The following is a 143,677-nucleotide window of genomic DNA, read 5'->3' as shown; positions in this document are numbered from 1 at the left end:
TTTCTTTGTATGCAGATGGTTTAAACATTTGAGAAAAGGCCTCAGGAAGTTGAGTAAGTTTGATTTTTCCACTTAATACCCAGAGAATTTCCTTATTTCAAAATACTCTGTTTTCAATTGGTAGTCAAGATAGATACATTTTATTTTTATGTATTTCTAAATTTGAAAATAACTTGAAATTTTTTGAAAAGAAGTTTTATCATGGAAAAATTAGAAAATACATTAGTATCCATTGGTATTTCTCAAGGGCCTACTATGTCAGGTACTCTTGTAGGCACTAGAAATACCTCAGTGAACAAAACAGACCAAGATCTCTGTCTTCCTGGAGTGTCCATTCTAATGGGTATAGCAACAATCTTCTACATATGTTTTTCAGAGCATTCTTCTGTGTACACATGCCCATGCATATATAGCTATATATTTAAAAACCCAATGGAACTACAATGAGATACTATTTCACATCCACTGGAGTAGTTAAAATAAGTAACAAGTGTTAAGGATGTGGAGAAATGAGAACTTTCATACATTACTATTGGGAATGTAAAATGGTGCAGCCACTTTTGAAAACAGTCTGGCAGTTCCTCAAAATGTTAAACAGTTCTTATATGACCTAGCAAGCCCACTTCTAGATACATACTCAAGAGACGTGAAAACAGATGTCTACACAAAAACTTGTATGCAAATGTTCATAGCAGGCCAGGTGCAGTGGCTCACACCTGTAATCCCAGCACTTTGGGAGGCCAAGACAGGTGGATCAGTTGAGGTCAGGAGTTTGAGACCAGCCTGATCAACCTGATGAAACCCCGTCTCTACCAGAAATACAAAATTAGCCAGGTGTGGTGGTGCATGCCTGTAATCCCAGCTACTTGGGAGGCTGAGGCAGGAGAATCGCTTGAACCCGGCAGGTGGAGGTTGCAGTGAGCCAAGATTGCACCGTTGCACTCCAGCCTAGGCAACAAGAGGGAAACTCCATCTCAAAAAAAAAAAAAAAAAAAGTTCATAGTAGCATTAGTCATAATAGTGTCATCATATGAGGCTATTATTACCCAAATGTTTATCAGCTGATAAGTGGGTGACCTAAATTTGGTGTATCCATACATTGGAAATATTATTGAGCAATAAAGGGAATAAAGTACCTACATATGGTACAACATGGATGAACTCTGAAAACATACCAAGTGAAAGAAGCCAGACACAAAAGGCCACAGATTGTATGATCTCATTTATACAAAATGTCTAAAATAGGCAAATCCACAGACAGAAAGTAGATTAAGGGTTGCCAGAGGCTAGAGAAAGGGAGCAATGGGAAGTGACTACTAATGCATATGGAGTGTCTTTTGGGGGTGATGAAAATGTTCTAGAATTAGATAGTGGTGATGGTTGCACAACTCTATATTAAAAATCAGATTTTTTTCAGAAAATTGCATACTTTAAATGTGTGAATTTTATGGTAATATGAATTATATCTCAATGGTTTTTTTAAAAATCCAAATAAGTTAATACTGTACGTAATGTTTTGCAACTTGCTTTGTTTTTATCTCATATCTTTTCTGTGTCCTTAACTAATTTTTAGATGATAGTATAGTAAGTGTTTAAGAGCTTGACTGTAAAGCAGACAGATCTGGGTTTGAAGTATGATTTTCACGTAATAACTTTATGAAACTGAGCAAGTTATCTAGCTTCTCTAAGCCTGTTTCCTTGTATGTATGATGGAATTTTATTTTATTTTATATTTAATTTAGTTTAGTTTTTGAGACAGAGTCTTGCTTTGTTGCCCAGGCTGGAGTGCACTAGCATGAACACTGCTCACTGCAGCGTTGACCTCCTGGGCTCAACTGATCCTCCCACCTCAGCTTGGAGACTGAGACAGGCATGTGGCAACATGCCCAGCTAATTTTTTTTTTTTTTTTTTTTTTTTTGTGGAGATGAGGTCTCCCTAAGTTGTCCCAACTGGTCTCGAACTCCTGGGCTCAAGTGATCCTTCTGCCTCAGCTCCCCAAACTGCCAGGATCACAGGCATAAGCCACTGTGCCCTGCCTGATGGAATTTTAAAAGTACCTACCTCCATTGGGTCCTTGTGTGGATTCGATAATTAATGTAAAGCACTAAGCTCAGAGCCTGGTTTCTGGTTCTCTAAATGTTTGTGGTTATTGTAAAACCTCAGTTTTAATGACTACATCTATTGTATAGATGTGCCATACTTTAATCAATCTCTTATTATTAGTCATTTAGGTTAATTCTGATTTTTCAGTGTTGTAAACAACACTGCATTTATAGAGTTTTTTAAATGTTAAAAATTGTGTATTGCATCCCTAAAATTTTGAGACTGTGGTTAGTAGCAACACTATGAACTGTGAGTCAGAAGGACTTCGGGTTTGAATCCTGGCTCCACTGGATGACTTTAAATAAGCAACTTGCACTTTCTGAAATCCAAATCCATGAAAGATAGATAGTTAATAACCTGTCTTTCAGAATATTAATTGTTCTACCATAAAGACATATGCACATGTATGTTCATTGCAGCACTATTCACAATAGCAAAGTTATGGTCAACCTAAATGGCCATCAACGGTAGACCAGATAAAGAAAAGGTGATACATACACACCATGCAACACTACACAGTCATAAAAAAGAACTAGATCATGGCTTTTGCAGCAACATGGATGTAGCTGGAGACCATAGTCTAAAGTGAACTCATATAGGAACAGGAAACTAAATACTGCTTGTTCTCACTTATAAGTGGGAGCTAAACATTGAGTACACATGGACACAAAGAAGGGAACAACAGGCACCAAGGCCTACTTGACGGTGGAGAGTGGGAGGAGGGAGAGGATTGAAAAACTACCTGTGGGGTACGAGGCTTATTACATGAATAATGAAGTAATCTGTACACCAGACCCCTGTGATATGCAGTTTACCTGTATAACAAACTTGCATGTGTGCCCCGAACCTAAAATAAAAGTTAAAAGAATTAAATAAATACCTTTCAGCTGTGATAATTAGAGGCAATGAAAGGAAATACCTGGCGTGTGATGAGTATGCAAAATATGACAGCTATTATTATGCTGGGTTCTGTATGAAGGCTTTACTTCTTTCTTTTTCTCTGTAACAAGTGAGTAGAATATATATAATCCTTTTATCATTTTCCATAACATTTAGCAAGTCTGGCACTATAATTGAGCTCTTTTAGCTTTGAGGTAAAACATATATGCCGATAACTTTTAAATATTTACTGCAAAAATTTCTAGGGAGTTAGTGAAGCTTCTTCCTGCATTCTGAAAAATAGTACTGTATCATTATATGTTCTAAGTCTGTGTTCTAGGCTTTGCAGCAGTATTCTGCAGTAATTCTCACTGTAGGAGGAATTTATTATTCTGCAGGAATTCTCACAGTAAGAAGTCCTTCCTTCCTTCCTCTACCCCCCTCCCTTCCTCCCTCCCTCTGTCCCCACCCTTCCTTCCTCTGCCTCCCTCCCTCCATCCCCTCCCTCCCTCCCTCCCTCCCTTCCTTCCTTCCCCTCCCCTCCCCTCCCCTCCCCTCCCCTCCCCTCTTTCCTTCACTCTGTCACGCAGGCTGAGTGCAGTGGTATGATCTCAGCTCACTGCAACCTCCGCATCCTGAGTTCAAGTGATTCTCCCACCTCAGCCTGCCAAGTAGCTGGGAGTACAACTGTGCACCACAATGCCTGGCTAATTTTTGTATCCTTTTTTTGTTTTAGAGACGGAGTCTTGCTCTGTTGCCCAGGCTGGAGTGCAGTGGCGTGATCTTGGCTCACTGCAACCTCCACTTCCCTGGTTCAAGCAGTTCCCCTGCCTCAGCCTCACGAGTAGCTGGGATTATAGGCTCAGGCCACCACGTCCGGCTAATTTTTTTGTATTTTTAGTAGAGATGAGGTTTCACCATGTTGACCACACTGGAATTTCTTTTAGAGTTCATTTGCTCCCCCTCTTATTTTGGAGAGATGAGAAACCAGTGCAAAATAATGGGGGCTTTTTAGTTGAAGTTCCATTTTATTCTGAGTCCTGGCTTTTGGAGCTCTGGAAGTGAAGCAGTGACAATGTCACCAGAGGAGAGTGAAGATCTGTTCTTGCCGGCATGGCATGTATGCCCTTAGGGATACATGTTCAGCTGGAGATTGACCCTGATGATCTATATTGGGTTCCTAACACCATGTTCTCCCTAGGCCTTGGTTTTGCTGGTTTCTTTATCCTGCTAAGACATTCTTCACTTATCTTCCAATCCAGCAGTCACACCCTCATTACCTGCTGTCCTTTATCATACACCCAGATTGTGACTAAATTTGCTCTCAGAGGGTGATTTTATTATGCCGCTGTGGGGGCACCTTCCTGAGCAACCACCCATTATTATCTGCTTAGAAAGTAGAGAGAACCCAAACAGCATTTTTGCTGCTGGCCTCTTAAATTTTGTTACTAGCCTTGACTGCTTGGATGCAAGGCTGCCTGCAGCAAGTCTTCATAAGAACCTCTGTTATCCTCACCACTCTCTTTGGCTTTCAGTGACATCTTCCAAGGAGATGGACTTCCACCTATAGTTTGTTTTTCTATCAGAGAGAGGTTTGGTTTTTCATACTCGTTTTGTCACTGCTGCCATTTGGGGTTGACACATGAAAAGGAGTTGTTACTTATCTTTCTTGCTTATGACATTCTTGTAGAATCTGATGCAGTTTATTGTGTGTCCATGTCCGTAAATGGATAGTCAGGCTGTATTGAACCTTGCAGTCCCAATCAGGCCCTTTGCAAAAGAGGGAAAAGAGTAGGCCATGTCTTGTGAACTAGAAAAACCAAAGTGCAGCAGCCCAGTTGCTGCTCTTCCACTCTTGCCCTTGCTCTTTCTCCTCACCTCTGTAATCACTGTGGGCCAGGGGCTTCCTTCTGGTATAGTGGCCTGATTTTGCCCTTGTCCTTGGTTCTTTGGTGTTATTGCATGTCAGGCTCTCTGGTCACCAGCTGTACTTAATGTGTGCCACATTCAGACAGTTCTATTAATTTTTCTTACGCTGCTTTCCTAGTCTACCTAGATGCTGAGAAACCTACTTGCTAATGGTTGTGGTAGATGGAAGGATGAATGGATTTCTAGAAGTTGAATTACTAAGTCAAAGACCATAATTATTTTAAACTCTTGTATTATCTGTTAGATACATTAATAGACCTGTTTTATTTTTTGAAATGGAGTCTCACCCTGTTGCCCAAGCTGGAGTGAAGTAGTGCCATCTTGACTCACTGCAATATTCACCTCCTGGGTTCAAGCAATTCTCCTGCCTCAGCCTCCTGAGTAGCTGGGATTACAGGCACCTGTCACCATGCACGCCTAATTTTTGTATTTTAGTAGAGATGGGGGTTCCCCATGTTGGCCAGGCTGGTCTTGAACTCCTGACTTCAGTTGATGCGCCTACCTCGGCCTCCCACAGTGCTGGGGTTACAGGTGTGAGCCACCGCGCCCAGCCAACCTTCTTTTTTTTTTTTTTTAAAGTTTTTTAATTAAAATTTTTTTTTTCTTTTTGGCTCCCAACAGGAAACAATAGACCTTCTTAGAAGCAGTGTATAGGATTTGTAAGTCTCATTAATGTTGTTAGACTTTTTTTTATTCAAATATTTGGTATTTGGATGAATAAAACCTGGTATTTTCTAATTTTAGTTTTTAGTTTTTATATATTTTAAAAATTGTCTTTGAAGTTGTAGGGTTTTAAGTTGATGAATTTTTGTAGGAAACACAAACATGCAGCAAGCTTATTTTGACAACTTGCTGATCTATAGCGAGGGTTTCCTACCATTCAGATGTTTGATTTTTTTTCCCCAGAATAGGTCAAGTTTGTGAATAGAAACAAAATAGACCCTCAATATTCTCATGGGGTAAATCTTAAGACCTTAAATCTTCACATTCATTCCATAGCACAAAATTTTCTTCATAAAGTATAACTTAAAAAATTAAGTGATCTTTTCAGAAACATCTCGTGTAGCATAGTTATTAAGTGCAATGGTTTTGACATTAGATAGACTTAAGCTTGGATCCCAACACTCTGCTCACTAATGGTGTGACCTCTTACAAGTTACTTAACCTTTCCGATCCTCAATTTTTTCTTCTCTACAGAAAATAGGGATAGAGATCTCTACGTTGTTAGACTGTTGGGAGCATTAATTACAATATTGTATTTTGAATATCTGACATAGTGCTTAGTTCATAGTAAGCCTTAAGACCTGGTAGCTTCTATCATTATTATAGAACCAAAGTCATTTATAAAACTATTATAATCTTACTAAAACAAACATACCACCTTTATATTATTTTATTATCTACATGGGAACATTTACCATGAATCTGAAATAAAGTTGTTATCATTTAACAAGGGTTATGATGTACTGAACGATGATTAGAAAGAGACAAAGCAGTTGCTGGGTGACCAGCTGGGCTCACTCATTACCCAGGTGAATTGCTGCCTCACATCAGGCTTGCAAATACTATTCAGATTTGTGCCTTGGCAAAATGACAAATTACTACATGTCTCAAATAGTGTAAATTGCAGTTCTTACCTTTCCAAACACCAAGGTTCTATTATATTGACTGTAGTTTATTTCAGCCATACAGTTAAGTACCAGCCTACCTTTCTTCACATTTCTTCAACTATACCTTCAATAGTAAATCCTCGTTATAGTGATGACTTACTCTCCCTAACCTGTGCTAACAACTTGTAAGGTAACCAAAGATACCACAGTTTCCCCCACTTAACAGAGAAGAAAACTGACATTCAGAGAGGTTCACCAAACTGCTTTGCCTAGTTCGCCAAGTAGCAAAATCAGGACTAGAACAATATTTAAAGGAATAACTTTAAATATTTTAGGAAATTCAGGGGCTAAGATGGAAACTTATAGGCTGCATATCCACTCCTCTGTGCAAAAGCCATCAAGCTGACATAAAACCAACAGACCATTTAGAGGATGATAGGGTTGATGGAGCTGCAGCCTCACCTGCCACCCAGGCTGTGCCAAGGCATGATCACAGCCCCCGCAACCCCGCCTCCCACGCCTGGGCGCCTCCACCTCCCAGTTCAAGTGATCCTCTTGCCTCAGCCTCCCCAGCAGCCGGGGACGATGGATGGATGACGAGGAGTGCGTTATTGATCATGGTGAGACTGTACCTGGTCTGTTTTCTTTTCCTTCCTTCCTTCCTTCCTTCCTTCCTTCCCGCCGCCGCCGCCGCCGCCGCCGCCGCCGCCGCGCGCGCCATGCCGGGTGCGGCAGTGGCGGCGCGGCAGCAGCGTAAGCGGGCGGCGGCGGGTACAATTCCCGCCGCCGCCGCCGCGCCGCCCGCCCGCCTGAAGAAGAGGAAGGAGAAAGGAGTGAAAGGAAGGAAGGAAAGGAAAGGAAGGAAAGGAAAGGAAAGGAAAGGAAAGGAAAGGAAGGGGAAAGGAAAGGGGAAGGAAAAGGAAAGAAAGAAAGGAAAGGAGGAAAAGAAAGAAAGAAAGAAAAAGCCCCAGACGTCCGCAAATGGCTGCTGGAGTGATCTCGCTCACTGCAATCCTCCGGGCCTCCTGTCTGCTGGCTCCTCCTGCCTCCTGAGAAGCTGGGATTACAACCACACGCAACCACATCCTGCTAATTTTTGTATTTTTAGTAGAGACGATGGGGTTTCACCATGTTGGCCAGGCTGGAATCGAATTCCTGGCCTCAAGTGATCTGCCCGCCTTGGCCTCCCAAAGTGTTGGGATTACAGGTGTGAGCCACCGTGCCCAGCTGCTTGTTTCTTTCTTATCCACCAGTCCCTTCCCAGGCTCTCTTTCCCATCTCCTTTCTATTCCCAGTGGGAGACCATTTCCTTTTTCTGTTACCTTCCATTGTTTATATTTCTTCTGGATTTTAGTAAATTGATATATTTGCATACGCTGTGTCCTGGATGTACATTGAAACAAGAAACAGTACATATTTTTTTTTTAAGCAAAAGCTTCTATCTGTATGTTGAAAGCCTTGACCCCCGAAATCTAAACTGATAGGTGTTTCTCCCTTGCATTGGTTCCAGGGGAAATCAGCCTTATGGTCCCACCTGTTACATTATCAGGACAACCGGCAGAGAAAACTCACATCAGGAAGCCTCAGTATGTCAGGTAAGATAGTCTCTGCATTGGAGAGTCTGCCCTTTCTCCACTTTTCCATCACCCACTGGAGTGATCATTTTGAAGCAAACTATTCCAGGTCAAAGAAGCCTTTGCTCTGGAGTGTTTTCTCTTTTAAATATGGAGCCACCAGACTCTCTGAACCACAGAGCATACCAAAACCATGGCATTTGCTTTCATTATGTATTTCTGTGTGCTTTTTATTGGCAAGATAGAAAATTATATGGGCAAGAGGCCAGTCTCAAAATGAATATGGGTTTTACTATGGTACCGGGTTTGGAGCAGGCTGTTTTCAGAGTCTTTTGTTTTATTTCTCTGACATGCGCATTATGATTATCTATCCTATTAGTCAAGAGAGCTGTTGGTCAGTGTCCTTCCTTGGACTTCCTCAAAGTCAAGTCCTGGTGTGAATGATCCCTTATACTTACTTTCTGTTTCTAACCTAATAAAAATGTCAGAGTTTGTGGCAACTCCAGAGGTCATCTAGTCCAGGCCCTTTATTTTACAAAAGGAGGAAACAAGTCCGGAGAGGAATTGAATTTACTTAAGATCACAAAGTGAGCTCATGGAAGAGGCCAGACAAGAGCCAGTCATCTTGTCTCCTGCTCTGATGTTTAGACCATCCTACAGTGTCCTTTCCAGGGTAGTCTCCCTTCTTCTTTTACTTCTTGGTGCATCTCCCCTTCACATCATCCTTTGTTCTCCACTCTCTGCCAAAATATTTGTTTACCTTTCTTGGATGTTTTTATCTTAATGGTAAAGGCAAGTTAAATGGGGTAAAAAGATGGGTATGAACTCTTTGCCCTTGAACTAGTTGACCTTAACTAGCACTGAACCTGGGGAGATAATTGGCTGAAAACTAACTAGGGACAAGAGTTCTCCAGGTAGGCTTATGAGGAATTTTTTGGCCCGCTTTCTGGATGTGTAAAAGCAGGTTCTTATTAAGAATGCTATAGAAGTCATTGCCGAGAAATAAACTGTAGCCAAAAATTCTCAATAGCTTGATGAGGAAAATACTAAGTTTTAAACATTAGGCCAGACATGAGGATATAAAGGTATTATATCTTCTCTTCTCCTAGAGGTCCTATCATTCTGGAACAGAACCAGAACATTCTTGTTCTTTATACATTCTCTTGGGCTTTTGTAGGCTGCTGTGAAGCCAGAACAGGATGTGAGTAGTGGCTCCAAGTGGAAGCACTGCTTCTGTGGATCATGATGGGAGCATGATAGACTAGGAGCCAAGAGATCTGTATTCCATTACTGACTTTGCTAGTTGGTGATGTAGGCAAAGCAGCTAACCTCTCTGAATGTCATTTTCCTTCTCTGTTAAGTAGGGGAAATTGTGGTATCTTTTTTATCTACCTTATAAATTGTTAGAGAATTAAATGAGATAATATCCATAAAAATACAAAATTTTGATCTCTAGTAGGAATTTAATAAATATTTATGAAACAATCAATTAAAGTGTTACCAGTGTAACCAACTGTTTCCCATAGTAATTTGTGATTTAAGATAAGGGAAGGGTAGTCAGCTATTTGGATATTCAGATCTCTTTGGACATGACCAACTTGTTTATTCTAGGAATACTTCTTGATTCAGAACGTAGGAAGTCTGATGCCAGCTCACTCATGCCTCCCCTGAGGATCTCCCTGATTCAGGATATGAGGTCAGTATGGGCTCACATGTAATAAGCCACTAAAATCCTGTTTTCAGTTGCTGCTTAGGTGTCCACTTTAAGTAAGAAGGTCTCAGTGGCTGCTACAGCATCTCAGCTAACATGGAAGCCCTTCTAATCACAAAGTCTTGTGTTTCATAATACATTTGTAAAGCTTTACAAACAGTTGGGTTTCCTGGCATTTTTGGAGGTAAGGGAGCATAGGAGAGTATCTCAGGCCCTAAGAGCTCAGAGTTAGCCTGGCTTTTTAAGGTCTGTGCTGTCTTTTTTCCTCCCAAAATATGGTGAGCCTATCTGGTAAAGCTACATGGAAGCCCAGTATTTGGAGAATATAGAGATAGGTTCTCCTAGGTTGGGATAGGGCCGTCTCAGCAGGTCTCCTTTGGCTTTGCAGGTAAGTTTTTGGCAGTGAGTTCATCTCCCATCCCGCCCTCCACTTTCCTTTTGCATTCTTCCTCCAGGCACATCCAGAACATCGGGGAAATCAAGACTGATGTGGGAAAGGCTAGAGCATGGGTGCGACTGTCCATGGAAAAAAAGTTGCTTTCCAGACACCTGAAGCAGCTCCTCTCAGACCATGAGCTCACCAAGTAAGGCTGCTCCGCCAGGAGTAGAAGCAGGCTCCCAGGAATGGAGGGAAGAGATTGGAAACTTGTGTGGGAAGGGGGAGTATTCATTGCTGCTGCATTCAGCTAACCTCTTTGCTTATGAAGGTTTTGCAGTATTTCCTCTTCTCCCTTTTTATCAGTAGAATACTTCTGCTATATCGGTTCTCCTTGCCTTCTCAACCTGCATGCCCAAAACTAGCTTTCTTAGAGAGGTGGTGAGAAGGATGAGGTCCTCCTCTCCTTCCTGTATTCAGGTGACATGTATATCTCTTGGACATAAGGCATTTCCTTTGTCTCTTTCGTGTTCTGGGGAGCAAAGGATTGGAGAATTAAAAGGAAACTTCTGAGATGTCCTCTTCTCTCTCTTGTTCAACACATCATACCCCTCACTCCTCTCAGGATGTCTGTAGCCTTTTCTTGTCTGTACTTCTGCATGACCCTAGTCCCTGTCTGCACTCTACCTGGTAAACTTCTTCAGGGCCCAGTTTTCTTTCCCAGAGTTTTCCTGGACTCCCCAGAAATGTGGTTCATCCCTCCTCCAGGCATGTATAACATATGTTAGAATATTTGTTCATCCCCTTTTTACCACGATGTGTTGTATTTTCATTATCTATTTGCTTGCTACTTACTGACGTTTGCTTTCATTGAAGGCATAAACCTGTCCCTTTCCCAAGGCTGAGCATGTTGCTTAGCATCCACTAGGGATTCAGCCAGTGCACGTAAAAGGTGTGCATAGCTGCAGAGACAGGAGGTGGACAGCCTGTGAAGAGTATATCTTGATAGAATGTCCCTCAATCTCTGCGATTTCCAGCTAGCCCCCAGGACTGTTTGTAGCTTGGAGATGCGGTAAGGTGGAGGCAGGGTTGTATATTCATGGGGGCTGTATATTCACGGTACCCACTGAATTCTAAATTCCAAAGGAAGAAATGAGTTAGCTCCTATATAGGGAGCCTAAACTCTTTCTCCTTAACTTGTCTGCGGTGAGTAATACCATGTAGTGCCCCCCTTACCTTGAAACTCACTTTGTGTGGCTGCCATGACCTTATACCATCTTGTTCTCTTTCTCCCCTTACTCTTTGCACAGTGTTGGCTTTCACTGTCTTCAATTCTTTGCATGCACACACTCTTTGTTGCTTTCTCGCTTGCTCTCTTACTTGGTGATCTCACCCATTCTCATGACTTCTCTCACCTCTAAGCAGGAAATGCCCACATCTGAAGTTCTAGCCCTGACATGTCTTTTGAACTCCACTCCTGCATTTATTTCCATTCTGATATTTTACCTTTAGCTCAGAGAGAACAAAAGCAAGCTTCACAGAGTCTTCACCATAACTACTTTACTCTCAGATTTTTTGTTAATGTCGCCGCTGTGCTCTCTGAAAAGCTTACCCCCACTTCTTCTCCGTACCTACATTCAAAATTTGGAGTCAGTTTTGACTCCTTGCTTTGCTTTATCTCCCACAGATTTCAGGTCTTTCACCTCTGTCCCACCTGTCTCCTTACCATTTTTACTGCACAGACTTAGTTTAATCCTCATTTCCCTTTCACTTCTCACCTGCACTAAATTTAAATTTCCTGAATTTGGTCATGGCTGTCCCTTTTTCTAGGGCAAATTGCAGAAACCCCTTACTTACTGGGCAGATTGCAAAGTCCTTAGTTTAAAATTTTAGGACCTTCCTTCATTTGAATAGCCTTTTTGTTTGTTGGTTTCATTTGACACCCTTGGTATAATAGCCTAACTTCTTAGTCTCATTGCTAACTGATCACTTCACTGAACTCTCAACTCCAGCCAAACTGGTTTCCAAACCTATCTGTACAACACTTGTCTAAATTTCTGCTGCCCTTCAGGTCCCTCTTGTTCTAGAAGGCCTTCCAGGACCACTGAAGCATATGACTCTTTAAATTCCAAGAAACAGCCTTTTGTTTGATTATTCATTGTGAGCAGTCCTATACCATGGCCTTTACCTGATTTATTCACTTAGACTGCATTTGAGGATAGGCACTTTCCAGCACCTGGACATAACAGGCCTGGGTTGATAAATTATCTGTTGAAAGTGCCTTATAAACCTGGCTAGGTAGAACCTCACAGATCTGAATTCTGTACCTCTCTGGCCATGGTGATTGCAGCTTGGGCAACCAGGACAGTTGTCTTCTTTTGTTCTTTGTGTTGAAGGCCTGCACATTTGGCTCTGGGTGTCTCCTCTATTTGGGGGAAGATATCATTGCTTTGAAGCTGCAGAGGGCCTGGAATGTCAGGCAAAGGAGTTGACCTCTGATGAATAGGCAGTGGAAATGAAGGGAGAAAGTTTGAAAAAAGCGGAAGGATATGATCTGCATGGCTCTTCCTTGCCTGTGACCTGGATCAGAGGCGGGAGCAGAAGCCTGCCCTTTATCGCTTCTGAAGCTGTCCTGGGCTTACACCCCCATTCAGAGCAGTGTTCTGACTCGTGGCTCTCAGATCTACTCAGGGTTTGAAACTAGGCCTGGTGATGAATGGTGACCACAGACCTTCATCCTCTGCCACTCACACACCGTACACTAGCTGACAGCCTAACTAGAAGCCTGAGAGGACCTGTGTCATCCTTGATGGAATTTCATTACAGCCCTCAGTTTAGAAAAGGAGATTTCATGACTTTTGATACTTGACATTTTAGTAACGTCATATACCTTGGACACAGGCAGTTTTTGATTCTTGTTGTTCCTGTCATAGCTTAAACCATTGTCCCTCTGTCCATTAGTTACAGAGTAGATAGCTTTGTTCCTTTATAGGGTGAACCTAAGGAACTTGAGGCTTGACATCTTATGCTTCCCTTAGCTGTCTCCTTCCAGAACTGAAAATTCTAGTTTCTTTCCCTTCCTTTTGGTCGGAGACTGATGTGTTGCCTCCTCTCCAACAGAAAGTTATATAAGCGCTATGCCTTCCTGCGCTGTGATGACGAGAAGGAGCAGTTCCTCTATCACCTCCTGTCTTTTAATGCCGTCGATTACTTTTGCTTCACCAATGTCTTCACAACTATCCGTGAGTAGCCCTGTGCTCCCAGCTGGCCTTCTCAAGGCAGTCTTTATGAACCTGCCTGAGACTCACTCATTGTCCCCTTTTTAAAGAAAGAAGATTAATCCCTTGTACTTTCTATTTGTCTTTTGCTTCTGTGGGGAGAGAGGTGCACTTGCCCTCCTTGGAGGTTGTGTTTTCTCCGAAGTTTCTCATTCTTGTTCTGAACTGGAGAGCTCAGTCTTTTTTGCCATTGTGTTGTCGATGTTGTTCTAGGCACTGCTCTGGGAGCCTAAGGTGATGAAGGTAGAGTGGAGTCAGTTGAGCTGATGCAGTTTACCTCCCTCCCTGCATACCCACAAAGAATCTCCCTTTTGTTTTCACCTAAGAGTGTCACTTGGCATCACAGAATATTTCAGACCAGGCTGAAGGGAAAAAGAGCTCTTGCCTGAGGTAGCAGAAAGAACTCCAGATGCCAGTGGGAGATTTAAGTCTGGGCCCAGCTTTGGCTAACTTATTATGTGTCTGTGAGCAGAGTCTATCCTGCTGTGAGTCCCAGTCTCTCTATTTACAGAATAGGGAAGAGGGTTCAATATGGTCTAATTCCCTTTGAGCCTCTTCTTTCCCTGATGCCAGGATTCTCTGCTGGGTGGAGTTTAATCTCTGAGTTTGCCACTTGGCTAGTTCTTTGGCCAATTACTCAGCAGCATGGACTCTTGTTTCTATCTGATGCTGCATCTTCCCTTTTAGAGACTAGGGCTATGGGCTTAATAGAAGTAGCACTGGACTGGAATTTAAAAGATCTGAGGCAAACCGTGTCTCTCTCTGTGCCTTGGAAAAAGGATTGCAATACTTCCTCTCCAAAGATTGTTATGATTGTTATTAGGGTTCATGAGATGATAGATTGAAGAGTGCTCTAAAAAGCAGTTCAGTACGTTAGGAGTTGGGGATATTGTTTAACCAACAGGTTCAGTTAGCTCTGAGCCTACAGATAGGCTTGGATCTTTGATGTTTGGGTGGTAAGCCTGAGAGGAGTGAAATTGAGGAGGGGCTGTGGAATAGTTGGCTAATATTCTACATCAGCCAGGGACTAGGTCCTGGGGCCCTGTTGTTCCAGGGCTTTGCTTGGGTTAGGATAGCAGGGGCCACAGTTGTGCCAGCTTGCCTGGAGCAGGTCAGAGTCCCATCTGGTTTGGGAAGGATTCCTGATTCTCCTCAATACTTTTGTGGCTTCCCCTAAACAGTGATCCCGTACCACATTCTGATCGTACCAAGCAAGAAGCTGGGGGGCTCCATGTTCACTGCCAACCCATGGATCTGTATATCAGGAGAATTGGGTGAGACACAGATTCTGCAGATTCCCAGGAATGTGCTAGAGATGACCTTCGAGGTATGTGTTATTTGGGGCCATAGCTCTGTGGGGATCTGAGTTTGCAACAGCTGCTTTGGGGAGTTTTCTGCAGGATTTTTCAGAGGCCTTGCTATGTACAGTGTAATGTGTCAGCATAGCTGACCTTCCTGAGATGATCTGAGGCTGGAGCCAAGAACTGACCCTGAGGAGGGGGACCCCACCCTGTCTAAACAGTGTCTGTTTGGAAGGCACTTTCTTGTCTGGACTTGCACATCTCTCCATGCATAGTATGTTGAGAAGTCCCTAAGAGTTCTTTCAGCTACTCAGCCCACCTGTTCCCAGAGACCTCAGAACCCACTTCCAGAACCTCTTGCTCCCAGGCCCTATTCTTCTTCTAGGTAGAGTGTTTTCTTTCTCAGCCTTGGGCGCCCCCATGAGATAGTGCTGTACCGCAGTTTTGGCAGTATATAGAGCCATGACCTCTACCCCTGCAGATGCTGAGGGGTCATGTTGCAGGTAGCCAGTCAGATCTGTGCCTCTGAGGACTACTGTTCTTTCCTCTGATTTTCCTGACCTACCTCATCTTCTCTATTCTCTAACAGTGCCAGAACTTGGGGAAGCTTACTACTGTCCAGATTGGCCATGATAACTCTGGGCTATATGCCAAATGGCTGGTGGAGTATGTGATGGTCAGGAATGAGATCACAGGACATACCTACAAGTAAGTGTTCCCTCAGGCTGTAAGGTAGAGGGGCAAGGTGTGTCTACAGGAGCTCTTTGATGCTTGGGTATGTGGAGTTCCCAAGGAGACCCTTTAGGTTGCGATAACCTGAGGTAACTTCCTGTTTGGCTCTGCCTCATACACTTGAAAGTAAGTAGAAGGAGGGTTTCCTCTTTTTTTTTTTTTTGAGATGGAGTCTTGCTCTGTCACCTAGGCTGGAGTACAGTGGCATGATCTTGGTTCACTGCAGCCTCTGCCTCCTGGGCTGAGGTGATTCTTTTCAGCTCCCTGAGTAGCTGGGATTACAGGCATGCACCACCACGCCCAGCTAATTTTGTATTTTTAGTACAGACCGGTTTCGCCATGTTGACCAGGCTGGTCTTGAACTCCTGACCTCAGGTGATCCAGCTGCCTTGGCCTCTGAAAGTGCTGGGATTACAGGCATGAGCCATCAGGCCTGGCCAGAAGGAGGGTTTCCAGGTGAAGATGTGTGGAATTGCTGTGCCCAGATCCCAGGCCACCCATGCCACTCAGGTCACTTCTCTGATGATACATGGTGGAACCAGCAGAGCCTTGAAGGAGTCTCTATCCTGGTTTCAGAGCCTATCTCCAGGGATTGGCTTTGTTATGGCTCTTGCTGAGCAGCAAGGAGGAGCTGGATGCTCTGACAGTCCATTGTCTGACCTTCAGGTTCCCTTGTGGCCGGTGGTTAGGGAAGGGCATGGATGATGGAAGCCTGGAGCGGATCCTAGTTGGGGAGCTGCTCACATCCCAGCCTGAGGTGGATGAGAGGCCGTGCCGGACCCCGCCGCTGCAGCAGTCCCCCAGTGTCATCCGGAGGCTTGTTACCATCTCACCCAACAACAAGCCCAGTAAGTGGGAGGAGAGGTTGGGCCCTCATGCCACACAGTCTAGGGAATGGGTGGAGCTCTGTGAGCCCTGATATGGGGAACCCAGATCCCAGCCTGTGCAGCTGCCTTAGGAAACACTTCTGCTGACAAAGCCACCTCAGGCATATGGCACCCTCCTCTTATGAATCACTGAGAGCATTTGGCAGTCTCCTTAGAGGGCTGGCAGGAGAGGAGAGAACTCATGCTGCCAAGCCTGGGTGCTGTCTGTATTCATGCATGATCCATTAAAGGAGAAGGGTCTACTTTCTGGCCTTCTCCTTCCTGATTCCTGGGCTTCACAGCCAAGGCATGACTCTCTTTTGGTTGCCCACAATTCCAAGTAAAATGGAAAATAAACTTTACCAGCATTTCTTAGAGATAGAACTCTAAGGTGTTAGCTTTTGTGTTTTTCCCCCAAGATTTGTGGAAGAGCTAAATCAGCAAAGCTGGGTGGGCAAGAGCCTCTGCTTCCTAGGGTCCAGCTGCCCTGCCTCTCCTATGGGCCCTCCCCATGTCCTCAGTCTCCTGCTCAGGCAGCTAAGCACTGTTAGCCTCTGAGATTGGTTAGGGATGTCTGCTTGATTTTTATTAGAGCTGAACACTGGGCAGATCCAGGAGTCCATCGGGGAGGCAGTCAATGGCATTGTGAAGCACTTCCATAAGCCTGAGAAAGAGGTGAGCCTTCCTGCCCTCCAATCCAGGGCCTTACATTGAGTAAGAGAGAATAATTTTGTTTTTCCAATTATCCTGTTATGCTCTTCCAGGCCCATGTGCTGTGGACACCTTAGAGTCTTGTAGAGTGTGTGCCTCAGCTAGTTGGAGATGGAGCAGACTCCTTCCTCTGGGGGCCTTTGCCTCAGATTACCCTATTTTCCCTCCATACTGATGACCCAGTAGAGTCCCTGGGCCCCTAGTGAACAGTACCCATTCCTGTCCTCTTCTAGATTTGCCTGGGTCTCCTTGAATAGTGGCCACACTGGCTTTGTCCTCCAGTGGAGAATCTCCTTGTATGTGACCCAGATCCCTCATCTCTTCTTTCATCCATTTATTCAACAACTCTTCACTGGGAGCTGCTCTGAGCCAGGCACTGTGCCAGGTGTTAGGAGAACAGATAGAGTCCTAGCCTGTCTTTTGCAGCCCTCCCAACTCTGGGCTGTGGGTTTAGGGATGCAGTGGTGGGAGGGCAGCTCGGCTGAGACAAGCCTGGCATCCTCCCCTGTTTCCTTACTTAGCGAGGCAGTCTGACGCTGTTGCTCTGTGGAGAGTGTGGCCTTGTCTCGGCCCTGGAACAGGCTTTCCAGCATGGATTTAAATCACCCCGGCTCTTCAAAAATGTCTTCATTTGGGATTTCCTGGGTGAGTTGAGCTGGAGTATGAGGGTGGGAAAAGCATGTAGAGATATAGGGGGACTCACCAACATAGCATGGGTGCTGACCACTCTGAGAGGCAGAACCCAAATTAGGTGACTCTAAGATCTCATTTGTTTGCTCTGGTTTTTCTTAAAGGGAATGACAAGAGCTCTCCTCCCCCCCCTTGGTAAATGCTTACCTCTTGAGAATTGGACAGAAAAGATTCTTCTAGACATCTGTTATTTAGTATGGACTTAGTTCTGAGTCCTCACACTTTCTTCTTATAGATCCCAAAGTCCAGCTGAGTGTATTGGAGCCCCAAGCCCTATGTTGCACCAATATGGAGAATTTTCATGCAAGAAACCATCCTCAGAATTTTTTGTGTCTTCAGAGTAGGGAAAAGAACATCTTTAGATCAAGGGCCACATAACTAAATTTAAAAATAAGGATAGGGAAGCTAAGGATCATTTTGAAACATGACCGGTGACATCAGAACACTTGTACTATTCTCATTAAGTTACCTGCGTGGACTTGGAGAGGCCCATGGCAAGTGGCCTGCAGGACCATCAGGTTGGTGTTGAGAGCCTTTCACTGGCAAGCTTTTCTACTCTTCACAGAAAAAGCACAAACCTATTATGAGACATTAGAGCAGAATGAAGTAGTCTCTGAGGAAAACTGGCATACAAGAGCCCGGAACTTCTGCCGATTTGTCACTGCAATCAACAATACTCCCCGGAACATCGGCAAGGATGGCAAGTTTCAGATGCTGGTGTGCTTGGGAGCCAGGTACTGCAGACCCGGGGCCCAGAGTGCGCAGCGGTTAGCCTTGGTGGTGGTGTTGGAGGCCTGGTGTGGTGCAGGGGTGAGGAATGGCTCACCAGGTGCCCTTAGGGAGATGTGGCCTTAGAAGGCTTCCTAGAAGCTTGAATTTCCTTTGCGTATCATGTATGGTCACACACTACATAAAATGTGCTGCATAACAACATTTGTCAGTGATGGACTGTTTATGGGATGATGGTCCTATAAGATTATAATACTCGGCCGGGCGCGGTGGCTCAAGCCTGTAATCCCAGCACTTTGGGAGGCCGAGACGGGCAGATCACGAGGTCAGGAGATCAAGACCATCCTGGCTAACATGGTGAAACCCCGTTTCTACTGAAAAATACAAAAAACTAGCCGGGCGAGGTGGCGGGCGCCTGTAGTCCCAGCTACTCAGGAGGCTGAGGCAGGAGAATGGTGTAAACCCGGAGGTGGAGCTTACAGTGGGCTGAGATCCGGCCACTGCACTCCAGCCTGGGCGAAAGAGCAGGACTCTGTCTCAAAAAAAAAAAAAAAAAAAAAAAAAAGATTATAAGACTCTGTTTTTACTGTACCTTTTATATGTTGAGATATGTTTAGATACTCAAATACTTACTATTGTGTTTTAGTTGCCTACAGTATTCAGCACAGTATTCCTTCATTTTTATTCTTCAGGCTGCTTTGGCAGGAAGCTCCAGAAGAAGTGTAGAAGAGCAGGCCTGGGGGCTAGTGACAGGGCTGTACCGATTTGTAGCTTAGGAGCAACAGACTAGACATATAGTAGGCTCTACCATCTAGGTTTGTATGAGAACCCTATAAAGTTTGCACAGTGACGAAACTGCCTAATGACACATTTCTCAGACTGTATCCCTGTCATTAAGCAACACATGACTTATGTGTGTGGTGATCTGTTGGGGTAGGGATGAGAGCGTGTATGTAACTAGGGGCAGAGGGGCCCCATTTTGAAAGGAAAGATCAAAATTACACCACTGGGGAAGTTTGAAGCAGAGTATATCTAGTTATTCCTTCATTAAACATTTAAATGGCCTTATGGAAGTTGGTAGGAAGAGAGCTGAATAAAACATGGCCCCTTGCCAATAAATTAATTAATTAATTAATTAATTTATTTATTTTGAGATGGACTTTCGCTCTGTTGCCCAGGCTGGAGTGTAATGGTGCAATCTCGGCTCACCGCAACCTCCACCTCCCAGGTTCAAGCGAGTCTCCTGCCTTAGCCTCCCGAGTAGCTGGGATTACAGGCATGTGCCATCATGCCTGGCTAATTTTGTATTTTTAGTGGAGACAGGGTTTCTCCATGTTGGTCAGGCTGGTCTTGAACTCCCGACCTCAGGTGATCTGCCTGTCTTGGCCTCCCAAAGTGCTGAAATTATAGGCGTAAGCCACCACACCCAGCCACCATTTAGAAGCTTACTTGTCCTAATTAAATACAGAACATGGAAGAAGGTTTTGAGGGTCCAAAAATGAAGTATACATTCATACAATATGCTGAAAAGATAGAGGAGAAAGATCAGAGAAGACTTCAGGGAGGAGTTGGTATTTAAGTGAGCCTTTAATGGAAGGAAATAACAGAATGTGGCAAGGGCAGTAATAGGAAACAGGATAGGGCCCCTGAGCTGGGACAGAGAAAGATTCTTTTCATATTAGTACAAAATTGTTTCATCAGGAGACTGAAGTAATATTAATCTGATATTATGGGTGGTATGCATTAGAGTGGACGAGATTGTTAGGGGTTATTCCTATAGGTCAGGTGAAAGAGCATGAAGCTCAAATAAACTTAAGGCAGTAGTTTATTCAGGCTGCATAAAGGGAGAGAATTGGCATAGTGGTTAAATACAGACTCCAGAACTGCATTCACTATGTTCAGATCTCAAGTTATCCATTTACTAGCCATGTGGTCTTGGACAAGCTACTTAACTTCCATCTACCCCACTTTCTTCATCTGTAAAGTGGGGATAATAATAGTACCTACCTCATATCATAGGGTTATCATGAAGATTACTCTTACGTTAGTACCAGCACATGCTGAGTGCTGTGTGAGGTTAGTGCTTCTTATTATTCCTGGTGGTGGTAGCTGTGGGAGGAGAGAAGCTCTGGGAGACACTGGTGGTGGGGCTGTCTAGGCAGGGCGAGGGAGGCAGGGGAGGAGGAGGCCTGGGGGCTCATGACAGGGCTGATTTGGGTCAGGTTTGTTTGGTGTCCTGGAGCTGAAAGACCTCTTTGCCAGTCCCTGTTTGGGAAAGGGGGCTGTGGGGGAGCTGTCAGCTTCTCCAGCTTCAGACTTAGTTCATGGTTTCCCCCTTGGCCTTGCACTAACTGTCTGTCTTCCTTTTCCCTTCCCCTTTGACCCACCTGGACTGCTCCTGCTCTGCCAGAGATCACCTCCTGCACCACTGGATTGCCCTGCTGGCTGACTGCCCCATCACTGCACACATGTATGAGGATGTGGCACTGATCAAAGACCATACACTTGTCAATTCCTTGATTCGCGTGCTGCAGACATTGCAGGAGTTCAATATCACACTGGAGACGTCCCTTGTCAAGGGCATCGACATCTGACCTCCCAGGACCAGTCAGCAGCAGGACTAAGAAAGACTCACCCTGCAGCTCTGACCTTTCTTCCCAAACGGACTTAAGCGATTGTGCAGGAGGAGACAAAATGTACACTCACTGTAAAAACAAAACTAGAGGATTTTTGGAATAAATAATCTATTTTAGAGTTTATTTGCCGATTTGCTTTTTACACACTTTCATGTGAAAGAGTGATAGGGAGAGGGAGCGAGGCCGGTGCCGCTTATTTTGAAGCTGGTGCCCTCCCTCGCCGTGGCCACATGCTGGAAGCCTGAGGCCTCCCTGGACTGAGCCTGTGGCACTGCGTGCGGGACAGTTATGTTTCCTTGTCCCGTCGCATTAATGAGGCCCTTCCACATCATTTTTAAACTAATGTTTTCTATATTAACATTATTATGGTTATTTGGCTTTCATAGGCCACACACAGGTGTGCTGAGCGGGAAGCCCTATGCTCCAATCAAAGGGATTTTTAATAGTGCCTCTAAGTAAGCACTGATGAGTCAGTCCCACATCTTTTCTTTTTTGTCAGTATTATTTGGGAAGGAGACATGCCGGGATGTGTCATCGTGCCAAATATCATATTTCCTGTTGGCACAGTTTCACAGAAGTAAACATAAGCATGTTTTAACAGGTTTTTCTTTTCTTTTTTCTTTTTAAAAATGTTTTATTTATTTAACCCTCCATTGTGTGTTTTTAAGTATTTTCTTTTTTTAAGGAAAGGAAAAGCTTGTCACAATCTAACTGGCTATGTTATTATTATTAAATTTATGTTTTGCAACTTAGAAACCAGCTACAGTATGGCCCACTTAATAAAACACCTGAAACAAAACTGCGTGGATCACTGATTTTTATGGAGGTTTGTCAGCAGCGGGCGGCTGCGGGTGCAGTTGGGTCCATCTGTGAGGACGGGCTTGTGGCATCACCTCTCTGTACCAGCAAGCTCGGGGTTGTGGCCTGCCCCGGATGCCCCTGAGGGCCTGGGGTCTCCTGGGTCCTTCTGCCCACAGTGCCAGGAGCTCTCCTAGCTGTTACGTGACTGATTGACAGGGATGCAGACAAGGTTCTTTCCCCACTCCACAGAGGAGGAGACAGAGGCACAGGAGGGAAAAGACCTGGCCAGGGGTGCAGAGGTTGTCACTTGACTGAGACAGGATGGGCCCTTTCTTGAGAGGGTAAGGGAGACCGGGTGTGGGAAGCTGGGGGTTGGGGGAAGCTCTTGAAAGAAAGGTTTGCTTTCCTGGGGATGGCAGGTGGAAGACCTTTATAAGAGGTCTGGCTTCCTTCATTTTTATTCTTCAGGCTGCTTTCTCAGGAATCTCCAGAAGTGTAGTGTGATCAAGTCAGGGACCTCAAACCAATCAGTGCCCTCTTTTATGCTTCCCTGGTTTGCATGCACTTTCCCTTTGCCTGGAATGCCTCCCCTTCACCCACTTTGTTTGTTGTTCGGGGTTTACTTTAGCAGTCACCTGTGTGAAGTGTTCCCCAATCTCCCTAGGCAGTTAATCATTCCATCCTTGTGCTCCTTCATTTTCTTAGATGCTGGCATCTCCTCTCTGCATTGTCATTGCCTGCTTTCACATCAGGCTCAGCCCCTGCACCGTGAGCTCCCAGAGGGAAGAGGGGGATCTCTTACCTGTCTCCACCCCCTGGGCCTGGCAGGTGGTAAATGCTGCTGAAGAGATGAGGAAAGGGCCTAGAGAGTTGCAGCGCAGCGTCCTGCCTGCAGAGGGGGTGAGAGGCTGCACTGCACCTGTCTGCCTGAAGCCCACGGACAGAGCCTTAGTTCTTTTGGAGATGGCCAAGAAAAGGGGAAGGAAGGTAGGCAGTACCTCTGGAGCAGGAAGCAGGATTCTTGGCTGGGCAAGAAGGGCAGCATGGAACTCAGCTGTATGTATGTATATTGTGGGCCTAGGCCTGAGCTTACCTTAAGCCAGGTGCCTGGGACCAACTATTTCCTTGTTCTAACAGCTGATACTACTCGCTTTCTACTGTGTTTTGTTTTGTAATCTTCGGCAAATCCATTTTGGAATGACGTGTGATATAAGAGAACAGACCTGCTCAGTAGCTCAAGATTTCAAGGACACTTGAGTCAACTGCATTCTTCTGTGTAGGGCCCAGCCAGGCCTCTCCAGTGGCCCTGGGTAAATAGGTGTGTCTGGTTCACTCAGCAAGCAGCCCTGCCTGCCTCAGCTTCTGCACCTGCTCTACTTCAGTGCTTCCGAGACGCTCAGATTTCAGGGACTGGTAAATAAACAAGCAAGCAAAGGAACTCTGTGAATTACTATAAAGCAAGCACCCTTGTAATCACTACTCAGGTCAAGAATAGAACTTTGCCAGCCCCCAGGGAACATGCCAGGGTCCTCCATGTTCCCCCTTCCCCATCACAGTCCCAGCACCTCCCTTTTTCCATCTTCTTGACTTTTATAAGTAACAATTTCATTGAGTTTCTTTATTGTTTTGTCGCCCAAATGTGCATCCCTACATGCTATAGTCTTACTGTCCTTTTAAAAAACTGGATACATCTTTTAAGTCTCTTTTAATCTAAAGGGTCCCCTCCATCCCTTTCCTTTTTTTACAATTTGTTGAAGATTTTAAGCTATTTGATCTGTAGTTTTCCACAGCCTGGGTTTTTGCTAATTTCATGCCTGTGGTGCAGTTCAATATACTCCTTTATCCTCAGCATTTCCTGCAGATCAGCAACTAGATCTAGACAACTTGCCTCAGGTTGATCCCTTTGATAAGACTCTAGGTGGTGGTGTGCTCATTTAGCAAGAGGCACGTAACGTCTGTTTTTCATTTTTGTTGTTTTAGCAGCCACTGATGCTCAATACCTACATCCAGCAAGTAATTCACTGGGGATTGCAGCATGGGGATATTCTAATCTATCATTTTGTCTTCATTTATTAGATGGAATAATTTTATAAGGAGACATTGTCTCTCATCTACTGTTTGATTTCCCAGTAGAGTTTGTGTGGGAAAGGCAGATAAGTGCTTAATTCTTTCCTTTTATTTACCCAACTTTTAAGATAATGAACTGGTTCTTTGTTATCTTCAGAAGATGACTATTTTTTAAACAGTATTATGAACTCATTGGTTTAAATGTATTTGATAGGCTTCATCTCATTGCAGTTATTATCTTTATTGTCCTACCTTTGGCCTTTGGGAGCTTCTTTAAGTTGGCTCCTGAGTTGTTTTGACACAACTCTAGTTGTCTTTGATATCTGCTTTTATTTCTGGTATTGCAAGATGTTCTAGGCTCACTTTATCCATTTTCTGTCCTAGACTTGGAATCAGCCATTTCTCCAAAAAGCCCTGGTTTCCTTAAGTGGGAAATGGTATTGCAAGACCATAATTGGACACTAGAAATTCTCATTGTTACTGGTAGATCATTGGTTCTAGGCCTATTCAGTAGACAGAGCTTTGATTAAATTTAAATATAACATGTTTATACATTTAATATAGACATCTAGAAATAAAGATATATAGTAAATATGTATATTTGAAGATAGTGAAGATCTTGGAATTATATATGTTAAATGCATATGTAAATGTGTATGTATACATGAGTGTGTATACACACATGCATCCATGGTGCCCCATGATTTTACAGTGTTATTTCTGATTCCAATTCAGGATTGTAGGGTGCCTTAGTCCGTTTAATGCTACTACAAAGGAATACCTGAGGCTGGGTAATTCATAAAGAAAAGAGGCTTAGTTGACTAATGGTTCTGCAGGCTTTACAGGAAGCATGATACTGGTATCTGCATCTAGTGAGGGCCTCAAGCTGCTTTCACACATGGTAGAAGAGGACGGGTGTGCAGAATTACATAGCAAGAGAGGGATGAAAGAGACGAAGGAGGCTGGGCACCGTGGCTCACACCTGTATTCTCAGCACTTTGGGAGGACGAGGTAGGTGGATCACTTGAGGTCAGAACTTCGAGACCAGTCTGGCCAACATGGTGAAACCCCGTCTCTACTAAAAATACAAAAATTAGCCTGGCATGGTGGCGGGCGCCTCTAGTTCCAGCTACTTGGGAGGTTGAGGCAGGAGAATCACTTGAACCCAGGAGGCAGAGGCTTCAGTGAACTGAGATTGCGCCATTGTACTCCAGCCTGGGCGACTAGAGCAAAATTCCATCTCAAAAAAAAAAAAAAGCGGAAGGAGATGCTAGGCTCCTTCCAGCTCTCACAAGAACTCATACAGCAAGAATTCATTCATTACCATGAGTACAAGAATGACACCAGGTCACTCATGAGGGGTGTCGCCGCGTGTCTGCCCATGACCCAAACACCTCCTATTAGGCCCCACTTCCAACAACAGGGATTACGTTTCACTATGAGATTTGGAAGGATCAAACCAAAGTATAACATACTTTTACTTTTTTTTTTTTTTTTTTGGAAACAGGATCTCACTCTGTTAGCCAGGCTGAAGCACAGTGGCATGATCATGGCTCACTGCAGCCTTGACTTCCCAGGCTCAAGTGATCCTGCCACAGCCTCCTGAGTAGCTGGGACTACAGGTGTGCACCACCACACCCAACTAATTTTTAAATTTTTTGTAGAGACAGGGTCTTGCTACATTGCCCAAGCTGGTCTTGAACTCCTGGGTTCAAGCAATCCTCTTGCCTGGCTTCCCGAAGTGTTGGGATTACAGGCATGAGCCACCATGCCTGGCTTAACTTTTTATATATTACATCTGTATCTCTTTTTTCCATAATGAGAACCCTAGGTCTGAAGGGTAGAGAAATTGGTAGAATTAGAAGATCCCCTAATTAACCATTTTCTTTATCCCACATTATAAACACAGCCATCTCAAAATGACAATACTAATGCTTCTACTACAATTATGATCATGGAAAACAGTTAAACTTTTTTTGGTATGTTATTCTCATCCTTCCCCCTTAAGCCTGCCCTCCCCCTGCACCCTTTTTTTTTGAGACAGGGTCTCACTCTATCACCCAGGCTGGAGTGCAGTGGCATGATCTTGGCTCACTGCAGCCTCAACTTCCCAGGCTCAAGCAGTCCTCCCACCTCAGCCTGAGTAGCTGAGACTACAGGTGCACACCACCATGCACAGCTAATTTTTGTATTTTTTGTAGAGACAGGGTTTTGCCATGTTGCCCAGGCTGGTCTTGAACTCTTGGGCTCAAGCAATCTGCCCGCCTCAGCCTCCCAAAGTACTAGGACTACAGGCATGAGCCACTGCACCTGGCCAAGCCCCTATGTTTTATTTTTATGTATTTATTTATTTGTGGCTTGCTGCAACCTCCACCTCCCGGGTTCAAACAACTCTCCTGCCTCAGCCTCTTGAGAAGCTGGGACTACAGGCACATGCCACTACTCCTGGCTAATTTTTTGTATTTTTAGTAGAGACAGGGTTTCACCATGTTAGCCAGGATGGTCTCAATCTCCTGACCTTGTGATCCACCCGCCTTGGCCTCCCAAAGTGCTGAGATTACAGGCGGGAGCCACTGCGCCCGGCCAGCCCCTATGTTTTAGTAGTTGTACTCTATCTTTGAGAGATCATATATTATTTCTATCAACTTGGGTTTTTTTTGAGAAGCAGATTCCAAGACAGAGGAAACACCTGTGAGGGCTAAAGAGCTAGGGAGCAAGAATAGGCAGGGAGAGGCTTTAGATCCAGAGGCCAGGCTGAACCCTGGGAGAGGACAGAGGTAGGAAGGAGTGGGAAGGAAGTCTCAGACCCATAGACCAGCTCTGAGAAGAATCTCAGTCAAGTTGATGGGAAGTCCCTGAGCAAAAAGCTGCTCACGAGGAGTCCCCTTTGGGCAGGAGTGGGCACACCAGTAATCCTGTTGTGCTCAGTTGTTGTCTAGGAGCAGAGCCTAGAGGAAGTGTGGTTTCTGCATTCACAGGGGAAGCAGCTGGAGGCTGCCATTAATTATGACTTCTCTGGGTACTTTGTCAGGTTTTCTTGAAGGAGATTTGAGTGATGCAGCTCCACAGCCTCACAGTCTGCCCCTTACACTGCGCAGATCCTCTTTTCTACAATGTACCCATGTTTCTTTCCATGGTTTTCTGAGGGGAAGCCTAGAAGAGGGAGCCTTGGGGAACAAGTTACAATCCCCATTGATGAAGTTAGTCTTGGGGTCACGATTGGTACTTACCTTCTCCCTTCTGCGCTGTCCTAAGTTCCCGTCATCTTCAGCTATCATTTCAGTGGGGCTTGGCTTGCTGAGTAGTATAACCCCAACCTTCATTCCTGAGAGGTCCAAGCCCTTGGTCGCCATAGTCTTCTTGACCAGGGTTGCTGCACATGTTCACTTACAGTTACAACTGGACAAGGGAGTACCAAGAGATACCCAAATGGATCATTTGGGCTTCACATTATTTTACCCCCTACCCAATGTATAAAAACAGTGCTACCACCTCCTGCTATTCAAGCTCAGTCAATCTCTGCCACGATGGTGACTCTTTTCTTGTCTCCTCGTTCTTAGACACAAGGAGTCCAAACTACCCTGGTGGCAGCCAGAGTTCTGTAGTTTGGTGGGACTTAACAGGTGTAGTTGTGTCCCTGGCAAGAATATGCCCCCTTTGGGGATTAGTGTTTCCAACCCTACAGAACCTAGAGTTTAGGGACAGGAAGCACAACATTCCCCAGTAGGTCTCTGGAAGTGATGGTAAGTGTGGCCACTCTTGCTTCTGCCCCTAGGTTCCTGGACCCATGCATTCTTCCTGTAGGGGATATAGCAGGGAGCTGTAATTTAGCTGTGATTATAGCTCTCTGATTTAATGCATGTGCTGAGTCCTGAAGGATGGCATCCAGTCCGTGCAGATTATTGCCTCCAGGCAAGTGCCCTAGCTGTGCCTTCAGTAAGCCATTCTGGTGCTCTTTAAGGTTGGCAGCTTCTGGATGGTGCAGTATATAACCAGTAGATCCTATTGTCATAGGCTCACTTGCTCATCTCCATTGTGAAGTGGGTCCCTGGTTGGGTGCTATGCTGGATGGAATTCCATACCTGTGGATCAGTTACTCTGTAAACTTCTGAGGATACTGGTGCCAGCTAAGGTTTCTGTGGGCAGAAAAGGCAAGCTGATTCCCAGGATAGGTCTCTATCCCTGTGAGGATAAACTGCTGGTCTTTCCAGTATGGAAGGGCCCTCATGCAATCGACTTGCCACCAGGTGGCTGGCTGGTCTCCTTGAGGAATAGTATTATATCTGGGACTCAGCATGGATCTCTGTTGCTGGCAGATTGGATACTGAGAGGCAGCAATAGCTAGATCATTTTTGGTATATAGGAGTCTGTGCTGTTGGGCCCATACATAGTATCCTTCATCTCTGCCACTGTGACCAATTCCATTCATGAGACTGTTGTGTCAGTTCCAGGATGGCCAGTGATGAAGTGGCTGAGTCATTTAATCTACTCAGTTGTTAGTTCTCTTTTGTGGTGGATGCTTTCTGGTGGGTGTTAATGTGTGATACAAAATCTTCACATTTTGTGCCTATTTCTAAATGCCCACCCACATGCTTCCTTGTCCCTAATCTTCCAGACTTTTTCTTCCAGCCTCTAGCTAGGCAGCTAGATCCTTGGTTGCTGTCCAGGAACATGTCCCCTGTGTAGAGTTCTCCTTCCACAAGTAGCTGCAGCACTTGCAGTTCTGCTTATTGGGGAGATTTTCCCTTGCTTCTATCTTTCAAGAAAACCCCTGACTGGGGCTGTCATGCAACCACTGTCCATTTTTGGCTTCCACCCACATGCTGAGCTGACCCGTCAGTAAACCAAGGTTGGTTACCATTTCCACCTTGCAATGAAGTACTGGAGGCCCTACCTAACTAGGACTTGGCTGACTTAACAGAACCCAGTCCATCATGGGCAGTTCTAGACATATTGTCACTTGATGGTCAAGCATTGCATCTAAATTGGAGCCTAGTCACATGCCAGGAACTGTTCCTCAAAAGATACATAATTCTCAGTTGCAGATGTCATGCTCCAGAAACCCAGGGGCCTGCTTTGTGATTATTTCACTGGGGCTTTCAAAGAGGTCTGTATTGCATCTTACCTATCACTGACACTTCCAACACCGTAGAGTCTGCTGGATCATATGATCCAAAAGATAAGCTATTTGACTAGCTGCCTGGACCTCCTGTAGAGCCCTTTTCTGCTCCAGGCTCCCTGTAAAGCTGGCAACTTTCTGTACCACCAGAGAAGAATTTCTAGGTGTGGAATGTGTGGCCTCCAGAATCCAAAGAGCCCTGCCACATGCTGTGCTTCTTTCTTTGTGGTAGGAAGGATGAAAGGGGCATCATAAAATTTGCATTTTACTTTCAAGGGGATATCCTGGCACACCTAAAAACTTCAAATGTTTTCTTTTCTATTCTGATGGAACAAGAGGATCAGGACAGTTGGCATTCATGTGAAACAGACAAAGATATTCATCTGCAGTTTTCCCCCAGAGTTATATTAACTCTCTTTCCTTCAGTCATTGTGCAGAGAGAGATAGACAATCTGGACGTCCCACAGAACAGCACACAGATGCATTAAATCAACTGCATCATAGCGACTGGGCAGGATAAGCAAGAGGTGGCTAGTGTGCTCCAGAAGGCAGATGATAAACCCTATGAAGACTCAGGGACCTGCTCTGTGGCCGGAGACCGACTGTGCTGGGCCATGGAGACCACCTGGGGAGTTTTATCTTTACCATTAGAGACCTGAGAAGTCATGGAAGGGTTTTCTGGAGGTGGGTGATATGTTCAGATTTGCATTTTGAGGAACGGATGGATGTGAGCATCCTAGTGAGTAGTCACAGGTGAGATGAGCACAACTTGACCTAGGAGTGGTGGTGGAGCTGGAGGGAAGGGAATGGATTCTAGATTGCTTCAGATGAAAGACTGGGAGGATCTGGTGATGGATTGCTTCTGGGGTAAGGAAGAAGAGGTATTAAGGATGTTGTATAGGCCTTAGGGGTACATGGTCTACACTTCAGTTCACAACACAGACTTGTGATGTTTGTCAAACTAAGATTTGGGGGTTGGTGTGTATATCCACAGGCTTACAGTCACCTGTGTTTATATTTCCTATTTTCAACTTCCTTTTCTCATACTAATTCTGAGGGAGCTGGGGCTGGCTGGCACACTTAAAAGAAGTCCTGGAACTCAAGGTTCCTTCCTGCCTTTCTCTGACCCTGAAAGTAAAGCCTGCTATTGGTTCCAGGTTCTACCTGAACACTTCTGCCTTGGCCCTCAGGCTGGGGTCGTGGTGATCTCAACTTCCAAAAGGAGGTTTATTATAGAGTCTGACCTTTAACTCGAGCTAAACAGGCGGGATAGTTATAGCAACCTTAGAAGTGCAGGATTAATTGCCTTGAGCCTAGTTTCAATTGCTTGAGTTTCTCAGCCAGAGCTCTAGGCTGCTCCAGAGCTGGACCAAGGGCATCACTGGACCAAACTGTACATTTCTTGCCATCTTGGTTCCTGATCTTCTTGTCCTTGGTAAGCTCTGGCCTTAGGGACAAGTATTAGCTTCCCTACCCCTACAGGCTGTCACAGGTCTGGCAGCTCTTTGAATGCTTAAGCTTCACTTCCCCAAAATGTTGCTGCTCTCACTAATGTTAAAACTGAGAACAAAAAACAACACATTAGGGACAGGCCTTCCGATATATAAACATTTAGCCAAGAATGTGTGCAAATCTTTGTAAAAGCTATTCTTTCTGGCCTTGGACTTGTGCCTCTTTATGCAGTTTTAGGGTTTGGAGGTACCTCTGGTGAGAGCTGGAAATGTGTGACCTCAGCCTACCACTGAGGCTCACTTGGTTGTGTAATTTACTAAGCTCAATCTCTAGCATAATTGAGACCCTGTAGATTTGTACAACTTTGTAGCAAAAATCAATCTGAAGGTTGAATGAAAATTGGTGCTTCGTTTTGTTTGCAACAAATTTCAATTTACTGAATTTACAATTGTAGTTGATTCTCTTGGGGAGTTCTTTATTTAGAATAATGCTGTCGAACTTCAAAGAGGACATTAATCTGGGACACTGAGACAGCTAGGTCCTGAATGTTGCAGGACCCATACATCCAGGTAGTGTGACTTTCTGTTCCTCAGTTTTCTTGTAAAAAAAAGTAAGCACCATGTTGTTGGTGTGTGCTGAAGACAAAAAGACCTAGCAAATAAATGATTCTCAAAAAAAAGTCAGTAATAATTAGCCAAGAAAATTAAATAAGAGTCATCCAGATTGGAAAGGAAGAAGTGAAACTATATTTGCAGATGACATGATCTTGTATATAGAAAATCCTAAGGAATCTACTAAAAAACTATTAGAATTAATAAAAAAGCTCAGAAGAGCTGGGTGCAGTGGCACATGCTTATAATCCTGGCTAGTTGGGGGGCCGAGGTGGGAGGATTATATGAACCCAGGAGTTTGCAACTAGCCTGGGCAACATAGTGAGACCTCATCTCAAAAAAAAAAAAAAAAGCTTAGAAGATTTCAGGGTACAAGATCAATACACAAAAATAAGTTGTATTTTTGTATCAACAAACAAAAATAAAACTTACTGCAGTAGCAATAAACTGAAAATTAAGAAAACTCCATTTATAATAGCATCAAAATGAATAGAATACTTAGGAATATTTAACAAAAAAAGTGCAGAATGTATGCTCTGAAAACTACAAAACGTCGTTGAAGGAAATGAAAGAAGACCTAAATAAATAGAAAGACATCCCATGTTCATGGATCATTGGTAAGATGGTAATACTCTTCAGACTGATCAATAGATTCAGTGTAATCCCTATCAAAATCCCATCTGATTTATTTGCAGAAATTAACAAGCTGATCATAAAATTCATATGGAAATTCAAGGGACCCAGAATAGCCACAGCAAGCTTGAAAAAGAACAAAGTTGGAAGACTTGTACTTACCTATTTCAAAGCTTACTACAGTAATCAAGATGGTGCAGTATTGGCATAAGGATAGACATATAGATCAATGGAATAGAATTGAGCCCATAAATAAATCCTCACATTTATGGTCAACTAACTTTTGGCAAGGGTGCCAAGACAATTCAATGGGAGAAATAATAGTCTTTTCAACAAATGATGCCAGGACAACTGGATATCTGCATGCAAAAGAATAAAGTTGGACCCTACTTCACATTACATACAAAAATTAACTCAAAATGTACTGAAGATCTAAATGTAAGAGCTAAAGCTATAAAACTCTTAGAAGAAAATATAGGCATACATCTTTATGACTTTAGATTAGGCAAAGAGAATCATTCAAGCATGAATTCCATTTCTTCCTCAGTTATATTATCATATAACTAATATTTGATGGAGAGGCATTTATGCTTACTGAGTATGCATATATTTCCTCACAATATTCCCAGTGCTCTTGTAGTTGGGCAGGGCCATGTGACTATTTCTGGTCAGACAGAAGCAGGCACAGGCTCTGGTTTGTCATTACAGGTTCCAGTTTGTCCTCACAGGTTCCAGTTTATCCTCCCTTTTCCCTACTTCTATGCAGCTTTCTTCCCAACCTCCAGCCCTGCTGATCAGCAGAGACTCCAGGGCTATCACTATGTACAGAGGCAACAGTCTCCCCTAGATTTCTTCACCAGCTCCCATGATCCTTATGACAAACCCCTTTTCTAATAAACTTCCTATTTTATTTACAAAGCATTAAAGTTTCAGCAAGAAGTACCCAAGGCTAAGTCTCATCTTGTACAAAACTACAGAATTTTTTTTTTTTTTTTTTTTTTTGAGACAGAACCTTGCTCTGTCCCTCAGGCTGGAGTGCAGTGGCATGATCTCAGCTCACTGCAACCTCCTCCTCCTGGGTTCAAGCAATTCTCCTGCCTCAGCCAACCAAGTAGCTGGGATTACAGGCGCCCACCACCACGCCTGGCTAGAAAAATCCCCTTTTCTGAATCACTCACTGTGCTTCTGCTACCCTGCTTAGACCCTAACTGGTACAGAGAGCCATGTGGCCACTGCTTGGCATGGGGCAGTCATCTCTGTCATCTGTACTCACATGATGTGTTTCTTTCCAGGCATCAGGAGCTGTGGCCTGAGAACTGCCATTTATCAACCTCCTCCAGCTTTGACTCAGGGTGACCAGACGGAGGGAATCACCAGGGCTGTGATCAGGAGTCTGTACTCAAGGCCAGGCAGGGCGACTAGAAGAGCAAGAAACCACTGACTCTCTTGGGAAGGACCTGCGTGCCTCTGAGCTATGAGCCCACTGGTGCCACACTATATTCTCTCAGTTACAGCCTTTAGGTGTAAAACATGTATCTGGATGTTTTATTCTATTTCCAACACAAACTCTGAGCCCTGGGGATAAAGATAAATATGCGATTCCAGGGCTGCTTTGACATAGGACACATTTGGAACTTAACATTTCACCTCATTCAAATCCCTACTTACTAGGTAGCTCAGACTTTGTGTTCAATTTTGTTTTTGTTTTTAGACAAAGTTAAACCACCCACTGCACAACTGCTGCTCCTCAATCTTCATGGTTGTGTAGTTTTTCTGCAGAGGACTGACTGGAAACAACTAGGTTGGTTTTGTAGCAAATGCTACCTTCCTATACAAAGCAATATTCCTCTCAAGATAGTCGGCTTGGGAGCACACACTTTGTCTAATAATTCTGCCATTGCTCAAAGCCCTTTTGTATCTCTGATTGGGTCTTCACTTCCTGACTGATTACCTAATACACTCCTTGTGCTGGCAAATCTTTGTCCTACAAAAGGGGATTTAAGTGTTTAGAAATAGTTATCTTAGTCACCTTGGGCTGCTACAACAAAATACCATAAACTACAAACATTTATTTTCACAGTTCTGGAGGCTAGGAAGTCCAAGATCAAGGCACCAGCAGATTTGGTATCTAGTGAGGGTCTGCTTTGCAGAGATAACCAGTAGTGGGATTGCTGGATCACATGGTAGTTCTATTTTTAGTTTTTTGAGAAGTCTTCATACTGTTTTCCATAATGGTTGTACTAATTTACATTCCCCACCAAGAGTGTATGAGTTCCCTTTTCTCCACATTCTCACTTGCATTTGTATATTTTGTCTTTTTAATAATAACCATTTTAACTGGTGTTAAGAGGATACCTTGTTGTGGTTTTATTTGCATTTCCCTGATGACTAGTGATGTTGAGTATTTTTTTAAATTATACTTTAAGTTCTGGGGTACATGTGTAGAACGTGCAGGTTTGCTACATGATGTTGAGTATTTTTTAACAGACTTGGCCATTTGTTTGTCTTTTCTTGATTTGTTTTTGTTTTTTCCTTTTTTTTTTTCTTTTCTTGAGAATTGTGCTTGTGTCCATTGCCCATTTTTAATGTGATTATTCTTCCATTGAGTTGTTTGAGTTCCTCGTGTATTCTGGATATTGTTCCCTTGTCAGATAAATAATTTGCAAATACATTCTCCTGTTCAGCCGGCTGCCTCTTCACTCTGTTGATTGTTTGCTTTGTAGAAGCTTTTTAGTTTAATATAGTCTCATTTGTCTATTTTTGTTTTAGTTCTCTATGCTTTTGAGCTCTGAGTCATAAAATCTTTGCCTAGACCAATGTTCTGAAGTGTTTTCCCTGTTTTGTTCTAGTCATTTATAGCTTCAGGTCTTTTAAGTATTTAATCCATCTTGAACTCAAGATGGATTTTTGTATATGATGAGAAATAGGGGCCCAGTTTCATTCTTTTGCATTTAAACATCCAATTTTTCCAGCACCACTTATTAAAGAGGGTGTCCTTTCCCCAGTGTATGCTCTTGGTGCCTTTGTTGAGAATCAGTTGGTTATAAATATGTAGCTTTATTTCTGGGCTCTCTATACTGTTCCATTGGTCCATGTCTATGTTTATACCAATACTATGCTGTTTCAGTTACTTATAGCCTTGTAATATATTTTGAAGTCAAGTAGTATGATGCTTCCAACTTTATTCTTTTTCTTTTTTTGAGACAGGGTCTGGCTTTGCTGCCCATGCTGGAGTGTGGTGGCGTGATCATAACTCACTGCAACCTCTGCTCTGCCTCCCAGTCTCGAGTGATCCTCCTGCTTCAGCCTCCTAAGTAGCTGGGACTACAGGTATGCACCATCATGCCCGGCTAATTTTTGTATTTTTGGTAGAGACGGGGTTTTGCCATGTTGCCCAGGTTGGTCTCAAACTCCTGAGCTCAAGGAATCCGCCCACCTTGGCCTTCCAAAGTGCCAGGGCTACAGGCGTGAGCCACCATTCCTGGCTTGCCAACTTCATTCTTTTTGCTTAGGATTGTTTTGGCTATTCTGGCTTTTTTTTGGATCCATATGAATTTTAGGATTTTTTTTCTATTTCTTTGAAAAATGACATTGATATTTTGATAGGGATTGCATTGAATCTGTAGATTGCTTTGTGCAGTATGGTCATTTTAGCAATATTAATTCTTCCAATCCATGAGCATAAGATAGCTTTCCATTTGTTTGTATCCTCTTTGATTTCTTTCATCAGTGTTTTCTAGTTTTCCTTGTAGAGGTCTTACTTTCACTTGTTCAGTTCTTACATTCTCTGATGAGTGGGTTATGAAAGAATCTAGGTGGAAATAGTGACCATGTCTAGGGAAAGAAAACTCAGAATTTCTAAGAAGGGACGTCACAGAACTAACTAGGGTTTCAGGACAGATATGCTTGCATGTGGTTTCTCATCTGCTGCTTCTTTCCAAAGTTTAATCAGCCAGGTAGGTACTGAGCACAAATTTGGTGCTGGCACCTTTGCTGGCTGGGATGTGAACAGAAATAAATAATATCAGGCCCTCCTTCCCCTAGGCAGCCTCCCACACAAGACCAAGTGGATGTCTTGGTCAAGGGCAGATTCCATGGGCACAGTGGAAATCATAATGGTGATGGTGATGATGACTAACATTATACAGTACTAACTCTAAGCCAAGCACCGTTACAAGTACTTTACAAGTATTACTTATTTGATTCTTACAGACATTCTTATCCTCATTTTATAGGTGGGGAAACCGAGGCATGGGGGAGGTGAACTAACTTGCCATACAGCTGATAAATAGTAGAGCTGGTGAAGAAGGAGGCTGTCAGGGAAGGCTTCTGGGGAAGGCGCTGCACCTGTGCCAGGCCTGGGGCAGGTGATATCAATATGGAAGAAAGGGGAAGGCATCATGCTTAGCTGGGGCATAGTTTGTACTGGCTACAAGTCTCTTTGGAGTCCTGTTGCCCACACTGGGCTCAGCAGCTCCAGGGAACTCTGGGCCTGCTCTGGCCTCTACCTGCCACACTGCCTTAGTGAACATTCCCTCAGCCTGGCACAAAGCAGGAGGTTTAGGTAGTTGCTGGACCCTTGGGACTTGATGTTTACACCTGCTCACAGGTGGCTGCTGCTTCAGCAACCACTCCTGAATACTATTGGTACTTCTCTTGCTGAAAATAGTTGAATTACAAAAGCAATGCACAGTCATGCTAGAAAATGCACAATCATTATGCACAGAGTGAGAAGACAACCAGAACCGACTCCTACTGCTTGTTCCACTTGGAGGAGATAACTCTCAAAAGGTTTCTTGATGAAATTTCCAACATAAAAGACAAGATCTTATTGCTGGAAGAAGCGGATTTCGTGAGGGAGGCCTCACACTCTGCATATGAAAACAAAGAACCTGAGGATTTGGTAGTGTCCTCTTGGTGGCAGGTGAGTATCGCGAAGGCACAGAGTGGAGCCTGGAGGGGGCAGAAGTGAGGCCATCCCTCTCGCTTGGTGAGAGGCAGGGTCTGAGAAGAGCGTCCAGTGAAAATCTCCCAGAAGCAGGGTCAGCCAGGACACATCGGAACAGAGATGTTCCTGTAGATTTTAAGTTGTGTACAGTACTATGTAGGGCTGTAGCCCCTCAGCAGTGCCTCATGTAAGATACTCCTTGGGGGAAATGAAAGAAAAGGGGCAGTGTTCCATATTTGGGTTAACTAGGGGCAGAGAGAAGGGAACAGCTGCAGAAAGTAGGATGCCAGGGAAATCGAGAACAGCAGGAAGAGGAAACTGGAGTGAACATGACAGCTAAGCACCAGGAAATTTGCAGTGACGTTGGGGGAGGGCCATGGACTTTGCACAAGACATAGGATGAAGATTTCAGCCATTTTTATTTCAATCTTAAGAGAAAGCATGATCCTGTTAATCTGGAAGATTTGAGGATACTGAGATGGCAGAAATATGGGCCACAAACAAACAAATGGAAGAAAATACCCCCTCTCCACCCATCAAGAAGAGAGAGTAACTCCAAACATTTTGGTGTGTATCCTTCACACTTTCTTCTACACACACATACACTTTTAATGTGCACATCATTTTGTAGTCTGCTTTTTCCATTTAACATATTGTGAACATCCCTTCATTTTTAGTAAATGCTTATCTTTGGCATCATTTCTGGGGAGGTGAAGATACCTTAATCGACCCACCTGATCACACAGTCAAAGCATCATGTTTTGCTTTTAGCTGTGTTGTTATGAAAGTTGGACGTGCTCATAAAGAGTCAGTTCTATAAAATTCGCTCCAAAAAAATAGCAATCCTGGGCCAGGTGCGGTGGCTCACACCTATAATCCCAGCACTTTGGGAGGCTGAGGCACGTGAATCACCTGAGGTCAGGAGTTTGAGACCAGCCTGACCGACATAGAGAAACAGGCACTTGATGGGCCCTTTCAATTTTTTTGGAAACTCATGGGCTTTAGTTCTAAGAATTTTTCTTAAATTGTCCCTTGGATGTTTTCCTTCCCCTTTTTTTCTCTGTTTCTCTTTCTGGAACATCTACTATTGAGATATTATATGTTCTGCATCTCTTCATTCACTCATTTTTTCCATCTGTGTTTTTTGTTTTTGCTTTGTTTTTGGAAGATTTCCTCAGTTTTATTATCTAGCACCTTCTAATAAGCATTTTAGATTTTAAAAATGAAACATAAGACATAAACAATGAAGTGCACAAATCCCAAGTGTACATGTAGGTCGGTGAATTATCAAAGGCTGAAAATACTTCCCAACCAGGCCAAGGAACAGAACAGCACTGGGACCCTACAACCCTCTCATGCCCCCGAGCTCCACTTCCCCATTTTCCTAAACCCCAAACCATCTCTGTCCCAACTTCCAGTGATTTTCAAACTTAAATGTATAACAGAATGACCTGGAAGATTTGTTAAAACATATTTCTGGGACACACTCTCAAAGTTTCTGTTTCAGTAGGTCTGGGGTAGAACCCGAGAATGTTCATTTCTTTCTTTTGTTTTTTTTTGAGAGGGACTCTCGCACTGTTGCCCGGGCTGGTGTGCAGTGGTGTGATCTTGGCTCACTGCAGCCTCTGCCTCCCAAGTTCAAGTGATTCTCCTGCCTCAGCTTCCCAAGTAGCTAGGATTACAGGCGCCCGCCACCATGCCTGGCTAATTTTTTGTATTTTTAGTAGAGATGGAGTTTCACTGTTGGCGAGGCTGGTCTCGGACTCCTGACCTCGTGATCCGCCCGCCTCGGCCTCCCAAAGTGCTGGGATTACAGGCGTGAGCCACCGCACCTGGCCTGAGAATGTTCATTTCTAACAAGTTACCAGGTGATGCTGATGCTGCTGGCCCGGGACAACACTTTGAGAGCTAATGGCCTATTCTTGAACGTATTACAAATGGAATCACATGGTGTGTATTATTTTGCTCAACATTAACTTTGTAAAATTCATCCATTTATTAAAACGTAGCTGACATTCATTAATTTTATTTTGTAAAATTTTTGAGACAGGGTCTCACTCTGTTGTCCAGGCTGGAGTGCAGTGGCATGATCTTGACTCACCACAGCCTCTCAAGTAATCCTCCCACCTCGGTTTCCCAAGTAGCTGGGACTATAGGCATGCAACACTATGCTTGGCTAACTTTTGTATTTGTAGAGATGGGGTTTCACCATGTTGCCCAGGCTAGTCTCAAATTCCTGAGCTCAGGCAATCCTCCTGCCTCAAGCCTCCCAAATTGCCGGGATTACAGGTGTATGCCACCACACACAGCTGAAGTTCATTAATTTTAATTGCTGAATAATGTGAATATACCATGTATTATGAAGTTATTTTTTTCTGCTGTTGATGGATATTTGGGTTATTACCAGTCTTTGGTTATTATGAATAATGGTGCTAAGAACATTCTTTGAGAGTTTTTTTGTGCAAGTGTGCATACATTTCTGCTGGGCATATATACATAGGAGAGGAACTGCTGGCAGGTAGCATGTGTCAAACTCTTTTCCAGAGTGATTGTATCAATTTTCACTCCCACCAGCATGATAGGAGTGTTCTTCTTGTGCTGCATCCTGGACAACACTTATCATCAATCTTCTTATTTTTAGCCATTCTGGTGGGAATCCAGTGGTATCTTGTTGTGGTTTTAATTTGCATTTCCATGATGACTAATGATGTCGAATGTTTTCTCATATGTGTATTGGCTACTTGGATATCCTTTCTGATGAAGTGCCCGTCCAAGTTTCTTGCCAATTTTTCTATTAGTTTTTCAGATCTTTTCTTCCGGGCTTATAATAGTTTTTTATATTTTCTGAATATTACTACTAGTTGGTAATACATATCATGGTATCTTTCACTCTGTGGTTTGCCTGTACTCGGTTAATGGTGAATTTTGATGAACAGAAGTTTTAAATTTTGACATAATCCAATCTTTTCTTCTATGGTTAGTGTTTTTTGAATCCTATTTAAGAAATCTTTCCTTACCATAGAAAATATCATAAAGATATTTTCCTATATTATCTTTAGGGGATTAATTGTTCTACCCTTCACATTTTAAGCCATAATCCACCTGGGTTGATTTTTTTTTAACGTATATGGTGTTTTGTTGTTTCATTTTTAAGTTTTTTTTTTTTTTTAATATGGATATCCAATGGCTAAAACATTGGAAGAAATAGACAGTAGGTAAAGAGAAGAAAAACTTAAAGAAAAAAGGACCCAATACTGTTTATTGAAAGAATTGTCCTTTCTCCACTACTCTGAAGCATTACCTTTTTCAAAAATGAAGGGTCCAGGCTGGAGGCAGTGACTCATGCCTGTAATCCCAGCATTTTGGGAGGCTGAGGCAGGCAGATTACCTGGGGTCAGGAGTTCAAGACCAGCCTGGCCAACATGGTGAAACCCTATTTCTACTAAAAATACAAAAACCAGCTGGGTGTGGTGTGCATGCCTGTAATCCCAGCTACTCAGAAGACTGAGGCAGGAAAGTCGCTTGAACCCGGGAGATGGAGTTTGCAGTGAGCCGAGATCATGCTACTGTACTCCTGTACTCCAGCCTTGGCGACAGAGTGAGACTTTGTCTCAAAAAAAAAAAAAAAAAAAAAGAAAAGAAAAAGAAGGGTCTACATATGTAGGTCTCTTTCTGGACCCACAGAAAGGGGGTTGGTCTATTTGTTTACCTATGTGCCAATATCAAAGTTAACTGCTGTAGCTTTATAATAAGTCTTGATACTTCATAGTGTTTCCATCTTGTTCTTCTTTTTAAGAATGTCTTGACTATTTTTTATTCTTTGCATTTCCATATATTGTAGAATCAGCTTGTCAATTTCCATGAACAAAACTGCTAATATTTTTTATTAAGATTGCATTTAATCTCTAGATCAATGTGGGAAATGTTGGCATCTTCATAATATTGAGTCTTTGAATCTGGGCGTATGTTATGGTCATAATTTAGATCTTCTTTAATTCTCTAATGTCTTGTTTCCTGGGTAGAGGTCTTTCACATATTTTATTATATTTGTCCCAAAGGTACTCACTATTTTTTATGCTATTACAAACAGTACCTTTAAATTTTTACTTTCAGCTGGGTGCAGTGGCACATGCCTGTAGTTCCAGCACTTTGGAGGCCAAGGTGGAAGGATCACTTGAGCCCAGGAGTTCGAGACCAGCCTAGTTAACATAGCGAGAGCCTGTCTCTACAATTTTTTTTGAGACGGAGTCTCGCTTCTGTCACTCAGCCGGAGTGCAGTGGCCGGATCTCAGCTCACTGCAAGCTCCGGCCCTGGGTTCATGCCATTCTCCTGCCTCAGCCTCCCCGAGTAGCTGGGACTACAGGCGCTCACCACCTTGCTCCGGCTATTTTTGTAATTTTAGTAGAGACGGGTTTCACTGTTAGCCAGGGATGGTCTTCGCTGGATCTTCCTGACCTCGTGATCTCGGCCAGCCTCAGCTCCCAAAGTGCTGGGATTACAGGCTTGAGCCACCGCCCCCGGCCATTTTTTTTTTTTAATTAGCTGAGTGTGGTGGCATGCCCCTGTAATCCCAGCTGCTTGGGAGGCTGAGAAAGGAGGGTCACTTGAGCCCAGGAGTTTGAGACTGCAGTAGGTGGTGATCATGCCACTGCACTCTAGCCTGGGTAACAAAGCAAGATCCTGTCCCTCAAAAAACAAAATTTTTTTAACTTCGTATTTGTTGCTGTTACTTTATAGAAATACATTTGATGCTTCTGGCATCCAGAAACCTCAAGTGTATCCATCAGGATAAGCTAGGTTATGCTACAGTAAAAAACAAAAACTTTCACTTCTTTAAACAGTATTTGCCTTTCACTTACACTATAAATCCACTACAGATCTGCATGGAAGCCCTGCCCTTTGAAGTCACTCATGGACCCAGACTGATACAGGATTTTTCTCAGCACATGCTTCAAGATTCTCAGGGGTAGAGAAAACAGAGAACATGGTTAACCATGAGCTGACTCCTAAAGCTTCTTCCCAGAAGATACACATACCACTTAGCCAAAGTAAATCATGTAAGGTATGTTTAAGTTCAACAAGGCAGGGAGGCACATAGAATATTTGTGAACAACAATACAGTTAGCCATATTAATTGTAATGACTTTATCTGGACAATCTTAACTTGTTTTACTGTACTTTGCCTTACTGCCCTTTGCAGATATTACATTTTTTTTTTTTTTTTTTTTGCAAAGTGAAGGTTTGTGGCAGTCTTGCATTGAGCAAGTCTGTTGCTGCCATTTTTCCAACAGCATGTGTTCACTTCATGTTTCTGTGTCACGTTTTGGTAATTCTTGTAGTATTTCACACTTTTTAATTATTGTTTCTGTTAGGGTGATCTGTAATCAGTTATCTTTGATGTTACTATTGTCATTGTTTTGGGGTACCACAAACCGTGCCCACGTAAGCTCACAAATTTAATAAATGTTGTGTATATTCTCACTACTCCATTGACTGGCCCTTCTCCCATCTCTCCCCCTCTCCTCAGGCCTCCCTATTCCCTGAGACAAAACAATATTGAAATTATAATCCTACAATAGCCTCTACGTGTTCAAGTGAAAGGAAGAGTTGCAAGTCTCTCACTTTAAATTCAAAGCTAGAAATGATTAAGCGTAGTGAGGAAGGCATGTCAAAAGCTGAGATAGGCTGAAGACTAGGCCTCTTGCCCCAAACAGTTAGCCAAGTTGGGAAAGCAAAGGAAAAGTTCTTGAAGGAAATTAAAAGTGCTACTTTAGTGAACATTTGAATGATAAGAAAGTGAAATAGCCTTATTGCTGATGTGGAGAAAGTTTTAGTGGTCTGGATAAAAGATCAGACCAGCCACAACATCCCCTTAAACCAAAGACTAATCCAGAGCAAGGCCCTAACTCTCTTCAGCTCTGTGAAGGCTGAGAGAGCTGAGGAAGCTGCAGAAGAAATGTCAGAAGCTAGGAGAGATTGGTTCATGAGGTTTAAGGAAAGAAGCCATCTTCATAGTATAAAAGGGCAAGGGGAAGCAGCAAGTGCTGATGGAGAAGCTGCAGCAAGTGCTGATGGAGAAGCTACAGCAACTGATCCAGATCTAGCTAAGATCATTGATGAAGGTGGTTACTCTAAATAGCAGACTTTCAATGTAGATGAAACAGCCTTCTCTTGGAAGGAGATGCCATCTAGGACTTTCATGGCTAGAGAGGGGAAGTCAGTGCCTGGCTTCAATGCATTGAAGGACAGGCCGACTCTCTTGTTAGGCACGAATGCAGCTGGTGATGTTAAGTTGAAGCCAGTGCTCATTTACTCAGCCTGTGCTCTATAAATGGAACAACAAAGCTGGGATGACAGCACATCTGTTTATAGCATGATTTTCTGAATATTTTAAGCCCACTGTTGAGACCTACTGCTCAAAAAAAAAAAAAAAAAAAAAAAAAAAAAGAATCCTGTCAAAGTATTACTGTTGATTGACAATGCACCTAGTCACTCAAGCGCTCTCTGGTGGAGATGTATTGGGAGATTCATGTTGTTTTCGTGCTTGCTAACACAGCATTCATTCTGCAACCCATGGATCAAGGAGTAGGTGTGACTTCCATGTCTTATTTAAGAAATACATTTCATAAGGCTATAGCTGCCATACATAGTGATTCCTCTGATGGATCTGGGCACAATGAATATATTCTGTAAAGGATTCACCATTCTAGATGCTATTAAGAACATTTATGATTAATGGAAGGAGGTCAAAATATCAACATTAATGGGAGTTTGGGAGAAGTTGATTCCAGCTCTCATGCATGACTCTGACAGGTTCAAGACTTCAGTGGAGGGAGTAATTACTGATGTGGCAGAAACAGCAAAAGAACTAGGATTAAAAGTGAGCTTCAAATGTGACTGAATTGCTATAATCTTATGATTGAACTTGAAGTTGCTTCTTATGGATGAACAAAGAACGTGGTTTCTTGAAATGGAATCTACTCCTGGTGAAGATGCTGTGAACACTTGAAATGACAACAAAAGATTTAGAAAATTATGTAAATTTAGCTGATTAAGCAGTGGCAGTGTTTGAGAGGATTGGCTCCAATATTGAAAGAAGTTTTACTGTGGGTAAAAATCCCATCAAACAGCATTGCATGCTATAGAGAAATCTTTTGTGAAAGAAAGAGTCAATTATGTGGCAAACTTCATTGCTGTCTTATTTTCAGAAATTGCCACAGTTACCCTAGCCTTCAGCAACCAACCACCACCCTGAGCAGTCAGCAGCCATCAATATTGAGGCAAGACCCTCACCAGCAAAAGGATTACAACTCGCTGAAGACTCAGATGATTGTTAGCATTTTCAGCAATAAAGTATTTTAAATTAAAGAATGTACATTTTTAGACATGATGCTATTGCACAATACACTATAGTGTAGTGTAAATGTAACTTTTTTTTTTTTTTTTTTTGAGACAGGGTCTCATTCTGTCACCCAGGCTGGCATGCAGTGGCATGATCTCAGCTCACTGCAGCCTTGACCTATTGGGCTCCAGTAATCCTTCCACTTCAGTCACCCTCCTAAATAGCTGGGACCACAGGCCACCATTCCTGCCCAAACATAACTTGTATATGCAATGCAATGGGAAACAAAAAAATTTGTGTGACTCACTTTATTGTAATATTTGCTTTATTGTAGTGGTCTGGAATTGAACCCATAATATCTCCGAGGTATGCGTGTACTTTTAAAAAGTTTCTAAATCCACATTGATATTGTTTGTGAATAATTCATTTTTATCCCTTTTCAACCCTTAGACTTAATTTCTTTTTCTTGTCTTACTGACTTAACCAGGATTCCTAGTACAATGTTGAAGTGATGATAGTAGGCATTCTACTGTGTTCCCTGTTGCAGAGGAGAAGCTTTTAAGTTTTCACCATTAAATGTGAGTTTGCTCTAGGTTTGGGGTAGATATTCTTTATCAGATTAAGAGAATTCCCTTCTACTCTTAGATTGCTAAGCATTATTATCATAAATGAATGTTTACTTTTTTTTTTTTTTTTGCGAAGGAGTCTTCCTCTGTTACCCAGGCTGGTGTAATCTCAGCTCACTGCAAGCTCTGCTTCCCGGGTTCACACCATTCTCCTGCCTCAGCCTCCCGAGTAGCTGGGACTACAGGTGGCTGCCACCATGCCCAGCTAATTTGTATTTTTAGTAGAGATGGGGTTTCACCATGTTGGTCAAGCTGGTCTCCATCTCCTGACCTCGTGATCTGCCCACCTCGGCCTCCCAAAGTGCTGGGATTATAGGCCTGAGCTACCGCACCCAGCCAGATGTTGACTTTTATCAGAAGACTTTTGTGCCCCTATTGAGATAATTATGTACTTTTTTTCTCTTTTAATAAGCCAGTGTGATTAATTACTTGGGTTGTTTCCTTGGGTTTAATTTGCTGTTCTTTTTCTTATTAGTTTTAGCTTAGGTTGTGTCCTAAAACACATTTATACAATCCGTACAATTTCAATTCTTTGAATTCTTCAATTATTTTATTTTCCCCTCCTGTTAGCTTGGTAATTCTATTCCTTTACTCTTCTTTCAGTAGTGACCCATGAAATTATAATATACACTGGCTTATCAATGTCTAATCTAAATTATTACTCTTTCTCTTTCCAGACAATGTAAGGACCTTTAGAATAACTTCATTTCTTGTCTGGACTTATATGTTACTGTTGTTATATATTTTAATTCTCTATATATACATATATTTATGTATATATTATATACAACAATAAATACATGTAATAAAAATATATTGAATATTAAATGTATATATTTAAACCCATTAGATGTTGTTACATTATTGTTACTATTTAAAAAATACAATAGTTACCTAGCCTTCCCCCTTTTCTGATGTTCTTCATTAATGCCTGTGTCTAGAATGCCTGTGTTCTTCTGCTTGAAGAACAACCTTTAGTATTTTCCACTAACAGCAGTTTGCTGGAGTTAAATCATCTCATGCTTTTAGAAGGACATGTTAGCTGAGTATGAAATTCTGGGTTAGTACTTATTTTCAATATCTAGACAATGGAAGATATTCCATTGTCTCTGGCTTCTCCAGTTTCCACTGAGAAGTTACTGGGCAGCCTCACTGTTGTTGTTCCAGTCAAGGTAATCTCTCTATTCGTTACTGTTTTTGAGATTGTTTCTTTGTCATTTAAAAAAAATAATTTACCAAGATTTGCCTGAATGTGGTATTTATTGCACTTGGGTTTCACAGTGTGTCCTGAATCTGGGGTTTTGTCTTTTGTCAGTTTTAGAAATTTTTCATCCACTATCTCTTTAGATACTACTTTTTCATATTTTCTCTCCCTGTCCTTCCAGAATTCCGTTTACACATATGTTAGATCTTAGCGCTGTATTCTGTATGTCTTTTATGTTCATATCTGTATTTTTCAATCCCTTTGCCTCTCCATGAATCTGGTTATTCGTTGCGGATATTGTCTTCCAATCTGTTTTCAAATTCACTTTAGCTGCTGCTAAACCCATTAATCAATTTCTCTCTATATAACTCTAATATAGAATTCAGGTAAGGTTTGACCAGGGCCCAGTTCTATTTCTCTGAGATTCCAGGCTCTTCCCTCTTATGTGTATGAGCTTTGTCCTCAGGTTGGCTTCATCCATGGTAGCAAGACAGAAGCAAGGACTACTTGTTTTCTTGATTACATCAAGCAGATATGAGAGGGCTTTTGTGTCAACAATTCAAGTAAGATTCTTGAATTCTTGCTTCTCATCATGATTCTTCTGGTTTTGTTAACATGCCTGCCCTTAGACCAATGTCTGTGACCAGAAAGATGAAATGTGCTCATTTAATTAGGTTCCACCCCTGGAACTGGAATTGGGGTCAGTTTTCTGAAGACACGTGTTGCTTAGAGAAGAAGTAGATACCTAAATGAAATTAATAAATTAAAAGCAGGGCATTGTAAGAAAGAGAGAAGGAGTGACGTATACTTACAAGGCAGCCAAATGACTACTACATCTTCCAATGAGCGTAATGAGCATAAACTCATGACTACTCTTGGAGCCTATGCAGACAAACAGGTGTTGGCTGAGGTTGCCCCAGTTTCCAAGAGAATGACTTTCTGTGATAACTTTGTTTCTCATATGCCTTTCTGCACTGAGAACCTGACAAGCTAAAAAATGGCATTTCTAAGCTCCCTTGCAGCTAGGGTTCTGGACATGACTTTCTACTAGTGAAATGTATTTGTGTGAGATTTGAAAAGTATAGGTGAGGCAGAGGCTGTTTGCCAGTTGGTTTTAGCTTTGTTTGTTTTTGATTAAAAAAGATTGTGGTGATGAATCTATTAACCAGATTGTAGGTACAGAGAAGCAATGGCTATGATGCCAGCTTCCTTGTCTTGATTCTTGAGAATTCAAGCAATGTGTTCAAGGTTACATAGATAACAAGTGACAGAGTTCAAGCTCAGGTTTCTGAACTACTCAGTGAGTTCTTGAAGTTTGTCCCGTGGTTGCTGAGAGGTAGTGGCTTCCCAGCTCAGTCAGTTCTGTTGTCTCCTAAAAATCCTTCCTGAAGGTGAGTCTAGAGCTCACCCCTCCAGCTCTTCCAATCATTTCGTAAGCTCTTAGTTCTCTCTATTGTAGACCTTTCTGCTTACAATATCTACAGCCATTTCCATTTCCTGCACTGAAACCTTTTCACTAGCATAATAAGGAAAACATCCTTCTGGGATCTGGACAGAGCTAGTTTATCTCCAGAAATTCCAGGTGTCCTAATTACAATCATGGAATGGGTATGGATTAATAACCAGGTTTCTTCCAACAAGCAGGGACAAGTACCTGTTCTTTGACATGGCCACAGAATAGCCTGAATGGAGAAACTCAGGAACGGTGGTCCAGGTTGGGCTTGACTTCCATGGGTCTTGCCTCCACTGGGTGGGTGGGGGGTGGGAATCCTTTTTACTGTGTGTCTACTCTGTGCCGCAGCCTGCACTCAGTGCTTCACAAACATCATTCATCCACAGCTCACTACAGCCCTAGAAAGCCAGTATGATTATCCTTAGTTTACATGTGGGAAAACTGAGACTCAGAGAGGTTAAAGCAACCTGCCCAAGATTCCATAGATAATAAATGACAGAATCAGAGTTAACATCAGGCCTGTCTGCATGCTCAGCTTACACTTGTTTACATTTTAAAATCTCTTTTCTTTTCTTTCTTTTTTTTTCCTGTATTGCTCTGTCACCCAGTCTGGAGTGCAGTGATATGATCATAGCTCACTGTTGTCTTGAACTCCTGGGCTCAAGCAATCCTCCTGCCTCAGCCTCCTGAGTAGCTAGGACTACAGGCACATACCACTATGCCTAGCTTTATTTATTTATTTATTTATTTATTTATTTATTTAGTTAGTTAGTTAGTTAGTTAGTTAGTTAGTTGAGACAGGGTCTCATTATGTTGCCCAGGCTAGTCTCAAACCCCTGGGCTAAAGCAATCCTCCTGCCTTGGCTTCCAAAATCTTTGAGATTATAGGCACAAGCCACCACACCTGGCCTCTTTTATTAATTATAAAGGTAATGAGTGTTAATTGTAGAAACTTTGGCTTCACCCCTTTGGAGTCAAGGTAGCAAGATAAAAACAGGTGCTATTTTTTCTACAAATATATTTATATAAAGTCCCTGCTGCTTTTGTCACATATGATGCCTAGTTTTTGATACAAGATATATGAACTCTGTATTAGTCCATTCTCATGCTGCTATGAAAAAAATACCCGAGACTGGGTAACTTATAAAGAAAAGAGGTTTATTGACTCTCAGTTCCACATGGCTAGGGAGACCTCAGGAAACTTACAATCATGGTGAAAGGTAGCTCTTCACAGGGCAGCAGGAAAGAGAATGAATACCAGCAGGGAAATGCTTATAAAACCATCAGATTTTGTGAGAACTCACTCACTATCTCAAGAACAGCATGTGGGAAACTGCCCCCATGATTCAATTACCTCCTACTGGGTCCCTCCCATGAGGGGATTATGGGGATTACAATTCAAGATGAGATTGAGGGGGGACACAGCCAAACCATATCAAACTGTATTTTCTCTTCCTTTTCTTTTCCCTTGATCACTGGTATGAACAGTATTTCAGAAATAACTAATTAACAAGCTGGCTTTGTGTTGACCTATTAATAAATGAAAGGGTAGACAATTACCTGCAATAACTGAATTGTAGATAACTATAAGGACTCACAGGTCGCATCTTAACTCGTTATCTCATTAATAGGCTCTGTGAGCTAATTTAAAAGGATTTTTTTTTTTTTTTTTTTTTTGAGACAGAGTCTTGCTCTGTCGCCCAGGCTGGAGTGCAGTGGCGCAATCTCGGCTCACTGCAACCTTCACCTCCCAGGTTTAAGCCATGCTCCTGCCTCAGCCTTGCAAGTAGCTGGGATTACATGCACCCGCCACCATGCCTGGCTAATTTTTGTATTTTTAGTAGAGACAGGGTTCACCACGTTGGTCAGGCTGGTCTCGAACTCCTGACCTCATGATCCACCCGCCTCAGTCTCCCAAAGTACTGGGATTACAGGCGTGAGACACCATGCCCAGCCAATATCAATAATCTTATATGATGATTTTAACCATATAGAATCACACTGGCCAAAGTGTGTGTGTGTGAGAGAGAGATTGTGTGTGTGTGTTTGTGTGTGTGTGTGTTTTGATTGCCTATTCTTTTCTCACAGGCTGTAGGCAATAGTTACCAATGTTGCCACAAAAATTTAAAAGATGTTATCTGTTGCCTATTTAGCCCAAATTTGTCAGGAGGATAATTCACCATAATCATGTCAACAATTCTAAGGCAGCAGTTGAAAGTCAGTGTTATACTCTGTGGCTGAAAATGAACTATGAGCAAATCTCACATTGAAAAATCCCACGTGATGAACATTGAGATTCTCAAAAGTGACTGTGATCTGGACTTCATTCAATTTTAAGTACTTTGGTAGTCATGACAATAAAAATCACCTCTACTCCACTTCTCCTTCTCCTCCTCCTGCTTCTCCTCCTCTCATGATAATATAGTTACAATGTCAACAACTATAAGTATAAGGAGAAAGTCCCCCTCCCATCCTTGACTCCCATCTATCCATTCCCATCCGTGCCTTTGGTAACCATCTTCTTTTACTTATGTATCTTTCTAGATATTCTTTATGTATATACAAGTAAATACAAGTATATATTCTTGTTTTTCTTCCTTCTTTACTCAAAAAGTAGCAAAATATATGCACTGTTCTGTACTTTTTTTCAATTTAAAACTGTATCTTGGAGATCTTTCCATATTGGAACATATAGAGCACCTTCATTCATTTTTATAGCTACTTAATGTCCTATTTTATGAATGTCATGTAATTTATATTTCTAGTTCCCTAGTCACCTTGATGGCCATTTGAATTGTTTCTAATATTTTGCTACTACAAACAATGCTGTGGTGAATAGCATTGTACATATGTCATTTTGCACATAAGAGTCTATCTGTAGAATAAATTGCCAAAAGTAAAATTCTTGGGTGAAAAAACAAATACTTTTTTTTCTTTTGAGACAGAGTCTCAGTCTGTTGCCCCGGCTGGAGTACAGTGGCACAATCTCGACTCACTGCATCCTCCATCTCCCAGGTTCAAGTAATTCTTCTGTCTCAGCCTCCCGAGTAGCTGGGATTACAGGCATGCGCCACCACACCCGGCTAATTTTTGTATTTTTAGTAGAGATGGGGTTTCACCATATTGGTCAGGCTGGTCTCGAACTCCTGAGCTCATGTGATCCACCCACCTTAGCCTCCCAAAGTGCTGGGATTACAGGCGTGAGCCACCGTGCCTGGCCAAAAAGATAAATACTTTTAAAATTTAAATAGATAATTTGAGATTTATCTTCATAGAACTTATGTCAATATACACCCTCACCACCAATTTTTGAAATGCCTGTTTTCCCAGTCTCACTGTGAGAGTGTTATCAAACTTTGGATTTTTGTCAATGTACTAAGTAAGTAAGCATTTCTATCTTAGTGTTTTATTTTGTATTTTATTCATTATGCATGAGGTTAAGAATATTTCCATGTGTTTAAAATTTATTTATATTTCTTGTCTACCCATGTTCTTTGCCTATTTTCTATTGGGTTACTTAGAAGTCTTATTGACTGCTGGTGACTCCTGTTATATGTTAGGGAGATGACTTCTTTGTGATTTGATATGAAAACATTTTCCCTGGTTTAATATTTATTCTTCAACTTTACTTACAGTATTTTTTAAACATGCAGAGTAGTTTTTCATTTTGGTGTAGTTGAACTTCTTGATCCTATATGACTTCTGGATTTTGGGTGATAGAAAGCTTTCCTTACTACAAGATGAAAGTATTTTTCCATTTTTCTTTTAGTATTTGTGAGGTTTTAAAAAAAAAGTTAAATTTTTTACACATTTGAAGTTAACCTAGAGAGCCTTGAAGAGTGGATTCAACTTTATTTTTGTCTAGGTGGCTGCTTATTTGTCCCAGTACTACTTATTTAGTGGTCAGTAATTTCTCCAATGACTTGAGATGTCAACTTTATGATACTGTATCCTTATATGATTTTGAGACTATTTGTGAATGTGATGTTCTACTCCATTAGCCTCTATCTGTCTCCAACTTACAAGCCAGCACTACATTGTTGTGATGACTGAGGCTTCATAACATCCTTTTATATCTAGGAGTGCTGACCCACCTCCCCCTTGCTCCTTGCTCTTCTTTATATTTTTTATTGCTACTCTTGCTTCTTTCTTTTTCTATATGAACTTTTAGACTCAACTTTTTTAGCCAAAAAAGCCTATTTGTATGTTTGTTGGATTACATTAAAATTTTTAAATTAAGTGATGGAGAATTTACAGCTTTATGATGTTGAGGATTTCTATCCAAGAGCGTGTTATATTTCCATTTGTTTAAATTTTTTGAGGGGGGTTATATTTAGTAGCATGTTATAAACTTTCCTCACACGGGCCTTGACTATTTCTTGCTAAGTTTATTGCCAGGTATTGAATTTTTTTTTTGTTTGTTTCTAATAGAAATAAAGTCTTTTCTTCCATCACGTTACTTATATTGATAAAACTTGACGTTTGTAAATTAATTTTGTTCCCGACTAATTTTGTTGCATTTTCTTTTTGTTGTAGTAGATTTTTAGCATATTTCCTTGGGGTTTCAAGACATACAATTATATTTCCTGCAATAGTTCCTCTCTTCTAATTTTTATACCACTAGTTTATTTTAATCTAGTTGATTCACCTAACACACCTAGTAAAGTATTAAATAGTGTTGACGTGACCGTCTTTGTTTTGTTGTTTCAGAATTTAATGGAGATGCTTCTAGCGTTTCCCCATTAAGTCTGATGTTGGTATTGGGTCGAGATAATTTTTTTTTCATGCTAAGAAGATATCTTTCCCTATCTCATTGAATGTTTTGATCAAGAATATTGTTTCAAATGCCTTTAGTGTCTATGGAGGTGATCATATGATTTCCCTCTCAAATCTATAATATTCAAATTTATTGTGATTAATTATGTAAGTAGGTTTCATAATATTAAACCATCCTTGCACCCTGAAATATATCCCACTTGGTTATGATGTTGAAATCTGATTGATAATTCTTTACTGAGGGTTTTTAACTGATGGTCACAAGTGATATTGATCTATGGTTTGCTTTTTTGTGTACAGTATTAAGTTTTGGTATCAGTGGTATACTTGCTTCATATAAAGAATTTGAAAGATTTTTTCAGTGCTTTGGAACAATTAAAAAACATTGGAATATTTACTTTTTAAAAGTTTGTTCAAATTTCCCTTGTGAAATTGCCTGGGCCTGCTGCTTTTTTCAGGGGTAGACTAACTCTTTGACAATCTTCTCTATCTCTTCCATATAAATTGGCCTCCATCATTTCTTTGTCTTGAGGTCAGTTTTGTGTACATGGCTCTTCTGCTATTTAGGAATCTTGGATTTTTCTTCTTGTAGATGCCTTTATAATTATAACCTTCTATGATGTCCTTTACTCTCCATTTCTTTTTTTTCTTTTTTTTTTTTTTGAGATAGAGTCTTGCTCTGTCACCTAGGCTAGAGTGCAGTGGCACAATCTTGGCTCACTGCAACCTCTGCCTCCTGGGTTCAAGCAATTCTCCTGCCTCAGCCTCCCGAGTAGCTGGGACTACAGGTGTGTGCCACCACGTCCAGCTAATTTTTTTTTGTATTTTTAGTAGAGATGGGGTTTCACCATGTTAGCCAGGATGGTCTTGATCTTCTGACCTCATGATCCGCCTGCCCCCGCCTCCCAACGTGCTGGGATTACAAGCATAAGCCACCATGCCTGGCCTGCTGTCTGTTTCTTTAGGTAGTATCTATGACTTCCCAGTTATGAGAATAATAAAATGAGCTCAGATTCTAATACTTTATTCTTGAGAACCTGTATCTACTCTTTAAACAAACCTTTTCTGAGTGTCTGCTGTGTTCCAGACCTAGCTGAGCCTGGAAAATGCAGAGGTCAATCACAGACACCACATGCCCCTATGGGGCTCGAAGTCCATAAGCTGGGAAGGCAGCCATGGACATTGACGGCTATGACTATATGTTGGATGCTATGTTTAGGATTTGTGCAGCAGACTGTGGGGACACAGAAGAGAAGTGCCTGCCCCGGGCCAGGAGGGGGTTTGCTAGGAAAGACTCTGGGAAGGTGATACTACAGCAAGTCTCAAAGGATGAGCTGTGGCCAGGAAGAATGTTCGAGGTAGAGGGGCTGGACAAAGGCTTGGCATTGTGGAGCAGTTTGGGAGGGCTGGAAATGGGGTGCACTTATGTGAGAGATGGGGCTTCATAAGTCTTGGATGAAAGACAAGAGGCAGATTATAAAGGCTCTTGATGGCCTGGCGCGATGGCTCACGCCTGTAATCCTGGCACTTTGGGAGGCCAAGACGGGCAGATCATTTGAGGTCAGGAGTTCGAGACCAGCCTGCCCAACATGGTGAAACCCCATCTCTACTAAAAATACAAAAATTAGCGAAGCATGGTATAGTCCCAGCTACTCGGGAGGCTGAGGCAGGAGAATTGCTTGAACCTGGGAGGCGGAGGTTGCAGTGAGCCACAAGATCGCGCCATTGCACTCCAGCTTGGGCAACAAAAGGGAAAGTCCATCTCAAAAAAAAAAAAAAAAAAAAAAAGGAGGAGGGGTGGGTTCTTGAATGCCATATCCATGAGTGTGGCTGGCTTTAAGAGTGTGCAGCCTGTACAGCCAGACAGATAGGGCCCTGTTCTCAGAAGGGCCCCATGTTTGGTGTTATTCCTTGCTGCTACCATCTTGAAATTTCTAAATTTCATCTTTCAACTTGTGTTTTGTAACTAAAGTCTGGTGGGACAATGGTACATGCACATGAGTAGTGGAGACACACTGGGTGACAGCACTAGCACACATAGGCACAAGCCTGACTGCTGGCTGCACGTGTGTATGTTTCAGGAGAAGTCCACAGCACTGTAGGGCTCCAAACCAGCTAAGCGGGGCCCAGGGCCCGTCACATCAGCTAAGACAGTGGCAGCAGCCACAGTGGCTACAGAAGAAAATGGGTCTCTACATGGAGACAGTACATGGGAAGCTGCTTGCCTGTTCACTCCCAGACTGTGTTCCTTTGATAGCTACACAAATACTAACTCTGACCTGAGCACTGGAACAGGAATTGCTAGTACTCACACAGTAAACTTAGTCAGTAAATTATTACAAAATAAAAGCAAACACAAGGATATTGCAATAAAGCATAGCAGCATGTATCAGAATTCTTTGAAGAGTTTAGAATCTCTGGTTTTTATTTATTTTATTTTTTTTTTAGAGACAAGGTCTCCCTCTGTCACCAAGGCTGAAATGCAGTGGCTCAAGCTATCCTGCCACCTTGGTCTCCCAAGTAGCTGAGACTACAGGCATGCACTACCATACCCCAAAAATAATGTTTTTATTCTGTAGAGACAGAGGTCTTGCTATGTTACCCAAGTTAGTCTCAAACTCTGGGGCTCAAGTGATTCTCTTGCTTTGGCTTCCCAAAGTGTTGGGATTATAGGTGTGAGCTACCACGCCCAGCCTCTGATTTTTAAAACTGCTGCAACATCACAAAGCAAATATCTGCAGGCTTAGAGACAGAAACCAAATATAAAAATCATTGCATTAGATTGAAAAGAGCCTTGTTTTCATAGGAAGTTTCAGATTAAGCAATCATTAACAAGGAAGACAATTTTAAAATAAATTTTTCCTTGTAATTGAAGATATAGAAATATATACATAAACAGGCCTTCTGAATTATATACAAATCATGAAGCCACTTTCAGCTTCTTATTTAACCTCCACATGTTACAAGAAATGTCAAAGAAAACATTAAAATGATATTGTATAAGTGTACATTAAAATTAAATTCAGATTTACACAAAAATGATTTGTATGAAGAGTTAAATCTTTTTAGAAAAATAATTCCACAAGAATTATCAGTTCTAGATATACTAAAACAGATCCAGTAACAGGTAGATCCAATAACAGATCCACTAGAAATTACATCCCTAGAAAGATCCTTCTGAAAATTAAAAATCATAAAAAATTATCACCTTTAATTTGCCAAGAACAACTGATATCCCTTCAATTATACTGACTAAAAATGAAGATCCTAAAAATATACATTTTGACAACCTTTTTTATTTTTGCAGAAAATGATCTGTGGAAATTATTTTGTGGAAAAATGAGCCAGAAAAATCTTATGATGAATCAAGATACCACAAAAATGGAGCTTTTTTTTTTTTTCCCCCCGAGACAAGCTCTTGCTCTGTCCCCCAGGCTGGAATGCAGTAGTGCAATCATAGCTCACTGTTACCATGATTTCCCTGGCTCAAGTGATCCTCCTGCCTCAGCCTTCCAAGTAGCTGGGACTACAGGTGGGTACCACTACACCCAGTTAATTTTATAAATCTTTTGGAGAGAAAAGGTCTCACTGTATTTCCCAGGCTGATCTCAAAATCCTAGGCTCAACTATCCTCCTGCCTTGGCCTCCCAAAGTGCTGGGATTACAGGCGTGAACCACCCCTCTTGGCCTAATGAAGCATTCTTATTTGTTGTATTACATAACATTATGACACCAAAATACTACCTTTTTGCAGTTTGTAAATTTATGTTTTTACTCATGTTACCCCTATTATGTTTTACAAGTACTGTTTTTAAAGGAAAGAACTAATTTTAGTGTTCTTAATAGCATCTTCCCCCTGCATTTTGTTAAGGCACCTTGCATTTTAATTTTGCACTGGGTCCTGCAAAGTATGCAGCTGCTCCTGCCCCTTAGGTTGGTCTACGGTACAGGTAATGTAGGTGAAGGGGCTTTAAGGAGTTTTAAACAGACATTGTCGTATTCATATTTTGGAAGAGGTGTGGAAGATGAACACCCATTATGTCTCACCTTTTTTGGTGGACTGTAAGCTCTGAGAGGGCAGCGTTTGCCTCTAATCTTTGGATCTTCCATAGGGCCTAGCACAATGCCTGGCACATGATGGGCTGTAGAGCGCACTGGTTAGGCAGGGGGATCGGAAACCAGGCTTCTTGGCATTGAGTCTTGGTCTGCCACTTACTAACAAATTACCTAACCTCTCTTCCCTTCACTATCCATATCTGTAAAATACAGGCTTCTATTTCACAGAGTTTTTAGGAAGATTAAATAAATACATGTGAAGTATTTAGAATAGTATCTGATATTTAGTATTCATTCAAGTGTTAACTATTATCATTTTAAGTAAATATTTATTGGAAGGATTTTAAAACTTCTGTAAGCAAAAGGGAACGTAGGTGCAGTTTTAGAAGCATTGAAGAAATAGAGGATCCTGGCATGTATGCCAAGATTGTATCAACTTTTGTGACTAAAATAATAATTTATTATTTCAGCCCCTGAGAGGATTCAACCCTATGCAATTACCTTTCTCCCACCTTATGGAGAGGATTGCCTAATGGAGGCTTATATAGAACTAAATAGCAGTACTTTTTTGGCTAAAATAATAGAAAACTCAATTCAAAAAACCCACAACGAAATACCACTTCATGTCTGTTAGGATGGCTATTATTGGAAAATTGGCAAATTACAAGTGTTGGTAAGGACGTGGAGAAATTGGAATCCTTATGCCCTGCTGGTGGGAATATGAAATGGTGTAGTTGGTAAGGAAAACGTTATGGTAGTTCCCCCCAAAATTAAAAAGAATTACCATCTGATCCAGCAATTGCATTCCTGGGTATACACTGAAAAAAAATTGAAAGCAGGGACATGGACAGATATTTGTACACCCATATTCATAGCAGCATTATTTACAATAGGCAAAAGGGAGAAGCAACCCAAGTGTCTGTGGACAGATGAATGGATGAACAAAATGTGATATATACATGCAATCAAATATTATTCAGCCTTAAAAAGGAAGGATATTCTGACACATGCTCAACTCAGAAGAACCTTGAAGCCGTTATGCCAAGTTAAATAAGCCAGTCATGAATACTATATTATTCTGCTCATATGAAATTCTTAAAGTAGTCAAATTTATAGGAACAGAAAGTAGAATGGTGGTTGTCAGGTGGAGTGGGATGGGGATTTATTGTTTAATAGGTAGAGTTTCAGTTTTGCAGGATGAAGAAAGTTCTGGGGATGGCTGGGCGTGGTGGCTCACACCTGTAATCCCAACACTTCAGGAGGCCAAGGTGAGCGGATCATCTGAGGTCAGGAGTTTGAAACTAGCCTGGGCAACATGGCAAAACCCTGTCTCTACTGAAAATACAAAAAAAAAAAAAAAAAAAATTAGCTGGGCATGGTGGTAGGCGCCTGTAATCACAGCTACTCAGGAGGCTGAGGCAGGAGAATGGCTTGAACCCAGGAGGCCGACCTTGCAGTGCCGAGTTCTGGAGACTGGACTGGCCAGCGATGGTTACAAAGCAATGTGAATGTATTTAATGCTGATAAGCTGTGTACTTAAAAATTGTTAAAATGGTAAATTTTGGCCGGGCGCGGTGTCTCAAGCCTGTAATCCCAGCACTTTGGGAGGCTGAGACGGGCGGATCACAAGGTCAGGAGATCGAGACCATCCTGGCTAACCCGGTGAAACCCCGTCTCTACTAAAAAATACAAAAAACTACCTGGGCGAGGTGGCGTGCGCCTGTAGTCCCAGCTACTCGGGAGGCTGAGGCAGGAGAATGGCGTGAACCCGGGAGGCGGAGCTTGCAGTGAGCTGACATCTGGCCCCTGCACTCCAGCCTGGGCGACAGAGCGAGACTCCGTCTCAAAAAAAAAAAGTAAATTTTATGTTATGTATGTTTTACCACAATTTAAAAAATAAAAATAAACCCACCAATACAAACAATAAGGAAGGTATTGGCACATATAACTGGAGGTCCTGAGGTAGGGAGTGTTTCCTGGTTGGCTTCTCAGGGTTTCTCTGTACTTAACCTCTTTTGGGGAAGGGAAGGAGGTATCAAGATGGCTGCCACAGTTTTTCATTCACCACAACCACATCCCAAAGAGGAAAAGAGAGTCTTTCTATTCCAGCCTTCCAAGCAAAGGGCTTGAGAGTCACTCTGATTGGAAAGCCGTCACGTGCTTATCTTTGAACCAATGACTGTTGGAATAATAGGTATTATTGTCTTAAGCCAACTCCAGAGCCTGCAGTTAGAGATGGGACAGTTTCCCTCCTAAGGACACAGGCTGCCTGTGAGAGGGGTGAGTATCTGTTAGGAAGGAGGGAAAGAACAGATGGGGATGGGTAAGCAACCAGAAAGATTTACTACCTCATAGCCAGCTCAGACATATTGAAAAGGTTTTTCTAGGAGATATGGAAGCCATTCATGGAGGAGAAATTAATGTGTGTGCAAGAGCAGATAGTCTTCCTTTATTTATTAGTTTTTTGTTTGTTTTTTTTTGTTTGTTTGAGATGGAGTCTCACTCTGCTGCCTGGGCTGGAGTGCAGTGGCACAATCTCAGCTCATTGCTACCTCTGCCTCCTGAGTTCAAGCAATTCCCCTGCCTCAGCCTCCCGAGTAGCTTGGACTACAAGCACCCACCACTAAGTCCGCTAATTATTATTATTATTATTGTTGTTGTTGTTGTTGTTGTTGTATTTTTAGTAGAGATGGGGTTTTACCATGTTGGCCAGCCTGGTCTTGAACTCCTGACATTGTGATTCACCTGCCTCGCTCTCCCAAAGTGCCAGGATTACAGGCGTGAGCCACTGCGCCCAGTCAACTCAAATTTTTTCATGCATGCCTCATTGCTTTTTGGGAGGACGTCTCAACAAATGTATTTTTCCTTGGAGTATAGTGATATTTATTAATCAAGATGTTGTTGCATTTTATTTTTTCAAATATTTATTGAGACCAACTTCTTCATGTCTTTCAGGCAAAGGGAACAGTGTCAGCAAAAGAAGAGATGTATAAGGAGAAAAATGATAAACTGCTAGTATGTGAAGTTTGATGTCGCTGGAGCATAGTCTGTGGGTAAAGGAGTGACAGGAAAAAAGGCTGGAAAGATAAAATGGGATCAGATCATAAAGGTCTTGAGCTAGGCAGTGCTTGCTTCAACTTACTGATGTAAAACATACATACAGTCAAGAGCATGAAGTGCATTAAGCTTAAGCCAACATTCCAGCAGATTTTACATATGTATAAACCCATACAATCACCATGCAGATCAAGATCTAGAACATTTCCAGCACTCCAGAATGTTCCTTCACATTCCTTCCCAGATAAACAAAATGTCAATATACATCCCCGGAGGGAACAGTAGTAGTAATTCTGACCTCTGTCACTATTAATTAGTTCTGCCTATTCTCTTTTCTTTTTTTCTCTTTCTTTGAGACAGGGTCTTGCTCTGTTGCCCAGGCTGGAATGCAGTGATGCAATCTCAGCTCACTGCAACCTCTGCCTCGTGGGCTCAAGTGATCCTCCCACCTCAGCCTCTGGAGTAGCTAAGACTACAGGCATGCATCAGCAAACCTGGCTGATTTTTTATGTTTTATTTTTGGAGACGAGGTCTCACTCTGTTGCCCTGGCTGGAGTGCAGTGGCACGATCTTGGGCCACTGCAACCTCTGCCTCTTGGGTTCAAGCTATCCTTCTGCCTCAGCCTCCCAAGTAGCTGGAAATACAGGCTCATGCCACCATGCCTGGCTAATTTTTTGTGTATTTTTAGTATAGACGGGATTTCACCATGTTGGCCAGACTGGTCTCGAACTCCTTACCTCAGGTGATAAGCCCACTTCGGCCTCCCAAAGTGCTGGGATTACAGGTTTGAGCTACCCCACCTGGCCCCTGGCAGATTTGAAAAACATTTTTTGTAGAGATGAGGTCTCACTGTGTTGCCCAGGCTGGTCTTGAATTCTTGAGCTCAAGCGATCCACCCACCTTGGCCTCCCAAAGTGCTGGGGTTACAGGTGTGAGCCACCACACCCAGCAGAACATCATAGAAGTGAATAGAATTGTTATGGGCGGGTCTTTATTTTTAGAGCTCCCAAGATGTGGTGGGCTGCTCCCAAGATGGTAGCAAGTCTTTTGTTCTCTGACCTGGGGTTTTTGGCCTCACAGATTCCAAGGAATGGAACCTTGGGCCATGCAGTGTGTGTTATAGCTCTATTAGAAGCCGTGGGTTATGGAAGAGAACCATGGAACCCAGCAACTAGTGTTCAGCTCCATTAGGACGAACCCTGGGCCCTCAGCCATGCGGGAACAATGGTGTGCCTTTAGCCAGATTGGGAGCGGCAATGGGCGCCTGGCTGGATCAGGAGCGCAGCGGACACCCTGCTGGATCTGGAGGGGTGGAAGTAAGTGGTGGGTCTGTGATGGCGGCAAACAGCAGTGGTGGACAGCAAGCGAAAGCTCAGCTCCAGCTGTAACAAACACGGACCAGAAGAATGTGCAGTTGCAAGATTTAATAGAGTGAAAACAGAGCTCCCATACAATGGGAGGGGACCCAAAGGGGGTTACTGCTCCCTGCTCAAATCCCTGGATTTATATCCCGATCATTGTCCCTCCCCCTGTGCTCTCAGGAGATATATGATTTGACTATTTCTTTACTTCCGGCTTTTGGCCTGATTTGTATTTTAGTGAGCCCTCTTTACTACCTGATTGGTTGGGTGTGAGCTGAGTTACCAGCCCTGTGTTTAAAGGTGGGTGTGGTCACCTTCCCCAGCTAGGTTTAGGAATTCTTAGTCCGCCTAGGAAATCCGGCTAGTCCTGTCTCTCAAAATGATACAACTTACACCCTTTTTAACCTGGCTTCTTTAGGCCTAATGTTCGTAAGATGCCTCTGTGTGGTTGCCTGTATCAGAGTTTGTTCGTTTTGTTGCTTGGTGTAGTATTCCATTGAACAAATATCCCATGATTTGTTCATTATCTAGTTGATGGACGTGTGGGTGATTTCCAGTTTAGGGCTAGTGTAAATACAGCCGTTATGAATGTTCTTGTATATGAATTTGGTGGACATGTACACTCATTTCTCTTGGGTATATTCTGCAAAGTGGGCATGCATGATCCATATTAGTGGATACTGCCGAACAGTTCTTCAGAGTGATTGTACCAAGGGAGCTTGGATGTTAGCCTGAGGAAGACTGGGAATGATGTGATGAAACTTATATTTAACTCTGGCAGCCACTGTGTTAGATGTGCTGAATCGGGATGAGATTCTAGACAGAGACCTGTAAGAAATCGCAGACTAGGTGCAACCAGAGTGTCTCCTGGTTGGCTTCTCAGGGTTTCTCTGGACTTACCCTCTTTTGGGCAAGGGAAGGAGGTATTAAGATGGCTGCCACAGTTTCTCATTTATTACAGCCACATTCCAAAGAGGAAAAGAGAGCCTTTCCATTCCAGCCTTTCAAGCAAAGGGCCTGAGATTTGTTCCCATTGGAAAGCCGTCACGTGCTCATCCCTGAACCAATGACTGTTGCAGGGGGAATGGAATGAATGATATCAGTTGTCTTAAGTCAACTCCAGAGCCTGAAGTTAGAGATGGGGAAGCTTCCTTCCTAGGCACACGGGCTGTCTGCAGGAGGGGTGAGTATCTGTTAGGAAGGAGGAAAAAGATAGATACACAGCCCCCAGGGGTGATGAGGGATGGTGAATCCCTGAGCCCAGGCAATGGGCACAGAGGAAGAGAATGGTTTTAAGAGATAGTAAGAAGGCAGAATTTTCGTAATTGTTCAGATGTGCTGGGGAGGGATATCATGGAGTCCCAGATGACCACCAAACCTCTGACTTGGCGTTCACAGGATGGTGGTGCTCTTGTCTAAAGGAGACAGCGCTTGAGAAGGAGCAGGTTTGAGGAAGATGAGCTCCATTTTTTTGTTTGTTTTGGACAGTTGGCAGAGCTAGCTGAGGTTTTATTTTGGGGGGAAAAAAGCAACAATTGAATTGTTTTGTAGCTGGAAGCATGAGCAAGGGGGGTGCCTCAGGCAGTAAACTCCCTCAGCAGGTGGGCTGAGGGCTAGGGCTGACCCTCAGGTGGGTCTCCTGTTCCTGTGCTCCAATGCACAGTGGCTTCCCCCACAGGCCCTGGGGCAGCTGCAGCAGGGGCAGGCTGGTAGGGGCTGCCGTGGCCATTCACTTGGGCAGGACATCTGAGGACTCGGACACCAGCTTCCCATGTCGTGTTTCCACCTTCTTCACAACCACGGCCCTGGAGGAGCTGGCATGGCTGAAGGAGCTGAGCCTCCACCAAAGCCAAAGCTGGAGTCCAGGCTGTAGCTGAGGCCAGGGCTTGTGAGGTGCCCATAGGCCGAGCTCAGCCCATCTGAGAAGCCACTGGTGGTCTTCAGATGGATACTCATGTTCTGCATCCCAGACCCCAGCCAGCTCTCCTTGCCCTCCAGAAGCTTCCTGTAGGTGGTAATCTTGATGTCCAGGGCCAGCTTGATGTTCTTCAGCTCCTGGTGCTCCATGGCACAACTGCCGCACCATGTCCCGCTTGGCCCACTACAGGGCGCCTCTAGCTCAACAGCTTTGTGTTGGCATCCTTAACAGCCAGCTCCCCACACTGCTCAGCATCTATGATGGCGGCCTCCAGGGAAGCCCTCTGGCCTTTGAGGCCCTCAGTCTCAGCCTGGAGCTGGCTGATGTTCCTGTTAATCTCAGAGAGCTCCATCTTTGCATAATGCAGGTCATTCCCGTGCTTCCCAGCCAGCGTCTGCAGCTCCTCATACTTGATCTGGTGCATGCCCTCAGCCTCAGCCCAGCTGTGGTTGGTGATCTCCTTGTACTGTGCCTTGACCTCAGGGATGATGCTGTCCATGTCCAGGGAGTAGCTGTTGTCCATGGACAGCACCACAGAAGTGTCCGAGATCTGGGACTGCAGCTCCCGGATCTCCTCTTCATACAGCTGCCTGAGGAAGTCGATCTCGTCAGTCAGCCCTTCCAGGTGAGACTCCAGCTCTACCTTGTTCATGTTAGCTTCAGCCACATCCTTCTCGATGAGGACAAATTCATTCTCCATCTCCGTACTCTTATTGATCTCATCCTCATACTTGTTCTTGAAGTCCTCCACCAGCTCCTGCATGTTGCCAAGCTTCAGCTTCTCCTGGCCCAGAGTGTCCAGCTGCCACCGAAAGTTGTTGATGTGGCTCTCGAACATGCTGTCCATGTTGCTCTGAGCTGTCTTCTGCTGCTGCAGGAGGTTCCACTTGGCCTCCAGCATCTTGTTCTGCTGCTCCAGGGACTGCACCTTCTCGATGAAGGAGGCAAACTTGTTGTAGAGGGTCTTGATCTGCTCCTTCTCCTGGGTGTGCACAGCCTGGATGTTGGGGTTCACCTCCAAGGGGACTCAGCAGGTTCTGGCTAACCATGATGGCTGTGATGACCCCCATACCACTGGCCCCACCAAAGCGTCCACCCAGACCCGTGGAGGTGCCCAGGCCACCCTGGAAGCTGCTGCTGCTGCCTACTCAGGAGAAGCTCCAGGAGCTGATACGGGCACTGGGCCCACTCATGTAGGAGTGGCTGCTTAAGGCCTAGGGGCCAGAGGTGGACACCTTGTAGGACTTCTGGGTCACTCTGATAGACATGGTGGAGGCAGGTGGCCTGAACCAGGCAGAGATTCGAGAAGGAGCAGAGAAGCTGCTTCTAGGTCGTGAACTTCCTTTTGAACATGATGAATTGGAGGGATCTAGGGGAGATCAAGGTGGTATCTAGTAGGCAACTGGATACATGGGATTGAACCAAGGGGATAAATCCAGGCTGGAGATTGATGTTATGGAATCAAGGGAATGAGCAAACCATCCAGGGAGAGGATGTAGAAAGAGGATTCCTAGAAGATGGTGGAGAAGGCATTTCCTGAGAGGTAGGAGGAAAACCAGGAGTTTGCCTGCCACAATGACAACCAAGGGTAGGGAGAGTTTCCACCAGGGAGAAGCAGTCCACATTTCAGAGGCTGCTGGGGGGCACTGAATGGTGTCCCGTGAGTGCAGAGTGGCACCTACTTATGTGTAGTTCAGGGGTACACACAGCCGGCCACTACCAGGCTTTCTTGCGCCTCCTCAGAGGCTCACGCCAGTGAGACTGGGCTGGCTGGGCTGCCTCTCCGCACCCTTGAGACCTGGTTCATGGTCTCTCAGCCTGTGGAAAGGAGACAGGGAGAGGAAGAGGGAGCTTTAGCCTCAGTCCAGGAACGGTGTCTGAGGCCTTTCTGAGAAGTTTGTGGGGACCTCAGCTGGCCAATAGAGGGCAGCCTACAGCCAGAGTAGAGCCAACCAAGTCCCTCCTGACACCAAAAACACTGACATTTGGACACAGTTTTCCCCTGGAGCCTTCCCCCTATGGAAATTCCCAGTTGTAAGCCATATTGACTTTAATCTCAAGTGTCAGAAAGGTTGCCCAGGAGTCTCGGAGCCAACAGCTGAAAGCATGTTTGTAAGGATGTCAGGGCAAACAAAATAGGATACAGAACATTTTTTGAGATCTGTGCCAGTGGTGGACTTTTCTGGAAAACATGACAAAAGCTGACCCTCTTAGGCAAAAAGGCGCTGAGTCTTATCAGTATTAATTTGTGTCCTTACTGAAAGATCAAGTTAGGGAAAGGTAAAGGGGAAGAACAGCACATGTGTGATTTCTTCACCAGGCACAAGGGCACTGTAGGAGGCTCCCCCCAGAGTTTAATGGACAGCTTTATGTATTTATATGCTTTGGCTGGAGCTAAAGAGGTCTGTGCCACACAATGGGCAGTTTCTAGTTGGATTTTAAAAGAAATAACTTTGATCATTTCAAAAGCAATGAAGCCTGATGCAGCGGAGAGAAAAGAAGGCAGTAATTTATGGCTACCATTAAGGACACAAAGACAAAGGCAGAGAGAACGTTTCACTAACTGCAGATTTACAAATGTGTAAAAACCACCCTTATGACCAGAAATAGCTGAGTGTCTCTCTCAGCACCAAACAAAAGGGAGTGGGAGGGAGGTGCAGACAGAAAGAGGGATGCAACCTGCCTGTCTTCACTGAAAAGGTCAAAAGAAAAACAACTACAGAAAAGTTGTTTTCTCAGATAGCTCCATCAAGCAGCTGCACTAGCCACAGCCCAAAGAGGCGGGCTTAGCCTGGGCCCCGTGGGCGTGTTCAGGGGCTGGGGTGGCAAACGATGGGTGCTGAGGGTGCAGAGGCTGGGAGCTCTGGGCTGTGGATAGGCCCCAGGAAGACACAAGTGTTTTTGTGTATGAGCTAGGTGGGGATTTTTTGGTGACATCTATTTTTTTTTCTGATCTCCAAAGGAATGGTGTGTGTGTGCGCGTGCGCGTGCATATATACATATGTGTATGTATATATTCACAGGAGAAAATTGAATAAATACGAAGAAGCTCAGTGAAGAACTTTACTATCCCTGAATGTGATGTTTAGTTGCCTCTCGAAATTGTTACTATATTTGTTCCTGGAGTGATATTGAGTGTACTGGGCTCCAGCCTTCCGTGGCGTGGGTGATATGAGAAGACCCTGTGTGTACCTGTTCCCTTGCAAGGACTGTCTTGCATGGAGGGCCAGGTGTCAGGCACTGCCTGTATTTGCAACTGGCCAGACCTGATGTTTATGAGTTCAGGTGATCATAAATTGCCACCTGTACTCCGGGCAAAGTCGGAGCTGTCTGTTGTCCCTGGTGGCTCACCTTTGATCTCTAGCCCCCTTCCCCTTAGGCTGCCCTGAGAGATACATAAGTAGCTTGCAGGGATTCTAGGCCCAGCGTGCCCCACAGTAGGACAAGTGGACCAGTGCCCTCCGGGCTGTGGAATGGAGGATCCGAGAGGGCCTGGGGTTTGGGCAGTGTGGAGAAGGGTGCAGAGGGTATGCTGGGGTGGGCAGAGAAGCCAGGGTCACCTTCTCCATTCAAACAGCTGTTTTCCCGAATTGGAAGTCACCCCCACTCCCTTCCACTCCCACCTCCCACATGGAAAGCCCCAAGATAGCTTTGGGGTTTGGGGACTGTACTGAACACTTTCTGGGCGCCCTCCGCCCGAATATTTCAATCTAGAAAGGTGGTTTGTCCTCACAAGAAGGCCTGGGTCGAGCTGTAGGACACTGGAACAGGCGGGGCACGGAGGGCTCCGAGCGCTGGAGCGGAGCGGGGCTGCGGGGGGCAGCGGTCTGGGGGCCTGGGCTGCGCGGGGCGCAGGGCACGGTGCTGCCGACCCTGCCTGGCTGACAGCAGCGCTCGGGCCACCGGGGCCGCGCCCCCTCCGCCCGGGGCCGGGGAGGGGTCGGGAGGAGGCCGGGCGGGGCGGCACTGCCCCCGCCTGCGCCTCCCGCCCCGGCCCTGGAAGGACCGTGTGAAAATGAGGCCGGGGCTCGGGGGGCGGGCGGGGCCGGGCCGGGGGTGGCGGCGGCAGCGGGCTGGGCGCCCGCACACACCTCCCCGCGCCGCCGCCGCCGCCGCCGCCACCACCGCCCGCACTCCGCCGCCTCTGCCCGCAGCCGCTGAGCCATCCATGGGGGTCGCGGGCTGTAACCGTCCCGGGGTGGCCCGGGCGGTGTTGCTGCTGCTGCTGCCACCACTGCTGCTGGCGGGGGCCGTCCCGCCGGGCGGGCGCCGTGCCGCTGGGCCGCCGGAGGGTGAGTGTCCGGCCGCGGGGGGCGCACCTGGCACAGTGGGCAGGGCCGGGTAGGGTGTCTAGGTCCCCTGCGGGGCCAGAGCCGGGCGTGCGGGGCCCGAGGCTGGCGGCTGCAGCTCCGCGGCGACCTCCGCTCCCCCGGGGACCTCACCCGCCGGCCTGGCCAAGGCGCCACGACTGCTGGGGCCCTGAGTCCTGCGGCCCGGCCTCGGATCCGGAGCTGCTGACAGTTCCCGCCCGGTCCGGACGCCTCCAGAGCGCCTGCTAGTCAGACCGTCACCGGCGAGCAGGCAGGAGGGTGCTGTCCCGGGCCTCCGGGTCCCGCGCCTCAGTGTAGGCGGGGAAACTGAGGGCCGGGCCGGGCACATCCGCGAGGCCGTGGCAGCTTTGCCCTTTCTTTCTTTGGGGGCCAGGAAGTTCTGCTGCTGGCTTCGGGGTGGGCTCCAGAGACATTTCTATCAGCGGAACAGCGCCTGTTCTCATCTGGGAATTACCCTGAAGCAGCAACAAGCCTAGGTTTTCAGCAGAGAACTCTGGTTTCCAGAGAGGACTCTTGACGTGCTGTGCTAACTGGACTTGCAATACTTTCAAAATGCTTTTGTTTTTAATTAACATCCTGGAGTAGTGTCAACCCAGGACACACTTCTGCCAAGGCGGGTTTCCAGGTTGAGACGATGGGCAGGGGTGGGAGTGCGGGGGGCCGGCCGTGGGGACACCATCCCCGCTTCGCAGAATCTGAGAGCCTGGGATGACATCTGCTCCAATCCCGGGGCAGGCTTCCCCCAGATACTCCAAACCAGCGGGGTGCAATCTTTTGGCTTCCCTGGGCCACAATGGAAGAAGAATAATTCTCTTGGGCCACACATAAAATATACTAACACAAACGATAGCTGATGAGCAAAACAAACAAACAAAAACTCATAATGTTTTAAGAAAGTTTACGAATTTGCATTGGGCGGCGTTCAAAGCTGTCCTGGGCTGCATGTAGCCCACAGGCTGTGTTGGACAAGCTTGCTCTAAGCCCTGAGAAAGCTGACAGACAGCTGCTTGGCTTTCAGAGTTTTTCTGTCCGTTTGGTCCTTTCCTCCTTTAGCAGACATGTATGTACTGTTGCCTACTCACGTGCCAGGTACTGCACTGGCTTGGCATAAGGGGCACAGATGCAGTCTGTTGTCAAGACATTGTCTAGTGGAGAGGAAGGAAAACATTAACCCTGCCTGATGTGTACCATGCAAAGCCATACATATACTAGCACTGGTGAGGGCACCTACACTGGGGGTCATGGCAGGCTTCCTGGAGGAGGTGGATTTGAGTTAAGTCCTGAAGGCCAGTAGGTGATGGTGGGGGTAATTTCACATAGAGGGTACAGGCTGTTCCTGGAAACAGCGGCCCAGAAACAGTGTGGTTTATCCCAGGGATCCCAAGCAGTTGTAGCTTGTGAGGAGTGAAGTGGGGTGGGCTGGTGGGGATGATGCCAGACAGGACCGAGGCCAGATCACACATGGCCTGGGAGCCTGTACCAGGTGTCAGCTGTGCTCTTTTGCAGATGTGGATGAGTGTGCCCAAGGGCTAGATGACTGCCATGCCAACGCCCTGTGTCAGAACACACCCACCTCCTACAAGTGCTCCTGCAAGCCTGGCTACCAAGGGGAAGGCAGGGAGTGTGAGGGTAAGTGCCTTGGGGACCATGTGGGGGGACTGCAGGGAAGCTCCTACCTCCTTAGCTCTTGCAGTGGCCACTTAACATTGGTAAAAGTGCTGCCCCTCCTCTCCCTTTTCCCCAGCCCCTGAATCACATCACCTGCTCTCTGAAATGCTTTTCAGATCTTGGACTGGAAACATTAGGTCTTCCCCAGAGTTGCTCACACAGTTTTATCTGGCTCTGAAATGTCCTTTTGTCTAGCTTCTGGAAAAGAAAAGAGATGTGTTAGTATCTTTGGGTCCCACTCAGTTTTGGGGCAGAAAGTAAACAGCTATGCTGATCAGGAGAGCCATACCTGCCAGAGTAGGGCTGATCCTGCACCTCCCTGGGGCAGTTTGTACCTTTGCCCTGAAGTCTGAGTGCTAGAGTCCTGCCCTTCCCTTCCAGCTCAGGAGGCTCCATCCTGTCTATGGCTTTGGCCACAATGTTTGGCATTGCGACAGGCCAAGCTTCAGAGTACACCAAGGGCCTTCCTTGTTTGGAGTTACAGGTTCACTCTGGAGAGATGTGTACAGAGGGACATTTTAGCCCATAGAGCTGCAGGTCTGAGAACCTGTAGTTTGGACTCTGCCATTTTATATTCTGGACTAGAATCATGAACTGTGAAGTTCAGAGCTGGCCAGAGAGTAGACACTCGAGGCTGTCCCTGGAGATGGAAATCATGACACATTGGAGCTGACTGGGCTGTTCAGGCAGCTCTGGGCCAATCCTATTACTCATTTTACAGATGGGGACATTGAGGGCCAGAGGACTTGTGTCCATGATCACACTATTCGCCTGCAAGTGAAAGAAAGTCAGGTCTTCACTCCCAGCTCTGTCTCCAGCCCCACGTTTCTCATATTTACTCAGCCTGCTGCTGTCCCTCTTTGGATGGGTGAGAAATCCCACTGTCTATAGTCATCCCGTGCAGGAAGAAGTTAGATGAGGAGCACTGAACTTATCTCTGAGTATCCCTCCTTGCTCCTGGACTCAACCTTGACAAGTATGTTGGTGGCCCCTTCCTCTTCGAGAGGTTTTAAACTCTTTAGAACTTGGGCTTAACTCCCACGGGAATTGATCTTTTGAATACTTGCAGGATCTAAAGCTACATAATGAGTAAGAAAGTTCCTTCCTAGTCTCTTTCCACTTTGAAAAACATTAACTTCTTTAGATGAGGAGGAAAACTTTTTTGAGACAGAGCTTTGCTCTTGTCGCCCAGGCTGGAGTGCAATGGTGCGATCTCGGCTCACTGAAGCCTCCTTATGCCCGGCCAGGAGTGCGAGACCAAGCAAATCTCCTGCCTCAGCCTCCCAAGTAGCTGGGATTACAGGTGCCTGCCACCACGTCCAGCTAATTTTTGCATTTTTAGGAGAGATGGGGTTTCACCATGTTGGCCAGGCTGGTCTCAAACTCCTGACCTCAGGTAACCCACTGGCCTCGGCCTCCCAAAGTGCTGGGATTACAGGCGTGAGCCACAAGAGGAGGAAAACTTTTAATGAGTGTCTATTCTAGTGCCATTTAATGGCCTAGTGTTCAGACCCTGATGTTTCAAACCAATCTGTTTCATACTGTGGCCTCTGAGTAATAAAGATTCTAAATATTGGAGCAGTGTGTAATGCCCAGCGGTATCTGGTATGTGGTAGACACTCAATAAACATTCTTATTTTTGAATAAGTGATTGTGTAAGATGGGCTCAGTCACTAGCACCTTGACACAAAGTCTTTTCCAACAAATAGACAAACCCGCAAATGAAATATCTAGATACAGAATATACAGATGACCAAATAGGTAAGTGACTGTCAGATGCTTTTGCAGTGTTGTAGCAATGATCCGATCCTCCCTACCCACTCATCTCCTTGTCTTAGCATAGCTGAGACAAGAGATGGGATTTTTAAAATGAACTTTGTTACAAAGGAAGGGAAGACCAAAAGAAAATATAGATAGCAAATATGAATAACAGGTGGGATTATGACAGGCAAGTTTGGATCTGGTGACATCCCTTAGGAAATCATTCAGGGAGCTCCCCTTGGCACATGAGGAGTGAGGCTCCCGCCGTTCCCATCACAGAAGGTGTGCTCCTGGTCAGGTGCATAGCAAGTGGGATTGGGGATCCATCCATGAAGTAGCGCTCTCTCTCTCTCTCTCTCTGTCTCTTCCCCATCCCCCGCCCCATTTCATGGGAGGCCAAAAGGCTGTCTCTCCCCAAAACATTTATCTGCTGATTCCTCCATACCACACACTCTTGGTATTAAATATTCTATTTGCTGTACTGTAATTCACCCATGTTGGTACCCTGCTTTGGAAAAAAATATTCACTTCTTTACTATGTGGATAACTCACGTCCTCCAGTTGCTGTGTGCTCTCTGGTGGCACAAAACCATGCCACTAACTTTATTTAGATAAAGTACACTTTTAGTAAATGATGTTAAATGACAATTGGCAAGAGTTTCCTTATTCTTGGCTTTTGAGTTGGATACATTTCAAATGAAATTGAATTGCTAACAGTTTATAGTTGATTGTTAAAAGTCTATTATTTAGTTTAAAATAACTAACGATTGGCATTGTGCCATATATATATGTTTATTTATTTTTAAATGATATGTGATTGTTATAAAAAGTCAAATAATATAAAATGTGTAAAATAAAAAATTAAAGAGCCTCCCATCCATTTATCCACAGATAGTCATTGTTAACAGTGAGCATACATCCTTTGTACTGTCATTTTGAACCCAAACCCTAGAAGAATTTGATCTTTTGAATATTTGTGGTATTTACAATACTAGTAAGTAAGGATGTCCCTCTTTTTTTTTTTTTTTTTTGAGATGGAGTCTTGCTCTGTCACCCAGGCTGGAGTGCAGTGGTGCAATCTTGGCTCACCACACTACAACCTCCACCTCCCTGGTTCAAGCAATTCCCTGCCTCAACCTCCCTAGTAGCTGGAATTACAGGCATGCACCACCATGCCCGGCTAATTCTTGTATTTATTAGAGATGGGGTTTCACCATGTTGGCCAGGCTGATCTCAAACTCCTGACCTCAGATAATCCACCTACCTCGGTCTCCCAGGTGGGATTACAGGCGTGAGCCACCGCGCCTGGCCAGGGTGTCCCTCTTAGTTTGGATTTCTTGGTATAGGACTACAGAAATGGAAATTTTCTCCCAAGAAGGAAAAGGAGAGGAAATGAGGATTGTAAGGATTCAAAGATGTAGATATACAAAGATGTAACTCCTTTATCCATTTCTTGGCCTATTAATTTGTAAGCCTCTTGGGACCAACCTATGGTATTATTTGGGTTGTGATTATTGCCAGCTTCACTACTCATATTTAAGTTTAGGGATGAGGACCAGGTTTACTCAGAGTAGCTAGAATTTTATCCTCCATAAAGTTTTCTTCTGCCAAAATGTTGGAGAAATGTGTGAGCCCTGAATAAGTGGGTTTAAAAATAATGTGATTCAGACGTTGCTTTAGATGATCTTTTATTCTAAATGATCTTTGCTTATTTGCTTATTTATTATATGGTTCTTACTTCTCAGTTTGAGGAACTGAATTGGCTCATGCTTGTAATCCTAGCACTTTGGGCAGCTGAGGCAGGAGGATACCTTGAACTCAAGAGTTTAAGACCAGCCTGAGCAACATAGTGAGACCTTCTCTCTACTAAAAGTCAAAATAATTAGCTGAGTGTAGTGGTGCGTGCCTGTAGTACCAGCTACTCCAGAGGCTGAGGTGGGAGGATCACTTGAGCCCAGGAAGTGGAGGTTGCGGTGAGCTGTGATTGCTCCACTGCACTCCACCTGGGCAACAGAGCAAGACACTCTGTCTTAAAAAAAAAAAAAAAAAGAAGAAAGAGATTGAATCAAGTTTAACAGGGATGAATCTAAAGTTGGTCTTTGTACAAGATACTGTATTTTTCTTTTCTTTTCTTTTTTAATTTTTTAATTTTTGAGACAGAGTCTCTCTTTGTCACCCAGGCTGGAGTACAGTGGCGTGATCTTGGCTCACTGCAACCTCCGCCTCCCAGGTTCAAGCGATTCTCCTGCCTTAGCCTCCTGAGTAGCTGGGACTACAGGCGCCCGCCACCACGCCCGGCTAATTTTTTGTATTTTTAGTAAAGACGGGTTTCACTGTGTTTAGCCACGATGGTCTCTATCTCCTGACTTCGTGATCTGCCTGCCTTGGCCTCCCAAAGTTCTGGGATTACAGGCATGAACCAGCGCACCCAGCCTGTATTTTTATTTTTTAAAAACTTTTTATTTGGAAATAATTTTAGATTTCAGAAAAGTTGCAAAAATAGTGCAGAGTTCATATGTGTATATATAGGCCCTTCATTCATCTTACCCTAATGTTAGCAACTTACATAACTATAGTACAATTATCAAAACCAGGAAATCAACACTTGCATAATGCTATTAAGTAAACTACAAACTTTATTCAAATTTCACCATTTTCCCCTACCATTCTTTTTCTGTTTCAGAATCCAAGTGAAGTCCCACATTAGATTTAGCAGTTGTGTCTCTTTTCTCCTCCAGTCCGTGACAGTTCCTCAGTCTTTCCTGACATTGACATTTTTGATGAATACTGCTCACTTCATTTGTGTTATGTCATTATAAGAATTGATATGAGACCAGGTGCAGTGGCTCATGCTTGTAATCCAAACGCTTTGAGATGCCAAGTGGGGAGGCTTACATGAGGCTAGGAGTGTGAGACAAGCCTGGGCAACATAGCGAGATGCCTGTCTCTAAAAAAAAAAAAAAATTGCTGGTGTAGTGGTGTGTGCCTGTAGTCCCTGCTACTCAGGAGGCCGAGGCAGGTGGATCACTTGAACCCAGGAGTTTGCAGTGAGCTATGATGGAACCACTGCACTCCAGCCTGGGTAACAAAATGAGACACTGTCTCAAAAAACAATAATTGATATTAGAGAATGTCTTGTATTTTTTCATGATAAAACTGAGGTGATGAATTTTTGCCCTGGCTGCTGCAGAGGTGCTGTTGTGTCCTTTTCAGCGTAGCACATCATGGGCACATGACGTCAACATGCCCCATTCCTGATGATGTTAATCTTGATTGCCTGAGCAAGATGGTATTCACTGGGTTTCTCTGCTGCAAAATTACTTTTTTTTTTTTTTTTTTTTTTTGGCCCTTTGCAATAGATACATTTCTTAGGGGAGATACTTTGAGGCCAATATCCTGTTTCTCCTCAAGTCTTCATCTACTGATGTTAGCATCCAACTGTGGATTTTGCCTGCAATGTGTGTCTCCTGGTAATTTTGCATTTCTTGAATTCCTTAAACATCTATTAATTGAAATTATTCTGTAAGGAAGATCTCTCCCTCTTCCCCACTTATTTATTAATTTATACCACTATGTACTCATGCATATTTACTTTATTACATCTATATTTATTTTTGGCTCAAATTGTTTGCTTTAGCCATTGGAAGCTCCCCCCCACATTGTCAACTGTGTCATTTTGACATCCCTTTTTTGAGGACTTCCTAACTTTCTGGTACAACAATATGCTCATCTTATAGCTTCTCCTGCCTAGGCCTGGAATCAACCACTTCTCCAAGGAACTCTGATTCCTTTTACTGGGAAGTGGTCTATAGAAGCCAAGATCTGGATGCTTGGTGTTGTCATTGCTACTGGGGTGTCATCATTCCTAGCTGGGAAATACATGTATGCATACTCACCCACACATATACATATATCTATATTTATTCCTTTTATTTATTCATCTGTATACATATTAAAAACAATTAGTTACACTGATACTTTGGATTCCAAACCAATACCACAAGATTCATTCTATTCTGTCTTCGCTTATTTGTAACTTTCTCCAACAGTGAGAAATCTGGCGCTCATTATCTGTAATGTGTTTACCTCTTTGTTCAGTCCTAATACACAGGTAAAGTATTCACAGAATTACGAGTCCATAACCCTGTGAGTAAAGCAGATTTGCTAACTAGAGTACAATATTTACTAGAATCTATAGCATGCAGCTATTTTTGTTTTTAGCCTTAAAGCATCCAAGCAAGGTGTTGTTTTTCACAGTGTTATTTAGGGCAATACTTTTCTTCCCCGTCCCCTTCAGTATGGTTATGCTATTAGTTTATAATACATTAGGTTCATTTGTTTCTTTTTGTATTCCATTTTTATTCACTTCCATCCCCTCCTTCCATGCATTTCCCTTATTCCTTAAACATCTATTAATTGTATGTATACAATTAATTGTATACATATTAATCTATGTGTATGTATGTATATGTTACTTGTGTGTATTAATTGTATACATATAATCTATGTGTATGTATACGTTACTTGTATGTATTGTATGTATTAATAAACATACAATTAATACATACAAGTAACGTATACATACATACACATAGATTATATGTACGTATGTATGTATGCATGCATATATGTAAAACATCACCATGGTTCCAAGAGTCAAAAATATACCAAAAGGTATACTCAGAGAAGTGTCGCTCCCTTCTTATTCCTGTTCCCCTCCTCATTCTTTCCACCCTTTCCCCGTGCCCTGTGGGTCACCAACCTCTGTAGTTTCTGGTTTTTCCTTTCTATATTTATTTTGCACTGTAAGCAGATAAATGTATGCTTTCTTTTTAACAACTTTACTGAGGTGTAATTAACATACTATAATATTCACCAATTTTAATTGTACAAGTCAGTGATTTTTAGTAAATCAGCTGAATTGTGCAACCATCACCATAATACAAATATTTTCCTCATCTCAGTAGTATTCCTCATGTTCTTGTACAGCGAATCCTCATTCCCAGTCCCAACCTCAAGCAACCAGTAATCTACTCTCTGTATCTGTATATCTGCCTTTTCTGGACATTTCATGTAAGTGGAATCATACAATATGCTATCTTTTGTGTTGGATTCTTTCACTTAGCAAAATGCTTTTGAGGTTTGTCCATGTGGTAGCTTATATCAGCATTTCATTCATTTTTATCATTGAATAGTATTCTATTGAATGAATATACCTTTTTTTTTTTTTTGGCCCATTTATCAGTTAATAGGCATTTTGGTTTTTTCTACTCTGGGGCTATTATAAATAATACTGCTGTGAATACTTGCATGAAAGCCTTTGTATAGACATATATTTTCATTTCTTCTGGGTATATACCTAAGAGTGGGATTGCTGGGTATTTGTGTTTAACTTTTTAAGAAACTGCCAAAGAGATAATTTCTTGGATATCACACCAAAGCCACATACAACAAAAGATAAAGTAGACAAATTAGACTTCATGAAAATTTTAAAGTTTTGTACATCAAAAGACAATATCAACAGAATATAAAGGCAACTCACAGAATAGGTGAAAATATTTGCAAATCATATATCTGATAAGGGATTAATATCCAGAATATGTAGAGAATTCTTAATGTTCAACACTAAAAATCAAATACCCAATTAAGAAATGGGCAAAATATTTGAACAGACATTTCAGCTAAGATGATATGCAAATAGACAACAAGCCCATGAAAAGATGTTCAACATCTCTAATGATTAGGGAAATGCAAATCAAAACTACAAATGGGAGATACTATTCATATCCATTAGGATGGTTACTATCAAAAAAATAGAAAATAATAAATGTTGGTGAGGATGTGGAAAAATTGGAAGCTTTGTGCACTATTGGTGGGAATGTAAAATGGTGTAGCCACTGTGGAAAACAGTGTGGAAGTTCCTAAAAAAAATTAAAAATAAAATTACCATAGGACCCAGCAATTCCCCTTCTGGGTATATACCCAAGAGTGGAAAGCAGGGTCTTGAGGAGATGTTTGTATGCCCATGCTCGTAGCATTATTCACAGTGACCAAGAGGTGGAAGCAACCCAAGTGTCCATTGACAGATGAGCAGATAAGCAAAATGTGTTATGTACAAAATAATGGCTTTGGTTTTTATGTTTTGAGATGGGATCTTGCTATGTTGCTCAGGCTAGTCTCAAACTCCTGGGCTCAAGTGATCCTCTCATGTCAGCCTCCCAAGTGGCTGAGATTACAGACGTGATATAATGGAATATTGGCCTTAAAAAAGGAAATCCTGTCACATGCTACAACATGGTGGAATCTTGAGAACATTATGCTAAGTGAAACAAGCCAGTCACAAAAAGACAAATAGTGTTTGATTCTACATATACGAGATACTTAGAGTAGTCAAAATCATAGAGTCAGAAAGTAGAATGGTGGTTGTCGGGGCCTGAGGAGAGAGAGGGAAGAGGAAATGAGGAGTTATTGTTAAATGGGCATAGAGTTTCAATTCAGATAAAAAGAGTTAGGGAGATGAATGGTGGTGATGATTTCACAACATTATGATTGTTTTAATTATATCCAACTGTACATTTACAGAAAGAAAAGAAAAGATACTGCCAAACTGTTGTGCAAAGTGGCTATGCCATTTTACATACCCATCAACATCCTATCAACAATGTATGTGTTCCCATTTCTCCACATCCTTGTCAACATTTGTTATTGTCTGTCTTTTTAATTATTACCATTCTAGTGAGTGTGAAATGGTATCTCATTGTGGTTTTAATTTGCATTTCCCTAATAACTAATGATGTTGAGCATTTTTTCATGTGCTTATTGGCCATTTGCATATCATCATAGCTGAGATGTCTATTCGAATATTTTGCCCATTTTAAAATTAGGCTGTTTATTTTCTTATTGAGTTGTAAGAGTTCTTTTTCAGTTCTTCATAAGGTATGTGATTTGCAAATATTTTCTACCAATCTGTGGCTTGTCTTCATTTTCTTAACGATACCGTTTGAAAAGCAAAAGTTCTTAATTTTGATAAACTCCAGTTTATTAATTTAAAAAATTGTGATTGTGTGTTTGGTATCATATCAAAGAAATTTTAACCTCATCCAATGTCCTAAAGATTTTTCTCTTTTTCTCCTTTTTTTTTTTGAGATAGGGTCTTGCTCTGTCACCCAGGCTGGAGGACAGTGGTGCGATCTTGGCTCACTGCAGTCTCAATGTCCTGGGCTCAGGCAGTCCTCCTGCCTCAGCCTCCCAAGCAGCTGGGACTACAGGCGTGCACCACCACACCCGGCTAATTTTGTTTATTTTTTGTAGCGATGGGGGTCTCACTATGTTGCCCAGGTCAGCAACTCCTGGGCTCAACTGATCCTCCTGGCTTAGGCTCCCAAAGTGCACCCAAACATCATGCCCAGCCATCCCAATATCTTAAAGAGTTTTCTCACATATTTTTTCTGAAAAGCTTTATATTGTTAATGCTTACATTTGGATCCCTGATCCATTTTGAGTTGATTTTTGTGTATGGGATAAGATAAGGGTCTAAAATCATCTTTTTGAATATGGATATCCAATTAGCCCAGTGCCATTTGTTGAAAAGGCAAGCATTTATCCCAATGGATTACCTTAGTACTTTTGTTTAGAATGAAGTGGCCATAAGTAGAAGGATTTATTTGTGGACTCTTAGTTCTGTTCCATTGATCTATACATCTGTCTTTATGCCTGTACCATGCTGTCTTGATAACTGTAGGTTTATAGTAAGTTAAAGTCCCCCAAATTTGTTTGCCTTTTTCAAAATTGTTTTTGCTCTTCTAAGTCTTCTGTATTTCCATATAAATTTTACGGTAAGCTTGTCAAGTCCTGCAAAAAGTATCCTGAAATTGTGTGTGTTTTATATCTTCTTATTTCTTACATGAAGATAACATATTACAGATACTCTTTTAATTTTTATTTTTTTCATTTAATAGTATATCCTAGAAATTACTCCAAATCAGTTCATAGAGATCTTCCTCATTCTCTCTCTTTTTTTTTTTAAATAGCTGCATGGTAGTCCATGGAGTAGAGGTACCATAATTTATTAAACTATTCTTCTATGTATGGAAACTTAGTTTGTTTCCAGTATTTTGTCATTAGAAATAACACTGCAGTGAATAACCTTGTGCATATTTGTTTTCCTATTGTTAGAGATGTATTTTCAGGTAGATTCCTGGAAGTGGAATGGCTGGTTAAAAGGTAAGTGCATATGTTTTCACATCAAAGAAATAGCACCTGTCTGGTTTACTTCTGTTTTATTCCTCAGACATCGATGAATGTGGAAATGAGCTCAATGGAGGCTGTGTCCATGACTGTTTGAATATTCCAGGCAATTATCGTTGCACTTGTTTTGATGGCTTCATGTTGGCTCATGATGGTCATAATTGTCTTGGTAAGGAAGGCATTTGGAAATGGCAATTCTCCTTCGCTCTCCCACCCCTTGCTTTCCCTTGGTGAAGACCTCCTCATGAAGACAAAAACGGGCTCAGAGCCTTGTGTTTTCTGCTTCCTTGGAAGTCAGACTCCGTGATAGAAAATGAGGTAAAATGTTTTAGTTTTATGTGATCATTCATAACATAAATCTTCTGTTAGTCCAAGGAGATGGGTGACATTGTCATTACTATTTATTGACTTTCTAGCATTGACTTGTCACCTTTTAAGATCTTTGGTCTTGTGTTGAGAGTCCTGACTTATAACCATTTTTTTTCAATGTTGTAAGTGTTTCTATTTTAGAATTTGGAAAAACTCCTTGTCCTGAAGACTCCAAATGTGTGCTGGGGTTACAGCCAGCTAGACCCCCCTTTTTTTCTTGAAAAAGAGAGAAACTAAAACAGAAATCTTCCATGAACATCTTCCTAGTATTCCACAAAACAGAAACATCTGTTGGAGTTTGAGTCCCTGAGTTAGAGACTACAAAGAGTGCTGTTTACATTCATTCCTTATGCCAGGAATAAAACAGAACTTAGAAGCAACTAGCAACTGCATGGGGTTGAGTGTTGGATAGTCTTAGAGGCTGCAGCACTCCTGCCAGGTAGGTATTTGTGGTTTGCTTTTTAAGGCTGGTATTAGTTGTACAGGAGAACATCACGGGAAAATATGGCATCAGCGTCCTTTGACACTCACGACCCTTCGTATGGATAACCTGCTGAGGTCTACTTGGCCAACTAAGGAGCGGTGGAGCCAGGCCCTGGCTCTGTGGGGACAGCGATTTGGACACCCCCTTATAGTGTGGTAGGAATGGCCCTTTGATTAAATGCTTTGAGATATGCATAAAAGGAACTAGAAAAAGTCCAGGCAGAACTTGTGTGTTGCGTGTTGGGGCTCTGGAGTGGAGGAGAGGTTATTTCCATTTGGGACTTAACCCTCATATGACCTTTATCCCACGTCAGTGTCACCTGGAGCTCCATCCTGATGGACTCTGTTATTTCCTGTCTGTGCCCTGTGTGAGAGATCAGGCTTTGGGTGACACATCACGTGACTTTCCAAGCCTGCAGCTGTCAGTAAGACTTGATTGCAGGCGAGGGAACCAGTAACCTTCTAGGCAGTGAGTACCACAAAAAGGCATATTTGAAAGACAATCATAAGAGCAGGAATCAATATTAATTAAAAACTCAGACAAATGAAATCACTTTCAGTATGTGATTTGTTGGGAGGCATACCACATGGGTTGCTTTTTTTTTTTTTTTCCCCATTTTCGGGGGGAAATTTCCCTTTGATTTGTCAACAAGGGTATTTGGAGGATGCATATCTGATGGCAGACTTCGTCATTACTGTGGTGCCGTAATCCACAGCCCGGGGTCGGGGAGAAGGATGAGGTTCCTAAGAGCAAGAAACATCCAGGGGCTAGGAATCTGGGCCAGGGCTGGTGGGCGGCTCTGAGTATCGGCCTGCTTGGAAACCCTGAAGGCAGAGTCTTTTCTTGCCTTTGCCAATAACACAGATATTATTAACACAGAGTATCTCCATTTCCCCTCTGTGGGATCTCTTTGTGGACTCAGTAGCAAGGATCTGCCTTGTGGAGAGACCTTGAGCATCTACTGAGTATTTCTGAAGGGGGTAAGGACTCTTTAAAAGGAAGGAACAAGAAAATGAAGTACATTTAGAAGAGTAGGACCAGCACACATAGACACTTCCCCACCATTCAGACTTGAAAGGGCTGAAAGTGGCAAGAAAGAAGCTCAGAGCCCTAATGTCTCCTGAGTTCTCTGGGATGACCCCTTCAATCTCCTCAGCCTCCTAACCACACATTAGCCACAAATATATTAGCTAGAAGACACAAGGTACAAACACCACTTAGCTTTGGCACTAAACACAGAGCACTTCAAGATCCTGAATGCCTGCAAGTCTGAAAAACGAAAGGCAGCTCTTCTATACAGCTCACCCCATCTGCATTCAGTTTATATTTTTGGAGTATCTGGGATCTCATCATAGCTATTTGGCTTTGTAGCAGTGGTTCTCAACCCTGGCCGCACACTGGAATCACCTGAGAAGCTTAAAAAACACCATCACCTAGACTTCATCCAAGACTGGCTCTGTCAGTATCTCTGGAGGTGGCATCCAGGCATCAGGGTTCTGACACATAGCCAGGGTTGGGAACCACTGTTTTATGGTCTGGAGAAGCTCACCAGCTTAGTGATAGATATCCGCGTACATGGACACACACTTTTGTATTTATCCAACCAGAGAGCATCGGCCAGCTAAATGACACACTTCTGATTGCTTTGGAGAAAAGAAATTGGGGGTTAAACGTGGGATGGGGGTGTGGCAGCTCAGAGGGGAGCACACCTTTACTCCCAGCCAATCCAGGAGTTGGTGTTCAGGGAGACTGACCTCTCCTACTCACCTTGAGTCTTGCTGTGGAACACCTAAGCCAGGTGTATTCCAGCACAGCTCATCCTCTGGAATGTGCTTCCTTCACCCTTTGGCATAGACAAGGGCAAGTTTGTTAGGCTTCAAGCGATGGCTTGAGTCCCATCAGTTTAGTCAGACATCTGCTCAGTAGTGTGGGAGGACAGATGACTATAAGATCTGAAGCTTGAAACCAGATAACAGATATTTAAATGTGAGGTGTTATTATTATTATTATTATGGATACACACAGGAGCTAGTGATTGGCACATGAGAAATTAGACTGGAGAAAATAAATTGCTTTTATATCAGCCTTTGAGCCTTTATTGTCTGAAACTTTTCTGGAAGTTTCTCTTCTTTGACTCGGGTGATGCTATCCTCTCCTGCTTGTTTGTTCATGCATTGAATAGTTAATGAGCACCTGCTGTCTTCCAGGGCTGTGCTAATTGAAATAAAAATCTCTGTCCTCAAGGAGTTTGCAGTCTAGTAGAGGTAGATGAGTAAAGGATTTTGAGGCTGCAAGTCAGTAAGTGTATCAATATAGCTGTGCACAGGGTATCACAGGCAGAGTGGGAGGAAGGCCCCCTAAGGCCACCCTGACAGTGTGGCAGAAGGCTTCCTCCCTCCTGACCTCTCTGCTGGCTCCTTCCCTAGAGGCTCTTGGGACTCCTGCCATCTCCTCTGCCTCCTCCCTGTGCTAGCTGTGGCTGTTGCAGATGCATGTGTGAAGCTGGACTCCCAGACTGCCCATTCTTCCCCTCCCTCTGTCCTGCTCTCAGCCGCCGCCTTGTATTTCTCAAAGTGAAAGGCCAGACTCTCCCCTACTCTAGTGGTTGCCAGCTGCTTCCCAAATTAAGTACGCACTTCTTTGCCTGGTGTTCAGGATCCCGCAGTGTGACCACAGTCTGTCCTCCCAGCTGTATCTCCTGTAACCTCCCTCTATGTGCCCTATGCTCTAGCCAAATGGGCTGACCTACTGGTATCTGAATGTTCTCCATGCCTCCCAGCCTTTGCGCTACTGCTCACGCTGTCTTCCACCTATAATCGCTTCTCTCCTGATTTATAATTGGACAATTCTAAGGGCCCATCTTTTATTAGCTTATCCTTGATTCATCCTGATACCCGACGACCAGATGTGATTTCTTTCCTTTGCACCAGCTTTTACCTTATATTAGAATCATTTGTATACTTGTCTCTTGCTGAAGTGCATGCTCCTAGAGAGAAGGATTTTTTTTTTTTTTTTTAGATGGAGTTTCACTCTGAGGCCCATGCTGGAGTGCAATGGCATGATCTCGGTTCACTGCAACCTCCACCTGCCGGGTTCAAGTGATTCTCCTGCCTCAGCCTCCCAAATAGCTGGGATTACAGGCATGTGCCACCATGCCCAGCTAATTTTTGTGTTTTTAACAGAGACGGGGTTTCACCATGTTGGCCAGGCTAGTCTTGAATTCCTGACCTCAAGTGATCCACCTGCTTCAGCCTCCCAAAGTGCTGGGATTATAGGCGTGAGCCACCACACCTGGCTGAGGGAAGGAGTTTTATCTTCCTTATCTATATTTTGCTGTCTCCTCTAGCACCATGCTTTGGAAGGAGAAGGTATTCAACAAATATTTACTGAGCTAATTGATCTTGTGTCCATGTGGTGGTCCTGGCCAAGTGAGCCCCAGACCCATAAGGACTGGGTAATTGTCTGTGGACCTCACTGGCTTTGATGCAGAAAGCTTCTGTGGTGCAGGGACATGAAGAGGGACCTCATCTTTGCTTAGCAGGGCCCCTGAGCTGCTGGGTGAGGTGGGACATTTGAAACAGTCACCAAAGCAGAAGCTAATCCCTCTCTCCCTCCAGATGTGGATGAATGCCTGGAGAACAATGGCGGCTGCCAGCACACCTGTGTCAACGTCATGGGGAGCTATGAGTGCTGCTGCAAGGAGGGGTTTTTCCTGAGTGACAATCAACACACCTGCATTCACCGTTCAGAAGGTACCTCTGCCCCACTGTGGATGGGGACGGAGTCACATCTGAGACCCCCTCCCTTGGCGCACACGCACACACACTGACTCTAGGGGGGAAGCACAGGGTATAGAAAGTCTGGAGGCCTGAGTCTAGATGCCACTGCCGGCTAACCGTGGGCAAGTTATTCGAACTTCAACTTCCTCACCTGGCAAAATAGGTGCACTGGACTGGGTGAGCACTGAGGTCCTTTCAAACTCTCACATTCTCTGATTCTAATCTTTACATAGAATACATTTCAAACATGACTAGATGTCTCAGGAGCAATATGGAGGATGATCTGCCAAGTTTTTCAAAAAGGTGCTGAAAACCACAGCACCAGTATGATCCTGCTCCCTGCTCTGGGTGGGTAGAGAGGAGGCTGGATCCTTCCCATGCAGACTTTCAATGAAGTGCCCTGCTTCCAGCCCCAAGCTAGATCTGGCCCTTCCATGGTTTGCATTTTTGAGCTCCGAGGGGCAGAAGGGCTCCTTCCCTGGACTCTCCGTGCTGTGGTTTCCTTCACCTATGTCACCATTTACCATTCCTCTGTAAATTTGCCAGAAACTCTTCTCTTCTGATGTCCTCCTTTTCATTCTCTTTGCTTTGAGTTTGTACCTTTTTTCATTCTTCTGTTACTTAGTTGATTCTTGAGAGGAAGATGTATTAAGTACATGTGGCCAATCAGTTATTTTTAACTGAATGTCATCCTTTTAACTCTTCCCTGCTCTTTCTTAAGTTGAAGAGTCACATTTTGGTGGCTGTGTTTCTCTTGGAGTTGCATCTGCCTATTTTTAGGGGAAGAGCCCTAAATACTAGCCTATTAACCCCTTTGGCCTTGTGCTGCTTATTCTTTCCCATTACTTAAGAATGAGGTCATTTTAAGTTCTTCTACTGCTTAATCACAAATTTGTAGATTGTTTTAATCCTGGTCTTGGTAACTTTTCAAGGGTTTCTTTATGGAAGATGATTTTTGTCTCATTTTCCAAGGATGGTGGCTCACACCTTATACCTAACTGGAATACCTGTTTGGGTACTAAGAAAAATCGTCAGAGGAATCCCCAGGGGCCAATGGATTTGATGGTTATCATCACCCAGAGTCTGCTCATTCTCAGTGTTTGGAGCAGGGAAGTCACACGCACTGGCTTTGATCAGGCAGATTTCTTATCTTGTACCAGGTGTGGCCCTTGATAAAGTAGCAGTTGGGTTTCATTTTCCTGCCAGGTTCTCTGGGGTCATTGGTGTGCCCTGCACTCTTGTCTGATGCAGGCCAAATTCGAAGTGGGAATGAATTAGGAGGCCAGTGGCACAGAGTGATCCAAATCTCAGGGCATCTCTCCTTTTGATTGCTCCCAGCTGCTTCCTGGGAAGTCACTTTGGCTTCTTCTGCAGGTGGTTGGGGAGGGATGTGGGACCTGCAGGTTAAAGCCATCGCTTGCGCCCTCGCAGTCTGGGTCCCACCCAGTTACAAAGCAGCTGGTAGCGATTAAGATCACCCCTTATCCTTGCACTTCCAGAGCCCTAGCTCAGTTCTGCAAACCCCTGGACTATTAGAGATACAGGCTCCTCATAACATAAGCAAATACAAATGCAGTTCCTTTCTGCAAACTGTGTTTTCTAAATTTTCTACAATTCAGACATTCTTGGATCCCCTGAAGAGTATTTAAAGTGAACATTTTTGCCTGGAACTAAAACCAAAATCCAAGAATTTGAGTTGTGGTCTGGAAGTGTTCTCTATGATTTTCTGTTGTGTTTCAACCTGACTGCTTGGCAAATTCATGGGAGTGTCAGCCAACGGATTGTAGCAATTGGTAACGGAGAACCTTTGCATCCTAGCATTTTGATTCTTCAAATAGAACAGCCTGTAAAAAGTTTTCTTCCAGGATTTTCTCTTTGATGTGCACATTAAACTATGAAACTGTAGGCTTAAAAACCCACAGCGGATACCTTAAAAGTGATTGAAAGAAGGCAACACAGGAAGCTAGTATTTTCTATTGCTGTTGTTTTTAATAATTATTTACAAAATGTTCTTTAATATAGGGCATTGTAATCATTGACTCTGAGGGAAAGCTCAAGATATTGATTTTTTTTTTTTTTTTTTTATCCTTAGAGACTCCAAAGCTGTGATAAAGAGACTGTGTGTTTTCACCCATATAATGAGGGTAGGCTGGAGAGAAACACATCACCCCCGGCCTGCCTTTGTTCCTATTCATGGCTGCTCAGGCTCTCAGAATGAGAACTCCTCTTTTGTTTTGTGTGTTCTGAGAATATTTAGATGGTGTACTGATGCCTTTTCAGGGCGACAGGGAAGGTGTCAGGGTGGCAAAGTGGAGGCTGTGCTTTCGGCAGGGCCTGTTACCCGTTTTAGGTCACGCTTTCCTCCCAGTTCACACGGCATATTTTTATTGGGTTTCCAGAAATAATCTTCAGTGGGGCCCTGATCTTGGGGTGCACCTGAATGGGGGATTTCCAATGTTTCTGAGCTGTTTCCCTTATGGTGAACAAACCGTCCTGGACGTGACAACCAGGCCAGTTTTGGAAAGAGCTAGGGCCATTTGCTGGGCTGCCTAGTTTGGAACAAATTAATGTGCTCTCCCCAGCAGTGGTCTTGCTTTAAGTCAGGGTGCTATGAAAGGCTTTGAGGTCACCTCTTGAAAAGCCATCAGCAATTCCAGAGCCATTTAAGTCTCTATTACCTCTTGGTAACTTCAGGTGTAGCTTGATGTGGTGGAACATCAGGTGGCAGCTTCTCTGTGTATCACAATGGCATCTGGCACACAGGCGTTCTTATGAAATATTTCTTGTGTAGGTGAATTACTCTGAGGCAGTAAAGGTCACTTTGTAAAGGTCTTAACGGTCTTGTAAACAGAGTGGAAAAGCAGCAGCAGCTGGCCTGTTTGGGGGTATACTTTCCAGGTGTTCCTGCCCCCATTTCTTGGGCACTGTTATATTTACACCTGAGCACTGGTTATTTCCCATGCTTTGCTGACCCAAGGACAAACACAACACTTTCTGGGCCTTCTCAGAAAGACAGGACACTGCTTCTAGAGGCAGCTGTCACCTCCCATGCCATCTCAGTTCTGGGGAGCAAATCACATCTTCGGAAATTACCAGTCAGAGCAAGAGAAAGTTTTCCACCAATCCAGTGCAAGTCTCTTTCTGCGTTAATTGACAGCCACCCTTGGCATGGATGAATGAATCCCAGCAACCAGCAGACTCAGTGCTGGAGTGCAGACAGCTCATAACTGTCAGGCAAAAGAGCAAGAGGATTTTAAGAGAGACTCTTGAAAGTATGGGATATATTAACTCTTGCACTGTCTTTTGGAATGGGAATGGCATCTGTTTGTATTAAAACAATTGTTCCAGTTAAGCACAGTTTGACAGCTCTGGCATGGGAGCTGGAGAGAGAACTTTGACTTCATTAGAACCTGTTGGCTAAGGTTTTAGGGGCATAATATAGAAGAGTGTTGGATTCTAGAGAAGTGAAAGCAACCTTTTTGTACTCGTGTTGAAACCAGTGCCTTTCTAGTATTAGAGTGTCTCGTCAGTAGAGAGCCAATGACAACCAAGTCCCTGCTCTCAGAGATGTTTTAGAGTTACATTGCACAAATGCAAAGAAGCAACATAGGAATAGGTAATTAATAATGCAGTATAAACTGAGCAGATGTCTTGAAAATACTGTAGGGTATGAAAAGAATTCCTTCAGGATGCTGGCAGGCAGCAGGATCTCGAAGAATTGGTTTTGAGATGAGGCAGAATGCTGGTAAACCACACGGGCAGTTACCTTGCTAGTGCCCCTCATGTAGATGTATGCCGGGCCCTGCGGGAACAGAAGCAGGTGTTCCCTGCCCACCATCGTACTACAAGGTTGAGCCTAATCGAAATTTACTGTATACCTCAAAAGAATTGTACAGCAGCTACCACACACATGAGCACACTCCCTCCTTCTCTCTCTGTCTTCTCTCTCCCTTGCTCTGTTCTTGCTGCTGTTGCTGTGTGATGCTGTCTGTCAGAGGCTTAAGTCCTGAGGGAAGGACCAAGGGAGTGGCTGAGGGTGGTCACAGAAGACAGATCCCTGGGCATGTGACCCATATGAGGATGCCAAAATGCCGCAGTCACACTCACCTCTGAAGGGCAGGATTGGTGGGGGTAGAGAGGGGTGTTGAAATGTTTTGAAAATTATCTTCAAGAGTATGTGAAAAATTGAAAATCTTGATCATTCTATCTGCACATTTCTTAGGAGGATTCTCCTTTTCTCTTTACATTCTTGATCAGCTCTTGGGTAAAGACATGGCAGAGATAAGAGCATGAGTACCAGTTCCTGGGGTCAGCAGGCTCTGATCCTGCACCCAATAAAGAGCTCCAGTGTATTGGGAAGGCTCCCATCTCGTTAGGAGAGTTGAGACATCATATCTCTTGGGTGACAGAAGAAATTTTTCATGTCTATTAATTGGCCTAGGTTGACTTTAATGACATATACTTTTCAAATGTGGGGCTGATGGAGACCTAGGCAGACAGGTCTGTGGGCCACCCCTTAGCCCTTTGCCGCTCTCCCAGGTCTCAGGATTCTGACCACAGCCTAGTCACCTGTTACACACTGCTGTTTTTCAGAGGGCCTGAGCTGCATGAATAAGGATCACGGCTGTAGTCACATCTGCAAGGAGGCCCCAAGGGGCAGTGTCGCCTGTGAGTGCAGGCCTGGTTTTGAGCTGGCCAAGAACCAGAGAGACTGCATTTGTAAGTATGGGCGGGTGCACACCTGCCATGGGAACCATCGTATTCCACAGGCTGCCTTCTGTGGCCCAGTTCAGAAGCACCACCTCATGACACGGCTGCAGCAGCGGGGAAGACAGTGAGCACGGGATACCGACCTCTACCAAGTACTTGTTCACTGCAGAAGGGTGGTCTCCCTTAGGGAAGGGAAATGATATTTTAAAAGGAACTCATCAGGAGAAAATGAAATTCAGGAGTAAGGAGCGTGAATGTTGGGGGGCAGTTCTCCTTGTTCCCACAGAATAAAACCAAATTTCCTCATCTGGCAATCACAGCTCTTTGCCACTGGGCCCTGCTTCCCTTATAAACCTCATCTGCCTCCTTTCTGCAGACACTACTCCCCTTACCTTTGGAGAAGAGCCCAAATTCTTTGATGCCTCCAGGCCTTTCCCAAGCCCTTCCTCCTTCCTGGCATGGTGGACTCTCACTCAACCTTCAATATTCTGTTTAACTTCTAATAAGGATAAGCATAATAGCTACCTTTTGGTGGGGAATTTATTGTGTGCAAAGGCTTGTCTCAAGATGTGCCATATCCCATTTAATTCTTACAGGCACCACCCTGTGAGTTCAGTATTATTACACTCATTTCAGTTGGCAAAGTTGTGCAGAAGGTGAAGCAACAAGGTCACACAGGGAGTTAGTGGCAAATGAGTGTTCAAACCCTGGTCTGTTTAGCTCTAAAGCTGTGCTCTTAATCCCTTGCTACCATCCTCTGCTATCAGAAGTCTCCTGGGTGCTTCAGACAGGGCAGCCATTTTGTACTTTGGCTCCCACAGCACTTTCCTCAGCTGTATAGCTCTGGGTTGACTTGCGTGTTGATGTGTCTGTCTCCCCAGCTATGAGCCCCTCCAAGTCAGGGACCTTGTCTCATTTTTCCTCTCAGTCCTCCCCTGGTGCCTGCTACGGAATGTGCTCAGTACACTTGTGTTTAATGAATGGGTGAATGAGTGGTCTACACCATCGGGCTGCACCCCTGCACCACGATTGTGGTAACAAAACTCCACCTGGGAACAGGAAACCACTGGCAATTCATGGTGTTCCTAAACCACAATTTATGCTGAGGGAAGCACTGAGGGGTTCCCTTTAGGAACCTTCCCAAAGCCATGGACAGAAGACCCCTGCCATTTGGTGGGGATGGTGGTTTATGGTGAGTAAGAGATGAGGGGACAGTTTCACTGGTGAGGGACTTCTCTCCATTGTCTCCCTCACAAAGCAGAGTGCTGCCTCAAAACTGTCCAAGCCAAGGCTGGTGCCACCATCACACTCAAGCAACAGGTTCTGACAGGCTCTTAGGGCCCCTCAAAGTCAGGCTGTCCCTGAGGGCATCCAGTGAGCTAGCAGGGTGGAGACCATTTTCCCACCTCCAGATCTTCGAAAGGAGGACCCAGGCCCTCCAAGACTCACCTGTGGGGCGAGACCCTCAACATTTCAGTCTTTCAGGGGACAGTTGCTGGGGGCAGGGGGCGCCTGTAAGCTTGTTTTTAAAGATTTTAAATGTCAGTAAGATATCACTGCTCAAATAATATTGTTATATTATTAACATTTTTAAATTTTAACATTAACATTATTAACATTTTAACATTATAACATTTTTAACATTAACATATATTATTTAACATTTGAGGAAGTAACAAAGAAAAAATAAGATCTAGAATCTCACCACATAACCAGCTGTTTCAATTTTTTCATATTCCTATTTAGTTGTGGTTCATATGCATATACAATTTTTACATAGCTATAATCACAGGATACCACAAATATGTAATTAGTTCTTTTGAATTAGAAAAATTACAAAGGATCTATGTAAAATGCAAACACTCCAAAGCATATAAAGAAAACATTCAGTTTTCCCCCTCCCGTTTCCCTTGCCAGAGGTAACCGCGGTTTACAGTTTGATGAATAGATAGTTTTGTAGTTGGCTTTTTTTTTTTGGCCTATCATCAATGCATTCATATATAGTCTTGATAATTACCAGTTAATGTCACATTAATTGTGTGCAGAATCATCCTGTGATTATCCTTCCTTCTAACTAATCTAGATTGAATCTGATGAGAGAAATTCTGACATATATGTACAAATTAAATATTGTCTGTTTTATTCCAGCATAAAGTGCTATAGCATTTCCCAAAGCCCCAGTACAGCTGTATTAATAGGTAAAGTTATCTAAATAGAACAAAGCAGTAGTCTAGAATCTCTTGCTATGATTTCCCTTATTAATAAAAATCTCTCCCCCAATTCTCCCATCTCCCTCTTCCTGTATGACTTTGTTTAAACCCATGTTTCAGCATTTCTATGATTTGTGTTGTAACTATCTGCCTACACAGATACCACAGGGTCTGCCTCGGAGTTATGTCTTCTGTGCACCATGCCTGGCATGCACTAGGTGCTCAAATACTTGCAGAATGAAAATCAGTTTCTCTGGAGCAAACACAGCCCTGTGTTTGTGGAAATCTCAGTGCTTTATGTATTGATTCATTTTACTGTCAGTGACCTGTAACCATGGGAACGGTGGGTGCCAGCACTCCTGTGAAGATACAGCTGACGGCCCAGAGTGCAGCTGCCATCCACAGTACAAGATGCACACAGATGGGAGGAGCTGCCTTGGTGAGTGGTAACCCCAACACTGAGTGAGGGTCTGCCCCAGCCTGCCCGTCCCTACCCCTGCCCCTTAATGGTGTTTAGCACAGATGCAGGCTGTTTCCGATGCATTTGCCCCCACTTCGCATGCTGCAGTGGGAGTGGTCTAGGTCTGTGGGGAAGGCCCCTCTCTCCGTGTGTGACCTTGGAAAGCCCTTCCTCCTCTCCTGGACTAGGCTGCTCCTAACGCTGGTATTCCAGAGACTGGCACAACACATCCCAAGAGGCCAGGGCAGCATGAGGTTAGAGCTGTTTGTGATGATGCAGCACTTCTGGCCAGCAGGAGCCAGGGCTGCATATTTCTGGTGGGATGCCTTCATGGTGTATCCTTCGCTACCTCCATTTTAGAGGTTTCCAGGCCCAAGGCTCTTTTTGTCCTCGACTCAGGAGACTGGAGTGAATCTGAAGCTTGCATTCCCTAGTGTCTCTTTGGTCAGTGCAATATACCTCCAAAATCTTTTCCATGTTTAATGTTTGCTAAGGATCTGCGGCCCTTCGACATGCTGTGTCTCCCACAGAGCCTCATTACAACACATTTTTATTGCGTGAACAGAGTCACATATCTTACATTGCTCTTGTGTCTGGGATTTCAGCAAACACGGTTGTACAGGGAATGAGCAATCTAACTCATTCAGTCTGAGAACTGTGCTCTTTTGCTTCTCTTATAGAGCGAGAGGACACTGTCCTGGAGGTGACAGAGAGCAATGCCACATCAGTGGTGGATGGGGATAAACGGGTGAAGCGGCGGCTGCTCATGGGTAGGCGCCTTCACTCCTCTTCCTTGGCCACTGCCATTGTCCCTTTCCCTCCCCAACTTATTGCATCAGACCTGAACTTGGGAGCCACATGCCCTCAGACCAGCTGGACTGGGGTGAGCAGCTCCTGTGAACCAGGATGTGTGTCTGTTCTTCACTAGTGTTGTTGCTTAATCACCAACCAAGCAAGACCCCTGGTCTCGCCATCAGAATAATCAGGTTAACATCTCAATGCAGCCCCCACCTAGCTGTGAGGCTTGGCAAACTGCCCTGAGGCTGTGTCTCTTGGTCTTTCTACCTCTTAGGGCCAGTGTGTCGCACATTTTCATACTGCTATAAAGAACTGCCTGAGACTGGGTAATTGATAAAGAAAAGAGGCTTAATTGACTCACAGTTCCACATGGCTGGGGAGGCCTCAGGAAACTTGCAATCCTGGTGGAAGGCAAAGGGGAAGCAAGGTACCTTCTTTGCAAGGTGGCAGGAAGGAGAATAAATGCAGGAGGAACTACCAAACACTTGTAATACCATGAGATCTCATGGTCTCACTCCATCATGAGCACAGTGTGGGGGAACCGCCCCCATGATCCAATCACCTCCACCTGGTCTCTCCATTGACACGAGGGGATTATGGGGATTATAATTCAGGATGAGATTTGAATAGGGACATAAAGCCTGACCATATCAGTTGGGATGCTCAATTAAAATAATAATATGGAAAGGTGCCCAGAGTCCAGTGCCTGGGACTGAGTGGGTGGTCAGTGAAGTCAGCTGTCCACCTCTGAAGCAGCCTTTAGCTCAGAATGGTGGCTAGCCTTCTTTTGTGTCCACTGACTCTTCTATTTCTGACTCAGCTGATGATAATGGTAGAAGAGATGAATGGAGAGGGGCAGCACGTGGCTGTGGGACAAGGGAAGTCCTGCCTGAAGGTCCAGCAGTTAAGCTGGACATGAGCAGAAATAGAGGTGGCCGTGGGGGTGGGAGTCAGACAGATCCTTTGGCGTGTTACTCCTTCTGGAGAAAGTTTGGCTCAACCTAAACAAAACCCATCTTTTGACAGTTTCTGAATTCAACAGTCAGGCAACATATCATACAGCCTTTGGTTACCAAGCAGGTAACCTTTCTGAGCTCTTTAGAAATTATAATTTTTCATTGTCTTAAGTGAAAATAGTATATGTGAATAACATAGAAACTTAATTACTTCTGGGCTTGTAATGAAGCGCATCATTTCCTTGTCTCATAACTTCCCATTTCCTCATCCCATTTGCCAGAGGCAACAACATTCAATTCTTCGAGCTGTTTCTTCTTCTGACTCCTCCTCCCCCATATTTCTGAAAAATGAAGGGCATACAGTTATTATTTTCTTCTTTTTTTTCTTTTCTTTTTTTTCTTTTTTTTTTTTTTGAGACAGGGTCTCACTCTGTTGCCCCCAGGCTGGGGTGCTGTGGTGTGATCACATCTCACTGCAACCTCCGCCTCCCAGGATCAAGTGATTCCCTCACCTCAGCTTCCTGAGTAGCTGGACTACAGGCATGCGCCACTGCACCTGGCTAATATTTGTATTTTTTGTAGAGACAGGGTTTCACCATGTTGCCCAGGCTGGTCTCAAACTCCTGGGCTCTAGCCATCTGTCTACCTTGGCCTCCCAAAGTGTTTTGATTACAGGTGTGAGCCTTCATGCCTGGCCCTACAGTTATTTCTTGATGTGTCTGTTATAGATGTCTCTCATCTGGGCGTTTACTATTAGCCTACAGTTCCCTTTGCCGCTCTCCTGTTAGGTGAATCCTATGTCTTGCCTCTCGTTAGTTTATCTGGCGAATGAGATAGAGGTATTTAAAAATTTGCATGCCTGAAAATACCTTTATATTCTAGCTGCACCCTTTATTGAGAATTTGGCTCAGTGTAGAATTCAGAGTTGGAAAGAATTTTCCATCACTGTTTGGAAGTTAGTGCTCCATTGTTTTCAAGAATGCAGGGTTGTTTTGAGAAGTCTAAAGTCATTTTTATTCTTGATCCTTTGGGAGAAACTTGTGAAAGCATCTCTCTGAAAGCTTCTAGGATCTTCTCCTCCCCAGTGATCTGAAGTTTTACAATAATGTTCTTTATTGTGGGATTTTGCCCACCTGTTGTTAGTACTTTTCTTTTTTCTTTTTCTTTTTTGAGACAGAGTCTTGGTGTGTTGCCTAGGCTGGAGTCTAGTGGTGTGATCTCGGCTCACTGCAAGCTCCACCTCCTGGGTTCACGCCATTCTCCTGCCTCAGCCTCCCGAGTAGCTGGGACTATAGGCGCCCGCCACCACGCCCGGCTAATTTTTTTGTACTTTTAGTAGAGATGGGGTTTCACCGTGTGAGCCAGGATGGTCTCCATCTCCTGACCTCGTGATCCGCCCACCTTGGCCTCCCAAAGTGCTGGGATTACAGGCGTGAGTCACCATGCCCGGCCTAGTACTTTTCAATATGAACATTCAAATCCTTTAGTTCTAAGAAATTATCTTACATCTTTTTCTTTGATAAATTTCTTTTTATTTCTTTTTTTTGAGACAGAGTCTTGTTCTGTTGCCCAGGCTGGAGTCCAGTGGTGCGCTCTTGGCTCACTGCAACTTCCACCTCCCAGGTTCAAGTGACTTTCCTGCCTCAGCCTTCTGAGTAGCTGAGACTACAGGCACATGCCACCATGCCTGGTTAATTTTTTTTTTTTTTTTTTTTTTTGGTATTTTTAGTACAGAAGGGATTTTGCCATGTTGGCCAGGCTGGTCTCGAACTCCTGGCCTCAAGTTATCCACCTGCCACGGACTCCCAAAGTGCTGAGATTACAGGCATGAGCCACCGCGCCTGTCTTTGATAAATTTCTTCCCTCCATTTTCTCTGTTCTTTCCCTCTGGAACTCCTGTTAGCTGACTGTTGTAACTCCTGGATTGACCCTCTAATTTTTTTTTTTTTCTTTTCTCTCTCTTGTATTTTTGTTCTTTTTCTTTTCTCTCCTTTGTGTTTTTGTTCTACTTTCTAGAAGACTTTTCATTTTTTTCTTCTAATCTTTCCACAGGATAAAGTTTTCATTTTCGTATTTTAATTGTTCAAGAATTTTACTTTGGCCTTTTGTTTTAGGAACCTGCTCTTATTTCATGGATGCTTTTCTTATCTCCCTGAGGAAATTAATTATAAGATTTTAACTCCTCTTCTGTTCTCTAGATTATCTTTGTTTCCTCCAGGATTCTTTTTCCCTGTTGGTTTGGTCTGGTGTATTTATTCCATATTAGAGGCTTTCCAGAAATGTCTAGTGATTCTTGACTGATTTTTCATGTTTAATAGTAAAATACTAAAAAGCTAGTTGGATTTTCTATTGACTTGTGGGCTCCATGTTTGGGTGATGAGGCAGTGACTTAGCCATTTCATCTGGAGATCCTCGAATGCTAATATCGTTAGGTCTTTTTGCTTGGGTAGGTCAATTTCGCTGGCGAGGAGTCCTTCAATCACCTGTCTGTAGGCTTAGCTGCTGGCATCCTGGGTTGCAGTGTTGTTTCAACGTAGCTTTTTGGAACTTTCAGTGGCTGTTATTTTAACATAGCTTTTGGAATTTTCAATGACTTTAAATCTGCCAGTAGGGAGCTGAAGGAGCTGGGGGAAGAGGGATGAGGGTTTGAGATCTCTTTTTCAGGGTATAGACTTTCACCTGACAGTGCCTCCCTCTCCTCCTCTGTTGTTCCTGGTACCCTTGAGCCTGGTGCCTCTCTGGTCCAGACTTCTCTGCTATAGCCAGAATAGGAGAAGGGTAGTCACATGGCTATGTGGAATTAAGGAGGAGCTCTGGGGTTTATCTTTTTCATATGTAGATTCTCCATAATCTTCCTGTTTTTAACTCCGTCTGCATTTCTGCCTCTAGAATAACTTGATAATCCCAATTCCTGAGTTTTTGTGGGATTCTGGGGCTCACATGAGTTTACCAGCTGTTGGCACCCCCTCTGTAGACCGCTAGGATCTAGCTTTCTTCTACGCCAGATATTGTTCTCCTGCTAACATGCCACTTCCAGAATGTTTGACATCTCTCATCTATTGTCTTTTCTTCCATTTTCTTTGTCTTTAAGGATTTATACTTTAAAAAATCAATTTATTCTCATATTCATGAGATTTTGAAAGGAACAGAGATAAACATACATGTACTATCTGCATATTTAATTAGGATTAAGCTTGTCCCCTTCAGGGTTCCTTTTTTTTTTTTTTTTCTTTTCTTGAGACAGGGTCTCTCTGTGTTGCTGAGCCTGGAGTGCAATGGCACAAACATGGCTCACTGCAACCTTGACCTCCTGGACTCAAGTGATCTTCCTGCTTCAGCCTCCCGAGTAGCTGGGACCACAGGTGTGCATCACCAGGCCTCGCTAATTTTTTAAAATTTTTGTAGAGATGGGGGGTCTCACTCATCTTGAACCCTGGGCTCAGGCAATCCTCCTGCCTCGGCTTCCCAAAGTGTTGGGATTACAGGGGTAAGCCACCCCCCCACCCCCCCACCCCCAGTTTTTAAAATGAAGTAGCTATGGAAGAAAAATCACGTTTCTGGAGGCCTAGATGCTAACAGTTCAATGAATGTTGAATAGCACTTGTCTATTACTTGGACTAACTGTATGAGATACAGAACTAGAAGACTGTTTGCTTATTATTCCTCATCTCCACAGTTGCAATTTAACAACTGTGGCTTATTTTTCATGTGGTTATGACAGGGTTTTCTCCTTTCAGGGAAAGTGAAACTTCAAATTTGAGTAAATTGGTGGTTGCCAGGATGAAGCCAGTAGTCTACAACAAGGCAGTGGTTGGGGTGACGATGCTTACCCACTCTTGCTTTGCCCACTACTCATATTGAAAGGAGAAGGTTCAAGATTAAGGAAGGACCATCCCCTTTGCCCTGTTCTGCACTCACCTCTAGCCTGCCAGACGTGGTCCTACTTAGGTTGCTGGCTGCAGATCAGCAAGAACTTTCAGTGGCTTTAAATCTGCCAGTAGGGGGAGTGACTGTGCAGATTGGAAGACATCTTTATCCCTCTGGTCACCCTGACAATCTTCCTCAGGAACTAGAACTCATTTAGGTGGGTGGGAGGAGCTGCACCTGCTCTCCCTCTAGCCCATCTACAGGTAGCAGAGACTTGGGGTGTAACTATGAGTACCCCACAATGCTTCTTGGCTTCTGTGACCTTCGTCAGCTGTATTAGCAATTCTTAAGGAAGCTAATTGTCTTTTCTTACCTCCTTGCCAGAAACGTGTGCTGTCAACAATGGAGGCTGTGACCGCACCTGTAAGGATACTTCGACAGGTGTCCACTGCAGTTGTCCTGTTGGATTCACTCTCCAGTTGGATGGGAAGACGTGTAAAGGTAGACTTCACCTCCCCAGGGAGGCTGGGTGCCCTGTTATGGAGGGAAGACCCATGCTGCTAACGTATGGGGATAAAGGCAACATACCCTCCATACCCCACGTGACTCCAGATTTGCTTATGATTCATATCAATGGAAGCTTTTTCCCCCTGGGCTAGTAGAAGGTTATAATTGAGTAAACTTAATTAGAACCAACACTTAATTACACTAATTGTTGAGGAGGTCAGCCTCTACAAGCATCAAATAATTCATTTCAGACAGTGGCCTTATTAGAAAAAGGCAGTTAAAGGAAGCATTCATTTGCAGGAGATAATATCAACATATCATACATAATAGCCTAAAGATTATTATGTAAATAACAGTCAAGATGATTATCCAGAGGACTTAATGGATAACTGTACCATTAACTTTTACTGATGAAGAGCGACCCCAATGACTTGCTCGTATTTTGTGGGCAAGAGTACAAAGGATTAGTCCTTTAGCATGACAAAAAGTAGATAACCAATTACCAGACGAAACTGGGAAAATATAAGATTGAGTATCAGGAATCATTTTAAAACATTGAGGCTATTTGATCATTGTGTAATTTGCCAAAACAAATGCTCTAGTCCTTTATAGCTTTAATCATTAAACTTGAATACATAGTGTACTAAAGGGACCCATATTACCTTGAGAGAGCAATACAAAGATGAGAACATAACAGGACATCATCATTCTTTCCCAGAGTTTGTTTCCTTAATGCCAGTCAAGGGCACCATAAGTCAGCGTTCTCAAGATGATGAAACACTTGTCTTTCAGAACTGGTTAAGCCAGACAAGAAAACATGTGTAAGGTTAAAAACATCAGCAAACATTCTTAAATGCTTTTGTGAGTATTTTTCTTAATTTCAGAGACTAATGAACACACACAATGGCCCTTCAGGGAGTTGTGAGAAGTGAGGCAAGTGTTGCTCTCTGATATGCCCAATGCTTGCCTGTTGCAGATATTGATGAGTGCCAGACCCGCAATGGAGGTTGTGATCATTTCTGCAAAAACACCGTGGGCAGTTTTGACTGCAGCTGCAAGAAAGGATTTAAATTATTAACAAATGAGAAGTCTTGCCAAGGTATGTGCTGAAAACATAGCCGTGCTGCGCAATGGCCCACAGGTTGGAGTAGAGAGCACGTAACGCCCTCCTGGCAAAGACTGGCTTATCAGGCTTCTTGACAGGGCCACTAGTCCAATCTCCATCCTAGGCTTCACTCAGTTCATCTATTAGGTAGAATAAAAACACTGATGTAGCTCACAGGTGTATTGGAAATTAAGTTGTTAATGGTTAGAGAACACCTTAAAGAATCCATCTGATGTGATGACAGCAGAGCTCACTGCTGGAAATGGAATGGAAAACAGAATGCAAACAGGGTTCCAGTGGGGTGTTGAGATTATGAATAATTTTCCCTTTCTAAAGTTTCCTTTAATGTTATTGAATTGATCACAAAAGTTGGTGGCGAAAGTCTGTAGATTTAGTTAACATACCTCCCTACCAAAAACTTGGAGTTAACCTATGATCAAGATTATGTACCAGTTGGTCTCTTTCTTACAGCACTTGTTTTATTTTTTAAAAATTACTTATTTATTTTGATACAGAGTCTCACTCTGTTGCCCAGGCTGGAGTGCAGTGGCACCATCTTGGTTCACTGCAACCTCCACCTCCCTTCTTGGATTCAAGCAATTCTCCTGCCTCAGCCTCCTGAGTAGCTGGGATTACAGGCACCTGCCACCAGCTAATTTCTGATTTTTTTTTTTTTTTTTTTGAGACAGAGTCTCACTGTGTCACCCAGGCTGGAGTGCAGTGGGGCTATCTTGCCTCATTGCAACCTCCACCTCCCAGGTTCAAGAGATTTGCCTGCCTCAATCTCCCGAGTATCCAGGACTACAGGTGCACACCATCACGCCTGGCTAATTTTTGTATATTTAGTAGAGATGGGGCTTCACCATGTTGGTCAGGCTGGTCTCGAACTCCTGACCTCGTGATCTGCTTGCCTTGGCCTCCCAAAGTGCTGGGATTACAGGTGTGAGCCACTGCACCTGGCCAATTTCTGAATTTTTAGTAGAGTCAGGGTATCCCTGTGTTGGCCAGGCTGGTCTCGAGTTCCTGACCTCAGGTGATCTGCCCTCCTCGGCCTCGCAAAGTGCTGGGATTACAGGCGTGAGCCACCGCACCTGGCCTAGCACTTGTTTTAAATGACCAGCCTTTGATCTTTGAAGAGAGGGAAGGCAGAGAGGGAGAGGGAGGGCTTGTGGGGAGGAGATGCTTGTTGATCCTTAGAGAGGATTTCAGACCCCTTCTCAAAGACATCCTTCCCATATAAGGGCTGCAGCAAGGAGACTTCTCTAGGTAGCACTTGTTGTTAGCATTAGTAGCTGTTTTGGGTGGGGGAAAACTGTTTTCTATTTTTAGATGAGCACCTTTCCTTTGATATGCAGGAAGAAGTTCTCAGGAAAGATGTGCTGTAATGTATTCTTGCTCCATTTATGGGAATAAGGACTAATTTATTTTGTTAGAAATCTCAGAATTAGGCTGGGTGCGGTGGCTCACACTGTAATCTCAGCACTTTGAGAGGCCGAGGCAGGTCGATCACTTGAGGCCAGGAGTTTGAGACCAGTCTGGCCAACATGGCAAAACCCCGTCTCTACTAAAAATACAAAAATTAGGTGGGGACGTGGTGGAGGGCGTGGTGGCGGGCGCCTGTAATCCCAGCTACTCAGGAGGCCGAGGCACGAGAGAATCGCTTGAATGCAGGATTCAAGCACAGGTTGCAGTGAGTTGAGATCACGCCAGTGCACTCCAGCCTGGGCAACAGAGAGAGACTCCATCTCAAAAAAAAAAAAAAAAAAAAAAAAAAATCTCAGAATTAAATAAAAATCAGAATATCAGATTTAATCTTAGATAACAAAGACTAGCATTACCTTTTAAAAAAAATATTATGGTGTGATGTTTGTTTTGTTTTTCTCTTGGTTTGTTCTTAATACATAATTTGTCAGGCAGTTCAAGTATATTCCCCTTCAAATTCAGTAAGTTAATTCTAGATAATTATTGTGTGGTTTTCTTCAGTTTGACTTGGAAAGCAAATTTGCTGTTCCATGTAATGTTTCCTAGGGTATAGACCAGGCAATACTGTTGAAGCTGTGTAAACACATTAAAAAGGAATTAGAAAAGTGATCTCATTATTTTTGGCAAAGCAGAAGCCCATACTGAGCAGCCAAAGTCAGCTACTGAACGAGTCCACTTTCTCGACAACTGGCTGATATTAATAACAGATTTCATAAAATGGCATCAATTCCTAGGGAAGAAACTGGGTTTTTCTTATTTTTCACTGATCGGGCTTGGTAGAACAAATATTTGCACAGAACAAATTTACTGAAGAAATGCCAGGATTTCTGGGAAAAGCTAGGGATGAAGAGGTTTTGCAAGAATTTGCCCTTTTTTATTTTGCTTTTTCATTCTTCCTGTTCCTTCCAAATGTTTGTTTTTTATTAACATAGTTTCTCGTGGCACACTTGGTGTTGAAAAAAGTGGTCTAGCAGTGGTCTAGTTGGCTTCGACTAAGTGCTGCACTGGTCCTGGCTTATCCATTTGGAGACATAAGTCGTAACTCTGTTAAAATCTTCCAAAGAGTTCAGGGAGTGAAGCACTCACATTCCAGCCTACAGGAAAGAGGTTGAGGGCCAGACCCAGGGAAAAGAGATGATGAGATGGACAAATGCAGCCTCCTGAGGCTGCTGTGCATGACCCCCGCTGCAGCCAAGGAGGCTTCCACACTGAACCAGGAGGATAGCAGACGCATGGGACTAGAACATACGGGAGGAGCAAAACCCAGGCATCGGCCAAGAGGATCCAATATACAGCTGAGCTACCACATTTCAGGGTCTGCAAAGAGAAAATTAGTGAGGATATTAGTATTAATGCATTCTTTCAGTGCAGAGGGCATTAAAACCCAGGATTAACTTGCCTCTTGGGGGCCAGAAGACTAATTCCGAAAAGATAAGAAAGGGATGGGAACTAGATTTACCTCCAAACCAAGTGTTTTCTCCTTTCAGTTTGCCATGGTTAATAAATTACTATTGCTGTTTTACCAATAGTTATATGACAATAGAAATGCACAGCTAGCACCTGTAGCTTACAAAACCCTTTTTAGGTATGTTATCTCATTTGGCTTCATTTAAACCTTTTAAATTAGCCTTACAAGTACACATGGGTGAAAGAGACCAACTGAGCTTTGAGGCAAGTGCAGTTTGCAACAGAATGTGGAAATGAGGGCTGCGGCAGTGAGTATACTTCTTGTGGGCTGCTCTACACTTTCTTTAACACAAGTGAGTGAGGAGAATGGATAGCTAATGTTTTTTACCCTGTGTGTACTGTTTTTGGTGTTGGTCAGCAATTGGTGTTTATCATAAACCTGTTCTTCACTCATCCCTCAGCGTGGGTTTCAGCTCCCCTCTCCCTTTGACCGTTACAGATATGGATGAGTGCTCTTTGGATAGGACCTGTGACCACAGCTGCATTAACCACCCTGGCACATTTGCTTGTGCTTGCAACCAAGGGTACACCCTGTATGGCTTCACCCACTGTGGAGGTGAGCAGACTGCTCCTGTTGAGTTGGGAGGGGAATGAGGCTGGGCCTGGAGGGGAGCAGGGCCTACCCTTGAGGTTTGCTTTCCTACATCGGGGTATGAAAGGTACATTCCAGTCCCTGAGCAATAGTGGTGAGTCCATCAACTTGAGAGAAGGATCCGCTAAAGGAAATCTCCCCACATGTATCCCTTTAACACCCTGAGCATGAAATGGAGCAGAGAGAAGTAGTGAGCTCTTCCAGCTGTGAATTCTCTATTGACTTGTTGGACTTGCGGTTGTATTCAGAGAGTGGAAGGGTATCTCAGGAGCTGATACTCTATCTGTTGGAACATCTCAGCAGATAGTAAAGTCACAGTCCTCAGACTGTGGGCACCCACCAATTCCACGGCCCTGCCGTGCATAGGAACTGGCTGCAAAGCCTTGGTTTGAGTCCTACAACTAGGTCTTTGAGCTGGAAGCAGAACTATGAAGTTTCTCTCTCCACTCTGTGCCCATTTTGCAACATGTTCTCATGTCTGATAACCTCATGGTCAAGCAGGCTATGCCATAAACTGGATTTGGTACCACCTGACTCCCACTCCACTCCCCCAGTCATCAGATTCACCCAGCAATCTTTGAGAATACAGGTTCAGATTCCAATTCAGAATGACTAGGGCTTCCAAGGTCATCTTCCTGAGGATCTGTAGGATTTGGGAACCACTGGCTTAAATACTTCCTGCCCAGTCCTTGTGTCTTGTGCTTTAGAAGAATGGATACACTGGGCGTGGTGGCTCACAGCTGTAATCCCAGCACTTTGGGAGGGAAGGCGGGCGGATCACCTGAGGTCGGGAGTTCGAGACCAGCTTAACCAACATGGAGAAACCCTGTCTCTACTAAAAATACAAGATTAGCCGGGCCTGGTGGCGCATGCCTGTAATCCCAGCTACTTGGGAGCTGAGGCAGGAAAATCACCTGAACCCGGGAGATGGAGGTTGCAGTGAGCTGAGATTGTGCCCTCGCACTCCAGCCTGGGCAATAAGAGCGAAACTCCGTCTGAAAAAAAAATTATATCTATATCTATATCTATATATACATACACTAGTGATTTGCTAGTGACAATTATCTCCCTTCTCCCTTTCAACACATCCTTGGCATGGCCAAAAACATACTCTTCCCAGTCCATCAGGAAACCTCGAGGAAATGTACCCTGAGTATGGATGTATGTCTGGGTTTAGGTGGAGCCACCTTTTGACCTGGACTCAGTCTCAGGTTGATGAGAATTAGTGCAGTCATTTCTCTTTCTCTGTGCCTCAACTGTGTAAATGGTTAAACAGGGAGTCCCAGTTCTATCTGCCTCCCTTGCTAGGCAGCTCAGGAGAATGGTAGAGTTTTAAAGTAGAAGTCTGTGCAGTATCTGAATTTGGACACTGGGTGTTGCTAAGGGAGGAATGGATTGGAAAAGAATGCAGCTTGAGGCTGGGTGTGGTGGCTCACACCTGTAATCCCAGCACTTTGGGAGGCCAAGGCAGGTGGATCACCTGAGACCAAGAGTTCAAGACCAGCCTGGCCAAGATGGTGAAACCCTATCTCTACTAAAAATGCAAAAATTAGCCAAGCGTGGGGGCACATGCCCGTAATCCCAACTACTTGGGAGGCTGAGGCAGGAGAATTGCTTGAACCTGGGAGGCGGAGGTTGCAGTGAGCTGAGATTATACCACTGCACTCCAGCCTGAGTGACAAGAGCAAAACTCCACCTCAAAAAAAAAAAAAAAAAAAAAAAAAATAGAGCTTGAGAAGGCCTTATTGAGCCTCATGCCAGGAAATTCGCTGGGTGGGGAGTGGGGTGTGTAGTCAGCTGGTGCCAAGTGCTCATGCTAAAGGCATTCAGCATCTTCCTTTGGTTAGTGAGTTTCAACCTTGTGACTCTCCTGCTGCTCCTTCCTCAAGGGAGGGACCATATCAGCCCGTTCAGTGACAGGTTGCTGTGACAAGAGAGTATTTTGTTCCGCAGACACCAATGAGTGCAGCGTCAACAACGGAGGCTGTCAGCAGGTCTGTGTGAACACAGTGGGCAGCTACGAATGCCAGTGCCACCCTGGGTACAAGCTCCACTGGAATAAAAAAGACTGTGTGGGTAAGGGGAACCGAGGCACAGACTCAGACAACGGGCTGGCCACTGACCCAGAGGCAGTGCAGCTCTGCGCGCTCCCACGTCCCACCCAACCCTCCCTCCACTGACTTTCCCACCAGCTGCAGCAGCCGTTCTTTAAATAGTTCAAAAACAGGAGATACTTTGCAGGATCTTTAGTGTTTCCTTCTGTGCTTCTGTGTAAGTTGGAACTCACTTCTGTTTTCCTGGTTGCTTTTCTGCATGAAGAGATGGCATATCAGGGGCTCCTTTCCCTCGGTGGGAATCAGGCCTAGCATCTATGTTCTATGCTGGGCATCAGCTCTCCCTTCTTTTCTTGGGGACTTTGGTGCATGGGACTCAACCATCCTTGTCACACTTAGAAATGTCCTTCTCTTTCTGTAAGTGTCTGTTTTGTCCTGTCTAGAAGTGAAGGGGCTCCTGCCCACAAGTGTGTCACCCCGTGTGTCCCTGCACTGTGGTAAGAGTGGTGGAGGAGACGGGTGCTTCCTCAGATGTCATTCTGGCATTCACCTCTCTTCAGGTGAGTGGGGCCCATTTCCCGGGGTAGGTCCTCACGCCAGGGCCAGGCCTTTCTGGCCTCCAGGTGTTAGATTCCCTCAGAGGGCTTCCAGGTCCTCCACCCGATGCCCCAGCCACCATGCTTTGAGAGGTCCATGCTTCAAGACCCCGTATGCTGGGCGTTTTTCTAGTGGCCCATGTGGAGTGGGGTGGGGGGAGAGTTTAGCTGCTACCAGGATAGCCTGTGACCTTGCTTATGCATTTGACAATTCACATTCTGTCTGTCAGGACTGCAAGGGGCCTACTCTGTCACCTGTGGCTCTTCCTCTCCTCTCAGGAGCAAACAACAAAAATCAAATGACTCTGCTTTTGGGGGTAATTACCAAATCTTACCAAATCTGCATGTTCTCTCTGGGGGCTCACCATGTTCAAGGGGCTTCATTCATGGGGTGCTGTTCTTGGACGCTGGCTTTGTTTTTTTAATCTTGATTTCCTTGATGCTGTGAGCATGTTCCAGATTGTTGTTGCCTGCAGTCCTGGTGCCCGGAATGTGACTCTCCCATGTAACAGATACTTACTGCGTGGCCACTGTATGTTAGGAGGCTGTGGTCAGCCCTGGTGGGTCATCATCCTGGGCAGAGGCCCACAGAACTCCGGGACCAGCGGGCTGTACTCCAGAGCACCTCAAAGGCTAAGGGAATGTGCCTGGGGCTTATGGCATGGATAGAAATAGGCAAAGCAGGGGCAGCAGGAATTCTGTGCCGAGAAAGGGGCCCAAACCCTTTCCTGTTTGTCAAAAGATGAAGAGTGAAATCCAAGGTTTTTAGGAGCCTGTGTCCTCCCGGATATAGATGACTTTGTCCTTATGTCATCAGAACACCTGAATGAGGTTCATATTACATCCTGATGTCCATATTACATATATGAGCAAAGCTGGAGACTCAAAGCAAGACAGTACAGCTCTCATGCGTTGACTGAGCAGTTCAAATATACCAGCCACCACAGTACACGTATTAACTGACTTAAGCCATACTACAACCCTCTGGGGAAATTTTATTATTATTCTCATTAACCAGATGAAGAAACTGAGGCTCAGAGAGGTGAAATAACTTACTCAAAGTGGTTTAGATAAGAAATAGGGGAGCTGGGATTTGAACCCAGGCAGTTTGGTGCAGAGTCTCAAGCACTGTCCTTCACTGCCCCTTTCAATGCACGTTTGGACTCAGCCAGGGCAGACATCATGGTCTGTTTCACCAAATCCCTCAGCAACAGTTCCTTGGTGATTTGGGCCACCCCAAGGGTGGACAAGCAAATAGCTAATAGCTATTCAGTTATTACTATGTACCAAGCAGGGAGCTAAACATTTTCCTTTTTTTAAACGCATTATCTCATTTTATCCTTACAACAGCCTGGTAATATAGATACTATAATTATGTCTATTTTACAGATGAGGACACTGAAGCTTAGGGAGATTAAGTAACTTGCTCAAGTTCTCACCACAACTTAAAAGAACTAGGGCATTGACTCCAGAAGCTACCGTGTGGTTAAGACTGACCGACCCTGGGAGGAGAACAGAATTTTGCACATCAGGCCCTCAAAGTGGGACCCTCACTCCCTCTCAGACCTCACAGCCTAGCCAGGTTTAGTGAGTGCCATCTGTGTCTGGAACGACAGCTCCCTCAGCCCTGTCCTCCCACGACAGGCTTGTTTAGGAAAATCTGCCCTTCACCATTTTGCCAAACGGGCTTATCCAGATTTGAACTGGGGGATTCTGGCCTTCTTTCTCAGGAAGGCACAAAAATGACTTCATGTTTTATTTCACCATGGAGGCTATTTTTGACCCTCAGTTTTAGAGGGAGGGAGATAGATAGATAGATAGATAGATAGATAGATAGATAGATAGATAGATAATTTTTTTTTTTTTTTTTTGAAATGGAGTCTCATTCACTCTGTTGCCTAGGCTGGACTGCAGTGGTGCAATCTCAGCTCACTGCAACCTCCGCCTCCCGGGTTCAAGCAATTCTCCTGCCTCAGCTTCCCAAGTAGCTGGGATTACAGGCATGTGCCACCACGCCCAGCTAATTTTTGTATTTTTAGTAGAGATGGGGTTTCACCATGTTGGCCAGGATGGCCTCTGTTATATTTGAACACTGGATTTGTCTCTCATATGAGGGGGTAACTATAATTTTTAGGAGGCTCCTGGTGGCCCCAGTCCAGGGCAATGGGCACTCCATGATCCAAGCCACTCTTGGCCTCAGGGTAGGAGCGGGGCTCAGGGTGTGCTGTGTGTGGTGGGAGCCGCCAGTGGACAGCTTGCTGCTTCCCATCTGGTGTCTCCATTCCTTTGCCTCTGAAGGTAACATCTCTCACTTGTTTCTTTCTGAAGATGTCGACACCGTCAGGACAAGTGTAACCTTTAAGCTAAATGAAGGCAAGTGTAGTTTGAAAAAGGCTGAGCTGTTTCCCGAGGGTCTGCGACCAGCACTACCAGGTATGGAATCAGATGGTTGGTGTAGGGAGCTTGCCTGCATGTGGGAAGGGGCCTGCAGCCAACCAAACTGGAGGTCTATGGGGGCCAGGGGCTGTCCAGCTGATCCAAGCACACTGCAGATGGGATTGAGCCATCCAGAACATGCAGGGACTCATCCCAAGAGGCAGAAGAGCATAACCTAGCACGCTTGTGTAGTTCTGGGGTCATACTTCGGGGCTTCCTTTGCATGGTATAGTTGGTGAGGCTCTGGGGAAACCCACGAGTTCATAGAAGTCAATAAGGGCTTCAGGTGAATTAGCAATTTGTGATCATATTGGGTTAAATTTTCTAGATCTCAGATTTTGCTTGAAATATAAGCCAAAGAAATGAAAAAAAGTTTGGCTCAGAAAGGATAACTTTGATGAACAAAGATCTAATATCCAGCTTTCCTGCTGGGTCTAGTTTTTGGAAGCAGTGACCCCATTGGCTTCAGCAAAGCAAATACCATCCAAGTAGAACTGGCCTTGTTGAAAAGAGCAGAATCTAACATTCCTTTTTCTTTCCCAGCACACATTTCCAGTATTATTTTATAGAATACTTTTAGAGATTAAAAATAAAAAGGATCAGGATTCATGTATTAGGGAGGCTTCTTTTCCCAATCTACTCTCAAATCATACAGACAAATAAACCTAAAGCTCACTCTAGTCACTTTTGCCTGCCTATTTTAAGTAAGTAATTTAAAGTAACTTTGTACCTCCATTTGATGGAATATTATGCAGCTATTAATTCTATGTTTTCAAAGAATGTTTAACGACACAGGAAAATGGTCTTGTTATAATGCTGAGATGTAAAGCAGGAGAGAAACATTCTGTATATCTAATACAATCCAAACTGTGTAAGAAAAAGTGTGCTAGAAGAAACACAAAACTCATTATATCATTTAGTAGTGGTTACATCTGGGTGGGAGGATGATGGGTAATTTTAACTTTTTTTCTGCATTTTCCAAATTAACCATAGTGAGCATTTATACTTTTAAATCTCAGGAGTGGAGGCAGGGAGCATTGTTTAAAAATAGATTTGAACCAGTCATGGTGCCTCACACCTGTAATCTCAGCACTTTGGGAGGCCAAGGCAGGCAGATTGCTTGAGCTCAGGAGTTTGGGACCGGCCTGGGCAACATGGCAAAACCCCATCTCTATGAAAACTACAAAAAGATTAGCCGGGCCTAGTGGTTCATGCCTGTAGTCCCAGCTACTCAGGAGGCCAAGGCGGGCAGATCACTTGAGCCCAGGAATTGGAGGCTGCAGTGAGCTGTGTTGACACCACTGTACTCCAGCCTGGGCGACAGAGCGAGACCCTATCTCAGTAAAATGAAATAAAATAAATAAAATGGTAAAAATAGACTTGGCCTGTAGTTTACTTAATGAGATTGTACTAGTGTTAATGTCTTAGTTTTGATAAATGTATGATGTTAACGTTAGGGGAGACTGAGTGAAGGTTATGTGAGAACTCTATACTATCTTAGCAACTTTTCTATAAATCTACTTATTTCAAAATGGAAAGTTAGAAAAATACATATGGAACATCGAAAGGGAAAAAGATTTAAAATGAGAATCTGTTCAGTTTAAGATTTGAAGTTACTCTTTTGAAAAGGTAAGATAAATCTTTAGGGGAAAAATATAGAGAAGAAATAAATTTGCCTCCTTCCTGTGGCCCCTGTTGACCTATGGCTTGAATGTCTTTGTAATGTTAAAGAAGAATCTGATACAGGTAATACTTCATTTCAATGAAGATTCTGAAATAGAGACAAATTCATGGAGTGGTTGATATGTGGACCTGCTTTTTGGTGAGGGTTAACAGAGTCACTGGAAACCATGGTGAGAGGGGAGACAGTCAAGTCAGGAAGAAGGATGTGCAAAGCCCTGTCTTATGCAACACTTCCACTCTCATCCTAGATGCCTTCATGATATTGTTTGGTTCTGTTAATGCTTTGTGCCATTTATTGCTCCTGGTTATTTAAAAATGAGACATCACTGCTGACGGGCGTTCCAGCTTTCCCTTCAGGTTAGAATGACTTCCAAGGTCAGATTGCCTGAAAGCAGTAGTTGGTTTCCTTTCCACTCCTGTGCTCATTCCTTATTTGCAGCCTCAGCCCCTGCTTGGCACATCCAGCTTTATGCAAACCAACTGTGAGAATGTAAGCACACGTTAGCAAACCGTCAGTAAAGAATGCAAGACGACCCCTGGTTCTTGTCTCCCACATATGTGGCCAGTCGGAAACATCTAGCATTTATTCATGAAAAGAATTTTCAAGAGCTAAATTGTAAAGTTATATAGGAGGCAATACTAGGTCTTCAAAATTAAAATGTCATTGCGCTCCAAGTTGAGGGCTTGCAGTGTCTTGGCATCTGGAGATAATCACTTAGTCCCTTGAGAGTTGTTTTAATGAAATGTTTACTGAGCTCTAGCAAATGTTCAGCTGAGTGCTTTGCCAGGATTTGGCTTCCGATAATTTTGTTTCTTCATACAGAGAAGCACAGCTCAGTAAAAGAGAGCTTCCGCTACGTAAACCTTACATGCAGCTCTGGCAAGCAAGTCCCAGGAGCCCCTGGCCGACCAAGCGCCTCTAAGGAAATGTTTATCACTGTTCAGTTTGAGCTTGAAACTAACCAAAAGGAGGTGACAGGTTGGTTTGAAAACAGTCTACATTGCCAGGCTTCTCACGGCTTGCTCCTTATTTCTTTGCCTTTCACTTTTTATCATTCTTGGGGGAAAATAATGCAAACACTGAAGTATCTCCTGTTTTTTTCACCCTGAAACTAAACTGAATTGGTTTGGAACCTGATGATTTTCTCTGCTTCATAAAAACCCAAAGCTACCATTTTGATCCACAAATTTCTGTTTGAATCAAATGCTGCCCAGCCTGCTAGGTGCCCCCTCCAGGTTTCTCCCCATTCGGTCCACAGGGAGCTCGGGGTGTTGGTAGGGCCTGCAGTTGATCTGGCCGTTGTCACACGCTGCAGCCTGACCTCTCCTGCACTGCTGTCCCTCTTGTTTCTGTAGCTTCTTGTGACCTGAGCTGCATTGTAAAGCGAACCGAGAAGCGGCTCCGGAAAGCCATCCGCACGCTCAGAAAGGCTGTCCACAGGGAGCAGTTTCACCTCCAGCTCTCAGGCATGAACCTCGACGTGGCTAAAAAGCCTCCCAGAACATCTGAACGCCAGGCAGAGTCCTGTGGAGTGGGCCAGGGTCATGGAGAAAACCAATGTGGTGAGTGGCCTGGGACATTCTTGCTAACAGAACAGCCTTGGGCTCCATAAACACTCAGGGTAACCGAAAGCAAGTCTGGCCCATCCTCCCTTCTCAGGGCTCTCTTTAGAGAACACTCTGGGCAGCCCTCTGTTTCCTAGTAACTGTCGCGTTTGTGTCTGTCGTCCCTGCTAGGCCCAGAGCTCCCTGGAGTGAGACTGATCTCATTCACCTCTCTGTCCTCAGCGCCTGGCATAGTGTCTGGCTTGTGGTGGGCACTAAAATGTTTGTTGACTTGAGGAACAGGAAAGAAGTGGCAAGGTTGATGAGAAGAGGGGTGTTGCCCTTTACAGGTCTGAGGGGCGGCAGTCTTCCCTGGCTGGGGCAGAACTGCAGGGGTAAGGCACCCTCGAGCCTTCTCCACACTCTGTCATCACAGCTACTCTTATGGTCTTCCTCTGGCTTGGCCAACTATGGCAATGAATAAGCTCCTGTCCGTAGTTCTGTGCACAGGCAAAGCTAGGGGGCTGCTTGGCTGCCTTACGAGACCCCGGAGCCTCAGCCCAGGGCTCCTAATAGTGTCAGTTCCATTGTATGGGTTGTGTTGGTGGTGGTATTTTAGAATTAAATTTGAGACCTGGCACTTGAGCAGCATCAGTTCTGTCTCTCTGATAAAGCTAGCAAGAGGGTCCAGGACACGAGGTTCTAGGATGGTCAGTTTAGAGATTTGTCACAAGGGACTCTTCTGGGCAATTATGGGAGATTTTATCTGAAAAGGCTTAGATGGGAAAAATTGGGTCTCACTTTACAGTAAAAATGATAATGATGTATTGAGTTCTTATCTGTCATAAGCATAACAGTAAGTCTCACGTCTGCATTATCTCAATTAATCCTAACAGTAACCTTCCCAGGTAGGTATTACTAACTGTATTTAACAGCTGAAGCTTAGAGGGCTAAGTTTTCTTGCTTAAGATCACACTGATGTTCTGATTCCAAAGCCTATGCTCTGGTCCCAAGCCGGGTGAATTTCAGTAACTAGATTTCTCCAGGATAAACTGATGTCCTTTTCCAAAGTGTCAGTAGAATCATGAGGCCTAAGCAATAAAGCTTAACTAAGGAGTAAGAATGTGTGTTTCTAAATAAGCCAAGCTGAATCCAGGGGCACTTGGTCCAGAGAATTGTCAGCCTTAGCCCCACAGCTCAAATTTGTTGCTTTGCCAAAACTTAGTGAAAATCAAGTGCAAAATCAAGTGGAACTGTCTGCAAGGGGCTGGTTTCCAGATAGTCTTGACTTTCATTCCAGCTGATTCTCTTAAAAAGAAACAAAGAGGGGAAAAAGTAAAAACAGCCCAGCTGGTTGATCCGTTCTCATTTAAAATTCTAAGAGTTCCAGTTTCCATACTAAAATAGTGGTGAGAGTTGGCTATGGCTGCCCTACTTTCCAGGATGAGTTGCAGAGACTGTCAGGGCCCTCCTGGCCTCTCAGGGTTCCACTGCACCCCTCCCCCATCTGCTATCCTGTTGGGGTGAGGCCTCGCAGACTGGCCAAGGAGTCTTTGTGGCCAGTTAAGAAGTCAAGAAAACCTATGTCAAGGGCTGCATGGACTGGCTCCCAGTGAGGGTATCACTAATACTACCATGGGTATGTTCCTGGGGAGTAAAGGCCCAAGGATAAGGAGCAGGAGTTACTTAACAGGGGCTTCATGACCACAACAGCCTACGAAAGATACTCAGGGCCAGGCGCAGTGGTTCACACCTGTAATCCCAGCACTTTGGGAGGCCAAGGTGGGCAGATCATGAGGTCAGGAGATCGAGACTATCCTGGCCAACATGGTGAAACCCCACCTCTACTAAAAAATGCAAAAAATTAGCGGGGCATGGTGGCGCGTGCCTACACGCCCAGCTACTCGGGAGGCTGAGGCAGGAGAATCCCTTGAACCAGGGAGTTGGAGCTTGCAGTGAGCCGAGATCGTGCCACTGCACTCCAGCCTGGGCGACAGAGCAAGATTCCGTCTCAAAAAAAAAAAAAAAAAAAGAAAGACACTCGGTAGAGGGTTTGTGTAGCTGTTGTGGTGTGTGAATGTGTCCCTGAGATGCTTGTCATGCTAAATTAGGTTTGATTTGTTTCTAGGGGAGCCAATGTGTCTTGTCTCAGGAGCTCCCTCAAACACTGGATGAATTTTGTAGCCCTCATGGCATCAAATCAGGTCCAGGTCTGACAGCAATGTTGAAGATTTTACCATGTAGAGAAAACAGCTTACCAGTGACATTCCTTCTTGCTGCTGAGGGAGGAAGTGGGTATAAAGAAGTGTCAGATGTGTTAATTAGAAAGGCTTTTTATACAGCAGGCAGCATGTGGCATGGGCAAGGCGGGGTGTGTGTATCTTCTAGTCCTGGTCTATTTGATGGTGTTAGGACTTCATAAAGACAAGGCTTGCTGATGTTTTCTGAACTCTGGATGGTACAGACAGTGGAGATAAGCCTAGGATAGTTCTTTTTAGAAATGATTTTCAGTATCTGCAGAAAAGAGCTCCAAAAAAATGGAGTCACTTCCATCTCTCCTTCCAGGAGAGGTTTATTTTTTTTAAATATGTTATGTTTATCTTTTTAAATACTTTAAATTTAGTTTTCAATTACAAAAGTAGTGCATGTTTCAAATGGCACAGAAATGTATACAGTAAAGATAAAAGTTTTCTCCACAGCTCCCTAATCCAACTCCCCAGCAGTAATCCCTGTTATAGTTTGCTGTGTTATTTTTCCATAACTGTTTTTATGCACATATAAAAAGGACATTTTATATATTCATTCAATAAATATTTATTGAGCACCAACTGTGTGCCAGGTATCATTCTAGATACCAGGAATCCAGCAATAAAGAAACAAGCAAACATCTCAGCCCACACAGAGTTTACAATTTTAGAGGAAGAAGGTAGACAACCAACCAATAAACAAGAAAAGATACTACTATCATGTAGCAGAGGGCGATAGGGATACGGAAAGCAGGCCTGCAGGGAAGTGGAATGGAAAGTGCCAGGCCAAGGTGAGGGGTGAGGGATAAGGAGCCTACTCCCCCAAAGTGCAGACTGTGGTCAGGGAAGGCCTCATTGCAAAGTGTCATTTGGGCAGACCCAAAGGACAGTAAGAAGCAAGCTATGGAGATATCTTGCTTCTTACTGGGTAAGAAGCTATGGGGGAAGAGAGTTTCAGGCAAAGGGAACAACAAATAGGAAAACCCCAAGGTACTGGAAGGAAGGCCAGAAGGATGAGAGCCGAGAGAGTCAGGGAGGGACAGCAAGGGCAGAGCAGTAGCAGAGGGAACTCAAAACCAGGGAGGACCCTGATCCCGAATCTGATGAGAAAGGAAGCCAGTGGAGGGCTTTGAGCAGAGGAGTAACTGACGTGTTTTCAAAAGATAACTTTGGCTACTGTGTTGAAAATTGACTATATGTTTACGTATGAATAAACATATATATATATATACACACACACACACACACACACACAATTTAAATAGGCTGGGTGCAGTGGCTCACATCTGTAATCCCAGCACTTTGGGAGGCCAAAGTGGAGGATCACTTTAGGCCAGGAGTTCAATACTGGTTTGGGCAACATAGTGAGACTCTGTCTCTGTCTCACTATGTTGGTTGGTAGCACCTGTAGTCCCAGCTACTCAAGAGTCTAAGGCGGGAGGATCATCTGAGCCCAGGAGTTTGAGGCTGCAGTGAGCTGTGATTGTGTCACTGCACTGCAGCCTAGGTGGCAAACCAAGAGCCTATCTTAACAAAATAAAAAACAAATATCAATACAATTTGAATAGTGCTATGTGTTGTTTTTAACTTAGTGTAGATCAAGAACATCTCTCTAACATGATAGAAGAGCAACCTCATTTCTTTTACAGCTTCCCAGGCTGTATTTGTTTGAAGACACCAGTACTGATTAGCCCTACCCCTATTGGTGAACATAGAAGTTATTGCTAATTTTTCTATTGCGAATAGCGCTCAGTGAGTATCATTCTTTTACACATGGCCAATATTTCTGAAGGATAGACTTGTAAAAGTACAATGGCTGACTCAAAGAACTTGTATATTTAAAATTTTAATAGATACTGCCAAATTACTTTCCCAAAAGATCATACCAATGCATGTTGCTTCCAACATTGGAGTGTTTATAGCCCTACATCTTTGCTAACGTGGATTATTTATCATTGATCCTTTTTGTTTTTGCAAATCTGATAAGCAAAAAAAAAAAAAAAGTCATTTTAACTTGGTTTTCTTTATTAGTAAGACTAAGCATGCTGTCTTATGCCTGTGGTCATTTGGATTCCTTCTTCTGAGAACATCTATATTCTTTGCCTATTTTTGCATTGAACTGTTTATCCTTTGAATATCATTAAAAAATAAATTTTAAAGTCCTAACTTACACCAGAGAAAATAATCACTTCTGACCAATTGTATATTTTCTTTCTTATTGTTATTTTATATAGTAAAGTCTCATTAATTTGGCATTTGGGGACTTTGGGGACAGCCTGCTCTCCAAGTGACCTTTGTACCATCTGTGATCAATTTTAGCAAGATGGCAAAAAAGAAATGATTATAGTCTCCAAGGAACAAATTCCTTAAGCTCTACAGTACTTCATAAAGTTCTTCATGTCTAAAGAAAATTAACTATATCACATGGACGTCTAGCTATTGTACTTTCATAATACCAGCTAAAAGATACATTATTTAAGAAATACACTGGATAATATACATGTGTGTATGCATGTGTGTGTGTATATGTATGTATGTATGTATGTATGTATATATACTGTATTTGGTTGTTTTTAAAACTTGCTGAGATTTTTAGAAGAAACAATCCAGACAACTGGCAAACTGGGAAGTATTTTAGTGCCTGGGTTCTTGAGAGACTAGGAACATTTAATTCGGTTTGTAACAGCTTACTGCTGTTCCTCTGTAGCAACTGAGAAACATTAATTCAACTAGTATTAATCGAGTACCATTCTGTCCACTCTGTGTGCTTGGGATGAAGCAATTAAGAACATAATAATCAAAGGGCCTATTCTCATGAAGTTCACACTGTAACAGAGGAAAACAGAAATTAAAAAGTAAAGCGATAATTTCAAAAGCTTAAGTGCTATGAAGAGAATAAAACAGAGAGGATTAGAGGGAGGATTACTCTCCATAGGGTGGCCAGGAAAGGCTCTCGGAGCAAGTGACTAGGAGCAAGTGGTCAAGCACCAAGGCCTAAGTGAGGAGGAGCAGCTGGCGTGCAACGTGCTGATGGTAGGGCCTGGGGGGTGTGGGGGAGCTCCGTAATGGGGGAGGATCAGCAAATCCAAAGGGCCTAAGGCAGGAAGGAGCTGAGCATTTCCTTCTTCTTTAAGATTATTATTATTCTATTTTTTAGAGACGGGGTCTTGCTATGTTGCTCAGGCTGGTCTTGAACTCCTGCGTTCAAGTGATCCTCCCACCTCAGCCTTCGAGTAGCTGGGATCACAGGCGTGAGCCTCTGTGCCTGGCTCAGATATTCTATTCTGAATTCTTTCGAAATTGAGAAATGATTTGGAAATGATCAGGCAGAGATTTCCTTTCTTGTTTAAACTGAGGAAAATATAAAATCTGTATTAGCACTATAGACCAGTATTTGACCAATATTTAACACACAGACTGAATAGGAAATTCTTTTAATTAAAAAAGTTTTAAAAACATGATTGAGTAAAATGTTGACATGCATTGAACACTGACACTGTGTTCAGCCCTGTGCTAAATACTTTACCTATATTATCTCATTTAATCCTCATCCCAAGTCTGTATTAACTCATCCCTTTTTACACATAAAGAAACTTGAGACACAGGATGACAAGCATTTTCCACAATGTCACCCAGCAAGTAAGTGTTGCAGAGGCAGGATTGAAATCCAGATCTGATTTGAGTCTATTCTTTTTTCCTTTTTTCTGGAGACAGTCTTGCTCTTATCACCCAGGCTGGATTCAGTGGCATGATCTCAGCTCACTGCAACCTCTGCCTCCCAGGTTCAAGCGATTCTCCTGCCTCAGCCTCCTGAGTAGCTGGGATTACAGGTGCCTGCCACCACGCCTGGCTAATTTTTGTATTTTTAGTAGAAACAGGTTTCACCATGTTGTCCAGGCTGATCTCAAACTCCTGACCTCAAGTGATCCACCTGCCTCAGCCTCCAAAAGTACTGGGATTACAGGTGTGAGCTACTGCACCTGGCCACAAGTCTATATTCTTCTCAATTTGAATGTCCTCACCTCTCCTGGGTTCAGCCTGTGCCCTGGGATCATCTTACTCATGCTGTACTCATATGCATAGCCCTCCATGTACCAACTCTGTGGGGAGTGCTGAGGAGGCCTAGGTAAGATACCATCCATTGGGTCACACTTAACCCTCCAGGGAAGGGTCAGAGATGCCTTCCCCAAAGAGAGAAAGCCTACGTAGAGTTTTGAAGGATGCATAGATGATGGCTAAGTGGGGAGGAGTATTCAGCCCAAGGAACAGCCTTGGGAAATGAGGAAGAGCAAGGTACGCACAGGCGATTATTGACATGTCAGTGTCACTAAACCTGGAGTACCAGGTAGAATGTGGTGGACAACTGGGCTAATGGGAGGGCATGGCCAACTCATGGAGACCTTGGATATGTTGCTAAGGAGCCTCAACTTTATCTCTAGGTGACATGTTGCCATTTACTCAGGAAGTGTCCAGGTCATATGTGTATTCTAGAAAGATCTCTCTGACTATACTGAAGGGAGCAGAATTAGAGGCAGAAAGACCAATCTGGGGGCTTTTGAATATGTTGCCTATGAGATATTGAGAACATGCAGGTCCTAGATAGAGAAACAGCAATGGGTTAGAGAAATATTTACGAGGAAAAACGAGCAGCATTTGGGGATGACATGGATTGGGGACTGAGAAGAGGAAAGAGGTGGGCTGAGCTCAGAGGATTCTGATTTGGCCTGTGATCCTGGCACTTGCTTCCCATACATCCCTCATCTCACCCTGCCCTGTTTCATATGCAGGAGGCACTAAGAAAAAGGCAGGAGGTTGGTTGAATGATGAAATGAATGTGATCACTGGGGAAGAAATAATCAAAAGAGATTTATAGGAGAAGCAGGAAAAAATAGGTTCTTGAGAGAGCATGAGAAAGGATGAAAAAAGATACATAAAAGGAGGCTAAAGCCTGAGTATTGAGTCAGAGAAACTGAAAGGAGTGCAGGAAGGCAAGGCAAGGAGGTTTTTGAGCCAGGGAGTGAAGCAATCAGAAAGAGATTATAGAAAGGTGCATCTGATGGTAGAATGGAAAGAGTGGAGGCAGGGAGGGACAGAAAGTCAGAGGGAATCTTGGAAGGTTCCTGCAGCAATCCAAATAAGAGATGGTGAGGATCTAAGGGACATTTGTGCTAAGGGGATAGAGAGAAGGGACACAGCTGTAGGATGCTGCCGCTGAGTGACAGGGCAGTGAGGAGAGAAGCCAGGGAGAGCTGTGATTTGGAGCCTTGTTGACTGGGAGAATAGAGATGCTTCTATAAGAGGAGTAAAGCCAGAGGCCAGGGAGAGAAGTGCTCCTTGGGCAACAAGATTTCTAGGCAGAGGTGTCCATGGGTGTCTGGGAGTCCAGCGAAACAACTTCTTCTCTTCATGCCCAGCCTAACTTGCCTAATCCTGAGTCTGTCCACACAGGCTCAGACCTGTCTCCTGTTAAAATGGATGGACAGCCCATGCCTCTAAGGCCACGCCTGTATCTTCCACTCAAGCTGGAGCCTGTCCTCTCTCAACTTCTTAAAAATATTGCCCCTGCTGTTGTCTCCATCGACCCCTCCCATCTCAGAATTCTTCTCCTCTGCTAGATCATTTCCAACATCACACAAACCCATCTCATGTCTTAAAAACCAAACAAACCCTCCATTGACTTCATGCATCTCTATAGCTACTGCCTCATTTCTGTGTCCCCCATTCTGTGTAGAACGAAACTCTTTGAAGGAGCCGTAGTCATACTGTCTTTGCCTCCTTACCTCCCATTTCTCTTCAGTCTGATTTTCATGCCTAACCTCTCCACAGAAACTTTTTCCAAGATTCCTAACCACCTCTGTGATGCCAAATCCAGTTGCCTTTGCTCACTCCTCATTGAGGCATTCTCTCCGCTCATCACTCCCTCTCCTGGAAACAGTTTCTTCCTGTGGGTTTCAGACACAACACACTTCTGCTTCTCCATACCTCACTGGCTGCTCCCTTTTCATTTTCAATGCTGGTTCCAGTTCCTCCCCTACTTTCTGATTATCCTAAGGCTGAATCCTTTGTCCCCTCCTCTGTCTTCATACTCTCCTTGGTGACCTTACCCAGTGCCATAGCTTTAAATGCCACCACATGCTGGCAACTCTGAAACTGCCCTCTCCAGCTCCTTTGTCCCAGAGATGTTGAACATTTAAGAACGCACACACACACTCTCTCTCTCCAAGTAAAACATATATGGATGTTTACTTGTTTATAAACTATATACTTACACTATTGGCTAGTACACTGTGTTCATCACAGAAGACAGAACAAGATAAAGATTAAATAAACACATTTAAAACTAACTGGCTAGCATCTTAAGGTAGAATCTTTACAATTGGGCAAGGTTCATTATTGACAGTGGTGGTTGCAAATCCATTTGTCATATAGTCTTTTTGACCATTGCTAGTGCTTTAGGTGAACTCTTGACAGATTGGATTAAATTGTAACTGTTTATGTCTCATGATGTAGTTTAACAAAGAGCTAATACACTAATGCCCCCTTATAGGCAGTTTTGCTTTCTGTGGTTTCAGTTACCTGGGTCAACTATGGTCCAAGAGTATCAAATGGAAAATTCCAGAAATAAACAATTTGTAAGTTTTAAATTGCCCACTCTTCAGAGTGGCATGATGAAATCTCGTGTTGTCCTGCTCCATCCTGCCTGGGATATGAATCTTCCCTTTATCCTTCGTACCCATAGTGTGTACCCTCCCCATCCTGCCTGGGATATGAATCCTCCCTTTATCCCGCGTACCCACGGTGTGTACCCTCCCCATCCTGCCTGGGATATGAATCCTCCCTGTATCCCGCGTGTTAGTCACATAGTAGTCATCTCAGTTATCAGACTGACAAGAAGGGTACAGTACTATAAGATATTTTGAGAGACCACATTCACATAACTTTTTATTATAGTATGTTGTGATAATTGTTTTATTTTATTATTATTGTTAATCTCTTGCTGTGCCTAATTTATAAATGAAACTTTATCATGAATAAGCACGCACAGGAAAACCCCTAGTGTATATAGGGTGTGGTACTCTCCGAGGTTCCAGGCACCCACTGGGGGTCTTGGATGGGAAACCTCCGCTCCACTGTGGACACGGGTGGCTGCTGTGCTAGGAGCAGAAGATGCGCCCGCGGGTCCTCTCCTGTGGTGCGGACATGGGTGGCTGCTGTGCTAGGAAAAGACGCCGCGGGCCTTCTCCTGTGGTGCGTACGCGGATGGTTGCTGTGCTAGGAGCAGAAGATGCGCCCGCGGAGCGCGGACACTCCTGTGGTGCGCATGGGCGCGCGTCATGTTTACGCCCTTCAGTCGAGTGTTCTTTCCAGGAATCCATCAAAGCTGCTTTCTATTTTGTGATGGTTAGTTTAGTTAAAACACGATAATATAGGTCAGGACATCTCATTACCCAGGCATAGCTAAGCTGTCACTGTTCTCTATGTATTGAGAGGCGAGAGCCAGTCAGTGCCTTGCGCCTGAGTTGTGGGTGCCAGTGCTTCTCTTTTCTTGGCGACCCTGGCTCTTCACATGTGTCTTTTGCCTCACAGAAATGGAGACTGGCTGAGAGGCTGCTCTTACACCATATTCTAAACCAGGGGAGCTTCGTTTGTTTCTTATTTTAGGTGAAAATTCGTAGGCATGGGTGTAGAAACGTGCTCCCACCGGTGGATCACCTTGTCAACCCCTGAGGTGTAGTATTCCGCCTCAGAGACCACCAGTAGAATCCGTGCCATCTTAGTATCTGCACCTGGATGGCCAACTGGCATCTCAAAGCTTCTTATCCTCCCAAGCATCAAATCAAACCAAACCAGCATCCTCCCTCCCAAACCAGCATCTCAGTAAGGGGCACCTCTCCTCACCCAGTTGCTCAAGTCAAAGGCCTGAGTCATCTTGATCTCTCCCTTTATGTCATGTTCCTCATCCAGTCCATGTGCAAATCCTGTCAGCTCTGCCTTCAGGTAATTTCCTTTATCCGACCAGTTTTCTCCTTCTCCGTTATTGTTACTGCTCTGTTTCAAGCCACCATCATCTCTTGCCCAGTCTGTTGTACCAGGCTCTGAACTGTTCTCCTCAGCCTTGCCTGGCCTTCGTCTGTTCTTCACACAGCAGCCAGGACATCTCTTAAAAACATAAATTAGGCTGGGTACAGTGGCTCACTTTGGGATGCCGAGACGGAGGACCGCTTGAGCCCAGGAGACCCCATCTCTACAAAAAGTTAAAAAATTAGCTGGGCATGGTGGTGCAAGCCTGTAGTTCCAGCTACTCAGGAGGCTGAGGTGGGAGATCACTTGAGCCCAGGAGGGTCAAGGCTGCAGTGAGCCATGATCATTCCACTGCACTCCAGCCTGGGTGATAGAGCACAACCCTGTCTCCAGGAAAAAAAAGAAAGAAAAAAGAAAAGAAAAGAAAAACATAAATCAGACTGTGTCACTCCCCCATTTCAAACCTCCAACATACTTTGAGTAAGTTCTAATTTCCTTACCATGGCTTTTAAGCACCCGCGTGATCTGGCCCTTGCTTGCTTTTTAAAGTTAATCTCTTATTGCCCTACCCGCTTATGCTGTGTTCCTACTACACTGCCCTTCTTGCTATTAGGCAATCTCATTGCAAGGCTATTTCCTGTTTTTTGTTTTGTTTTGTTTTGTTTTGTTTTGGTCTTTGTTTTTTAGACAGGGTCTTGCTCTGTCACCCAGGCTGGAGTGCAGTGGTGTGATTTTGGCTCACTGCAACCTCCGCCTCCTGGGCTCAAGCTATCCTCCCACTGGCGTGCACTACCACACTCAGCTAACTTTTTAAGGTGATTTTGGAGAGACAAGGTCTCACTATATTTCCCAAGCTGGTCTTGAACTCTGGGCTCAAGCAGTCCTCCTGCCTCAGCCTCCCAATGTGCTGGGATTACAGGTGTAAGCCACAGCGCCCAGCCTATTTCCCACATTTTATTCTGGTATCTGTTCAGAAAGGCCTTTCTTGGCCACACTTCTAAAATAGCATACATACAAACTCCATCCCTACCCCTTCTTTGTCCTCTTACCTTGTTTTCCTTTTCTTCATCATACCACTACTTGCATTTGATTACATATTTGTTTGCTCATTGAGAATTATTGCTCATTTATTTACTTCCCTGAGAACCCCATTAGAACAGGGTCATATCTGTCTTCTCTGCTGTGTCTCCAGCTCCTAGAACGGTACTCAGCACATAATGAGTGCTCAATAAGTACTTATTGAATGAATGAGTAAATGAATCTTCACAGGGACAACAGATGAAATCCCAAGGATAGCAGATAACATTAAGAGAAAAGAGGGCAAAGGGCAAATCTTTGGAGAAATATTTAAATTGAGGGCAAAAGAGGCACTCTAAAAGAAGTGAAATCTCAACTCCAGTTAACTAGGCATGGAAAGAACAGTGTGCATTTGGGAACCCAATAAGGAAGAAGGCGTCAAGCTGGGCTCATTTCTGTGCCCTAACTATAGGAATGTTTTTAAAGAGCAAACCTGAGCATAGGTCAAAAACCTGGACAATGAAAAATCAATCTCTCAGCCCAAGAAGGCACTGTCCCCTGTTATCTTGGGGGCAGTCATTTAAAGAAAGCTCAAACCAGGATCCTGAGGCCAGCGCGGCCTGGGGCACCAGCGCTTCTGAACTGGGACAAAGCAGCAGCCCTGGGGCACCCTGGGAATCCGTGTAGGCTGCTTGTGGCTCTTCTTCAGAAGTCAAGGCGTGATTCTTAAGAAAACAGTCCAATGCTAGAGGGTGACCCCTTTTATTAGGTTCATCATCTGAGCCACAGAGAGACCATAGTGTTTGTCCATAGCCTGAAATACTCAAAGGCCACAGTGCTGAAAAGAGGCCAAGGCTTGAGGCCTCTTTGTCGCCATTAATCCTCATCCTGCTGGTCTGTCCCTTTTGCATCAGAAAAGCTTTCTCATATCTTTTTTAAAGAAGGAGAGAAAACAGCTGTGTGGGATTTGAGAATGAGATTTTAATGGTCACTGAAGGCAGACAAAAGCTTTGCTGTGATAGTGAAGTGTTCTGGGAGCAATTGACTCCTTTGTCCTGGGCAGCAAAACAAGCTGGCTGCTGAAGGAGAAGAGAGAAGCCACTGGAACATGTGATTGAGGTCTCCACAGGCCAGATTCTCAGCACATTTGCAAAGAGCTGTTTTCAGGCATCCCTTCATGATATTTCAGAGTCACCTTTTAGTGTTTAGCTCATTTTTACCTTGTGAAAGAATCAAATATATTTGGGAGGTGCTTGGCATGAATTATTTCTGCAGGCCTTTCTCTCTGGAAGGAAAATGGAAATTGTGACTGACAATATGAGTTTGTTTATGTGAAGCAGGCCTTTCATTGTGAGGAAAAAGAACTGGTGCCCTCTTTTCCACAGGGCAGCCTGAAGGGTTTCTCAGCCCTTCGAGCAGTTAAGAAATGGCACAGAGGTGGGATATTGTGAGGTCTCTCTAAAGGTCATCTTGCAAAGGCTGTGGAGGTTGAAAGAGTTCTCAGGAGCAAGGGACAGCAGAGCAGCAGGAGCCTGTCCTGGTCCCCAGCTCAGTGAGAACCAGGCCTGGTGGTGTCCACCTGCCGAGGGCATCCGTTTTCTGCCAGAGGAACCATGATGGAACAGACCATGGTGATGTGACTCTAAGTTATGATTAACGGGGCTGTTGGAATCATTGTCACCATATGGGCACTTTCCCTTCCATGGATGAGTATTATAAAAACAGCTCTTCTTCAAATAGAAATGGCTGAGCAGAGGGGCTCTGGACAGCCTTGGTTTTACCTGCTTTCTGCCAGTCTTCATGACAGGCAGGCTCCTTAGAGCCATGAAGGAGTTATTCTCTGATTCACTGGCCCACTACAGACACTGAAAGAGTCAAGTGGGACACAGGGTAAAACGTGAATTCCTAGTACAGAATTCAGCCCAGCTTTACATGAGAGATGGGCTGGAACCAGAGTGATATGGAAACCATTATCCAGTAGGGCTGCATTTAGAGAAGAAGTCTGGAATTATACTCTGTTTGCCATCAATCTCATTGTAATATTGTTTGCCAATAAAACAAGAATTTGGTTCACTTTTAATTTTTTAAAAATATAAAAATGTGGTCAGCCGTGGTGGCTAATGCCTATAATCCCAACACTTTGAGAGGCTGAGGCAGGTGGATCACCTGAAGTCAGGAGTTCGAGACCAGCCAGGCTGGCATGGTGAAACCCTGTTTCTATGAAAAATACAAAAAACTAGCCAGGCATGGTGGTGTGCACCTGTAATCCCAGCTTCTCAGGAAGCTGAGGTAGGAGAATCACTGGAACCCGGGAGGCGGAGGTTGCAATGAGCCAAGATCATGCCATTGAACTCCAGCTTGGGCAACAAGAGCAAAATTCCGTCTCAAAAAATATATACATAAAAAATTGTATTTAAATGATACATGAATATTGTAAAAGAAAATCCAAGAAATATGAGTTTAAGATTTAGATATTAGGATAGACTTTATTGATTGGTTACATTGAATTGTAGAAATAATATTTAAAATGTGGCGTATTTTAGCTTACCATGATCCAAAAGCCTGATTTTTTTTTTAAGATTATGGAATGAATAATGAAAAGACACTTTTATTTCTTACAACAGAGACCTTTGCTATGTTTAACCCTAAGAGTATATATACAAATTACATTTGTAGAATAGGATGAAAACCGATTTCGCTCGTTATAGACACTGGAGAGCTATAATAGTTAACTTTATCATGTAATTTTTTTCTATTTCTTGGCAGCTTACATATAGAGAATGTTTGTTCCAGTCAAACTCTCCTAGCCCCATAGAAAATCCTTGATAAAGTCTTCAACTGCAGTTACATCTGCCCTTTTGTTAAATAACTTTTTTCCCTTTTAAACTCGAAGCTCTTGATCTTACAGTACCATAGGAGTATTTCACAAATTAGCTGTGGGACTTTGGCCAAATTATTAACCTCCCTAAGTCTCTGTTTCTGTAAAATGGTGCCAATAATAGCACCTAAATCCTTAGGGCTATGTTGAGGAATAAATGAAATACTATATGTAGAGCTTTTGGCATGGTGTCTGATATAAGTACTCAACAAATGTTAGTCATTAGAAATGCTACTTTGATGACTCTATTGATGATGTTTGAATAGTAGGGAGCCAAATTTGGTAAGTTTGCTTCATATTCATAGCCTAAAATAAGGTACAAATCTACGTTTAACAGTACTAGAAATAGAATCAGAAGCAACGTTTATGAATTTCCTTATTTACCAGCGTTTACGCTTTGTTGTATTGATTTTTTTTTTCTTTGAGACAGAGTCTCACTCTGTCACCCAGGCTGGAGTGCAGTGGCACCATCTCGGCCCACTGCAACCTCTGCAATTGCAGAGTTCAAGCAATTCTCCTGCCTTGCTTCCCAAGTAGCTGGGATTACAGGTGTGCGCCACCACACCCAGCTAATTTTTCTGCTTTTGTTTTGTTTTGTTTTTAGTAGAGATGGGATTTCTCCATGTTGGCCAAGCTGGTCTGGAACTCCTGACCTCAGGTGATCCACCCACCTCAGCCTTCTAAAGTGCTGGGATCATAGGTATGAGCCACTGCTCACAGCCCATTGTATTATTTATTATGAACCTGAAGTGTGCTATTTTGTAAGAGTCTTGAGATCACTACCCATCCCAGCTGGCCACCAGAGAATGAGCTTTTCAAAACACAGCTTCTGGTCATCTTCCTCTCCTTTCTTTTCTTTTTTCTTTTTTAGAGAAGGGGTCTCATTCTCACTATGTTGCCAAGGCTGGACTCAAATTCTTAGGCTCAGGAGATTCCATCTTAGCCTCCCCAGTAGCTAGGACCACAGGCACAAACCACCATACCTGGCTCCTGTCCTTTCAATGATTCCTTTACCTGTGAGAATAAAATCCAAATGCCTGGCACTCAAGAACTTTTGAAGTCTGTTCCCAACCTTTTCTTTCCTCTCCTCCTGATTTAATGCATGAACTTTTAGAACCTGCCCCCTTTCCCACCTGTGAAGATCCTATTCATCCTTCAAGGCCTGATACAAATGTGACCTCCTCTAGGACACCTTTCAGGATGCCACCAAGCAGAATTAATAACACTCTGTTCTTCCAGGACTAGACCTATGTTCAGTGAATGATTTTCATCTCTATAATTGTTCCAACAGCCCTGTGAAGTAGGGAGATCCAGGATTTTTTTAAATCTCTCTTCGACCATCAATGCTTATGCTACAAAAATAATTAGAACCCCTGTGATCCCTGTTCTCAAGGAGCTCATGGTCTGGGGAGAGACAGACCTGTAAACCCCTCTTACAGGGCAATAAATATCATGCTGTGCAGAGGTGTGCAGAGAGAACTGAGGCTGGGCACACTGTGTATTCAGGGAGTTTGCATGCGGTGGGTGGTGTGGTCAGTGCCATCTATTTGCCTTCATCTCTAGAACTCACATCATCCTTCCTTGGCCTTTGTGTTCACACTGACCAGATTGTTTCCCTTTTGGCTAGTCAGTTGCAGGGCTGGGACCTATTATGATGGAGCACAAGAACGCTGCATTTTATGTCCAAACGGAACCTTCCAAAATGAGGAAGGACAAATTACTTGTGAACCATGCCCAAGACCAGGAAATTCTGGGGCCCTGAAGACCCCAGAATCTTGGAATGTGTCTGAATGTGGAGGTAAGGATGTTGTCTGTTCCTTCCTACTCCTGCCATCATTGATGTCATTGTTTAGACAGAAGGCATCTCAAGGACTCCAGACAATGCACACTCACCTGGGGCTTCCTACAAGTAGGGACCATGTTGGCTCATCTTTGGCTCACCAGTGCCTAGGTCAGTGCCTGATACATGCTGGGCAGATACTCATTCGAGCAAATAAATGAAGATGGGGTAGAATACACTAGCAGAAGAGTGTAAGTGTTGCAACTGCACGCTTTATTCACTGGAAATATATACACCTGAAACCTGAGTGATTTCCCTGTCTATAGGTACTGTTTTGAAAGTGTTAAAATGAAGAGAGGAGGTCTGGGGTTTTCTCTAGCTTTGGTCTCAAATTCATAGCTTTTTTATTTAAAACAAATATATCCATTTATTTTGTTAAAACTGGGACCTCCTCTGTGAAGAGCTTTTAATTATCTCTTACAAAATGTTAACTTTGAAGTCAATCTCAAGCTCTGTGGGCTTTCCTATTTGTTTTATTATCAAATGTCTTCCTTTTATTAAATGGGAGAAGGGCTGGCTGTATTGACACTCTGTGGGCTCCAGTGGCAAGTGTGATCTGAATGGTGATTTGTATCTGATGGCCACGACAGAGTGAAGACCCCCTGTGCTGCTCCCACAGCTGTCCTTGGAGTGACTCCCAGCCTCAGCTTTATTTCCCACCTAAGTAACTCCAGACTCAACTGCAAGGCTGTTTCTGGCTTAAAAATCAAATCCTCATATTGACCGTGTGACTCCTATCATATCTTTGGCCTGTTATAAAACTCCAAAACTAACTGCAAGGTTGATAAGGGGGGACATTTCAGCATGTACTTACCCTTTTATGTGACATTATTATTATTATATTTTCTTGAGATAGAGTCTCTGTCACCAAGGCTGGAGTGCTATGGTGCGATCTTGGCTCAATGCAACCTCCACCTCCTGGGTTCAAGTGATTCTCGTGCCTCAGTCTCCCAAGAAGCTGGGATTACAGGTGCATGCCACCATGCCCTGCTAATTTTTGTATTTTCAGCAGAGACGGGGTTTTGCCATGTGGGCCAGGCTGGTCTCAAACTCCTGACCTCAGGTGATCCACCCGCCTCGGCCTCCCAAAGTGTTGGGATTACAGGTGTGAGCCACTGCACCCAGCCTATGTGACCTTATTAAGAAAAATTTAGGCTAGGCATGGTGGCTCATACCTGTAACCCTAGTACTTTGGGTTCAGGATCACTTGAGCTCAGGTGGCTAACCCTAACCCTAAAGACCAGCCTGGGCAACATAGTGAGACCTCGTTTGTAGAAAAAATTAAAAAAAAAAAATTAGCTGGGCGTGGTGGCACATGGTAATCCCAGCTACTTAGGTGGCTGAGGCGCAGGGATAGTTATTAAGCCCAGGAGGTCAAGCTGCAGTAAGCTGTGATTGTGCCACTGCACTCCAGCTTAGGCAACAGAGATCCTGTCTCAAAAAAAAAAAAAAATTGACAGCAATAAGAATATTAATAATAATGGTTATTATAGCTAGCATGTATTGAATATTCACCTATGCCAGGCATTATGCTAAGTATATTATATGATTTATTCATAATTCATATAATCATTACAACTCCACGAGGCTAAAGTGACTCTTTTAAGGTCACACAGCCAAGTGGAGAATGTGGAATCAGAACCCAGGTCTGACACGCTCCAGGCTCCTCCCAAGGGTGTGTGCTCTTGAAATGCTATCATATCTATAACTTATGGGGGAAAATAAGACCACTATGATTAATGGAGGGAGATGATTAAGAATATAAGAGATAGCAGACTTTGATAGCATCTTGCCAATGACTAATTCCTGAGGAACATGTGCTTTTAGAAATCCTTTTGTTTGTTTATGGTTGTGTTTCTTGTCCCAGGTGTAACATGTGTAAGATCTAACTTAGTAAATATTATTGTTAAAAGAGGGGAGACTCTTTGGGTCACTTTTTTTTTTTTTTTTTTTTTTTTGAGACAAGGTTGTGCTGGATCACCCAGGCTGGAGTGCCGTGGTGCAAATATGGCTCACTGCAGCCTGGAACTCCTGGGCTCAAGTGATCCTCCTGACTCAGTCCCAGAGTAGATGGGACTACAGACATGTGCCTCTATGTCTGGCTAATTTTTAAATGTTTTGTAGAGAGGGGATTTCGCCATGTTGCCTAGGCTTGTCTTGAGCTCCTAGGCTCAAGTGATTCTCCTGCCTCAGCCTCCCGAAGTGTTGAGATTACAGGCATGAGCCATCAAGCCCAGTCCGGATCACTCTTTATATCACTAGGATGTAATCAGCTAGGTAAAGGGGTACTTCTAGATCTAATTACCAAATTGGTTCCAGGGCAGAGAACTCTCTCTCCTGCCTTGCAGGGGATGCCTAGGCAGTGTGTAGACCTAAGCCTGAGAACTCCCCAGGCCTTCCTATACTTTGGAAGCAGTTGACATTTGACTTACTGGTTTCCATCTTTGCACTGTGCTGTGTAGCCCTGTGTGTAAACAGCAGGCACTCATGTGCCATTGACTAAGGGTCAGAAGCACCGCAGCGTTGACTGTGTGCTGTCTGACTGAGGTGGGAACTGCAGTCAGCATGGGGTGACAGGTTGGACTGAAGTTGATCTCATCTGGAGAGTTGGGGGCAAGGGTCTGCCTGGGGGCCTTCCTAATGTAAGGCTATTGGTCCTTCCAGGTCTGTGTCAACCTGGTGAATATTCTGCAGATGGCTTTGCACCTTGCCAGCTCTGTGCCCTAGGCACGTTCCAGCCTGAAGCTGGCCGAACTTCCTGCTTCCCCTGTGGAGGAGGCCTTCCCACCAAACATCAGGGAGCTACTTCCTTTCAGGACTGTGAAACCAGAGGTGAGCACTTGGCAGCTTGCCTTTTTCTAGGACCGGATTTCCCTTCTAAGTATCATGGGAGTCTGGTGAGGCTCCAGTCAAGCCCAGCCTGATGCAGTGCCCCAGTGGCTGGGGGTCCCAGCTCCACTTGCCCCTGCAGGATGTGCAGGGGGCACAGGAACTCACTGGACAAGCTGTCCTCCAGCCACCTTAGCCCCTTTGGACAGGCTGACAAGGGATGATCAGGCACTGATGAGCCAGTTGGTACAAAGGTTCCCCTGGTTCCTTCCTCTAGCCCTCCTCCATCTCAGTGCCCTGACCTAGAGCATCCCCCCAATATCCCTTCTCCAGAACCCCACTCCAGCTGCCTTTTCCCAGGGAGCCCAACTCTAAACCCAACTCAGTTCTGCAACTGCCTGCCCCCATACTCACAGATATGCTCTGCATGAAGACTGGAGTTGTGAACATTGATCATTGATGCCTGACTCTCCAGAAACCCTTTGGAGATACACACATATCTTGTCCCTCTGGATTTCTCTGTTTCATGAGCCCCATCCAAACTGCCTATTTAGGGATTAAGTGTTGATTAGCCCCAGATTGGTAGGAAAGCCCTACTTCATTTGCACATAAACATTTCTTTCACAAACTTTAAAATCTCTGTGCTGCATTTGATTAAAATAATCTTTCCTTTTTTCATTCTTTTCGCCCTCCCTTGCCCCACAGTTCAATGTTCACCTGGACATTTCTACAACACCACCACTCACCGATGTATTCGTTGCCCAGCGGGAACATACCAGCCTGAATTTGGAAAAGATAATTGTGTTTCTTGCCCAGGAAATACTACGACTGACTTTGATGGCTCCACAAACATAACCCAGTGTAAAAGTAGGTCTCTCTCTCTAAGGCTTTTCACAGTTCTGGCTAAGAAGATATGTGTCTGGGTCCAACTCAGAGCAGGGGGCATGGGGCAGAGGTCCCAGGTTCACTCAGAACCACATAGATATTATGAGTCCAGCTCACAGCCATGCAGACCAGCGTGGAGAGAGAGCAGGGCCTGACTGTGCAGAGCGACTCATCTTTATTGATCCTGCCTACTTCCTCAGGCACACTTACAAGCTGTACTTGCCTTAATTTCCTTCCTGGGGCATAATTTCAGTCCACCCTTGCTCAGCATGCATTGCCTGAGGACCTGTTACGTGCCCAGCATTGTGCCAGGACTTGGTTGATATCAAGCAGAATAAATCAGCATCGCTGACCCTGCAGGGAGCTCAGGCAGTGAGACTGCAGAGGAAGGAGCAATTGACTCTGTCTCGAGAGATAATGAAAGGCTTCTGGAGAGTGTGAGAAGGTTTTGATGGAGACGATGGGGAAAGAGCAGGAGAAAGAGCCTTATGTTTGAGAGAGCAGCTGAGGGAAGCACAGATGGAGGAAAGCAAAAGGCCTTTTGGGAGGAGACCCTTGGATCTCAGGCTAGAATGTGCTGAAGGGAGTCTCAGGCAGACCAGGAGGCAAAGCCTCGGATAGATGCTGAGGAGACCCGTTAGTGTTTTATAGGAAGGGGGAAGCAAATCATTTAAGGACTTGCTGTCTAGGCTTTTTTTTTTTAAGCCATCATTTATAACCAAAATTACAACAAAAACTCTCTAGTAAAGGCCAAAAGTAAATCCCAGCTAATCTTTAAGACAGCAATCAGAGAAGCAAAGAGGCCCCCGCTAAACCAGAGGAGCTTGGGACTGAGGGGGGCAGTAAATCATTCGAACTTTATGATTGAAAGGTCACCTGGTTTTCTATTGCAAGGAAGTCCTTTTAACAACATCTTTATAAGTAGCCTTCCATCTAGTCTCTTCTTGAATACCTGCTATGACAGGAAGCTCGCTACCTCATGATATCCTAGCTTGTTGGTGGATTGGACTTTGGAAAGCTCACAGTGTTAGAACAAGATGAATGTTCCCTTGTCTTCCACCACCTGGCCCTTGGTTGGCCCCATGGGAGCCTTATGGCACAGTTCCTAGGGCAGCCCTTCAGGACTGAAGGCAATTCTCTGCCCCATGGCTCCCCCTTCCTCCTCTTTTCTTCCAAGAAGAAAAGCCTGTTTGTTTTTTTTTCTAGTAATAATAAATCCCAGTTGTAACTAGAGATGGAAAAAGTAATCCCTTCAACATCTTCTCTTGCACAGATTTACCTGACAGTATTAAATAATGAGCTCCTTGAGAGTAAAGACTGTGTCTCTCTCATTTCTGAGCTCTCAGAGCTTTGGGTGACATTTCTGGGATAGTGGGATTAGATGAATGAAGATGCAGCTGGGTGCTGTGGGTGAGGGAGGGGTCTGTGCATGCATGTACAGCCTCTGTCTTTGGTGCCAGACATAAGTATCCAGCATGCCCTGTACCTACTGATAGCTAATTAGAATTTTCTTCCTTCCTTAAAAATAAAAAGTGGGTTGGGTACAGTGGCTCATGCCTGTAGTCCTAGCACTTTGGGAGGACAAGGCCGGGATAACTTGAGCCTATGTGTTCAAGACCAGACTGGGCAACATAGACCTTGTCTCTACAAAAAAATGAAGAAAAGAAAATTAGCCAGGCATGATGGTACTTGCATATGGTCCCAGCTTCTTGGGAGGCTTGAGCCCAGGAGGTCAGGGGCACAGTGAGCCATGACCGCACCACTGTACTCCAGCCTGGGCAACAGAGACAGACCTCATCTCAAAAATAATAATAAATTTTTTTTAAATTAGAGGTGAATAAAAAATAAGATATGATCTTAACCAGAGAGAAAAGTGAAAAATGTATGTCTGTCTTCATCAAAGTTCTCTGAAAAAGCGTCAGATAGTCTCCACAGAGCAATGAGCTCTGTTCCCCCTAGTTTGAGAGACCTAGAAGTTCTGTCTCATGGGTTCCTCTGACACTTGGACTTGGTAAATAAAATACTGAAAGCTAAATTTATCCTTTTGTTCACAAATACCTGCCCTGACCGTGAACGCTTTCAGGCTAATGAGAAAACGGTGCCTCGGGAACTCAGAGGGGTAGACTCCTTGTGGGGAGTTTAATGGTTTGGCTCCCACAGGGGGCCCTGAGGGTTACAGGACAGACTCATTCCCAGATGGTGTCATTTTCATGCCCCATTCCTGGGTGGCAACAGGGATGCTGCAGGGCTCAGCAAGCTAGCGGTGGTCAGGACAGAGACGACAGTGTCGTGCCATAACTCAGGGCATCTCCTTTTCCAGACAGAAGATGTGGAGGGGAGCTGGGAGATTTCACTGGATACATTGAATCCCCAAACTACCCAGGCAATTACCCAGCCAACACCGAGTGTACGTGGACCATCAACCCACCCCCCAAGCGCCGCATCCTGATCGTGGTTCCTGAGATCTTCCTGCCCATAGAGGACGACTGTGGAGACTATCTGGTGATGCGGAAAACCTGTGCGTCTCACTCCCTGCCTCCCTCCCTTTCTCAGGCCAGCTGGGAAGCCTAATGACCTGCTCCCCAGGCTTTCAGTGTGAGAAGCAGGCCTAGAACGTCACCTCCATATTAGAGCAGAGGTGAACATGAGTTTATAGAGTTGGTGAGAAACAAAATTTAAATGAAAGCCACACACTGAAGCGTCTTGCTGGACCCCAGAGGTAGTGACCCTGCAGGTCAGTCTTCCCCTCTGTGCTCACTGGGGTGTTTTGGACCCTCTTCCACAAGGACCCAGAGAGCCAGTGAGGAGCATGCAGTATTGGCCCCAGACAAGGCCTCATACTGAGTTGCAACTGATGGCTTGGGGACTGACCGAGCCTGGCCAGGTGGGGACCTGTCCTCCTATCCTGAGTCATGGTCCAGTGTCCATAAAGGAAGACTGCTATCAACACAGCTTACGGGCAGTGTAATGAGGGGCTCTGCAGCCAGACTGCCTGGATCTCTGTCCCAGTTCCACCTCTTATTAGTTCTATGATCTCGGGCACACATTCTGAATCTTTCTGCACTTCAGTCTTCTCATGTGTTAAAAAATGGGGCTAATAACAGTTGCTACCTTATAGGGTTATTATAAGGACTAAAGGAGTTCATAGTTGTGAAACACTTAGAGTAATAGGCCAGGCACAGTGGCTCACACCTGTAATCCCAGGCTGAGGGAGGAGGCCGAGGCAGGAGAATCGCTTGAGCCCAGGAGTTTGTGACCAGCCTAGGTGAGACCCTGTCTCTATAAAAAATTTTTTTAAAAATTAGCTGGGCATGATGGTGCACGCCTGTGGTCCCAGCTGCTCGGTAGTCTGAGGTGGGTGAATCGTTTAAGACCGGGAGGTGGAGGATGCAGTGAGCCGTGATCATGCCACTGCACTCCAGCCTGGTTGACAGAGCCAGACCTTGTCTCAAAAAAGAAACAAACAAACAAAAAGAATGATGATGACACATGAAGCCACTATATCGTTTGCTCTCCTTATTAGTGGTTAAAATGTCTGAAGTTAAGTATAGATTTAAATCCGTTTTACCACATACTGGCTATATGACCCTGGGCAAGTATGTAATCTCTCTATTAAAAAGGTAACAGTTGCACCAACTTTCTGTGGTTTTCAGAAGATTAAATGAGACAAAGCCCATAAATTGCCTAGCACACTGCCTGGTCTTAGGCAGCAAATGGTGGTGATGATGATTAGATGACAACAGGTCAGTTCTGGAATGGGAGGCCCTCACCCAGCTCCTACAGTGAATGGTACAGTCTGGGCTGCTGCTGCTTACCAAGCCCCAGGTCTTTCCGGCGTAGCCTCCCCTGGGGGTCCATAATTACCAGCTGAATCTACTCTATTTCCAGGACCTTTGACTTATGATAGCTCAGCTGGGCCTGAAGAGCTCTTGAGCATAACTTATTGTACGGTTTGAGTGTTTAGAAAGATGAGCATCTACTGTATGCCTGATCAGTGGTGAGTCTTAAACCCCACCCCTCTCCAACTTCCCTTGGCAGCTTCATCCAATTCTGTGACAACATATGAAACCTGCCAGACCTACGAACGCCCCATTGCCTTCACCTCCAGGTCAAAGAAGCTGTGGATTCAGTTTAAATCCAATGAAGGGAACAGTGCTAGAGGGTTCCAGGTCCCATATGTGACGTATGATGGTAAGCACAGCCTGCAGCACATGGAAAGAGCCTCTCTGCTTTCAACAGAGCCAACTTCGGAGCCAGCTGGCAAACTGCTGACAAGCACACATGCTCAGAAAGGCAGGCAGGATGAGGGGAAAAGACATTGCTGACTCACAAGTGCCAAATTTTAACAGGCATTTGGGGACACTGACAACAGGAGGAAAAGATGTTTTAGAAAATATATTAAAAGTGAGCATAGCTTGGTGAATAAGAACATGGGCACTGGAGTCAGATTGATCGGCCTGGCTATGATTTCTTCTGTGACTTTGTGTATGCATCTCTAAGCCTCATGTTCTTAATGTGTGAATGAGGATAATCATTAGACTTATTTGAGAGTTCAGTGAGAGTTCCTAAAGGACTTGAGGCAGTGCTTGGCACATAGTAATTGTTCAGTAAATATTAACTTCTTATGACTGTGGCTTTTATTAGGTAGAATCCTGAGGTGGGGAAGGACCCGAGTTCTCGTCCTGGCTTTTTCACTGACTCACTGTGGGATCTTGGGCAAGTCAGATGACTTCTGGTTTCATTTTCTTCATGTTAGATGAAGAGTTGGCCCATCTGAGCCCTGGGGCTCTACCTAGCTCTGAGACTTGGTTGGCAAACATGGACTAACAGCATAAAATGAACTGGACCTTTGTCCTGGAGGACCACACAGTCCTGTGGGAGAGGAATCATCTGTTTCTTCATGAGCTTATTTGTTCATCTAGCCAACAAATATTTAATGAGCATCTACTATGTCAGGCATTGGGCTAAGTGCTGGAAACAACATGGTTAGTGACAGAAACACAAAGGTTAGTGACAGAAACACTATATATATATATATATGGTTATAGATGCTATAACAGCACAAAGCCCTAGGTGAGCATGGAAGCAGCAGCAGCAGTTAATTTTACATGAGCTTTTAGAAGGAATAGAGCAAAGTCTCAAGAGATGTGGGTTTTGAAAGAACATATACATTTTGAGCATAAATGGGGGAGAAGAACATTCAGAAAGAGGGAAGGACATAAGTCAAAGGATGAAGTACCTGGTGTATGTGTGGACCGATGAATGGTCTTATTTGGTCAGTGGGTAGGGTGTGTAGGGCTTGGCAGTGAGAGAGGAGACTAGAAGGGAATGGGTTTCGGCTATGAAGAGCCTTCAGGGCCAAGCTCTGGAGGACAGACTTAATCTTAGAGGAAGCCACTGAAGGAATTTAGGATGGCAAGTGCCAAAATTGTTTGGGAAGACAATATTCTATAGCTTTCCCAAAAAGTAACAAAAGCAAGGATCATCTTTGTCCTACAGTTGCCTGAAATAATGTCAAACACCCAAGACAAGGAGTTTTAGTATCTGACTCTTGGGGTAGACACAAATGCCTCCCACAAGGCTCTGCTGAGAGAGACAGAGAGCCTCATCTACCCCAAAGCAACCAACTGGCAACCTCTCCTATCTGGAATCAGGAAGAAAGCAAAAAGACACTGAGACTCCAAAATAAATATGGCTGTTCTCAACTCTGCCTTTGTGACACATTAAAATGTCTTGATTTTTTTTTTAATTAAAAAAAGAGTTGTAGCTCCAACTGGGGAAAATTACACATAATGCAGTGTATGCCCACAAGAGTGTGTCTTGCATGTGTCACAGTAGAGAATAGTTGGAAACTGTTATTTTCCCCACAGAGAAGCCCCCGAGGCCTTCACTCAGAGCGTTTTATTCGAACATGTATTTCCAAAAAATTTGATATCTTCTTTTCAAACCCAGAAGAATAGAAATCACATTTAGAAGGTGCACATGAGGCTGCTATAGACGAGCCCTCTGAGAGCTGGAGAACGGTGAGAACTGTAGCCGGGGCTAACACGCATTGAGCATTGCTGACTGCCAGGTACATGCTGAAGTGCCTTTTACATGGTGCTTTCCTCACAATCACTCCATAAAGTAGACATGATTATTTCCTGATTTTATAGATGGGGCCACTCAGGCTTAGAGATTTAAGGAACTGACCTAAGGTCCCAGCATGGCAAGGTTGCAAAGCAGGGTTTGAACCAGTGACTTTGGGACTCCAGAGCCTGGATTCTTAAATGTAACTTTGCTGCATTTCTAATGAGTTGGAGCAAGTAAGGAAACACAGTTCTTAAAAGCAGAAGAAATATATTTTTTAAACAATAGCAGTCTGGAAGCATTTGGTGGAGTGGCAAACAGCTCTCTAGTTTCCTATTACACCAGAATGCAGCACAGCAACAATGATGATGCAGTCCCATCATCAAAAAGAGGAGAGACACTGTCACAGAGGAATTCAAGATGAAAGAAAATGTATTCTCATGTCTTATATTCACTAAATAAAAGAAGACACCACACTAATAGAGTACCAATGCTATTGTAAACATATCAAATTAGTAATTGTAACTATTATACCATTACTTTCCATTTACCATCCCTTAACTGAGAGAAACTTTTCAAGAGTTCCTCTCACACAATTTCAATGATGTTCTTATACTGTGTTTGGCTTTGTCACACACAATATGCATACAAAGAGGCATTTTTTCTGTGTCTGGAATTTGGAAAAGATTGTGCTTTGCATATGCTTGATTTGAATGATGACTATAGGAAATAAGCTAGACTTCAAAGGGGGAAGATTGGCATTTGGAGAAGTACAGCGTGCACTGCATTTAATGTGTACATCAGGACAAAAAATATTAATGAGAGCGCACACATAGTTCTCTTCCTCCCCAACCAGCCAAATTCTCCACTCTCCAGCCCCATTCAAATAAAGGAGAGAAGAGTCTTTCTTGGTGGATAGGAAGCTTGATTGTTTTACATAATACAAGGATAAAGAAAAAAGTGGGAGGCAGGGAAGTGGAGAGGGAAAGGAGAGCCTGATGAGCTCAATAGGAAGTGAGTGTAGACAGAGAAGAGAAGACCAAGGACTAAGCCCTGGGACCCTCCTTTGGTAAAAGGTCAGAGAGAAGAAAAGCAAAGAAGCCTCAGAGAAGTAACGGATAAGGTAGGAGGAAAACCAAAGAGCATGGTGTCCTGGAAGCTCAGTGAAGAACTGGATCAAGGAGGAGGAGTGACCAGCCAGGTCAAAAGCTACTGATGCATCAAGGAGGATGAAGACCAAGAACTGGCCATTGGGATTTAGCAATATGGAGGTCATTGCTGGTCTCACCAAGCAGTTTTGGAGGAGTAATGGGGGCCAAAGCTGATTGGACTGGGTTTAAGAGAGAAAGAAAGGGAAAGAATCAGAGACAGTGGGTGCTGACAATTTTTTTAAAAGGATTTTTGCTGCAAAAGGGAGCAGATAAGTGAGATGGAAGCTGGAGGCAGAAATGAGGTCAAGGGAGGGATTTTTAAAGTCAGAGACATACAGCATTTTTGTATGCTGGTGGGTGGGGGAGATCAATAGAGAGAAAAATGTATAATGTAGGAAAAAAAGCAGAATTACTAGAACAATACTGTTGATTTGGGGAGAGAAGATGGACCTGGCATGCTAAGTGGAGGGATGAGCCTGGACTGGATGCACAGAGGCTCATCTGAGGGAAGAGGGGATGAGGAAGATGGGTGCAGGTGCTGGTATGTGAAGAGAGGTGGTGGAGTCTATGGAATTTCTCTTCTGACTGTCTTCTCAGTAGCAGAATGGTAAGTGATAGCAGCCACAGAAGGGGCATTTCTCAGAACCTTATCAAAAAGTGAAAGAGCGAGTTTGGAAGTAACAAATCATAAGAATGCAAAACATGTTCTTTATTCCAACAGAGGACTACCAGGAACTCATTGAAGACATAGTTCGAGATGGTAGGCTCTATGCATCTGAGAACCATCAGGAAATACTTAAGGTGAGTGCATGGCTCAGGTGGACATGGCAGTTATCCACAGAGCTTCCCAAGTACTGTTGGAGAAGGCTTCTCCTCCTGCTGTGTGTTGCCACCTTTCAGACACGGAGCCTGTCCTGGGCCAAGGTCAGTTTTATACCTTCACCAGACTTAATTTTTTAAAAAATCAGGTTGCTGTCTTTAGTGTCGTCAAGTGAAGTTGTATTTTTTAGTTTGGAAACTTGTGGAGGGGCAGGGAGAAATCTGCTTATAAATCCAAACCAGCAGCAAATAATGTTTTTCTATTAATTACAAATAGTTGAAGATCCTTGGCTCCTTATGTATACTTCAAGCCTAAAATTCACCAAAGTTTAAATACTTACAAATAATTAGCAATAAACACTTGTGGTATCACTAATCCTACAAATTCTCCCAAATCTCAGTGTTGCATTCATCTGGTTGGGAAAAAGAAAACAGGTTTTTTACATATTAAAGTTTTATTTATAAAAGTAATTCATACTTCATATAGCTAATTAGGAAAAAAAAACTGGAAAGAAGATAAAAATCAGAGGAAACAATTTTTCAAGTGTTTTTCAGCTAAGCAAGCTACGGCCTAATACTAGGTCATCACAGTTCCATGGGCAAAATGGCAGCATATTTAAATATTTTGGCCCAGTAACAAAAATTCTGTTCTTTTTAGGATAAGAAACTTATCAAGGCTCTGTTTGATGTCCTGGCCCATCCCCAGAACTATTTCAAGTACACAGCCCAGGAGTCCCGAGAGATGTTTCCAAGATCTTTCATCCGATTGCTACGTTCCAAAGTGTCCAGGTTTTTGAGGCCTTACAAATGACTCCGCCCACATGCCACTCAGTACAAATGTTCTGCTATAGGGTTGATGGGACAGAGCTATCTTCCTTCTGCATGTCAGCACAGTCGGATATTGCTGCCTCCAGTATCAGTGACTCATTAGAGTTCAATTTTTATAGATAATACAGATATTTTGGTAAATTGAACTTGGTTTTTCTTTCCCAGCATCGTGGATGTAGACTGAGAATGGCTTTGAGTGGCATCAGCTTCTCACTGCTGTGGGCGGATATCCTGGATACATCAAGGGCTGGCTGAGCTGGACTTTGGTCAGCCTAGGTGAGACTCACCTGTCCTTCTGGGGTCTCACTCCTCCTCAAGGAGTTTGTAGTGGAAAGGAGGCCACAGAATAGGATGCTTATTCTGAAACTTCAGCTTCCTCTAGCCCAGCGCTCTCTAAGGGAGCCCTCTGCACTCGTGTGCAGGCTCTGATCAGGCAGAACAGGCAAGAGGGGAGGGAAGGAGACCCCTGCAGGCTCCCTCCACCCACCTTGAGACCCGGGAGGACTCGGTTTCTCCACAGCCTTCTCCAGCCTGTGTGATACAAGTTTGATCCCAGGAGCTTGAGTTCTAAGCAGTGATCATGAAAAAAAAAAAAAAAACAACAAAACTTAAAGCAGAAAGAATTAGAAATAAATAGATAAAAACTAAGCACTTCTGGAGACATAATAATGTACATTTATTGCCAGCCCTCCTCGTTGCCAGCTTCCACCCTGCAGCAAACGCACAGTGCCGACTCTCGCACCTTCGGCTGTGCCCTCGGACACTCTGCTGACCATTGCCTGAGGGTTTGGGGAGTTCAGGTGAAATGTAATTTCCTCAGTGGATAATAATCATCAATTGTCATGAAAAGGAGATTTCACCAACCCTGAGTCAGTATTGCCAAGGGTTCTACTCCCCAAGTGGGCTTCCCATCACAAGGGATCTGAGGTCCAGGTGGGTGTGGTGAGGCCAGCCTGTCATGTACACCTTCCTTCCCCACTCTCAAATGTGAGAGATGGACTCTGCTCCATGGACATGAGCAGCCCCTTGAAGGGTGGTCTCATTCTCTAACAGTAACAGCACTGCTGGAAACACCCTCTAAATGCCACACGATCATGTCGCTTTGGGTCAGCCCAGCGGGGCCTCACCGTCATTTCTTGAACTTCAATTTTCAGTGTTATTGAATCTTTAAACATTTAAATCCCCAAGCAAAAATCTCATTACAGTGAATAAAAAAGAATCCAATCAAACAAGCCACCATTTCCCTAATGGATGGACTACCTACAACTATAGTGTTATTTCAATAACAGTTCTATGCACAGCCAATTCTCTATACCAAAGTGCTAAAAAAAAAAAGTTTAACGAGCATTTTTGAAGAAAACAAAGACAACTTCATTATGGTTAAACTTGCTTTTCATCTCAGTGTTGCTTTTTTAACCTGTTAATAACATTGATTCTTTAAAAGTCCTAATCAAACTTCTTTATTTGGGTGGGCCCTAAATATTCACTTTCAGATTTCTCTTCAAAAGTTTGAACATCATCATTTAAAAAATTGCATTAAAACAAGCACTTGGACTTTGTTATGCTGGAGCTTGGCCTATATTTCTGAGTGAGACCATAAGATGAAAATTCGAATGTCACATAACCCGAGTTATTGACTGCACTGATGTGAAGGTGAGGTGAGCTGAGCTGCACCATTCTGTCCAAGCATGTTAGCAACTTTGTGCTCATGACTGTGTGATCCTGTCTTGCTGATTTCACAAGAAGGCTAGGGATGGGAATACTCTGGGGGTTGGAAGGAGGCTACATAAACCCAGTCATTATGGTCCTCCATGGGGCCGCCCCATGCACCAGAGCTGGGTTCCTGGTACACGCACAAGCCACTGACACCCAGGAGGTATAGAGAGGAGCTTCCTCTCTATACCCTCAACTACCTTAAGAGATGCTGTGATCCTGTTGGGGGCTGGCTGTCTGGAGATACTATTTCTACCGGCTACATCAATATTTATCAAACTGCTGCCAGGCACTCTTCTAGGCCCTGGGGATGCAGTGATAAGACAGACAAGGTCCCTGCCCTCATGGAGATTACATTTTAGAGGGAAGAGACAGACAAAGAACAGATACATCAACATGAAAAGTAGCAGCTAGTGGTCACAGCTATGTTGAAAATTAAAATAGGTTACTGTAACAGATGACTGTGTGGCCACTTTAGGATTGGGGATTATAGATGGCCTCTATGTGGAAATTACGTTTCAACTGAAAACTAAATGGCAAGAAGAAACCAGCCTTGGGAAAATTAGGGGGAAGAGCTTTCCAGAGAGAGGAAAACCAAGTGCAAAGGCTGTCAGGTAGGAGCAAGCATTTGTGTATATCGTAGTCTAATGAGAAAGCAGGTCGTACAGATGAGGCCAGAGAACGAGACACGGCCAGATTACATCGGGCTTTGGAATCTAGAATGAGGGGTTTGAGTTATTTCTAAATATGTTGCAAACTTTTGAATGGATTTAGGCAGAGGAGTGAGATAATCTGATTTATGTTTTAAAAGGGTAGCTCTGGCTACTGTGTGAATAGGAAGCAAGCACGAAGGCAGAGAGAGTTTTTCACCGACTACTGCAACAGACCAAGCAGCCATCCAGTTGGCAGATGAAGGTATTGTCTGGATTAGGGTGTTGTAGTGGAGAGGAGAGAAGTAGAAGGAATCTGGATATGTTTTGGGGGACAGTCAACAGAATTTGCTGATGGGGATTGTATGGAAGGGCTGAGGGAAAGAAGGCAGTCAAAGATGACTCCTAGTTGCCTAAGAAACTGGTAGATGGAGAAGACTAGGAGGAGCAGGTTTGGGATATGCAGCAGTTTTAAAACATGTTTGCAAATTCTTTGAGGCTCCTTCCTTGGACAGTTAGGGTCTATGTCGCCTCCCCTTGACTCTGGGCTCTGTGACTGCTTGACCAATATTAACATGGCAGAAGTAATGCTTTACGAGTTTCCAGGCCCTGGGCTTAAGACACTAGCAGCTTCCACTTCCTCTCCTTAGGACATTCACACTTGGAACTCAGTCACCATGTCATGAGGAAGCAAGCCATAGCAGCCTGTGGAGAGGAACCACAGTCCTTCCACCCACTGGCCAGGCTGAACTCCCAGGCGACAGCCAGCAAACCTTGCCAGCTGCATGAGTAAGCCATCTTGGAAAGGGATTCTCCAGCTGCTCCAGCTGACGCTTCATGGAACAGTCCTCACTGAACCATAGAAAACATTAGAGATTTGTGTGCAAAATTAGTGATTATTATTTTAAATGATAGGCTTTGAGGTGACTTCTTATGCAGTAATATAACAGTGAAAAGGGGAGATGGTTAAGAGTTCCATTTTGGCCATTCTAGGTTCTAGGTGCCTATCATATGTCCAGCTGGAGGGTTCAAATAGGCAAGTGGTTATACAAAGCCCCAGGAGAGGTCAGGGCTGGAATATAAGTTTTAATGTCACGGAGTAAAGGCATGAGACTTTACCCAGGTTAGGGTCACCTGGGAAACATGTAAATAAAAGAAGACCAGGAAGCTCTTAATTCTGGGATTTCCTGTGTGGACACAGGAACCGGGACTTTGAGGAGCTGCTTATTAAGTAAACAGGAAGAGGTGAGAGCTGAGCTTCCATCTTTACTCCAAGAGAGCTAGTTCTATGGGTGAACTCTGAATGGGCGTGGATCTGTACAGTCCTTCCTTCCAGCTGTAGATATTGTTCTTTAGCCATTTACTGAAGTGCTGCATCTATGGATTTAACCACATCTCCCTTGAATTTCCAATGCTAATAAAAAAGTGTGTGCCTTTTCACACTAACAGACAATTATCTTCACTTCGGAAAATTGCTTCCTCTGAATCATGCCCTGAGCTGTTAAGTGTGTCGTCTGTAGGTACTCACTGGATTTAGGTTTGCAGGTGATATTAAAATGTCATGTGGCAACTTGGGAAAGGCAGTGGCTGCACAGCACAGTGCAAGGATTTGATTACCCTCTGGCAAATCTTTGCAGGAAGATGCACCGGAGCTGTTGCCTGCAGCCGACCACCACAGTTGGTGGGTCTATGTGCTGGAAAACCCAGGGGTCATTCCAGGCCCAGCTGTAATCTTCTCAGCCCTGAAGAGATGCCTCTTACTGTCAGCATCTCTGCTTCTTTTCACACAACAGGATACATCTTGAGAGCCTTGCCCAAGTCTACACTACTTCTAGCCAGCATTTGGGAGGCAAATGGACTAGCTGAGGCTGGAGTAAAGCAGTTCCTCATCAAGTTGAGGGAACCTTGTTACATATGGCCCTCTAGCTAGGCAAGCCATCAGCTGCCTATGATTTAAGGTCCCGGGAGAGGCCAGTAGGGGCCCATGCACAGAAACTTAGAGGCCTTGGTGAGGCTTCATTTCTGTGACCATCTTCCACTCCAGGGGCTTGTGAGCCCAGCTCAGAGGTGTCCTAATATTTGTAGTACCCTGCCTCCTTCTCCCTTCAGGCAGTCTCGATCAGCCCGCAGGGGACAATCCTCAGGGGCCTATTAACACAGCAAGGCTGCTCCTGTGATCCATGTCAGTGATACAGCCATGAAGATCTCACTACTCAGCAGGGAGCGCTTTCCAGAGAACACAGTAGCATCAAAATAGATTTAGAAAATGAAACCACTCTAATATAGGCTTAGACACTAGCAGCTTCCACTTCCTCTCCTTAGGACATTCACACTTGGAACTCAGTCACCATGTCATGAGGAAGCAAGCCATAGCAGCCTGTGGAGAGGAACCACAGTCCTTCCACCCACTGGCCAGGCTGAACTCCCAGGCGACAGCCAGCAAACCTTAGTTTGCCTTAGTTGAATAAAAGGGATACAAATTAAACCCACTTACCGCAGACAATGACAGTAACTCAGTAGTGCTTGGTTTTCAGAGTATCTCGTAAAGGGGGTGCAACTACAGACCTTAGTTACTAATGATTTCTTATTATGTATTTGGTCGTTCATTCATTTATGCAACATATATTTATGGAGAGCCTATTAAGAGCCAGACATTGTAGGAGCCAGGGATACTGCAGGGAGCAAAAGAAGCTCCCTGCTCTTTTGGAATTTGGGTTCCAGTCTGGGGAGACAGACAATAAACAAATGAACATATACTGTAAAGTCAAGTAGTGATGAGTGTTATAAACAAGGAAGGGCTAAAGGACAAAGAATGAGGAGGTGGTGGGAGGGAGCTGCTGTCTTAGATAGGATGAGCTCTTCATTAGAGTCATGAATCCAGGCCCCTCCTAGAGCACTGGCTCCTCAAACCAAGCCTGGCAGCACTGGCCCTGGCAAGCTTCTTTGTCCGCCCATCTAGACCTTGGCATTTCATGTCAAGCCAAGCTGACCAATGCTCCAAGTTGTGAACAAGCCATTTGGGCAGTTCCTCTAACAGGTGCCACCTAGTGGTTGCAATATGGAGTCAACCT

At 44.0% G+C, this 143,677-nt stretch overlaps 2 protein-coding genes and 1 pseudogene across 17 annotated transcripts in view; 2 read left to right on the top strand and 1 right to left on the bottom strand.

Moving 5' to 3' along the window:
- DENND5A (DENN domain containing 5A) overlaps positions 1-21,925 on the top strand; it is a 129,943-nt gene extending 108,018 nt beyond the window's left edge. Inside the window, exons 13-24 of one of the 7 annotated variants that reach the window (XM_021926103.2) lie at positions 8,033-8,117; positions 9,708-9,792; positions 10,263-10,391; positions 13,304-13,425; positions 14,643-14,788; positions 15,352-15,470; positions 16,161-16,342; positions 16,953-17,035; positions 17,593-17,716; positions 18,327-18,495; positions 20,510-20,566; positions 20,901-21,925. In XM_021926103.2, coding sequence (XP_021781795.1) covers positions 8,033-8,117; positions 9,708-9,792; positions 10,263-10,391; positions 13,304-13,425; positions 14,643-14,788; positions 15,352-15,470; positions 16,161-16,342; positions 16,953-17,035; positions 17,593-17,716; positions 18,327-18,495; positions 20,510-20,566; positions 20,901-21,084 — 1,485 coding nt within the window. In that variant the 3' untranslated portion in view covers positions 21,085-21,925. Of the gene's footprint in view, positions 1-8,032; positions 8,118-9,707; positions 9,793-10,262; positions 10,392-13,303; positions 13,426-14,642; positions 14,789-15,351; positions 15,471-16,160; positions 16,343-16,952; positions 17,036-17,592; positions 17,717-18,326; positions 18,496-20,509; positions 20,567-20,900 lie in introns of those variants that run through there. The other 6 variants (XM_031653326.1, XM_031653328.1, XR_004177481.1 and 3 more) reach the window with 6 other exon arrangements.
- Positions 21,926-61,204: 39,279 nt separating this feature from the next.
- Positions 61,205-64,014, bottom strand: LOC110741224 (annotated as a pseudogene).
- A 2,605-nt stretch (positions 64,015-66,619) lies between these two features.
- On the top strand, positions 66,620-142,052 carry SCUBE2 (signal peptide, CUB domain and EGF like domain containing 2). Of its 10 annotated transcripts, none has more exons than XR_637478.4 (24): positions 66,620-66,844; positions 68,390-68,512; positions 78,603-78,728; positions 83,030-83,164; positions 87,785-87,910; positions 90,434-90,550; positions 91,252-91,341; positions 96,577-96,693; positions 97,676-97,798; positions 101,193-101,309; positions 103,299-103,421; positions 103,843-103,959; positions 104,226-104,312; positions 106,324-106,428; positions 108,938-109,093; positions 109,471-109,677; positions 125,450-125,620; positions 128,327-128,494; positions 129,197-129,358; positions 131,697-131,894; positions 133,415-133,567; positions 137,318-137,397; positions 139,737-139,896; positions 141,257-142,052. XR_637478.4 is itself a non-coding variant. In XM_009186627.4 (23 exons), exons 1-23 carry the CDS (start codon positions 66,721-66,723, stop codon positions 139,833-139,835), a joined length of 3,024 nt encoding a protein of 1,007 aa, XP_009184891.1. In that variant the 5' UTR covers positions 66,620-66,720; the 3' UTR covers positions 139,836-142,052. The 10 variants fall into 10 exon arrangements, 7 of the variants coding, with proteins under 7 accessions (XP_009184891.1, XP_003910294.1, XP_009184892.1 ...); XR_637479.4 differs by having other exon boundaries at positions 140,768-142,052; XR_001894950.3 differs by having other exon boundaries at positions 139,737-140,871.
- The last annotated feature ends 1,625 nt before the right edge of the window (positions 142,053-143,677 follow it).

Source organism: Papio anubis, chromosome 12, assembly GCF_008728515.1.
Source record: "Papio anubis isolate 15944 chromosome 12, Panubis1.0, whole genome shotgun sequence".
In the NCBI taxonomy this organism is placed as follows: Eukaryota; Metazoa; Chordata; class Mammalia; order Primates; family Cercopithecidae; genus Papio; species Papio anubis.
This window is presented reverse-complemented; position numbering and strand designations above follow the sequence as displayed.

What these genes read in the sequence shown, in the direction of transcription:
- SCUBE2 (XM_003910245.5), top strand. Translation starts at nt 66,721, where the DNA reads ATGGGGGTCGCGGGCTGTAACCGTCCCGGGGTGGCCCGGGCGGTGTTG. An exon ending in TCAGGACTGTGAAACCAGAG is followed by an intron (nt 128,495 to 129,196) that starts GTGAGCACTTGG and finishes CTTGCCCCACAG; the next exon opens with TTCAATGTTCACCTGGACAT. An exon ending in TCTGGTGATGCGGAAAACCT is followed by an intron (nt 131,895 to 133,414) that starts GTGCGTCTCACT and finishes TTCCCTTGGCAG; the next exon opens with CTTCATCCAATTCTGTGACA.